This window comes from Urocitellus parryii, chromosome X, assembly GCF_045843805.1.
Source record: "Urocitellus parryii isolate mUroPar1 chromosome X, mUroPar1.hap1, whole genome shotgun sequence".
Taxonomy (NCBI): Eukaryota; Metazoa; Chordata; class Mammalia; order Rodentia; family Sciuridae; genus Urocitellus; species Urocitellus parryii.
Genome location: NC_135547.1, coordinates 45,545,649 through 45,689,827, shown reverse-complemented (window position 1 = coordinate 45,689,827; position 144,179 = coordinate 45,545,649). Strand labels below are relative to the sequence as shown.

The following is a 144,179-nucleotide window of genomic DNA, read 5'->3' as shown; positions in this document are numbered from 1 at the left end:
TAATCTAGTTCTCATTCTTTTTTATAATGTACATCAAAGCATTATCAGCAATTGAAAATAAGTCTGAGAAGCTTCACACCTCTTTCCAGCTCTGTTTTGAGACATAATCTAGGGACTTAGAATGTGGTAAAAAGGGTAAATAGCAAAGAATTATCAGCTCCCCAGCAGAGGGAGAAGATGCACCATATGCTCATTTTGTTAACAGAAAAGCAGGCATTATAGAGCTCACCGAGTAGTAAATAGAATTTGACAATTGTCTACTTATATTCCTTTATAGCAAGAGCCTGTGCATCCCTTAGTACTGTCCTATTTCTATGTAATACTACAATATGCCACTCCCCTTGTGACAGTATGACCCTAAATATAAGATTTTCAATGAGAAAAATGGTTCATTAGTGTTATATTCTACAGAATTTAATTTAAATAAATCCAATTATATCTTGGTAATGAGACTACTAAAGTTTAATGTCCTCTTTAATGAGCAGCAAAATATACTCTAAAACAAACTTAACAATTATTTTTGCCCAAGAGGCCTTTGGGAATCGATTGAATTAATTGACTGATGTAAAAAGTGAGGATACATGTGCATTATTCAACTGATTTCTAGAAACCTCTGAAGCAAAAGTTGCTTAGGATAGAGCAGAAAGTATTACTGATAATCTGGGAGAGCAAGGTGAAATAATGATGTCCTATCCATGGCTGTAATAAAGTTTAAAATATATCAGGCTTGTTTGTGTCAGCATGCATATCAGATGGTGAACATCTAAGTGTTATGTGGTATGCTTTTTTGGACTAGGACACTGGCAGAGAGGATTGCATGACTTCCTACCATTTTGATTTGTTATCAAGGCCCATTATGCACTTGTGTTGAACTAATCTTTGCAAAGTGAAATGATAACTGATTAGTTATAAGCAAAGATAATCCTGCTTTTAGGGAAAAAATGAAATTTAGTTTTAATTAATTCATATTTTCATTACCCATAGGAAATTTCAAAAACAAAAAAATAATATCGTAAGTCATTTTCATATATATGGTGTAGGCAGTGTTAGCTTAGGATTGTATTATTTTATAAGGTAATTTAAATGCGTGTTCTGGTATACCATGGTGTCATTTTAAAGTTTTTCATATAATTGATTATTGACTATTTTACTTTTAACAAGTATTCTGGTATTTAACATCTCTGCTTAAGCTAATAAAACCATTCTTTATGCTATATATAAGAGTATTTTTTAAGGAAATATCCAAAATGAGTCCATTCTTAATCATTTCTACATTTTATTTACTATATATGTGTCAGTTAATAATTGTTTGTATGTGTATATTATATAAATCAAAGCAATATTCAAATGGAAATATGAAAAATATTACATTAGCTATGTGAACATGGGTATTGCTATGAACTGACTCTACTCTCTCAGTGAATTTTATTACAGAATAGAACACCATTAGATGTTAAAGTATACTGTCTTTATTAGAAATGCCACTGTTGAGAAACCTCATAAATATATTGAAAATTAATATAACATTTACGGTGATTAATTTGTCTTAATTAATATTCACTTAAGATGTCAAATTTTTGATTTTTAAATTTAATGAAATCATGATTTTATACTATATGATGTATGAGAATGATGAAAGATTAGTTAGAATAAAATATTGAGATTATTATGTCTTCTATATTTAATATCATCAATTTTAGTTACTGCTTTAGTTGACTATTAATTTTTAGCTGGTATGTTTTAATGCAGATCAAGACAAGGCAGAAGAACATAAACAAAGGTACATAAATATGGTATTCTTGAATTCCAAACAAAGGCATACGTGCCCATACATTTCTCATAAGGCCAGTATACTTCAACAGCTAATAGTGTTCTATTCTGTAAAAAAAAAAAAAATGCACTGAGAGAGTAGAGTCAGTTCATAGCAATACTCGTGTTCACATAGCTAATGTAATGGTTCTAAAGAAAACAAAAATAGTTTACTTAATGGATTGTTGAAGGAAGCATTCTCTGAGACAGATTAGAAAAATAAATTGTGCAGTCAGGTTGTTTTGCTATGTTTCTCAGTGTAAACTTGAAAGTTGGGGGGAGAGATGGTATGCTGTGAACATGGTTTGAGATTTCCCACTTGATTTCTTAATTAAAATTTCACTTTTTAACGTATATTCATACCTTGTTGGTATGACTACAAATTATGGTAACCACTCTGGAAAGCAGGATGGAGAATACTCAAAACACTAAGAATAGAACCACCATATGACCCAGCTATCCCATTTCTCAGTATTTGTCCAACAGATCTAAAATCACATACTATAGTGATACAACTACTTTGAAGTTTGTGGTAGCACAATACACAGTAGCCAAGCTATGGAACCAATCAAAATGTTCTTCAGTAGATGAATGGGTAAAGAAAATGTTGTATATATACACAATGGTGTATTTCTGAGACATGAGAAAGAAATACCTTATGGCACTTACTGGTAAATGAATGGAACTGGAGACTATCAGGCTAAGTGAAATAAGCCAGTCCCAAAAAGTCAAATGTCAAATGTTTTGTCTACTGTGTAGAAGCTAATCCAAAATTAGGAGTGGGCACACGAAAAAAAGAAAAAAAAAAGAGAGTAAGGAAAGATAGGAAGAGAGTATTTCATCAAAATAGGGGACACACTAGTAGAATAGATGAAGAGGATTGAGGAGGAAGAAGAAGGAATGGGAGAAGAAAAGAACAGTGGAATGAATCTGACTGAACTTTTGTATGTGCATGCATGGATGTGGCATGGTGAATCTCTGCATTGAGAATATATACAAGATACTAAATTAAAAAAAAAAAATACTAGAGGCATGCGTTGTGGCTCAGCAGTAGAGCACTCGCCTAGCACATGTGAGATCCTGGGTTGGATCCTCAGCACCACATATAAATAATAATAATAATAATAATAATAATAACAAATTAAATAAAGGTATAAAAATAGTAAACTGTAAATGAATTGAAAAAGAATCAGTGGAGTTGGGGGTAGGGAGTGGGGTAAGGGGAAGTGCTAGAACTGAATCAGAACTGGTTTTGTTCCATGCTTTTAGGATTTTATCAGCGTGTATCCTGATGTTGTATACAACTGAAAAGTATGAATTTATTTTTTTTTTAAAATTCACTTTTTAGAGAAATTTATTGTAGATTACTTTTAATCCACACAATCATGAAATGATATTTTTACAAAATCACGAGGAATTGGCAATAAAGTATAAAATAACAAATGCATGCCCTTGCACTTTTGATCAGAGTTTTATTTCAAAATCGAACTAATGTAACAACTTTGTGGTCACCCTTCACTGTTGATATCCAAAATACAAAATGATCACTAAAACCTGAGTACCAACTTCTTGATACATGTTATTTAAACAACTTGTGTTGATACACAGGGTTTTCCAACCGAATTACTTCTACCAAATTTTATCATAGAGAAAGCTCAGGGATAACATATGAAATCATCCCTGTTCTATTTGGACACAACATCTTCATCCATCCATTTTTATGTGGTGCTGAGGATCGAAACCCAGTGCCCCACACATGCAGAGGCAGGTGCTCCACCACTGAGCCACAGTCACAGACCTACTATTTACTCTTTTTCTTTCTTTTTATTCTAATTTGTTCTACATAACAGCAAAATGTGTTACAATTCATATTACACATATAGAGCACAATTTTTCATATCTTTGATTGTATACAAAGTATATTCACAAAATTCAGTCTTCATACATTCACTTAGGGTAATGATGTCCCTCTTATTCTACCATCTTTTCTAAATTCATGTCCCCTCCCTTACCCTCCCACCCCTTTGCCCTATCCTGAGGTCCTCTAATCCTCCCATGCTACACCATCCCAAACCCACTATGAATCAGCATCCTTATATCATAGAAAACATTCGGCATTTGGTTTTGGGGAATTGGCTTACTTCACTTAGCATTATATTCTCCAACTCCATACATTTATGTGCAAATGCCATGATTTTATTCTCTTTTATTGCTGAGTAATATTCCACTGTACCACATTTTCTTTATCTATTCATCTACTGAAGGACATCTAGATTGGTTCCACAGTTTAGCTATTGTGAAGTGTGCTGCTATAAACATTGATGTGGCTGTGTCTCTGTAGTATGCTGTTTTTAAGTCCTTTGGGTATACACCAAGGAGTAGGATAGCTAGGTCAAATGGTGGCTTCTGTTCCAGTTTTCCAAGGTATCTCCATACTGCTTTACTGATGGGCTGAACCAATTTGCAGACTGACCAACAATGTATGAGTGTACCTTTTTTCTCTACATCCTCGCCAACACTTATTGTTTTTTGTATTCATAATAGCTGCCATTCTAGCTAGAGTGAGATGAAATCTTCGAGTAGTTTTGATTTGTATTTCTCTAATTGCTAGAGATATTGAACATTTTTTTTTCATATACTTGTTGATCGTATATCATCTTCTGAGAAGTGTCTATTCAGTTCCTTGGCCCATAAATTGATTAGGTTATTTGGTGTTATGGTGTTTAGCTTTTTGTATATACCCTAGAGATTAGTGCACTATCTGATGTGCAAGTGGGAAAAATTTGCTCCCAAGATTTAGGCTCTCTATTCATCACATTGATTATTATTATTATTTTTTTTTTTTTGCTGAGAAGAAGCTTTTTAGTTTGAATCCATCCCATTTATTGATTCTTGATTTTAATTCTTGTGCTACAGGAGTTTTGTTAAGGAAATAGGGACCTAATCCAACATTATGAAGATTTGGGCCTACTTTTTCTTCTATTAGATTCAGGGTCTCTGTTTGAATTCCTAGGTCCTTAATCCACTTTGAGTTTTCTGCATGGTGAGAGAGAGGTGTTTAATTTCATTTTGTTGCATATGGATTTCTAGGTTTCCCAGCACCATTTGTGGAAGAGGCTATCTTTTCTCCAGAGTAAGTTTTTGGCACCTTTGTCTAATATATGATAACTGTAATTATGTGGTTTAGTCTCTGTGTTCTCTGTACCAATAGTCTACCAGTCTACTTTGGTGCCAATACCATGCGACTTTTGTTATTATTGCTCTGTATTATATTTAAGATCTGGTATAGTGATGCCATCTGCTTCACTCTTCTTGCTAAGGATTGCTTTAACTATTCTAAGTTTCTTATTTTTCCAGATGAATTTCATGACTGCTTTTTCTATTTCTATGAGGAATTCCATTGGGATTTTGATTGGAATTGCATTAAATCTGTATAGTGTTTTTGATAGTATAGTCAATTTGACAATATTAATTCTGCCTATCCAAAAGCAAGGTAGATTTTTTCATCTTCTATGGACTTTGATTTCTTCCTTTAGCATTCTGTAGATTTTGTTGTAGAGGTCTTCTACCTCTTTCATTAGCTTGATTCCCAAGTTTTTTTTTTTTTTGAGGCTATTGTAAATGGGGTAGTTTTCCTTGATTCAGTTTCAGAGAATTTGTCACTGATATACAGAAATGCTTTTGATTTATGGTTGTTGATTTTATATCCTGCTATTTTGCTGAATTCATTTACAAGTTCTAAACATTTTCTAGTGGAATTTTTGGGCTTTCTAGGTATAGAATCATATTGTCAGCAAATAGTGCTAATTTGAGTGCTTCTTTTCCTATCCATATACATTTAATTTCTTTCATCTGTCTAATTGCTCTGGGCAGTGTTTCAAGAACTATGTTAAATAAAAGTGGTGAAAAAGGGCATCCCTGTCTTGTTCCAGTTTTTAGAGGGAATGCTTTCAATTTTTCTCTTTTTAGAATGATGTTGGCCTGAGGCTTACCATAGATAGCTTTTATTGTGTTGACATATGCTCCTGTTATCCCTAGTTTCTCTAGTGTTTTGACATGAAGGGATGCTGTATTTTGTTGAATGCCTTTTATGCATCTATTGAGATAATCATATGATTCTTATCTTTCGGTCTATTGATGTGATGAATTACATTTATTGACTTACGTATTTTGAACCAAGCTTGCATCCTTGGGATGAACCCCACTTGATTGTGGAGCATTATCTTATCAAAATGTCTTTGCATTTGATTTGCCAGAATTTTATTCAGAATTTTTGCACCTATGTTCTTTAGGGATATTATCCATTGTATCCTTTATTTGATGTGTCTTTGCTTGGTTTAGGAATCAGGGTGATATAGGCCTCATAGAATGAGTTTGGAAGTGCTCCCTCTTTTTCTATTTCCTGAAATAAAATGAAGAGTATTGGTATTAGTTCTTCCTTAAAATGTTGTAAAACTCAGCTGTGTATCCATTCGGTCCTGGGCTTTTCATAGTTGGTAGGCTTCTAATGGCATCTTCTATTTTATTGCTTGAAATTGGTCTGTTTCAATTGTGTATATCATGCTGATTCATTTTGGGCAAATCATATCACTCTACAAATTTGTAGATGTCTTTCATATTTTCTGTTTTATTGGAGTACAAGTTTTCAAAATAATTTCTTTTTTTTATTAGTTGCTCAAAACATTACAATGATCTTGACATATCATATATCATACATTTGATTCAAATGGGGTATGAGTTCTTATTTTTCCCATGTGTACAGATTTCAGGATCACATTGGTTATACAGCCACGTTTATACATACTGCCATACTAGTGTCTGTTGTATCCTGCTGCCCTTCCTATCCCCTTCCTATCCCCCCTCCCCTCCCCTCCCCTCCCATCACTTCTCTCTACCCATCTACTGTAACACATTTCTCTCTCTCTTTTTTCCCTTTCCCCTCATATCCTCTTATATGTAATTTTGTATAACAATGAGGGTCTCCTTCCATCTTCCGTGCAATTACCCTTCTCTCTCCCATTCCCTCCCACCTCTCATCCCTGTTTAATGCTAATCTTCTTCTCATGCTCTTCCTCCCTGCTCTGATTTGAGTCGCCCCCCTCTTATATCAAAGAAGACATTCGGCATTTGTTTTTTAGGGATCTTCTGCATTTATGTAGTGTCTGTTGTGATATTATCTTTTTCATCACATATGTTAGTAATTTGAATTTTCTCTCTCTTTTTCTTCGTTGGCTTAGCTAAGAGTTTGTCAATTTTATTTATTTTTTCAAAGAACCAGCTTTTTTCTGTCAACTTTTTCCTTTGTTTCTTTTGTTTCAATTTTATTGATTTCAGTTCTGGTTATAATTATTTCCTGTCTTCTACTGCTTTTGGTGTTGATTTGTTCTTCTTTTTCTAGGGCTTTGAGATGTAATTTCCCTTCATTCATTTGTTGACTTTTTCTTCTTTTAAGAAATGAACCCCATGCATTGAACTTTCCTCTTAGTATTGCCTTCATTGTCCCAGAGATTTTGCTATGTTGTATCAGAGTTCTCATTTACCTCTAAGAATTTTTTAAATTTCCTCTTTTATTTCTTTTGCAACCCATCATTCATTCAGTAGCATATTATTTAGTCTCCAGGTTTTGGAGTAGTTTTTATTTTTTGTTTTGTAATTGATTTCTAATTTCAATCCATTTTGATCTGATAAAATGCAGGGTAGTACCTCTATTTTTTTTATTTGCTAAGAGTTGCTTTGAGGCATAATATATGGTCTATATTAGAGAAGGATCCATGTGCTGCTGAGAAGTAAGTGCACTCATTGTTGGATGAAATATTCTATATATGTCATTTAAGTCAAAGTTATTAATTGTTTTATTGAGTTTTATAGTTTTTTTGTTTATTTTTCTTTTCTTTTTTTTTTTTTTTTTGGAAGATCTGTCCAGTGCTGAAAGAGGTGTATTTAACTCACCCAAAATTATTGTGTTGTGCTCAATTTGACTTTTGGACTTTCAAAGAATTTGTTTGATGAACATAGGTGCTCCATTGTTTGGGGCATGTATATTTATAATTGTTCTGTCTTGTTGGTGTATGGTTCCCTTGAGCAGAATGTAGTATCCTTCTGTATCCCTTTTCATTAACTTTAGCTTGAAGACTATTCTATTTGTTATGAGGATGGAAACCCCTGCTTGTTTCTACAGTCCATGTTTATGGTATGATTTTTCCCAAGCTTTCACCTTTAGTCTATGGATATCTTTTCTTATGAGAGGAGTCTCCCGAAAGCAACATATTGTTGAGTCTTTTTTTTTAAATTCAGTCTGCTAGCCTATGTTTTTGTTTTTTAATATTTATTTTTTAGTTTTAGTTGTACAGAATAGCTTTATTTATTTATTTATTTATTTATTTATTTATTTATTATTATATGATGCTCAGGATCAAACCCAGGGCCTCACACATGCCAGGTGAGCACTCTACTGCTGAGCAACAACCCCAGCCCCTAGCCTATGTCTTTTGATTGATGAATTTAGGCCATTAACATTCAGGGTTATTATTGAGACATGATTTGTATCCCCAGCCATTTTTGTTTATTTTTGTTATTTAACTTTATTTGGGTTTCTCCTTTGATTAGCTTTTCTTTTAGTGTAATTCTGCCCTCTGCTCATTTTCATTGTTGTTTTTCATGTCCTCTTCACTGAATATCTTGCCAACAGTATTCTGTAGTGCAGGTTTTTTAGTTGTAAATTCTTTTAAATTTTGTTTATCATAGAAGGTTTTTATTCATCATCAAATCTAAAGCTTAATTTTGCTGGATTTGAGATACTTGGTTGGCATGCATTTTCTTTCAGAGCTTGATATATGTTGTCCCAGGATCTTCTAACTTTCAGGGTCTGGGTTGAAAAATCCACACATAACTTGTTTTCCTCCTAAATGTAATCTGATTCCTTTCTATCATGGCTTTTAATATTCTCTCCTTATTCTGTATGTTAGGCATTTTCATTATAATGTGCCTTGTTGTAGATCTGTTTTGATTTTGTACATTTGGTGTCCTGTAAGCCTCTTGAATTTGGTTTTCCAATTCATTCTTCAGGTTTGGAAAGTTTTCTGATATTATTTCTTTGAATAGATGGTTTATTCCTTTGGTTTGGAATTCTATGCCTTCCTCTATCCCAATAACTCTTAAATTTGGACTTTTTATGATATCCCATATTTTTTGAATTTTCTGCTCATGATTTCTTACCATTTTTACTGTATGGTCTACAGTCTTTCCAAGATTATACATTTTGTCTTCATTGTCTGAAGTCCTGTCTTCCAAGTGTTTTACTCTGTTAGTGATGATTTCAATTGAACTTTTAATTTGACTTATTGGTTTGTTTGTTTGTTTCATCTCAAGGATTTTTTTTAGAACCTCTGTCTCCCTATTGGAGTAAACTACTTTTGATTCCTGTATTTGTTTATGTAGCTCCTTGTCAAAATGATCTTTTACTGCCTGTATTTGCTCTCTTATATCATTCTTTATTTCACAGAGAATTTTAGTTATGAACTTCTCTGTCATTTCTTCTGCTGGTTTGGCCATGGATTATAATAAAGTGGTATGTTGACTTTTTGGGACACTTCCCTCTTTTGTCTTATCATGTTGCTTATGTGTCTTCCCTTCTAGCACTGTGGATCCAAGGCATTACCGTTTTTACCCTATAGGCTTATAGTGTTACTCTAGGGTTCCAGTACCAACCCTTTGAGGGGAAGGAAAATGTTAACAGATTCCAATATAAACAATATATAGTCTTAAAAACAATTAGTTGCTATTAAGATGTTTAAAGTTTGGTCACAATGTACAGAAATGGTGAATTCAATTATTATCTACAATATAATCAGTAGGTTTGTAAAAGAGTTTCTTATGGTGGACAAGGAACTGGAGGTGAGTTGCAGGATGATATGATGAAGAGGTAGGAGGTGAGGATATAGGGTTATTATATCTTAGGAAGTATGGAAGAGAAATCTAAAAAAGGTTAATAGCAGTAGAGAGGAAGTAATTTTGGGTAGACAAGTGGGAAGACAGGAGAGTACATAAAACAAACACAGATACATATTAAGAAAAAAAATTAAATGTTAAAGTAGTAAAAATTGGAGGGAAAAAATAATATACAACACAACTGTAATATACTATTCAGACCTCCTAAACCTCAAAATACTAATTCATGCAAAGTTCTTGGTTTCACATTATGTTGGGGGTGTGAGTGTGGGAGAATAGAAAAGGAGAAGAAAAAAGAAAATCTCAAAGGAAGACACAAGGACTGTTTTGGTGGAGATCATATCTTTCCTGTTTTCTTTTTCATCCAGTAGGTGGGGTTGTCTGTGGTTAGCTGGTATCTCTGCCTTCAGGATGGTGAAGGTAATCAGGGTGTCACTGTGCCGGGGTAGCAGCTTCTGGGGAGAGGGGATAGTTAGAAACTGGGTACCTGACCAGCCAGAGTTCCAAACTGGGGAGTTGCCCCCACTAAAAATTGTGATCACTGTGACTTAAGATGGAGGTGTCTGCTTTCAGAGATGGGGTATCAGGTAGGGTGGGGTGAGCTGGGTGATGGCATTGGATGTGAACGATGTGTTCCTGTGTTCCAAGACAGCTCTGTAGCGTGCAGGGTTTCAGCTGACTTCTGAGCCTGTGTGAAATTCCAAGAGGCGGCAAGCTACCAGGTGTAAGGGACTATCTCCATTGCGGCAGAGTCCCAAGATGGAGGTGACTGGGGTAGCACCATGTTGGTAGATGGGGGTCCACACAGGAGTGGGGGCCAGAGTTCCTGCATATGGGTAGCTGCTGGGTATCTTTCGTGGGAGCGGTGTATGGGATTTCTGCTAAGTTGGGTGGCCAAAAGTTCTACACATGTGCTAATGCTGATGGTCCCGCTTGGGCACCCAATAGTTCTGCATGGATGAGTAGTTGGGAGACCTACTCTGATGCTGAGGCCTGGAGCCCTGTGTGGGCACAGTGGCTGTGATACATGCAGGGAAGCAGGAATATTGCTTGCATAGAAATAGTATTCTAACTGCTTGTGTCCCAGGTCATGGAGCGACACAGAATGCTGCCTCCTTCTGGCCTGCCATCTTGGATCCTCTATTCTTTACTTTTAATACATTATATCTTCACTCCAATTCTTAATTCCTTACTGTACTTTCCCTTCTGGTCCCCATCTTCATCTTGTCACAATATTTTGCTACATTCCAACTAGATTTGAGCCATGTTTGGGCATTTTTCCTCTTTATTTCAGTAAACTTAAATACCATATAAGGGCAGAGTAAAAAAAAAAAATAGATGAAAGAACTATCCTCAGAATATGCAGAGGATAGTGATGCATGCCTGTAATCCCTGTGATTTGGGATGCTGGAGCAGGAGAATCACAAATTTGAGGCCAGTCTGGGCAATGTAGACAGACCCTCATCAATCCAGGTAAACCCTGTCTCAAAATAAAAAATAAAAAGGAGTGGTGATAGAGCTAAGCAACCAATTTCCCAGTACACAAAGGGGGAGAAAAGGAAAGAAGTGAAAGCAAAGGATACTGATTCACTGTGTCTTAGATATTTTTTTTCAAATTAATAAATCATCATAGATTAAGAAGTTGGCACTTGGTTAGTACCTTATCAAACTCAGGGCTTTGGATACCCCCCCGCACCCATTATTCTCTTAGATTTCTTCTCATAATCATAATATGTTCACAATGGTTCTATTACATTGTATAAAACTGTGCTCAAATGCCCAAAAGGAAAAGTGGCATGAAGCAGAATTTATTCCATGCTCATCTTGTATCTGGGAGAAAATGATTTGCAAAAGCACTCCTTCTCCAATAAATTTATCCTTACATTTTTTACTGAACAGAACTAGATTTCATGCCAAACTACAATCTAGGTGTAGGTTCATTATTTTTGAGATCAAGTGATTTCCATCTGATATCTTTGAGGAAGAAAAAATGAGAGATTATATGTTGGTAGATAGCAAATTTGTGTCTACTACAAAAATATATAGGGGAATGTGAAAACATGTTCACCCACACAAAATATTTTATCCATGTATCCATGTGCTATATCTCTCTTCTACTATTTGAAACTTCTAAAAAACTTTGGGTCAATATTCATTGTAAAAAAGAGGCAGTGTAGAGAGTGTTCATTAAAATAGGTCTGAAGGAAGTTCATGAATTTATCTGCCTACTTCAAATTTCTTTTCCAAGAGGCCTTTCTAACTTTTTAGTATTCTCTTATAAACTGATTTGTCAGTCTTTAGCATTTATGAATTGTTTTGCTAGTAGGGGAAGCAATTGAATATGTTATTTTTTATTTGTATTATTTAAATGGGTGCAGGGTCAAATATACTTAATGCAAATGTAGTTTTTTTAAATATTCTTACAACAAAATAAGTTTCCCTTTGGCTAAAATGTTATAGCCATAAATAGGGTATGGAAAGGGAAGTGTTGATATGAGGATGATTATTACATTTAAATAATTATCATTATTAAATGGTTCATTAAGTGGTGGCATGATTATTACATTATGAATGAAAATTTCTAAGGTTATACAAAAAATCCCTTTGTATAGGGATTTTCATTTTGTATCATTGTGAATATTTTTCTAGTTGGACATTCATATATGTGCACAAATTGAAAAAAAATGCCTTCTTGAAGATTTTAAAAGCACTGATTTGCACAATTTCTGCAAATGTGCTATTTGATTACATAGCAAAAGTCTATTAAGACATATAAAATATTATAATAAGAATAAAACAGTTGAATATATATATACAAATAGTGACTCACATCATAAATGAACGTTCACAGTTGAATGTTTCATACATTGAAAGTGTATTTTAGGAGGGCTGTGGTTGTGGCTCAGCAGTAGAGTGCTTGCCTAGCACATTCAAGGCCCTGGGTTCAAACTTCAGCACCACATAAAAATAAATAAGTAAAATAAAGGTATTGTGTTCAACTACAACTAAAAAGTAAACACTATTTTTTTTAAATGTATTTTAGGGGGCTGGAGATGTAGTTCCATTGGTAGAGTGCCTTCCTTGCATGCACAAGGCCCTGGGTTCAATCCCCAGCCCCACCACCAAAAAAAAAAAAAAAAAATGAAAAAGAAAAAGAAAATGAATTTTAAACATCCTCCAGAAAGATTTTTAAAGTTGTTTTATAGAGAACAGGCTTTTCTTATGATTATATTTTCCTTTAGGCACATATCACCAGCTTCATCATATTGTATTTCATCAATCATAATTTATTGCAATATTTGGTTCAGTGAAAACTGTCAAAAAGTCTGACATTTGGTAAATTTATGAGTATTTTTGTTATTGTTTTATTCTTATTTCTGGTTTATACTCTTTTTCACTTTCCACTTCCTAGAAGATTTCCTTAGAAGTATTTTCCTAGGAAACCATTGGCCTTAATCACAACAGATGCTCAGTGTTGAACTGGTGACATAGAATATTAAATATTTTTATTTTATTTTAAAAAAATATTTAGTTGTTAATAGATCTTTATTTTTTTTATTTATTTAGTTGTGGTGCTGAGAATCAACCCCAGTGCCTCAAACATATCAGGCAAGTGCGCTACCACTGAGCTCCAGCCCCAGCTCCAGCCCCAACAATTTTATAATAATTAAATATTTTGAAATATTTCATCTGTTTCTTTAACCCAATTATTCCCTGCCATTAGCATGGAATCAAATGAACAAAATTTTTTCTACAGTAATTTTTCTCCATCTTGTTTGTGTGACCATAGTGTGTACTTTTTCTTTAAAGAGAGAGAGAGAGAGAGAGAGAGAGAGAGAGAGAGAGAGAGAGACAATTTAATATTTTATTTTTTAGTTTTCAGTGGACATAACATCTTTATTTGTATGTGGTGCTGTGGATCAAACTCCGAGCCACGCATGCCAGGTGAGTACGCTGCCGCTTGAGCCACATTCCCAGCTCAAGTGTGCACTTTTAAGAAAAATGTAGTGACAAAAGACCTAGTATTTGTGGATTTTTTTTTTTTTTTGGTGGTGCTGCAGATTGAATCCAGGGCTTTGTGCATGTGAGGGAACTACTCTATCAACTGAGCTGTATCCCCAGACCAAGACCTGGTCTTTGTGATGTACACTAACATAAACTATGGGATTTGGAGAAAATCATTTGAAACCCAAGTCTTTGTTTACTTATATATAAATAAGGATAATAATGTTAATTTTAACTCAAACTTTTAAATATTATGCAAATAAAATGAAATAATATGCATAAACAATATAAACTATGTAAAAATTACTCTAAAAATAGAAACTTGCAGCTAGATACTGTGGCACACACCTTTAACCCCAGGGGCTTGGGAGGCAGAGGCAGAAGGATTGCAAGTTCGAAGCCAGCCTCTGCAATAGTGAGGCACTAAGAAACTCAGTGAGACCCTGTCTCTAAATAAAACACAAAATAGGGCTAGGAATGTGGCTCAGTGGTTGAGTTCCCCAGAGTTCAATCCCCGGTACAAAAAGAAAAGAAAAGAAAATTGCTATAGAAACATGAGTATTATGATTTCAACTCAGTTATGGATTCCACTTGATTATCTCTTTTGTAACATTGCAGAAATTAAGAATTAAAAAACACATATTGAAAGGAAACAAGCCCAGGACTGACCACAAAAACACACCATGATCAAAGGCAAAAGCATATTTGTTGTCAGAAGCCTGATAGGCTGTCCTGATCAGAGAGAGTGAGCAGTAGCAATCCCCACCTCTAGCGTGACCTTTAATAGGCAAAATCATAACCCCACATTAAGGGCCTTGCAATTGGCATGGCAACCATCACCTGATTTCATAGAAAGCAAGATTGTACTATTCACGAACTGGCATGTTTCTACTTTTCAAAGCCAGGAAAGTTATTTCTTAAGCATAAGGAGTATATTCATAAAGTAGCGGTGGGGGGAGGGAAGATGGATGTTGGATGTCGTTATGCCTTCATATGTTTGTGTTCTTCTAGTCTGATCTTTATTTTTTCTGAAATGGTGTTAAGGCCCCCAAGAATTATTGCTTATTAACTGCACTGGTGGAAAAAATACTAGGTTAGCATTGTTGAGTTCTTGTAAAATAACATTCTCTAACATCTGTATTTAGAAAGTGACTTATCTTCCATTTAAAAGTAGTAATTGACAAGTCTCTGTTCATGATTAAATTAACATATCAGATGCTACAATACAGAGTAATTGTATATTTTGTGGTTTGTATGCCAGAAAAAAATATTAAGTATTTGGTGTTACCCTTGAGATTTTAAACATTTTTAAAGCAGTTACAATCACTGAATAAGTTCCTAAATCCTAATGGCTATAAGAAATATATCTTGTGTCCCTAGACAATGCAAATTTATGAGAAGTTGTCAGGGGAAGCATGGGTACCTTTTTACAGACTTCCAAAAAGATGATGTTTTTTAAGGATTTTAAACACTCTAACATGACAAGCTATTTGAAAAACACACACATATACATAAAAATAAATGACTACAAATGGGGTTTAACAAACAGAGGACAGGGAATTCACTTTTTGTTTCTTGCTGCTACATTTTTTGGAAAGTTTCCTTTAGTTTTGAGGAAAGATTAGAAATTTTGGAATCTTTTGGATAACAAAGCATATAAGGCATTGCTAGCTACTCAAATATTTATAATAAAAAAGTATGCAGACTTAAAGCAATAAATTTTGAAAAATAACAGAAAAGGAACAAAATTAATAAATTCATTTTAAGTACATCATAATTTTCTTACCAAGAATATTATATCAATATTAATTAATAATAAAAGAGGCTGGAAACAATTGATTTTTAATCAATAATAAGATACAATAGTTTTTACTAATGTTCTTCTGCTGCCGGTGAAAACTCTTGTGTAAGAGGACTTTGCTCACAAACCAAAAGATTTAACTCTAAACATTTCAAAGATCACATAAAAGTATGTTCAATATGTGCCAAATGGAGGAAAATAAATAAACCTTTCATTATATTTTAGTATAGGAATGATTTTAGAGTAAGAAGGAGATTATTTTCAAGACTAGATTGGACTTTTAATTGTTTCAATAAAAAAGACATTCATTGTTGGCATTGCTATCCTAGATAAAAACTGGTCTTACACTCAATAATCTTTCATTTCAAACTCTAGAATAGTAGTGATACTAGGAGTAAAAATAATCACTATTTTTAAAATATTCTGAGCCAAGCATTCTGTTGTACTAGTTGCTTTACATGAAAAATCTAATTTACACCTGAAAACAGTATCATAAAAAGATATTATTATAAGTATGCATATTTTACAGATAAGAAAGAGCCTTAATTAGATTAGGTCACTTGCCAATTTGAGAAAAGTATTAGGTGGTAGAGTCATGATTTTGAACTCAATTCACTCTGAATATAATGATATATTTATTATTTATACCATAATATAATTTATTATTTTTCTTACGAAATTAAGTATTAATGTTAGGCTATCACTTAGTCATTCATTATTTATTTCATTTACTCATACATTCATTTAACAAATATTTATTGAGTAACAGTTATGTGTCAGGCACTAAATCTGACTCTCAAAACATCTAGAATGAGTTTGTCATTTTGGTATAGTAAAACCAGAATTATCTGATTTATCCTATATATGGAAAATTTCCTCCCAATTTGGACAATTGTATCAGACTCCTAGTTGGGCATAAAAATCTCTTTTTCCCTCTCTTTTGGCATTCAAATGGACTACATTTCTCTGATTTCCTTGACAGCTTTCTTCACTGAAGTCCCATAAATGACTTCCTGAAAGAAAGCTGTCTAGCACTTTTACTGAAAGAGAAACAAATTCCAATTGTTCAAAGCTTTAATTGTGCTATGATATTTAAGTATGTTTGATCATCACGGGTTATTCTAACTAAAATAATAAAAAAATAAAAGCCTCAAATCCCATATTCATAAGTGGTTTTTATTATATTTCATTGGCTAAAACAAGTTACAGTCTCAGTCCCAATGTAATGTGGAAATTCCATTCTATGTTCAGAACTTCAAGAAATTCCACATTTCTTGGCAAGAAAACAAGAAATAGGATTAATGACTAACTGTGCTGTTGATATTATGATACACAGTATGTCCCTGAACTTTTTCTAAAATTTTAAGTTTTATATCTCCCATTAATAATCAATAATTGGGTGTTTATCATTGAGGGTTTTTTTCTCTTTTTTTTCTTTTAAGTTATACATGACACTAGAATATATTTTGACATTTACACAAGCATGGAGAGCATCTTATTTTAATTAGTATCCCAAGTTTAAGGTTGTATGTGATGTGGAATATTTTGAAATATTCACTGTGGTGTATTCATGTATGTACATAGAAAAGTTATGTCAGATTCATTCTACCGTCTTTCCTATTCCTGTCCTCCCTCCCTTCCCTTCATTCCCCTTTGTAAAATATATTAAACTTCTACTCTTCCTGTCCCTCTCACCTTGTTGTGTGTTAGCATCCATATATCAAAGAGAGAATTCAACCTTTGTTTTTTGAGGGATTGGTTTATTCTGTGGAGCATAATAGTCTCCAGATCATCCATTTACTTGCAAAAGTCTTAAAGTCATTCTTTTCTGACTAAATAATATTTTATTGTGTATATATAACATGTTCTCTGTATTCATTCATTTGCTGAAAGGCACTTAGGTGGGTTTTATACTTTGACTATTGTGAATTTAGCTGTTATAAACATTGATGTAGTATGCTGATTTTATTCTTTTGGGTATATTCTTAGGAGTGGGAAAACTAGGTGGTTCCACACCAAGTTTTTTGAGGAATCTCCATACTGATTCTTGATTTTACTTTTCACACTTTAGTAGTCTTGTTAAGGAAGTCGTTTCTTAAACTGACATGATGGAGATTGGGGCCTAATTTTTCTTCTAGTAGGTGCAACATCTCTGGTCTAATGCCTAGATCTTTGATTCACTTTGAGTTTTGTGCATGGTGAGATAGGGTTTAAATTTCATTCTACTACATATGGACTTCCAGTTTTGCCAGCATAATTTGTTGAAGAGACTATCTTTTCTCCAATGTATGCTTATGGTACATTTGGCTAGTATGAGATAATTGTATTCATGTGGGTTTTTCTTCATTTGTTTCATTAATTTACATTTGTTTTCAAGTTTATTTTGGTTCTAATATCATGCTGCTTTTGTTACTACTAGTAGTTCTGTAGTATAATTTAAAGTCTGGCATTTTAATGCCTTCAGATTCACTTTTCTCACTAAGGATCGCTTTGGCTATTCTTGGCATCTTATTTTCCAAATGAATTTCATGATTTTTTTTTCTATTTCTATGAAGATCATCATTGTAAATTTAATTGGAATTGCATTAAATCTGTATATTACTTTTGTAGTATGGCTATTTTGATAATGTTAATTCTTTCTGTCCTAGTATGTGGGAGATTTCCATCTTCTAAGGTATTCTTCAATTTCTTTTCTTATTTATTTATTTATTTGGCACCAAGGATTGGTGTCTTTGTTTAATTGCTCTGGCTAGAGTTTCAAGGGCTCTATTGAATAGAAATGGTAAATGAGGGCATCCTTGCTTGTTCCAGTTTTTAGAGGGAATGCTTTCAGTTTTTCCCATTTTAGAAAGCTATTAGCCTTGGATTTAATAAATATAAGTTTTAAAATGTTAAGGTATGTCCCAATTATCCCTAATTTTTTAGTGTCTTCAACATAAATGGATGCAGCATTTTTCTGCATCTATCCAAATAATCATGTGATTCTTGTTTTTTACTCTATTGTTATGTGAATTATATTTATTGATTTCCATATGTTGAGATAACCTTACATCCATGGAATGAAACCCACATGATTATGGTGCACTATCCTTTTAATGTGTTTCTGTGTGTGATTTGCCAGTATTTTATTAACAAATAAGATCATATATGTTCATCAGAGATGTTCATCTGAAGTTTTCTTTTCTTGGTGTGTATTCTGAAATTTTTCACTTGAATTTTGCTTTTACAGATATGAGAATAGATACTTATGAAAGTTTTTGAAGTCCTCTTTTATGGAATATTTATTCAATTCTTTCACATTTAGCCTATGGGTGTCTTTACCTATTAGATGTGACTCTTACATGCAGCATATAGTTGAATCATGTTTTTAATCCAGTCTGATATTCTTTTTATTGGGGGGTCAAGATCATGCAAGTTTATTGTTACTATGGAGATGTTTTTGTAGTAGTCTGTCATTTTGGTTTGTTTGCTATATTTAATTCTATAGTGCTTTTTATTCTGTTAGTTACTCTCTTAGTGATATGTATTTGGGAGCTTTGGGGTTTATTTTGAAGTTCTGCTGTATGCAGTTTATATTAAAATATTCTTTGTAGCACTGCTTGAGAGGTCATACATTTTTTTAGTGTATCTTTGCCATGGAAAGTTCTTATTTTCTTCATTATTTCTGAATGATAGCTTTGCTGGATATAGCAGCCTTGGTCATTTTTTCATTTAGATTCTGGAATATCTCATTCCAGACAATCATTTATTTTAAGGTCTGAGTTGAGAAGTGAGTCTTATTTGTCTGCCTCTAAATGTGACCTGACATTTTTTCTCTTGCAGCTATTAATATTAACTTTTTATTTCCTATGTCATACACTTTGATTATGATGTGTTTTAGAGAGGTTCTGGTTTGATCTTGTCAACTTGGGATCCTATATGATCCTTGTGAGTGTATGTCTATCTCAGTTCCAATGTGGGGATATTTTTCTTTTATTATCTTATTGAAGATGTTCTTAATGCCTTTAGCCTGTATCTCCATGTTCTCTTCTATGCCAATGACTCTCAGTTTTGTTATCTTGTTGTTTTCCCAGAATTCTTGTGTATCCTGATCATGGTCTTTTTTTTTTTATTCTATTTTTTTGTATCTTTTTTTTATTGGTTCTTCAAAACATTACAAAGCTCTTGACATATCATCTTTCATACATTTGACTCAATTGGGTTGTGAACTCCCATTTTTACCCCAAATACAGATTGCAGAATCACATCGGTTACACACTCACATTTTTACATAATGGCATATTAGTGACTGTTGTATTCTGCTACCTTTCCTATCCCCTACTATCCCCCCTCCCCTCCCCACCCATCATCCCTCTCTACCTCATCTGCTGTTGTTCAATTCTCTCCCTTGTTTCCCCCCCTTTCCCCTCACATCCTCTTATATGTAATTTTATGTAACATTGAGGGTCTCCTACCATTTCCATGCAATTTCCCTTCTCTCTCCCTTTCTCTCCCCCCACTCGTCTTTGTTTAATGTTAATCTTTTATCATGGTCTTTTATACTTTACTCTTTATTTTTTACTGGATATTCAATTCAGGCCTATCATCAAAGCCTGAATTTCTGTCCTGAAAGCCTGAAGTTCCATTTTCAATACAATGTAGTATTTATTTTTTGCTTTGAAGTGAAGTTTTAAACTGACTATTTTTTATTTTCAGGTTTCTGATTATATTTTTTTCATTATGTGGTAGTTCTTCATTGAAATTGTTTTTCAACTCCTGTATTTGTTCTCCATGTTTTTTCCTTAAATCTTCTTTTGTTTAATTGAACATATTAATACTCAGATTTTTTATAATATTTCTCTGGAATATCATCTATTTCTACATCTGTGGAATCATTATTTGGGGTGAATTTTCAGGGTAGATTTTTAGCTTGTTTCTTCATGTTTTCAGAGGTTTGGGATTTATGCATCATGAGATGAATTCCTCTTGTTTTTTTATGTATTTGTCCTTTTGTGTGTAGTTAACTTCTTTATTCTAAACTTCTTCCTGTATTTGAAATATGAATATATTTCCAGGTGTAGATTCTGAGGTCCCTCTATGGTTTTTCCTACTCGGGGCCTGGTTGTTGGTTTGGTTTGGAGTTTTTGTTTCCCCTATTCTATCTGGAGAAATATTGTTGATGCTTCAGTGGGGATGAATCATGTGTTATGTGAAATTCACTCTTACTTGGCTAAGTTGTCATAATTGCTTGGTAGCAAGATATCTATTCTGTTATCTTGAACTTTACCAATCACTCTCCACACCTCTTAGAGGAAGAAGAAGCTAGGAATAACACTAATGTTATCAACAGATATGCTGCCTTAAGGTAAATGTCTGGTATCTAATTTGACTTCTATAATACTAATTGCCACCCATGTAGTAATGTTTGTGTTAACATTTAAGTTCAGCACCAAAAATTTAGAAGCATGAACTAGATCACGCATTGGACAACATGTATGTACTACATCATCCTCTGTATTAATATTCACAAAAAAACTGAATAGGGTAGGAATTACATAAAATATATAGTTCTATTAGATAGTGGGATTGCAGTTTTTTAATTGAAGAGAAAATCAAATAGGAATGCAAAAGACAAGTTGAATTATTTAAAAAGTAAATAGAAGAAAGTTAGGAGATAGGTGGCAGATGGTAGTTATAAAGAAGGAAGAAAAATAAATAACTGAAAGTAGCAAAATAATGAATGTGAGGAAGCAGGAGCAGGAAACTTCACTATCAGTGGGAGAAGACACTGAAAAGAAGGTAATAAGATGAAAAAAAAGGTACAAACAAATTAATAAATATAAAAACAAAACCACTCAAACACACATATAATTAAATAATAAATAGGTGAAAGTAACATGTATTCATGAAATTTTGCATGTAAGAACCAATCTGCACAGTGAGAACACACATTCATAACTACACACACAATGATACAGAATGGAAAAAAGTAAAATTTAATAAAATAAAATAAAATTGGAAAAGGTTTAAAAAATAAAATTAAAAAAAATAAGAATTGGGGGGATACAGGGAAAAATATAAAAATATATAATAGGAAGAAATATAGATTTGTTTTAGATGAGAGGATCAAAATTGCTGGCAAGGATGCATTTTCATTCTTTTGTGTATGTGTGTCAAGGGTTGAGGGTTGTTAACCCCAATATCACTATGTTCCTCACTTAGCTGCCTGTCCTTGTGGCTAAGAACAAAAGCTGATTGCTGTAGCTCTCAGCTTTCAGTCTCCCAGTGTAAGGTAAGAGAGATTGGGGAGTGTGGAAAGATTGTGTAATCCTGTATCAGAGATGGTACAGAGATCTACACTGGAAGTTCCAGTAGTAGGAATTTAATTTTTATTGACTATTAAAACTTTGTTGGTGGATTTTTGAGATTTGATCCTTACCCCTTTTTGATGGACAGATTCTTACCTCTGCTGGACATCTTGGTCTGTTATGAAACAAGGGCTACAAAAGGTCTTCTTTCTCTTAGGTACCCATATCCTGGTTTTCCATAGGGACAACTCTTTGCACCTATTATAGTCACACTGAGTCAGGTATGCTCTGAAGCCCACAATAGGCAACAGCTGTGTTAGACTGGCACTTTACCAAAAGTCACACATCTCTAGATTTATCTTCTATTGAGTATTATGGAGTGTTAAATATTTATTATGATTAACAAATTGGTTCACTTGATATAAAAAATAATAGTAGTGCATTTTGAGAGCTTCCTGTGTGTCAGTGCTGTGCTGAGCATTTACATACACCACAGAATACCCACAGCAATCCTGTGAGCAATTCAAAAAATATGCATAAAACATTGAAATAGGAAAAATAATTCATTATGAAGAATGAATAAATTATGAATAGCTCAATAGAGATTATGTTCAAATAATTGATTATTGAATCATATATTATAGATTATGTTGCTTTTTTAAAAGATGCAATGAACAATCAAGATTTTTAAAAAATATGTGGAAATATTAATTTCTTCTCATAGTACAATATTTACTAGTTACAGCTTAGTTTCCAGAATATTTTGTGTAATAAATGAACATTTAATTTAATTTTATTTTTTTAAATTTTTTATTAGTTGATCAAAACATTACAATGATCTTGACATACATTTGATTCAAATGGGGTACGTAATCTTAATCTTATTTTTCCACGTGTACAGATTGCAGGATCACATTGGTTATACAGCCATGTTTATACATAGGGCCATACTAGTGTCTATTGTATTGTGCTGCCCTTCCTATCCTCCCCTCTCCTACCCTCCTCTCTTTCTACCCAATCTACTGTGACACATTTTTCTCTCTCTCTTATTTCTTCCCCCTCACACCATCTTATATGTAATTTTGCATAACCATGAGGGTCTCCTACCATCTTCCGTGCAATTCCCCTTCTCTCTCCCATTCCCATGCACTTCTTGTCCCTATTCTCATGCTCTTCCTCCCTGTTCTGTTTTGAGTTGCCCCCCTTATATCAAAGAAGACATTCTGCATTTGTTTTTTAGTGATTGGCTAGCTTCACTTAGCATAATCTGCTCTAATGCCATCCATTTCCCTGAAAATGCCATGATTTTGTTGTTCTTAAGTGCTGAGTAACATTCCATTGTGTATAAATGCCACATTTTTTAATCCATTCACCCAATGAAGGGCAGCTGGGTTGGTTCCACAGTCTAGCTATTGTGAATTGTGCTGCTATGAACATTGATGTAGCAGTGTCCCTGTTGTATGCTCTTTTTAGGTCTTTTGAGTGTAGAGTGAGAAGGGGAATAGCTGGGTTAAATGGTGGTTCCATTCTCAGCTTTCCAAGGAATGTCCATACTGCTTTCCAAATTGGCTGAAAAAATTTGCATTCCCACCAGCAATGTACAAGTGTACCCTTTTCCCCACATCCTTGCCAACACTTGTTATTGTTTGACTTCATAATGGCTGCCATTCTTATTGGAGTGAGATGGTATCTTAGAGTGGTTTTAATTTACATTTCTCTGATTGCTAGAGATGGTGAGCATTTTTTCGTGCATTTGTTGATTGATTGCATGTCCTCCTCTGAGAAGTGTCTGTTCAGATCCTTGGCCCATTTGTTGATTGTGTTATTTGTTTTCTTGTTGTTTAATTTTTTGAGTTCTTTGTATACTCTGGAGATTAGAGCTCTATCTGAAGTGTGAGGGGTAAATATTTGTTCCCAGGATGTAGGCTCTCTATTTACCTCTCTTATTGTTCCTCTTGCTGAGAAAAAACTTTTTAGTTTGGGTATGTCCCATTTGTTGATTCTTGATTTTAACTCTTGTTCTATAGGTGTCCTATTAAGGAATTTGGAGCCCTCCCCTACAAGGTGGAGATTACGGCCAACTTTTTCTTCTATTAGATGCAAAGTTTCTGGTTTAATTCCTAGCTCCTTGATCCATTTTGAGTTAACTTTTGTGCAAGGTGAGAGAAAAGGATTCAATTTCATTTTGTTGCATATGGATTTCCAGTTCTCCCAGCACCATTTGTTGAAGATTCTATCCTTTCTCCATTGCATGCTTTTAGCACCTTTGTCTAATATAAGGTAGTTGTAATTTTGTGGATTCGTCTCTGTGTCCTCTATTCTGTACCATTGGTCTACCTGACTGTTTTGGTACCAGTACCATGCTGTTTTTGTTACTATTGCTCTGTAGTATAGTTAAAATCTGGTATCGCTATACTGCCAGTTTCACTCTTCCTGTTTAGAATTGCTTTTGTTATTCTGGATCTTTTATTTTTCCAGATGAATTTCATGATTGCTTTTTTTCTTTCTGTGAGAAATGCTGTTGGGATTTTGATTGGTATTGCATTAAACCTATAGAGAACTTTTGGTAATATTGCCATTTTAATGATATTAGTTCTGCCTATCCATGAACAAGGTATATCTTTCCACCTTCTAAGGTCTTCTTCTACTTCTCTTTAGGATTCTGTAGTTTTCATTGTATAGTTCTTTCACCTCTTTTGTTAGGTTGATTCCCAAGTATTTTTTTTAAGGATATTGTGAATGGGGTGATTGTTCTCATTACCATTTCAGGGGATTTGTCACTGATATACATGAATGCCTTTGATTTATGTGTGTTGATTTTATATCCTGCTACTTTGCTGAATTCATTTACTAGCTCTAGAAGTTTCTGGGTAGAACCTTTTGGGTCTTCTAGGTATAGGATCATGTCATCTGCAAATAGTGATAATTTAAGTTCTTCTTTTCCTATCTTTATGCCTTTAATTTCTTTCATCTGTCTAATTGCTCTGGCCAGTGTTTCGAGAACTATGTTGAACAGAAGTGGTGAGAGAGGGCATCCCTGTCTTGTTCCAGATTTTGGGGGGAATGCCGTTCAGAATGATGCTAGCCTGAGGCTTAGCATAGATAGCTTTTACAATGTTGAGGTATGTTCCTGTTATCCCTAGTTTTTCTAGTATTTTGAACATAAAGGGATGCTGTTCTTTGTCAAATGCTTTGTCTGCATCTATTGAGATGATCTTATGGTTCTTATCTTTAAGTCTATTGATGTGGTGAATAACATTTATTGATTTCTGTATATTGAACCAGCCTTGCATCCCAGGGATGAATCCTACTTGATCATCATGCACGATCTTTTTGATATGTTTCTGTATCCAATTGGCCAGAATTTTATTGAGGATTTTTGCATCTATGTTCATTAGAGATATTGGTCTGTAGTTTTCTTTCTTTGATGTGTCTTTGTCTGGTTTAGGAATCCAGGTGATGTTGGCCTCATAGAATGAATTTGGAAGTTCTCCATCTTTTTCTATTTCCTGAAATAGTTTGAAAAGTATTGGTATTAGTTCTTCTTTAAAGGTTTTGTAAAACTCTGTTGTATACCCATCCAGTCCTGGGCTTTTCTTAGTTGGTTGTCTTTTGATGGCTTCTTCTATTTCCTCAATTGATATTGGTCTGTTTAGGTTGTGTATATCCTCCTGACTCAATCTGGGCAGATCATATGACTTAAGAAATTTATCGATGCCTTCACTATCTTCTATTTTATTGAAGTATAAGGATTCAAAAAAAATTTCTAATTATCTTCTGTATTTCTGAATTGTCTCTTGTGATATTGCCTTTTTCATCCTGAATGCTAGTAATTTGAGTTCTCTCTCTTCTTCTCTTCATTAGTATGGCTAAGGGTCTGTTAGTCTTATTTAATTTTTCAAAGAACCAACTTTTACTTTTGTCAATTTTTTCAATTGTTTTTTTTTGTTTCAATTTCATTGATTTCAGCTCTGATTTTAATTCTTTCTTGCCTTCTACTACCTTTGTTGTTGTTTTGCTCTTCTTTTTCTAGGGTTTTGAGATGAAGTGTGAGATCATTTATTTGTTGTTGTTGTTTTCTTTTTTTAATGAATGAACTCCAAGCAATGAATTTTCCTCTTAGAACTGTTTTCATTGTCCCATAGATTCTGATATGTTGTGTCTGTGTTTTCATTTATCTCTAAGAATTTTTTAATTTCCTCCTTGATGTCTTCTGTAACCCATTGATCATTCAGTAACATATTGTTCATTCTCCAAGTGATATAGGGTTTTCCTTCCTTCTTTTATTGTTGATTTCCAGTTTCATTCCATTATGATCAGATAGGATGCATGGTATTATCTCTACTCCGTTATAATTTCTAAGAGTTGCCCTGTGACATAATATATGGTCTATTTTTGAGAAGGATCCATGTGCTGCTGAGAAAAAAGTGTAATTACTTGATGTTGAGTGGTATACTCTATATATGTCAATTATGTCTAGGTTATTAATTGTATTATTGAGTTGTATAGTTTCTTTATTTAACTTTTGTTTGGAAGATCTGTCCAGTGGTGAGAGAGGTGTGTTGAAGTCTCCCATAATTGTTGTATTGTGGTCTATTTGACTCTTGAACTTGAGAAGAGTTTTTTTGATGAACATAGCTGCACCATTGTTTGGGACATATATATTTATGATTGTTATGTCTTGTTGGTGTATGGTTCCCTTGAACAGGATGTAGTGTCCTTCTTTATCCCTTTTGATTAACTTTGGCTTGAAGTCTATTTTATTTGATATGAGCATGGACACTCCTGCTTGCTTCTGAGGTCCATATGAGTGATATGATTTTTCCCAACCTTTCACCTTCAGTCTATGTATGTCTTTTCCTATCAGATGCATATCCTGTAGGCAGCATATTGTTGGATCTTTTTTTTTTTTTTTGATCCATTCTACTAGCCTGTGTCTCTTGATTGGTGAGTTTAAGCCATTAACATTTAGGGTTACTATTGAGATATAGTTTGTACTTCCAGCCATATTTGTTTATTTATGTTACTTAACATGATTTGTTTTTCTTCTTTGATTATATTTTCCTTTACTGTACTATCTCCCGCTGTTGATTTTCATTGTTATTTTTCATTTCCTCTTCCTGTAATGTTTTGCCAAGGATGTTTTGAAGAGCTGGTTTTCTAGCTGCAAATTATTTTAACTTTTGTTTATTGTGGAAGGTTTTAATTTCATCTTCCATCCTGAAGCTTAATTTTGCTGGATACATGATTCTTTGTTGTAACCCATTTTCTTTCAGCATTTGAAATATCTTGTTCCAGGATCTTCTAGCTTTCAGAGTCTGTGTTGAAAGATCAGCTGTTAACCTGATGGGTTTACCCCTAAATGTAATCTGCTTTCTTTCTATTGTAGCTTTTAAAATTCTCTCCTTATTCTGTATGTTGGGCATCTTCATTGTAATGTGTCTTGGTGTGGATCTCTTGTGATTTTGCACATTCGGCATCCTGTAGGCTTCTAGGATTTGGAATTCTGTTTCATTCTTCAAGTCTGGGAAGTTTTCTCATATTATTTCATTGAACAGATTGCTCATTCATTTGGTTTGGACCTCTATACCTTCCTGTATCCCAATAACTCTTAAGTTTGGTCTCTTTATGTTATCCCACCTTTCTTGGATGTTCTGCTCATGGTTTCTTAACAGTCTCGCTGAGCTGTCTGTTTTCTTTTCAATTTGAAATACATTGTCTTCATTGTCTGATGTTCTGTCTTCTAAGTGTTCTACTCTGATGGTAATACTCTCATTTGAGTTTTTAATTTGGTTTATTGCTTCCTGCATTTCCAGGATTTCTGTTTGTTATTTGTTTTGTTTTGTTTTTTTATAACCTCTATCTTCCTATATAGTTGATATTTTGCTTCTTGGATTTGTTTATGTAATTCATTGTCAAAGTGATCTTTCATTGTCTGATTTTGCTGTCTAATGTCTAATGTCTCCTTGAGACTTCAGATCATCTGAAGCATGTATATCCTGAACTCTTTATCTGACATTCCATCTGCTGGAGATATTACCTCTTCTAAAGTTGAGTTGACCTGCATTGCTTGTGGTCCTTTCTTTCCTTGTCTTTTCATACTGCTCATGTTTATTTCCAGCTTTGTGAAACTGTTCTGTTATTGATTTTCCCCCTATATATTTATGTTGCTCATGTATAGTTCCAAGGTCTCTCTTTTGTGGAGAAAGACAATGTTAACAGTTCCCAATATCAATAGTTCATCATCTAAGCACACGTTTTCCTTATTACTACATTTATAGCTAGACTCTATGTCTACAAATGTTCGTTTCAATTATCATTTACAAACATAGTCATTAGTTCCATGAAAGGCATACCGTTTCTGCTAGCTTGAAGAAAACTGAATTTCAGGTGTAGGATGTTATGTTTAGGGGGAAAGGAGTGAGGGTATGGGGTTAAACTAACTTAGTAACTTTGGAAAGCTCTAAACAATAGATGGGTAATTTATGGAAGAATGTCTAGATTCAAACTCCTATCTGTATTTATAAGATTACCTTACTTATAAATGGTAAAATTTAGGGGCTTACAAGTGGGACAGAGGGAGTAAGAAGGAGAAAAACAAATAACAAGGAAAGAAAGAGAAAAAAGAGTGTGGGAAAAAGAAAATAAGAGAAAAATAGAAAAAAGAAAATAAATTAAAGGGAGGAGGGAGATGGGGCATATGCAATTCCTCTATATTATATTATTCTGGTTATCAGTTGTTAAAGACCTTTTTCATGCACAATTCTTGGTTTCACATATGTTGAGGTTGTGAGGACCACAGGGGGAAGGGTAGAGGAGACTGGATGAATGGATGAAAAAGGAGAGAGAAGAGAAAGAAAGAAAAAAAAGAAAAAAAATGTCTCTCAGAACTCTGTTTGCTTTTCTTCCAGTGGGTGGCATTCTCTATTCCTAGCTTGAGTCTCTGCGTTCAGGGTGGTGGTTGTAGTCAGTATGAGAGGACTTGAGCTTTCACCTGTGGCCTCTCTACTCTTATTCTCTGAGATGTAAACCAGGCTCCTGATCCGCTGCTTGTAGCCACGCCCACCAGTTGATGGGTTTTAAGGGTTGGTGGGATTTTCTAAGATGAGTTCCATCAGTTTTTCTTATAAGGTGTTTGATGAGGTGGGGGTGTTGGGGAGACATTATGTTTGTCCGGAACTCGGTCTGGTGACCGCACGGGAGGGGGGCTGGGCCCCTCCTCCAGTTGGGGTGGTCTGGCTACCGCTCTGGGGGGCGGCTGGGCCCCTTCTCCAGGTTGCATGGTCTGTCTACTGCACAGGGGGGCGGCTGGGCCCCTCCTCCAGTAGGGGTGGTCTGTCTACCGTGCAGGTGGGTGGCTGGGCTCCTCCCATTTAATTTTATTTTGTTGTCTATATAAAATATATTATTAAATTTCACTGTACAAAATCATTTTTTGCTGTATTCCATCTACTGATGAAACTTTAAAGAGTATTTGAGCCTAGCTTTTTTACTTTCTGCTTATAGAAACTGTTTATTTAGTTACTAGTGTTCACCTAGTTACGAAATTTTCACATATAGATTTTTGTAAATTTCACCACCATATATGAAATGGAACCATGTAAAATGCCAAGTGGTTTTGTAAAATACAGTAAATACTGGTACTTAATTGAATAACTGGAAACTTTGGCAGGATAAGATAATAAATTTTCTGTTGACTCAGAAAAGATAACAATTTGTCACAAAAGTACTATATTATATACAACATTTTTTGAAATGGTGTTGGAAATTCTTAAATGTAAACAAGTTGCATGAAGGTTATAAAGAGATGTAAATATCTGAGTTAACTCTTGCATATAATTAATACCAAGCAATGACAACTAACATATTGACTTCTGGTAAGCATCATTTGTAAAATTAGTTGCCATTTTCTTTATAAAAATAAAATCAGCATTAGTTAAAAAGTAGTTGTTATTGGGTTGGGGTTGTAGCTCAGTGGTAGAGTGCTTGCCTCGCACACGTGAGGCCCTGGATTCCATCCTCAGCACCAAATAAATAAAAATAAAGATATTGTGTCCATCCACAACTAAAGAATATTTTTAAAAGGTAGTTGTTCTATCAAAAATAATAAACCAAGATTTTTCAAATTGTTATTTTAAGATTATAGTATTTCAAATTTAATTTAACACATTTTAAGGTTTAATTATCTAATTGGAATGTTTTATTGTCTTTGTGAGAGCACTCAAATTTTTTTGTTTATAGAAGTACTGCCTAAATATCATTCAGTTTTTTGAAACTTTCTCCTACTTTCTCTCAGGATCTGACATTTTTCTGGCACCAGGTTAATGTCTATCTTACTTCTTAAACAAATATTAACAATTAATAGCGTTATGGTAGGTGAAGATAATTATGCATGCTTGGAGCATTTGGAGACATCAATACTAACATTATAAAATTACAATGTTTAAAAACTGAGAGTAAGAAGTGCTTCAAACACTTTTTTAAAAGATGAATCAGGCACTGGACAAAGTCAGGGATTTCCATTCTCTTGATTTCTTTTTATGTGTAATTTAACATTATTGCTTATTCTGTTACATAGATTTAACATTTTGCTGATATATATATATATATATATATATATATATATATATATATATATACATCCACACACATATATAATGGTTATAAAATTGTACTTTGGTTCATAAATGTGAATACTTCATTATTGTTTTCTTTTCCTATTTTTTTCATGAGCATTATTTCTCAGTCAAGGTGTGTCTCCCCAGAACTCCTGCCTGTTTGTTCTAAACTTAATTAAATCTCCCAAAGGAAACCTCCTTGATTAATGCCCTGGACCCCAATAAAGACTTCAGTCCACAGGTGCCTTGTTAACTCAATAACTTCCCACAACTGGTTGAACATGTATATCACAGGCAGCTCCCTCTTCTTTTCATTGCCCCTACAAGGCATACATCCCTCTTCCCTCTGTGATTTATAAGAAATTCACTACATCTGTTATTTCATGTGTTTTGTTTAGTAGCTGCCTCTGTATTTCACCTTATGAATGCACTTGAACTTAACTTTCCTCCTTAAATTCCTGTAGGGATTTTAACTGTGGAAATATATAGGGAAGCAGAAGTGTTCCACTGGTGAGCAAACTCCCAGGGGATAAAAGGCATCCTGTTTCCCACTGCTAGAATGCTCTGCAGTTTCTCCTAGAAACTAATAAGGTAACTAATACATTTGCAATGCCTAACTGCTATGGCAATGTCCTTCATGAGGAGGCTTTCTGTTAGACTGTTATCAGACTTGACCTTGATCTCAGACCCTCAGCTCCCGGGTATAAAGTAACTGTCTTGTTAGACAACCACAATGTTTCACTGAGCCTAAACCTGTCCACATAACAGTAACCTTACACAATGGACTTTCTTGAGAGCTACACAAAGCTCCTAACATTGCACATTGCAAGTTAGTATGTAACTGAAGAATAAGCTGCATAATGTTGCTAACTCTGTAACCTGCCTAATGACACACTGAACAATATGTATTAATGATGTCAATGACCTAAAGTATCCTATTGATATAAATAAAGTTAGCAGCTCAGGCAAGCAGCTTTTGCTTTGCCTCTGCACTTTGCTTCTGTCTCCTTTGCTTTTCCTTACAGGTCTCTCCTAGAGAGTAGATGCCTTGATTGGAATAAGCTGGACAGAGGTCTGACAAGTGTGATAAGAGCACCTTCCATTAAAAAACAAATTTCTAGTCAGAGGGACACTAGGTCATAGTTCAGACAATAAAGCATTAGAGTAACTTCTAGGATGAAGTAACCTGTGAAAGGCACACTGTAAGCAATTACAAACACCTACCCTGGATTCCCAACAGGGCAGATCTGGAACTTATAACCTAACTAATCTCCAGGGGAAAACTTTAAGAACTACTTTTTAAAAATGAAATATTCAGACTACTGATATTTTCAAGAAGCTGATGACACTGTTTCTTTCCCCAAATGACTATTCACCTACATTCCCTGGGAAAAGGCAGCAATTGTTGGGGTGCAACTTATTTTGGTCTCACTCCACATGATCAAAGTATAAATTTCTCTTCTAAGCTCTAACAGTAGCACAAAGTGAGAAATCAATGACCACCAGAAGCCTGGAGTTAAAGTTAATGATTTTAAATTTAATGACTTTATTGTTAACGGGTTTACTTTAGAATTTGTTCTTTATTTAAATTGTATTTATTTTTTTGTGGATCCAAATAAAAAAATAAATAACTTTATTTCTTTAAAAACACATCTTTTACTAGTTTCACATCTAGTTAGAAAATGGAAATATTTGACAACTTACTTGTTTCATGATACCAATTATCTTTCATTATTTCTTATTCATAATTTTTATCATAATTTCAGGGGAGCTGTCTCTTAAATTAGATCAGATTGTGAAATTTAGTTTTATGCTCAGGAAATTCCTTTCATAACACTTACCTTACATTGAAATTATGTATTATTCATGTAAATTTTGATGAATGTATATCTTCTGAACTAGGCCATGAGGTCTATCAGATATTTTACCTAAAATACCCTAGTATATTGCACTGCACTAAGGAGGTGGTAGGAGCTACTGGATGTGAAGCCTGCCAAACTCTGACTTCATCTTACACTATACTCCTCTGGCTCATTGTGCTCCAGTCTTTGACATTTTTTGTTTGTTTGTTTGTTTGTTTGTTTGTTCCATTTATAAGCTCTCCTTAATTTTTTTCTCTAGATATTCATATCATTCAAGTCTCAGATTAAATATTATCCCTGAAAGAAGCATTCCCTGACTTTACCCATGTCGAAGAACCAAATCACAGTATATGTTTCCAGAGTAACCATTGCTCTCTGAAATATTTTTGTTTTTATTCTTTCTTTTTTCCCACATAATATATGAGTTCTGTGAGGATAAAAAGCTTGGCTACTCTTGCCAGTCTATGCATTTATTTTTCAAGGAACTACTCAGCACATGCTATTTGTTCAATAAATGTCTTGAATGAATGAGTGATGTTCAATAAATATATGTATAGTAATTGAATGAAGTAATTACTTCTCTATGAGCAAGGAATCCTTATCTGACCAAAAAGTGACTCACACTAAGGTGTGAATATATCTTAATAGAGATAGTTGATATGTGTCATTTTGAATTAGAAACCAAGATTTAGGGTATTTTATGGGAGATAATTCATTCAAAGAAATTTAACCTGTTTTTAATGAAATAGACCAGATAATAAGGAAGGAGTCTATATAGCATGGTGAATATTGCCCAGGTTATTTCTTGACACTCAGGAAAAGAGGGCTGTGATAAAGCAGCCAATAAAAATGAGAATGGTAGAGGGGCTGGGATTGTAGCTCAATGGTAGAGCACTTTCCTAGCATGTGTGTGGCACTGGGTTTGATTCTCAGCACAGCAAATAAATAAATAAATAAATATCATCAACTAATAAAATTTTTAAAAAATTTTTCAAAATGAGAATGGGAGAGAGGGTGAGATACCAGAAGACCCTAGTTTGGAAGCAGTAATTCTAGTACTTTCAGATATGATGGAAAATGATGTCCTCATCATTAATACTTAAGACTCTAGATGTTGCATCCATAGCCTAATCCCAGATACATACAGGCATACCAACAGCATCTCTACCTTCACCAAACCCCGAAATCAGTGTTGAGTACTTCTTAGATAGTGGTACTATAATTGCTACCTTGGTCACCAACAGTTAAAAAAGAAGTCAAAGTGAGAGAATCAAGACTTATGAAAAACAGCTGCTCTCTGCTTCCATTTTGGGGCTTCAATAACTATTTCAGTAGATTTTGAATGGACTACACACTATGCTGCTACAGATAAGTTTTCCTCAAATTTAACACTAGAGATATTTTTTAATGGATAATTCTTCATTGTGTGGGGTTATCCTGTGCAATGTAAGATGTTTATTAGTATTACTGGTCCCTATTTAATAAATGCTAGTTGTACCAATCAGTTGTGGAAATTAAAAGATCTTCAGATATTTCCAAATATGCCTTTAGTGTCCAAAGTTGTACCAATTGAGAAATACTACTGTAGAGTGAAAGGGCAGAGTTAGAGAAATTGATTTTGTGACTATTTCTGGAATCTAGGTTTTCACCGAAGAGGAGCCTTAGAAAACCTACTTCCATGTACCAGTGAAGATAAACCTAGCATTTTCTGGTGTATTAAACAAAACCCAGTACATATTTTTCTCACATGGGCTTATTTGATTGTGAGAGCTGGTAAATCTGCAAAATGTAAGGTAGGCTGGCAGACTGGAAACTTACAAACAGGACCTGATGTAAGTTTTGAGCAGAATTTCTTTTTCCTCATGGTAACATGAGTGTTTTTTTTCTTAAGACCTGTCAACTGATTGAATAAGGTACATAATATCGCAAGTTAATCCTTTTTACTGAATTCAACTGATGTGAATGTTAAGCACATCTATGAAATACTCTACAACAATACCTATATTAGTATTTGAATACCTGGTACTATAGCCTAGTTATGTAGGTACATAAAATATCACTTTCTGTATATTTTTTAACTTCACAAACTAGTTTACATAAATAGTCATATTAGTATGCTGATTAAGAAATAGTCATTCTTAGCTGGGTGCAGTGGTACACACCTATAATACCAGCAGCTCTGAAGGCTAAGGACAGGTGGAGACTATACAACTGATAAAACCAAAAATGTTGGTTATATGGTCTTTTACAGGATATTTTTGCCACCTCTGATTTGTTACTTGTTCTAACCTTGGATTATATCTCAATTTAATTTATTGTATACGTGTGTGGGGGGTGGATATGTGGGTGTGCATATGTATATGTTGATAAAGTAGCATATGTGATTCTATGAAAATATAATCTTATGAAAAAGCGAGAAGAGAATGGAAAGAAAATTTTCCACTTTGTTTGATGCTAATAGTAAACTGCTAATATGACAATAAAAATATAAGAAAAATGGTTATATAACACCATCTACTGAGAAAATCTGAGATTACAGAGGATATGACAAAATCTATTTCTCTCTAATTTTGCTGCAGCATCACCTGGATTCTTGCTATAAAACTCGAATTTCTGTATTATAGTCCTCATAAATTTTGATACAAAACAAAGCTCATACCTGCAGGAAATAAGACAAATGCCTATTTACATTTTCTCACATTTTATTTACTTGATTTCCACAGGTCAATATTTTATCTTCAGTAATGAATTTACTTGTTGGAGGAACAGTCCAGTGATATGCTGGTGTGAATGAGGGAGGCCTCAGGGCTTCATCCCAGACATATTGAGTTCCAGTGACAGAGGGCTTTATGCAACAATTTTCTTTAGGAAAGCAGGTGGCTACTGTTCATGTGCTAAGCCAGGAACCACAGGACAGATCCAGCTATGTAATTTATATGTGAATAACAGGATTGGTGCTGTGAATGAGAGGAGGAAATCTGATGAATTGCCCTACTATGGCATCTACTGATGATTTTGCCAGATTTTATTGGCTGGCTCAGGGGTATAAGATTGTGGTCTGAAACCATCATAAGCGTACCATGAAGTTTCTGAAAAGAATCATTAAATGCAATGGCTTGCTCTCCAAATTCTAGTGTGCATTAAGTAGCTTTAAGGCATCATAGATGTTTAACATGAAATTTATAGACAATAAATGAATACAGATAATTTCTAGTGTATTTCAATATTTAGAAGCCTATTTACTTCACAACAGCATTGATACAATGTCAATTTCCTGGGTATATTGTAAAAATTCAGCATGGGTTTGCACTTCAAACTTTAAGATAATTTCCACCCCAGCCTACAACTTGACTGCAAGCTCATGAAAGACTCTGAGCTAGACACCCAGATAAGTTTCTCCTGCATTCTTGACCCTCAACAAATGCATGGCATAATTAATGTTTGTTTTAACATGCTAAATTTGAGATAATTTGTTTCATAGCAATAGTGACATATAAGAGACTATTTTTATATAGATGCATTATACTTTTGCGAAGGTAATACTAAATTGAACCACTGGCTTACTCTTTCTAAGGGATGGTCTAAAACCAAAAGATCAGGTATACATTCTGTCTCAGTATTCTGTAATATTACTGAGACATTGTTGTTCACATCCAACTTTCTCCCTATAATCATCCAGCTTCCTTGGAGTACCAATGAAAGGATTGACTTTAGTTTCCTCTAGTGCCTGGAATATCGTAAGGACTTCTCCTCTATGCCTGTTACTTATATCCTAAGCAAGGAAAGAAATTTTTAGACACACAGTAAAACCACTGATCTGACCCCACATAGAAAAGCTACTAATTGTTCTGCTCATAATCTACTGTCATAGGTGCTTAAGTTCTGTATCTTACATTTCTGGACCACTGGCCAAATATTTCTTTCTCTAGCCAGCTCTCAACCTGCACCTCATTTGTAGCTTAATCATACATCAAGGGAGTTTGGGAGACATCTTTTCACTGGAAGTCATTATCTTTTCCCTTTACTCTCCTTAGATTTTCTTAGCACATTCAATTTGCTCTCAAGTAGAAACAAGTCTTCTACTCTCCAGCCAGTTCTATGCATAGTTGTGTGGTTTTTCACCTGTAATTGTTATCATAATCCAAAAGTGTTCTGAGGAGAATGTGGATGCTATAAAGTTTAATCAAAATGATAACAAGGTATCTTCATGACCTTAATACAATAAAACAATAAAATATATAACATACATACAAATACACTAAATAAATACATATAAACATACAAAAGTATATATATATATATATATATATATATATATATAGTGAATAACTACAAATATAATTATTTTTTATCTGATCATATGCCTAGAGATGCAATATCCAAAGCTCAGTGATATGTATGGATTTGTGTGAAAGTGAGATAAGTCATGAAACTTGGTCATTGTACAACTATAAGGTCCAGTGAAGAGACACTGTGACTGATGGGCAAAAGCAGTTCAGTTATTAAAAGCTAGCCTACAGCATGGCTGATACATTCCCCACCAGCAATAACTCCTTTGTCTCTGATGATTAATTTAGCTTCACAAACACCTTGGCTAAGGTAATTACATCTTGGATAATATTGGCCATTGGAGATGTACTTTGCTTAATGTTGACATTAAGTACAATAACATCTTGATTCTTTAAATTTTTATTTTTTTAATACAAATGGAAAATAATTTTTCATTTCTCTGGTTGTATCTGATGTAGAGTCACACTATTCATGCAATCATACCTGTACATAGGTTAATAATGTCTGTCTCATCTTTTTCCTCACACCCCATCCCCTGCCCTCCCTCTCCTCTACCCAATCCAAAGTTCCTCCATTCTTCCCTTGCCCCCCCCCCATTATGGATCAGTATCCACTTATTAGAGAAAACATTTGGCCTTTGGTACTTTGGGATTGGCTTACTTTGCTTAGCATCCAATTAGCTGTAAATGACATAATTTCAACTCAAACTCCATCCAATTAGCTGTAAATGCCATAATTTCAACTCCAACTCCATCCAATTAGCTGTAAATGCCATAATTTCATTCTTCTTTAAGGCTGAGTAATATTCCATTGTGTATATATAGCACAGTTTCTTTATCATTCATCTATTGAAGGGTATTTAGATTGCTTCCACAGTTTAGCTCTCGTGAATTTAGCTGCTATAAACATTGGTGTGGCTGCATTACTATAGTATGCTGATTTTAAGTCCTTTGTGTATAGACCAAGGAGTATGATAACTGGGTCAAATGGTAGTTTCATTCCAAGTTTTTTAAGAAATCTCTATACTTCTTTCTAAAGTGTTTGCACATTTTCCAATCCCACCAGCAATCAATCAGTGTATCTTTTTCCTCAAATCCTCATTAGTACTCATTGTTGCCTGTATTCTTGATAATTGCCATTCTGACTAGAATGCGATGAAATCTTAGTGTAGTTTTGATTTGCATTTCTCTAATTGTTAAAGATGTTGAACTTACATATTTGTTGATTGATTGCATATCTTCTTCTGTGAAGTGTCACCCATTTCCTCAGTTCATTTATTTATTGGGTTATTTGGGGGGTTTTGGGGGTGTTAAATTTTTTGAGTTCTTTATATATCCTGGAGATTAGTGCTCTATCTGATGTGCATGCGGTAAGATTTTCTCCTATTCTATAGGCTCTCTCTTCACATTGATTGTTTCCTTTGCTGCAAAGAAGTTTTCTTTTGTTTTTTGTTGTTTGTTTTGGGGTTTTTGTTTTTTGTTTTTTTAGTTTGAATCCACCCCATTTATTGATTCTTGATTTTATTTCTTGCACTTTAGGAGTCTTGTTAAGGAAGTCAGGTCCTAAGCCAATATGATGAAGATTCAGGCCTAGTTTTTCTTCTAGAGTCTCTGGTCTAATTACTAGGTCCTTGATCTACTTTGAGTTGAGTTTTGCCCAAGGTGAGAGATAGAGGTTTAAATTCATTTTGTTGCATATGTACATCTTGATTGTTTTAATTTATGAGAATGATGTAATATAATTGAGTCACCTATATTTGGCCAACACATCAATTCAGAAAGAATAAAGCTCTCAGACCTCTAAAGTTAAAGACCAAATAGTGGTATGAGAAGATATTAAAGAACAGAAAAAAAATTGAATCCCTGAATTGCTAGAAGGTCTCTCTTTTTATATATTCTTTCAACAGTGAACACCTGATGAAAGACAGATCTGATTTCATACTTGTCTCATTTAGCTTTAAATGTTTAAAAATTGAATTTGAATTCCTTTGGAAGAATTTGAATTCTCAACCCCAAAGTCCCTGTGATGATATTATATTTATATAGTGTCACTCACAAATTTATTTTTCCTACATGACCCATAAAAAATTATTTAGTTTGCTAATGTCTAACCTAAAAAATGCCTTGACTTCTAATTGCTTCAAATATATTAGTTTGATCTCAACAAACCTCATACTATAGGTTAGAGTCCTCTACATTGCAAGTTTAACTATTATCGTCAATTTGCTACATCTGAACAAGAAAAAATGAAACCACACATCTTAGGGAGTAAATGTGTTATGGTGAGATTACAATAAATCACTGAGTAGATCTTAGAGCAGGACGGGACCTTTATTCACCAGTTGATGGTCTGGATTCACCAACTTGAAGGACAAGGGGCAGGCTGCAAGTCTACACCCTCTGACCCCCTCCTGGGGTTGGAGTACACCTTTAATAGTCCAAAACCATATTAATCATAAGTTGCTGTTGTTATGATTCAAAACCATAAACAAATGTCATGAGATCTAAAATCATAAGCAAACGGTGGAGTGGGTCAAAACATCTCTAGTTGAGTACAAGTTAAAGAATGGTTACTAATATCTAGACAATCTTTGACCAGGTACATTGTCCAAGAAAAATGGGAATGAAAGAGAGAACAATTTTATGTTTTATAAGAATTGCCATTTTGTGTTGCCAACATACTATGCTAAGGAACTATTGATGAGTAAAGAGGTGGAGCTTTCACATGGGAGAAGCAGTTTTTATATGACGTGGAGTCTCAGGGAAAAAAAGAACTTTGTTTGGTCTTTGCTCATATAGTTTGTCCTATAACAAATGGAATCCCCTTAAGGTACTTAGGTAGCTCACATTTTTTATTTGTTAAAAGTGTGCCAAAAAACTCAAATCACAATCCTATGATAGTGGGTCAATGATGCCACTGATGTTACCATGTAGCCAATTTTTCCCATTTGAGGAGTGAACTTACAGATCCTCTACAACTGAGATACACCCTAGCCCTTTTTTATTTTTTTTATTTTTTATTTTTTTAAAGGAGAGGGGGGAGAGAGAGAGAGAGAGAGAGAGAGAGAGAGAGAGAGAGAGAGAGAGAGAGAGATTTTTTTTAATATTTATTTTTTAGTTTTCGGTGGACACAACATCTTTATTTTATTTGTATGTGGTGCTGAGGATCAAACCCAGTGCCCCGCGCATGCCAGGCAAGCGCACTACCGCTTGAGCCACATCCCCAGCCCTTTTTCTTTTATTTTGAGACAGGGTTTTTCTAAGTGACTAAGGCTAGTCTCATACATGTGATCCTCCAGCCTCTGTTGTGTCCAGAGTGCCTGGGATTTCAAGCATGCACCACTGAGACAAGCTAGCAACATTAATTTTAAAAGTTTAAAAAATTAGACATTTATTTTTAGTCTCTTATTTTTATAATTTAATTATAATTTATGACTGAATTTTGTAATTTAGTTTATTATTTTTACAAAAGATACTTTTATCTATGTGCAGTTATTGTTGACTGTCTTACCTTGCAACTGTTCTCCTTCATTAATTTGGTCTACAATACCATGCTTTACAAACAGCAGTAGAAACATTTGCAGCTTAACTTCTTGTTTTGTTTTTCTTTCTCCCCAGCCAGCCTCTACCCTTTTTGTTTATACTTTATACTTAGAGACGGTGTCTCACTGAGTTGCTTAGGGCCTTGGCAAATTGCTGAGGCTGGCTTTGAACTTGCGATCCTCTTGCCTCAGCCTCCCAAGCCATTGGGATTACAGCCTTGCAGTACCATATCCACTGCAGCTTCACTGCTTGGGAAGGCACTATCATACTGTCTTTTCTACCTAATTCAACCTACTTTTTTTTTTCTCCTCAAACCTGCAATTATCCTATCATAAAGTAAAGGGTAGGTAGAATTTAGAAAACTTTCTCTTAAAACAAATTTTATATAACATCATATTTAAGTATAAAATATTTAATTGTAAAGTAAGTATTTTAGTCTTTATGAACCACAGTCTCTGTTGCAAATAATCAACTCTGCCATTGTAAAGCTGAGTATAGCTGAGTTCCTCTAAAAACCAAAAAGCCAGTGGTGAGAAAATGATATGACCAAAAGTGTTACTTTTCTAACACTGAATAATATCACACTGTCTTATGGAATGCATGTAAATTTGAATGAAGCTCATTTCAGTATACTGTTATCTGACATTCCAGAACTTCAAATATGCGTAGATGACAAATTTGTGCTATTATACCTAATACTTATATTCCTAACTCCTAATTAGATATCAAAGTCAGTGCTGTTTTTAAACTTGTTTCATTTCATTACTGAAACATCTCTCAAAATCTCCTGATTAAGAAGAGTAGCTTTTCATCCTGATATTACTTTTGACCCCCATTACTATACAACTATGTAACATGAAATGTTATGTTTCATCTGTCACTGTGATGATGACCAATAAAATTTAATGAGACTTTCACAAATGATTCATCTGACCTAGAAATAAAAACAATAAAAGCATGGAACATTTTTCAAAATTTGAAGAAAATCTTTATTTCTCTAAATAAATAAGCAGAAGTGGAGCCATCTAATGTAAGTCATTGCCACAATTCTGCATGTCTTTGGAAAGGAAAAATTGTTGAACACCAGTTGTTAATTCTCCTATTCAGGAAAGAACAGGAGTCCAGAGAGTCAGGCATCTGGGGTATATATACATATTCACCCTGTGCAGCTGAACCTATAGAAGCCATTCTTATTTCAGTCCTTCTTCTTGCTCTTCTCCTGAAATTTGGAACATAGTTTTCCAGATGACCTTGTCTCCAGGCCTGCGTTTCTTGGCAATATAGATCTTGGAAAAAAATTTCTAAAATTAGACAACTATGTAAATCTTTTTAAAATTGTGCCAATGGACAATGGTTGTAAGGGGAACAATTGTCACTAGACCAGTTAGAATAAGAACCACATATTTGTATTAATATATTCCTTGATGCTGTATGGTCAGAAAGTGTAAGAAGATACCATAGAGAATGAGTGGAATGATAATGCCCTGTGAATTGAAGCCAGAAACTAGTAAGGAAGAGACTAAGGCAACATAAAAGTCAATATATGACTGTCCTTGAGGGCTAAAGTTCCATTTGCTAAAAATTAGATTTGAATTTCAGATAGACAATGCATTTTTTTAATTATACTTATGTTTCAAGTACTGTGTGATGTATTTTTACCAAAACATTACATATTTGTTTGAAATTATTACCTCATATCATTATTTGGCATATATTTGTGATGTGTAATTTTATCTGTTATTTTTGTCATATTTAAGAGTACCCAGATATTTGGTTAAACATTATTTTGGAGTGTGTCTGTAAGGGTGCTCTGGGTGAAATTTGCATTTGCATCAGTGGGCTCAGTAAAAGAGTTTTCCTGCCAATGTAGGTGGGCATCATAAAATCCACTGAGGGTCTATATATAACAAAAGGCATAGGAAGGGAGAGTTCACACCTTTTTCCTAACTGCTTGATCTGAGAACTCTGTCTTCCCCTGTCCTTAGTCTTATATTTATACCATTGGCTTTTTGGTTTTCAGGCCCTCAGACTTGGACAGGACCCTCACTACTGATATCTTTAAATCTTTATCTTGAAAATGGAAGATCATGGAACTTCCCAGCCACCAAAATCACATAGGAAAATTGGTACTGCTTGACCTCTCTTGGCTTAATGTTGAGGAAGGGATTCAAAAGCTTAAGGAGGTTGGGATTTCAAACTGGTTTGTCATTTAAGACTTTTGCCCAAATTAGAAGGCTCCAAAAGACACAAGATTTATTAATTTTGATAAATAAATTTTTAAGAGGAACCATAGTATTCTTCTTACTGGTCTTCATTTCAGGCCAAGCATTACAATGGGAATGTGAATCACTTAATTTGAAAATCTACAACAATGAAAGAATTTGTTTATGGAGGGCCATCTTTTGGTCCACGTTTGAGTCAACCAACTAAATCAACTACTAAAGCCTTTTCTAACACATCATTCGTTAGTATCAAATATAGAATATCTGTTTAGTGAGTTCATACCAATAAATTTAGCCTGATTCAACATTGTTTCTTCAGCCACAACCTTACCATCTTTTTCCACATGTTCTCTAGATTTCACAATAATAGTTTTTTATACATCATATCCAAAACAAACCTTTTGAAATTTAATTCCATGAAGCTTTTCTTCTATATTTTTAATAAAAAATTCATAGTTTTAGCACTTCCATTGAGTTTTTAGTCAACATTGAGGTTATTTTTTATGTAAGGATTAAGATGTACATTTAATTTTATTCTTTCAATGTAAATATCCCATTTTCCCAGCACTACTCATTGAAAGGACTGTCCTTTCCCATTGCATAGACTTGGAATTCATATAAAAATATGTTTCCATATAAATAAGTGAAGTCTTATTTGTGGACTTTAATCCATTGTATTGACGTATATGGATGCATTTAGGCTAGTACCACATTATTTTTATTACTTTATATTTATGGAAGTTTGAAGTCAGGAATTTATTATCTCCAGCTTTGCTTTTGCTGAAAACTGCTTTTGCTATTCAGGGTCATTTGAATGGTTATGAATTTTGTTATTTCTGCAACAAAAAATCATTGGGATTTTGATAGCGATCTAATATAAGTTGGAGATTGCTTTAAGTATTATTGATATCTTAACAATATTTGGTTTTCAGTTCCATGTGCCTGGAATATTTTTCATTTATTGTGTCTCATATAGTTTCATTCAACAATATTTTATAGTTTTTAGCATATAAATGATTCACCTACTTGCTTAAATTCATTTCCAAATATTTTATTCATTTGATGGTATTGCAAATATAACAACTTCCCAAAATTTCATTCCATATTGTTCATTATTAGTGTATAGAAGTGATACTGGTTTTTGTGTTCTACAACTTTGCTATATTTGTGCATTAGTTATACCAGTTAATTTTTAAATTGATTTTATTTTTTGTAAATATGACAACAGAATGCATTATAATTCTTATATGCCACTTATATGCCACAATTTTTCATATATCTGTTTGCATATAAAGTATGTTGATACCCAATTCATGTCTTCATACTTGTACTTTGTATAATGATTTCCATTACATTCCGCCATCCTTGCTAATCCCCTGCCCCCTTCCTTGCCCTCTCACACCTCTTCCCTATCTAGAATTCATCTATTCTTCCCATGCTCCCCCTCCTCCTTCATCTATTCCTACCCCACTATGAGTCAGCCTCCTTATATCAGAGAAAACATTCTGCATTTGTTTTTTAGGGATTGGCTAACTTCACTTAGCATTATCTTCTCTAACTCCATCCATTTACCTGCAAATGCCATGATTTTATTCTCTTTTATTGCTGAGTAAAATTCTATTGTGAATATGCCACAATCTTTTTTTCCATTCATCCACTGAAAGGCATCTAGGTTGCCTCCACAGTTTAACTATTGTGAATTGTGCTGCTGTAAACATTGATGTGGCTGTGTCCCTGTAGTATTGGAATGTTTTAGGGATGTCTACATACAAGATCGCCTTTTTTCCCACACAAAGACAATTTTACGTCTTTCATTACAATTTGGGTAGCTTTTATTTTATTTATTTATTATTTTTGTTTTGCATAATTACTCTGGTTAGGACTTTTAGTACTATGTTTTTGTTCATTTGATTTGGTTTTTCTCTGATGGAGTTTAAACTCTGGGCCTTGCACATATAGGGAAACACTTCCCCACTGAACTGTAGTCCAGTTTTCCAGTACTATGTTGAATAGAATCATGCATTTGTATCTTGGTTTTGAACTCAGACCAAAGAAAGCTTTTAGTATTTCACCATTGAGTATAATATTTTATGTGGGTTATTCATATATGGCCATCTATTTCTATCTTATTGATATTTTTAGCCTCTCAACTATCATTTCCAGATAATAAATCTCTAAGGTACTTAATATCATTTTCATGTTCTTAAGAGCCAAACAGGGCTCTGATGCTTAGTAGTTCTCTAGTCATTTAATATCCAAATTTCAGTTATCTCATCTGTAAGATGTGACTAAAATCAATCTCTCTAGTGATGTAATGGGATTAAAATGAAGTAATGCATGGAGATTATTTAATGTAATACCTAGGAAATAGTATGCATTTACTACAATTTAGCTGTCAGCTCAGTGTAGAAGAGGATATTCTGTACCACTTTCTGTACCCAGTGTATTACATGATTTTGACCTTGGTCCAAACTCTGCCTTATTCTAACATAATGATAGAAAAATCGCTATTCTAAGAAGCATCTGATGCAGATGAATCCATCCAAAGTCTATTTTGTATGGAAGGCAGTTCAAATGAAAGATAGACATGATATTTAGAAAAAAAAATGTTTAACGAAGGATCCAAGAACTGGTAATGGTAGGTAATCTGAATTATCCCTAAACCTGAAAGATAAGGGGAAGAAATAGTTACTGAAATTCAAATAAATATGTAGTTATGAGAAAGGGATGCTTATCAAAAGCTTTAGCTTTCTATAAAACACTCTAATGCCAAAATGTATCATGGCAGGAAGAGAGCCAGGAAAATAAATATCCCAATTTTGTATCCATTGATTTACTTTTAAAAAAACAAACATGCCTTCTGACTTTATGAATGCAAAGTCATAACTATAACACATATTTAATTACTTATTTGAGATTTTGCAATTCATAACAAAACATATTATTTGATTCCTGCAAAAATTAAAGGGTTGGCCCCACTCCTCTTTCTGAATGAAACACTACAAGATATTGAATTCTGATATCAGCATAATTCTGATAATTTTGCCATACTTACTTCCAGTCTTTGTGTGTGGTTGGAGGAGTGTGTGTGTGTGTGTGTGTGTGTGTGTGTGTGTGTATGAATCAGCCATTACTATGAGGCCCCCTGCAGGTCTATAGGTATATTTACACCTATTTAGGGGGCCGGTTAAATTCCTGGACTTTCCTATACCCCACTTATGATCACAAGAAACTCAGAGGTGATTTTCAGCCCATTTTCACCTACACATGCTACACAATTATTTTTATTTTACATCTACTTCTACATAGTGCTAAAGTTTGCTGTCACCCTAGTTTTGATCTTAAAAAATAAGGCTTGCTGTCACCCTAGATTTGATGTTAGAAAATTTCTGGGAAATTTACCAGGAGATTTATTTGCATCTAGCACATAGTCGATGAAGATGGGGATATGACAATTCTTCCTATGCCCCACATACATTCTTGTCTATCTTGCTTTGTCAACAATCTTCTTCCCAAGGCACATTCCCTCCAAGCCCATGGTATCTTTATGTATTTTTAGTAGGGAAGCATAAACACCTGCTTTTAACTTAATATACGTTTTCAATAAAATATTTTATTGAAACATTTTTATGCTTACAATCTTCAAAATTTTTAAGATTTTAGTTTTAGAACTTTTGAATGGAACTATAATGCCCTAAAGTGGAAATGGTTACAGGATAAGAGTAAACTCAGAAGTAAGGAAAACCCCAGCTCAAATGTCAGTTCATTACACTGGCACACAAGTAGCAGTAAAGGTGTTTCCCTTCTAAAAAAATTAGTGAGTGGAATAGATTTCTGAGTTAACAAGTCAGGTTAGTGAGAAAGGGCATCAGCATTTAGGGATTTTGGCTAAGATTTCCAAAACAATAAGAAAGAGAACATTTCTAGGTTTTTCAATGTAAGCATTGTACAGGTTTTACATTTTTACATTCTTATTTTGGTATCAATTAATATACCACAATATTAATTAGTGATAACAGAAATTCTAGTCATCAAAGCACATTTCACATTGTTTTAAAACAGGCCTGGAGGGATAAAATCAGACAGAGCTCTTTGAAATATATACCTTCATAAATTCACTTAGACTTATGTCAGTTTTGTCAAATCTGAAAGAGGCTAAAAAAGAGTCAATTAGGCTTGGAAATCCATCTGAGTTCATAGAAGAGTCCTGGCCAGTCCAAAGCCGAATAATTTTCCCTAGTGAGAGAAGGTGTGATTCAGTAGACACACATAATTTTCTTCCTTTTAACTATAATCTTTCCAGTTGTTGGTGGTGGCACATACCTGAAATCTGTTACTTGAGAGGCTTAGTGTCTCCAGCAATGGGGATATGATGTAAAGAAAATTGGTAACCAAGAGGAAAATTAATTAGAAAACCTGTCCCTTTCACCTCAGATGGACGTGGCAAGAAAAATTGGAAAAATAATGGTGACTGCTGAGAAAACATGTTTCATAGTCTTTTTCTTTCCCTGGAATAAGACCATAGGGTCCAAGTCTTATTTGAGAACTCAAGAAATGTTATGGTTTGGACATAGGGTGTTCCTCAAAAGCTCACATGTGATACAATGCAAGAAGGTTCAGAGGAGAAATGATTGGGTTGTAAGAGTCTTAGCCCAATCAGTGCATTAATCCCCCTGATAGGGATTAACTGATTGGTAACTGAAGTGGTAAAACAAAGTTGGAGGAGGTGGGACTTGAGGCATGGCTTTGGATACATATTTGTATCTGGCAAATGGAGTCTCTCTCTGCTTTCTGATCATGTTGTGAGCCACTTCTCTGTTTTACTTCCCTCTGCTGTGATGTTCTGCCTCACCTTGAGCTCTGAGGAATGGAGGCTGTTGTCTATGGATTGAGACCTCTGAAACTGTGAGCCCTCAAATAAACTTTTTCTCTTCTGTAATTGTTCTGGTTGGGTCCTCTTAGTCATAGCACAGAAAAAAGAAATGACTAAAACAAGAGCAAATCTAAAATCCATGTGTTTTTGGATAAATCACTCTGGGGATATAGAAAGAACAAAAAACTTAGTTTCTCCCCACTGTACTCTCACAACACAAAATGCTGCTGCTATCAAATGCTACCAAAGAAACCAAGCAAGTGATCAGATCTGCAGTGAACACACCAACTCTGTGTCCTCTAATTCAATTCAATTTTGATAGCATCTCACAGTTGACAGCATCAACTCTCACAGTTGGAGGTCTCTGTTCTCAGTACTCTGTCCCCACTTTTAGAAATCAATTACAAGTTGTTTCACTCATGTTTCTGATCCACTGGATATAAATTAGTGTGGGAGGCCTCCACATCATGTGACCAGCGTTTTCCTGATTGGTTGAGGCCCTGTTGGTCACTTCTAGTGGTCTGCCACTTTCAAGTGGCTGTAGATGGTGGCTCCAATCTTGAGAGTAGTAAAAATGCAGACAAATATGTCTTCATGTGTGGGCGTGCCTTCCTACATCCCCAGGGATTGAGTTACCTTATCTATCCTTGTAACCCTGCCCCTCTTGACCTTTTCTGGATGGAAATTTCTAAGAACCAGAGTCCCCCCAATAAAAGACTACTCCAAAACGTGCTAGCTCTCTCTCACCAGCCTCTTGTGACATTCCTTGCTCTCCCATTTGGGGAGCTTGAGGCCGAGCACAGAAAAGCCATCCTGGGGCTTGAATTTAAAGGTAAATTGTGTGTCTGTGTTTTATTTTATACCTTAGGAAATTCACTGGAATGACCTCTAGTTTAGCTGCCAGTGCTGGCTGTGGGCAGTAAATTAGAATTCCTATTAGTGTCTCCTCAAGTTCCATTAATTTTCTATATGACTCATGGAACTCAGGGAAATTGTTACTTACATTCACTAGGTTATTATAAAGGATATGACAAAGGATACTGATGAATATCAGATGAAGAGATAGGTAGGGTAAGATATGGAAGAAGAAGTATGGAACTCCTAGGCCCTCTCTGAGCAAGCACCATCCAGGAACCTCCATGTGATCAGAAGTCAACAAGTATCCCCAAACCCGTCTTTGGTGTTTTGTGTGTGTGTGTTTTTTTTTGTGTGTGTATAGTTATAATTGTTTAAATAATTGACCATTGGTGATAAACTTTAGACCCTCCACTACTTGCTAGAGATTGGGCTGAAAATTCTCAACCTTCTGATGCTTTGGTCTTTGTGACAGGATCCATCCCGAAGTTTCCTAGAGGCTTCCAGCCATCAGTTACCTTATTATCACACAAGAAAACAGTCATCACTCATCACTGTGGAGATTCAAAGGATTTTAGGATTAGTATGTAAGGAAATGGAGACAAACACAACATATATTTTACAATATTACAACTGCATTTGTGACTTCAGAAGAAATTGCCTTTAGTGTTCCCTCCACATCAAAACGAGGAAGCAGCCACATTTGAGCCACAGCTATCCACTTGATGGATAGCATAGTTATGTAAGGTATAACTAGAGTTTAGTGCCACAGCTGTATGGTATATAAGATATTTAGAAGTTCCTGTATACTCTGTAGAAATAGAGATATTAATTATGTTGTTGATCAGATGATTCCAGGGGATTCTGAACATGGTCATAGTGATTAAATCAAGAAACAGCATTTTCTAATCATAGTTTCTAAATGTGTCAACCCTTATACTTGTTGAAAAAATATATAAATTAATAACTCCATTTCCTATATTTGTGTGATTAAATTATCAACTAAGGCATGGTAGCAAGTGCCTTGTCCCTATTCCTCCTTTTACCAATTAACCTTGACTAACACAAGTACAGTTATGCTTTAGTGCCCTAGGCCTCTGCAACTCTCCATTCCTTTTGCTCAAAAATCTCAGATTTTGGAATCTCACTGTAGACCTCAGTAGCCTGAATGTGACTTTCAAATGCAGATGTTTAGTGGTAGCCCTGGGTAACATATGTTTGTCTCTTACAAGTCAATATGCTTAAGCTGAAGCAAGCCCATCTCGACCATCAAGAAGATGATATTCAATCTCAGTTTGCTTAACCAGGCATGGCACAGTATGCATATTGGTGCCACATAACTGTTTCTGGACCTATTACAACCAGGCTGTAATAGGTCTTTTGTTCTATCCCTTACTTACTGAACTCATTTAACTTGATAAGCCAACTAGTGTGCTATGTATAAATGTTTAACTTTACTCTAGTATTGGTTTGGGTAAAATGTTAATTCAGAAGATCCAACGGGCTGCATATGTGCTTTTTTTTTTTAAGAGAGAGTGAGAGAGGGGGGGAGAGAGAGAGAGAATTTTTAATATTTATATTTTAGTTCTCGGCAGACACAACATCTTTGTTGGTGTGTGGGGCTGAGGATCGAACCCGGGCCGCACGCATGCCAGGCGAGCGCGCTACCACTTGAGCCACATCCCCAGCCCTGCATATGTGCTTTAAGGCTTCTTTATGTCTCCATCTTCCCCTCTAGAACTGGAAAAGTCTACAATCCTGTATTTAGATTAGAGACCATGGTAAGAAGTGTGAGAAGCAAAGGAAGGGGATTTTATTTTTGTATTTAAATATTTCAGCTACTGTGGCAATATAACATCAAAGGAATATTTAGGACACATTGACATATTCTAAAGGCACACTCTTTATAACCAGAGGAAATTTGTTTTATTTAAATTCAACTTGTCAAAGTACAAATACCTTTGTACAACTTATGTTGTTGTTTTTAAAAATTTAATAGGTAGTAGTACATTTTATAAGTATTTCTCTGGATTTTTATTTGCTGCTTTCATAATCTACAATACAAAGCCATTTTAAAAGATCATACTGCGGAAATTCTAAAATTGAACATTTACCTGAAAAGTTGCTTTCATAAAGAGTTTTTCCAAAATTTCCCTTAATAGCTTTATATTTAAATGGACTAATTGGAAATAAAAATTTAAATCTAAAATACTATTCAAATAGCTATTTTTGTTACTCTATATTAATTTGAAAAGTGTTTTACTACAATTATCCTTTTTTCATTTGGATAAATATAATGTTAACAGAAAAGCATGTGTTGGTGCATAAAAGATAGCTACAAAATGGACCATGGACTATGCATATAAAACATTTGATGTTTCCATGTGTGAATATTGTATAACATTTTCTCAGTTTTAATGCACTTAAAATTGTTGGTTTTGAAACCCATTTAACTTAATGGTATGTATATACTGAGTTTACATAAATATTTGAGGACAATAATACTTTTCTTATAAGGGAGGACCTGATATACTGAAGCTAAAGTCACAGTTGGTATCAATATGATAAACATTCACTGTTTTACGATGTAGATTATATATGTAACACCACAATAATATTTTACTGGTAACTAAATTAATATAACAGTATGGTAAGAACTATCAAATCTGAATGCATTTTCTGGTAAATAGTTACTGAAAAGAGTAATGAAGCTTGTGAAAATTTTGACATACTGTGATCAGCATAACAAATTATAACAGTGCACCATTTTTTAGACTTGACACAGGAAATATTTTCATCTTGAGAAATGTAAGATATAATATCATTATTTCGGTGTGGTTTAAATAAGACTATAGTGTCTTGATGAAAATCATATTCTATATTTTAAGCTTCAGGCATTATTTTATATTGTTATATTTTGGATAATAGAGTACCTTTTTAAAAAATAAAGTGTTTTTCATTTGTCAGGCTCTTAATTTGAAAATTCTTAATGCTTATATTATCTTCACACTTTGATCACTAACAATTTTCATTAAGTATTTTACCATTTTATACTAATGAGGTTAAACCTAGCCTATTGGATTTCTCTATATTATTAACTATGACAAAATATGCACTTAATATTTGTCTACAATTCATATTTAAAACTTATGTCGGCTTCAAAAATGAGAGCAATTCGAAGTATATATTAGAATGACAAAACAAATTTCGAGTTTGCTTATTAATTTTAGAAAAGAACATATTACTTCTTTCTCCCTTTTTTTCTACTATGCTTCTTGCAGTTATCCAGTTTCATTCTATTTGATAAAGATAGCTTTAGGGCAGCTTCACCACCACAACACATGCACCAGCTCTTCCAATATTAACAGGCACCTCCTAAAACAAAAACATGAAAAGAAATAAGGTTTGAATTCTGTGTTTAGCATGACATAGAATGTTGGGACTGAGAAAAGCGATTATTTTGATCCAACTTTCACCGTACAGAAAGATAAGAGAAACTGTAGACCAGACAACAGTGTAGTGTAGGGAAAATAAAATAGATTTTAGATGGCATAAACCTGAGTTTGTGGATTAAGTGATCTTGGGTAAGTTACACCTATCTGATAATTTTCATACTTGAAAACTTGCTGAGAATAACACTAACACTTCAATGTTTTTGAAGGGTTAATAAAATTATTAATGAAAATAATTTATCCTATATACTTGTAAATCTACTCCCTGGTATTTATTTTCCTATTTTCATTATCACACAATATAACAGTGACAGCAGCCAGAAACAGAATGGGGTTCTCTTAGCTACTAGTCTATTATCTTCAGGAAATTCAGTTCCATAAGTTTAGTCAAACATTTTGATTATTGTATTTGAACTAAAACCTTATTTGCTACTTATTTTCCATCTCTGATTGGTACCAAGCTTTGCTAAAATAAGAAGTTACCTACATGGTAGGGTGTGAGACTCTTCAAATTTTTGGAGGAAGGAGAAGAAAACCCATTATCAGTTGTCATTATATTAAAAAATATTTATTTAAAGCACAACAAAATGCAATGTGGCATGAAGTCAGTTTCATGCAAGGTAAAGTTGAGTTCTAAATAGGAGATTTGCCAGTTTGCATTGATGGTAAAGAGTTAATCCTATATAATTTTTATCAACCCACAATTTACTTAGCAGAAAAAATATATATATTTTGGGATCAATTTAGGGCTAGTCACTGGCAAAATGGTCAAAAGAGTCACATTTTTCTTTACAATCTCCAAGATGTATTTTCAGTTTTCATTTTTGCATCCTTGGAATTTGTTCTATTAGATCCTCAGCTCTTTTGAGGAGTTTAATTCTGGTCTCTTGCTGTGTACTAAATTCCTTGAATGACTGAAGTTAGGAGTATTGCCATTTACACAGTCTCTATGAGGAGAAGATTGAAGGCTTTTCTTCTAGTCACCAACTGTCTTATTAGGGCAGGCATTGTGGAATAAGATATTGATCATTGTTTCTCAACTTAAAATACAAACATAAAAGGTTAACCAGAGTGAAGTTCTTGAATTATTCAATCTGATTCACTGCCTTATTTTCTTTTTTCCCCCAGTACCAGGGACTGAAGCCAGGGATGCTTAGCCACTGAGCCACATCCCTAGTCCTTTTTCATATCTTATTTAGAGACAGAGTCGAAGTTGCTTAGGGCCTTGCTAAATTGCTGATGCTGTCTTTGAACTTGTGATCCTCTTGTCTCAGCCTCCAGAGCCACTGGGATTACAGGCATGTACCACTGTGCCCAGCTGATTCACTTCCTATCTGTGAGAGTAATGCTTCCGTTGAGTCAAGCCTTTTCTCTTTCATATAAGTGCTGCTGTATCCTAGTAATGACCTGCTAAAGCAACTAACAATTCTCTAAATCAACTATAAGTTCTCTAAGACATAGATAAAGCACATACTATCAATCTCAACAAAAGGCCAGGTTAGGTCCTAGAAAGGAAAAGAATGAAATTAATTCCAAAAACAAATTTTAAAATAATTTACTAAAATTGAAACATACTAATTTGAATATTTTTATGAGAGTACCTCTGTCCATTCATTTTTCTGAGCATCATATGACTCAACAGTGTTCAAATAAGTGTGTCCGTCATATCCTCCAACCACATACAGTTTGTCTCCAAGGGGACAGACAGCAACAGCATCTCGAGGAACACTCAGAGGCGCCACTGTTGACCATGAATCATGTTTTGGATCATATCTTAAGAGATTTAGGAAGACAATTCAGAGAGAAAATGCAATATTGTTAAAATATAAAATAATGGGAATTAATAAAATGCACATTTATCTAAAACAAAATTAAAAACACATTATAAATATCAAGTGTTAGTTGGCTAATAGTGTTAAGGATACACAAAATTAAAAACACATTATAAATATCAAGTGTTAGTTGGCTAATAATGTTAAGGATACATACATAACAGAATTCTCATCAGCCACCAGAGGTCTCTCAAAGCATATCAAAGAAGTGTTTCCTAAATACCATGAATTTCTTTATTCTGTACTCAGATTATCTTTGAAGAAAATTCACATGTTGGAATCATAGCACATATAAAAATTGTCCACTCTCTCATTTAGTGTTTTGGTTGGGGAGGTTTTTAATTTCATACTCTTTGTTCATGAAAATTATTCTTGGGAAGCCTAATCCTGATTACATGAAAGCTCACATTTCAAAGTAAACCTAAAGACAATTGTTGTTTTTTAAAAATTTTATTTGTGCTGAATAAAATGTAGTACCTTGCTTTTAATATTATTTACACTTAGAATGAGTATAATTTTATCCTGTTTATTTTTCTTCTGAGGGTACTTATTCAACTATACAGGAGTCTAGGAGCTTTTTTGTTTGTTTGCTTCTATTTTAGTCTAACTGCTATATCAAAATATTTTCAGTATACAAACAAGAATTCAGTAAGTAATATTAATTAAAATACTTTCTAGGAACTGTTTCTTAAACTTTAAAGCCTGTTTAAAACACACATAACACTGAGACTTAAAAGGGATAAAAATTAAGAAAATTCACAAAACTATACTTGGGAATTCTCTAATTTTATGTTGACCTAGTTATAAAGGCCCAATGAAAGATTTATTTATGGTTTATTTTATAAACTAAACTTTCATTTATCATCTACTAATGTATTTATATATTCACATTGTCTCCTCTTTTAATATCATATATTTATATTTATATATATATATATATATATATATAGAGAGAGAGAGAGAGAGAGAGAGCGCTATATACCATGCCTTTTATTTATATTTTTATGTTTGTTTTACTTTTTATTTGTTATTTTTAGTTATGCATGACAATAGAATGAATTTTGACAGATTGTACATATACAGTGTATAATTTATTCTATTTAGGATCAGACTCTTGCGGTTGCACATAATGTGGAGTTACCCTGGTCATGTATTCAAATACAAGTCTAGGAAAGTTATTACCTATTAATTCAGTGTTTCCTAATCCCCTCCCCCACCTTTATCTACATTTTCTTTTGTTTAATCCAATGTTTTTCTATTATCCTTCTCCCCAACCTCCCCTGTTTGGGGTTAGTATCCACAAATTAGAGAACATTTGGCCTTTGTTTAGAATTAGATATATTTCACTTAGCATGATAGTTTCCAGTTCCATCCTTTCACTGGCAAATACCATAATTTCATTCTTCTTTATGGCTGAGCAATATTACATTGTGGACATATACCACATTTTCTTCATCCATTCATCCATTGATGTTTGTTGTTTCCATTGCTTGGTTATTGTGAGTTGAGCTGCTATAAACATTGATGTGGCTGAATCACTGTATTATGCTATTTTTAAGTCCTTTGGGTATAGACGGAGGAGTTGAATAACTGGGTCAAATGGTGTTCCATTCCAAGTTTTCTAAGGAATCTCTATACTGCTTTCCAGATTGGTTGCACCAATTTGCAGTCCCACCAGCAATATATGAGTGAACCTTTTCCCCCCACATCCTCACCAATATTTATTGTTACTTGTATTCTTAATAATTGCCATTCTGAGAGGATTGCTGAGCTACATCCACAGCTATTTTTATTTTTTTATTTTATTTTTTATGTTTTGAGACAGGGTTTCACTAAGTTGTTTAGGGCCTCACTAATTTACTGAGTCTGGCTTTGAACTTACAATCCCCCTGCCTAGTCTCTGGAGTCACTGGGATGTGCACTACCATGCCCTGAACCTTTAATTATATTTTAAATCATCTGATATCAGCTTCTATCTGAAGTTGACCTCATATCCAAGAATATACTTGATACTATTCGAAAACAGTAAGTAACTAAGCAACTTCAATACCCATTAAAATTTATTGTTATGTAGTATATCAACTTGATTTCTAATATAAGATGACCCACAACCAGAATATCTATAGTTATTTGCTCTAGCTATGTGGATCTTCGAAACACCAGCTATTATTAACTGAGGCTGCATTCAGTAACATTCAATGTAAAAACATGTAGGAATGGTGAACCAGAACTCACTAAAGGAATTCCATACAGATTTGCATCCAATAACCCAAGACTTTTCTGCATGTTTATAAATAATAACCCAAATCTTGCTCATGTTATTATTATCTGGATATTGCTTAATACACATTTCACCATACTTTTTAAGCACAAATAAAATTTTAAAATAACAATAATTTTCCATGGATTCATTTGTACTTTGGATCAATGTTTCCCCTAATATTATATTAATATTATGTTTATATTATAGATGTTTTAGTGTTGTCTACAATCAAGTAACTCATAAAAAGACTATAGAGAGCTAGAGTTGTGCCTCAGTGATAGAGTGCTTGCCTAGCACATGTGAGGCACTGGATTTAGATTCTCAGCACCACATAAAAATAAATAAATAAAATATAGGTATTGTATCCATCTACAACTAAAAAATAATTTAAAAATTTGAAGACACATGGTTCTTAGGTACAGAATCATATTTTACATAAAAATATAATTCAATTCCTCAGTACAGCTAAAATAAAAAACTAGAGATATATATTTTATGACAAGTTTGTATATGTATTTTTCATATATACATATATTACACATATGTATATGTAAATTTTCTGACAGGCAGAAATTATTTTATTTTATTTTTTTTTAAAGAGAGAGTGAGAGAGGAGAGAGAGTGAGAGAGAATTTTTAATATTTATTTTTTAGTTCTCGGCAGACACAACATCTTTGTTGGTATGCGGTGCTAAGGATCGAACCCGGGCCACACGCATGCCAGGCGAGCGCGCTACCGCTTGAGCCACATCCCCAGCCCGACAGGCAGAAATTATGAATTGTAGATTTATTTAACTTTTTGAGGTTTACAAAAGGAATCCATAAATTATCCAGGTAATTTAAAATTTCTACACTTCTTTTAATTTATTTCAATATTCTTTTAACAACTGTATCTACTACATATTTTGAGTCTTTCTAAAAGGAGACCATGATTCCTTCTAGCCACACACACACAATGCATACACACAATTCCTACATTTGATAATTTTATCATGAAATTCTTTATGAATAAAAGAAGAAATTATTGACTTGAATTCTGTCAAATGTCCTAATGTAACATAACAAATTTGATTTTACACCAAAATGGAAAGTCAAATATGATTAGTTTCATACATTTACAAACTCCACATGTAAGAAAAATCCTTCTGCTACTGTTTTTTATTTAACAAGAGAAGGCCTCAGCTTCTACATCTGTAAAGTGATAGGGATAAACTAGATCTTAAAGGTCTTTTCCACTTGAAACTATAATAATTCCAGTGTTGTTGCTGATGGATATAAACAATGAACACAGACATAAGCCTCATCCTTAAATATAAAGAAAATTCAATGTGACATTTTTGTAATTTTTTATCTTGTCAATGTATTATCATTAAAATTGATGTCAGTAATTCGGTAGGAAATCTATCTATCATCTATGTACCACAATCCAGGCAACAATAGCAGAACATGTAAGTGACTATGGAATATCATAAAGAATAGAGTATGTTTTAGGAGACGAAGTAGATATTAATAAGTCGAAAACATTAAAAATTTCCAAGATATTCTTTTCTGGTCACAAAGAAAATAAACTGCAAATTAAAAAGTAAAACTGAAAAATCCATGAACCTGTGGAACAAATGAGTCAAAACAAAAGTCAGAAAGAGCTAGGTGTGGTGGTGCACACCTGTAATACCTGTGGTTTGGGAGATTGAGGCAGGAAGATCACAAGTTCAAAGCCAGCTCAGCTTCACCAATTTAGCATGGCCGTAAGCAACCATGTCTCAAAATAAACAATAAAAAGTACTGGAGATGTTACTCAGTGATAAAGCACCACTGAGTTCAATCCCCAGTGCCATAAAACAAAGTAATCACAAGAAGAACTATAAAATACTTTAATAGAAATGAAAAGGAAAACATGATATACAAATCCTATGTGATACAATGAAAACAGTGCTATGTGGAAAATTTATAACTAAAAATGCTGCATTTAAACCAAAGTTTGCAAATCAACAAATTTTACATTTAAAAACTAGAAAAAAGTAAGCAAACTAAATCCAAAGCACAGAAGTAAGGAAATAATATAGAGCAGAAATAAATAATATAGCCAACAGAAAAACTAAAGAATATTAATAATGAATGAAACCAAAAGTTGTTTCTTTTATTATTATTTTTCCTTTTTGGCACTAAGGATCCAACTTAGGGGTGTGTTATCACTGGTCTCCATCTGCAGTTCTTTTTTATTTTGAGTCAGGGTCTCACTAAGTTGCTAAAGCTGGCCTCATCTTTGAAATCCTCCTGCCTCTGCCTCCTGAGTAAGTGAGATTACAGATCCATGCTTGGCAAGTGTTGGTTCATTGAAATGATAAAAATGTTTATAAATTTTAATTCTTTTATAATAAGCAAATAGAGAAAATATTCACTAGAATCAGTGAAATAAGTGACATAAATACTAATTTTTCAGAAAAAAGAAATAATAAAAAAATTACTAGGAGGGGCTGGGGTTATGGCTCAGTAATAGAGTGCTTGCTTAGCATTTGTGAGGCACTGAGTTCTATTCTCAGCACCACATATAAATAAATAAAATAAAGGTCCATTGATAAATACAAAAATATATTAATAAATGAAATTAGTATGAATACTTTTACTCCAATAATTTGGATAAATTAGATGAAATGGGAAAATTCCTAGAAAAATACAACCTACTGAAATTGCATCATGAAGAAGTAGAAAATATAAATAGATTAACAACAAAATGAGACTCAGCCAATAATCAAAAATTTTTCAACAAAGAAATCTCTAGGATTATATTGCTTTCTTAAAATTTAAAGGAAATTAACATTAATCCTCAAATGTCCCAAAAACTGAATAAAAAGTAATAATTCTAAACTCTATCAGTTCTTCATAAGTTTTATGAAGTCAAAAATACCCTACAAGGAAAGAAAACTACAGAACAATATCTCTAATAAATATTGATGTAAAATGTTCAACATGATACTAGGAAACCAAATTATACAACCTATTGAATAACTGTAACCAAGTGAAATTTATTTCTGGACTTCAGGATGTTTTAATATACAAAATACTCCCAGTATAACAAAATGAAGGAAAATATATACATGATCATCTCAATTGATGTAGAAAATAGTATGGGTCAAAATTAATCATATTTTCATGATAACATACTCATAAAACCAGAAGAAATACACCACAATATAATAAAGACTATATATAAAAAAAACAGAGCTAATATTGTATTTAATTATAAAATGAATTTCTTATATGGTCAGGAACAAGAAAAGGTGCTCATTTTCAACAGTTCTGTTCACTACATTTCTGGAAATTCTAGCCAGAGCAGGAGAAGGAGAAGAAGGAGAAGGAGGAGGAGGAGAAGGAGGAGGAGGAGGGGGAGGGGGAGGAGGAAGGGGAGGGGGAGGGGGAAGGGGAGGGGGAGGGGGAAGGGGAGGGGGAGGGGGAAAGGGAGGGGGAGGGGGAGGGGGAGGGGAGGAGAAAAGGCATCCAAACTGGAAAATAAGAAATTACTAATGAATGAAAAGATACCTCATGCTTATGGATTGGAGGAGTTAATATTGTTTATGATGCCAAAGTACACAGTTTGATCTACAGATCAATTACAATCCCTTACAAATGATGAATGACATTTTTTGCAGAAATATAATAATGCATCAAAACTCCACATGAGGTAACAAGGGATGATTCATAATATCGAAAAACAACTTTGGAAATCTCACACATTATGATTTCAAAATTCTCTGTAAAGTTACACTAATGCAGTCAGTGTGGTGTTTCTATAAATACATAAAAGACCAGTGGAACAGAATGGAGATCTCAGAAAACAATCCCCACATTCATAGTTAAATAATTTTGGGCAATAGAGCCAAGACCATCTAATGAGGCAGGGGAGATTTTTCAGCAAATTCTGATGGGAAAACAGGATATCAGAATGCAAAAATAAAGTTGGATCTGTATTCTGCACATGAAAATTAGCTCAAATGGATCAAAGAGCCTAAACTATAAAATTCTAAGAGGAAAACATAGATGAAAAGCTTACTGACATTGTATTTGGCAAGCAATTCTTAGATATGGCACCAAAAATATAGTTTAAAAGAATACAAATAGATAAATAGGATTCCATCAAAATTTAAAATGTTTTGCATCAAAAACATTATCAATATGGTGAAAAAGAAATACAATGGAGAAATTATTTGAAAATCACATATAAGACAGGCAATTAATTTCCATAATATGTAAAGAATTATTTTACCTGAATAACAAAAATAAACATCCTTATTTTTAAAATTGCAAAGCACTTCAACAGACATCACTCTAAAAAAGATACCCCAAAGTCTAATAGCATCTAATAAGATGCTCAAAATCAATAATCCTTAGGAAAATATAAATTACAACCACAATGAGATGATGCTTCACAACCATTGGGATGGCTATTGTTTAATAAATAATATGTAAGTAAAAAACTATTAATAATATGTAAGTAAGAAACTATTAGATATAATTACTTATTATGATTCAATATTAATGCTTCCCACAAGTAAAATATTAGTTTTCTTCCTTAAGTCTTTTCTTACTACAGTTTATGCTTCAATACCATAGTTGGATAAATTTCATCCAAACTGCTTTCTTTATGATATTTCAATTCCCTCACATTTAAATATTCCTTTGTCTACAAGATCAAGTCCTAAAATGTCTACTTTGTTATTTTAGGTCATATGACAATCTGCTATTAACAAATTGCCTTTTCAAATTATATTTCAACCCAAACTTTATGCTCTCATTTACAAAGCTTTCTCCTTTTACCTCCTTGGCCTTTTTCTAGACCAGAAATTCCCACCTACTTTGGTAGAACTACAAAGTACAGGTTATTTTCAGCAATATACCACACTGAATGTCTCCCATTCAAAGAACTTACCTACGGGAAAGGAAATACTTATTGCAATAGAGTTAACATTCCGAAAACTATTAACACCTTTCTATTGGAGTTTTCCCTGTATATTTTGAGGAAGTAAAGTCTTTATACTTTTGATGATTGATCTGATTTTAGAAATTATAAACTTATTTTCATTTGATTCTGGTAAATGAATTGACTGATGTAGCTTAGGATAAAATTTCCTTATTCTTTCATCACTTTTGTCTCTATTTTGTGTGATTATCACACAGTAAGATATCATACTTTTAAGGTTTTATGCTGACTACAAAATGTATAAGGAGGATTTTTTCCAAAATATTTTGAGTGTAAGAGCAAGTAGAAGCCAGCCAGAGTGGCACATGCCTGTAATCCAAGTGTCTCAGGACACTGAGTCAGAAGGATGGTGAGTTTAAAGCTAGCCTCAGCAATTTAGCAAGACCGTAAGCAACACAGTGAGACCCTGTCTCTAAATAAAATATTAAAAAAGGGCTGGGGATGTGGCTTAGTAGTTAAGTGCCCCTGGGTTCAATCCCCAATGCCGAAAAAGGACTAATCCACTGAAAAAAAAAAGATTAACAATTATTTGGAAGATTACTTTCTTATAGTTTAAAAATCATTTTGTTTCTGAAACAATGAATAACCAAATAATCCCACATAAAAATAAATAGAAACAATTTACCTTTCCACACAGTCAGAAAGCCTGGAGCAATGGTTAGAAGCAGGGGCATCATGACCCCCTACAACATATAAGAATCCATTGTATGTTGCAACTCCCACACCTCCTCGTCTTTTGGACATTGGAGAACACAGACTCCACTTGTTAGTATGTGGGTCAAAATATTCCATTGATTTGAGGCAGGAACTTCCATCACGTCCACCAATAGCATATAACCTAGAAAAAATACAATTGTACATGTGTGTGTGTGTGTCTGTGTGTGTGTGTGTGTATAAACAAAGTGCATGCCTAGAAATGAAAGCAAAATAACCTCATATAAAGTAATTCAATTTTCTGACATTTCTGCTTTCATATTCTAAAGTCCCTAAATATTTTGTAACAGAGTTTGTGAATGGATAGTTATCTGGGGGCAACTGTTAAGGTCTATCCTACCCTAATCCTCTCTCCTTCACTATTTTCATCAAAATAACTTTAACAAATAGATAAAAGAACCCATGGGAAATTAACAGAAAAGGGAGGGAGATACCAAAAGTTTTGGGAAAATGGTTCCAAAGACCAACCTTAGTAAACTTGCAATTTTAGTTAGGTCCAATTGCTCAGTATCAGAATCCCTGTCATGAAGCATTTTATTTATTATGAAAATATCTATCACTAAGAAGCTATTAACTTAATAAATAATTAAAAGGATAGAACACATAAGCTGTATTTTTCTAGCTTGGAAAAGAACTAGACTATAGAATTTCTCCCATTAACTTTAAAATGCCAATTCTTTTGATGAACAGTATTTTTAATCTAATTTATTCTTGTAACAATAAAGATGATAAACATTTATAGAACCATATGTCTATAAATACCCTTCATAATGAGTTTTAAATAACAGCAACTCATCAAAACAAAATTAAATGAATCAAAGTTGATAATTTCAACCTGTTCTCTATAGAAGATCGTATTACTGAATCATCTGACATCATTTGGGTCATACCAGAGATAGATTTAGATGTAATTTAAGCTCTAAAACATTGTAAATATGGATCTCCTTTAACATATAAAAATTTTCTGTGTCTTTTTGTGCAATATTTTAAAATCCATTTGTGTTGAAATTTCATTGAAATCATTTATATGTTGAGGTATTGGCTTTATAAATAATTAGTACAGAGAGACAAGGCTTTTTCTTGCCACTGATCCAACCTATTGTTTGAAATTCTTTTTTTAATATTTTCAATTTCTTTATTTTTTAAAATTTAATTGATTTTATTTTTTAAAATACACAACAGTGGAATGTATTATAATTCTTGTTATACATACAGAACACAATTTTTCATATTTTTGTATATAAAGTGTGTTCATGCCAATTCATGTCTTTATACATGTGTTTTTTTTTGCATTACAATGCTTATTACACATTATCATGCAAACCCTTTCTATATGCTTATCATTTGTCTCCAAAGGTTCCATCTCAAAAAGCCTGTAACTATCTGGTAACAATTCAATCACTTGAAAACCTTTAACATTATCAGTTTTAGTATATTGGCTTGCTCTCCTGGGGAAGTGATCAAGCAAAGGCAAATATTGAGGAAGAGTAAGACTAGGTGGGATTCCATAGTTGGAAACCCTGAACACTCAGGAAAGCAACTGTAGAACCAAAAAAAAAAAGCCCCCAAAGAAACAAAACAACTACAAAAATACTTTTGTACAAATAGAGGCAGATAAAATTTTGATAAATCAAGAGTAAATATTAGGGCTGGAGTTGTAGCCCATTGGTAGAGCTCTTGCCTAGCACATCTGAGGAACTGGATTTGATTCTCAGCACCACATAAAATAAAGGTATTGGTTGTATCCATCTACAAATAAAAATATTTTAAAAAAGAGTAAATATTAATATAAAAGTGTTAGCTTCTTAAGAGTAAAAATAGACCTGATTGCTGCAAAAGTGAGTGTCAGATTTATGTTCCTATACCTCTACTGAAGATCCTGTTTTAATATAGATTCTGACACAAAGATTCAGCATTACTGAATGGACATCAAGGAATGCTGATGTTGCCTGTCCTAGGACCACACTCTGAATAGCAAGGGTCTACAGAATATTTTATCACATATGTATTTTAAACAAATACTTTAATTTTAATGACTGGAAAGTTATAACAAAATGCTTTTATGATAGATAACAAACATATTCTGAACACTTAAAAGGCTTATTTATTGATGGATCATGTTTATGAAGTTCTGTATTACATGACTTGGGAACAAAGAATATGTATGTGTGGACTTACTTATTGTTTAATGCAACAACACCAACTGTGCTTCTAGGAGTAGACATACTGGCCACATAATTCCACTGGCGTCCCTCAGGATCCCATCTTTCTACAGTATTTAGATAACTCCACCCATCATGACCACCTACAGCATACATTGGTCCTTCAAGTGTGGCTACACCTATAAGATAAATATAGTATTAGGATTCAACTAAGTGTCATTCACAATATGCACTGTTTCATTTCACGAGCAACCTAATACTCAAAAATTGCTATATTCTCAAATGGTTTTGCCTTCATACAAATAATTTACTCAATTTGATCCCAGGCTAAATATAGTCTTCTTACCCTAGAAAACTTTTAGTTATAGCTACTTAACCATAGAAATTTATTGTTGCTACTGAAGTCAAAGAAGTCACAGAATGCACCATTTCTAGGTATGCAATAAAAAATGGGAAACTGTTTTCTTTCTGGCATAAAGTCTATGTGTTATTTTAATGCAAGAGGTAGATAAAATATTCAATCTTAGAAAAACCTGGACTTCTAGACTGAATGTACCATATCTTTTTAACTCTTGTTATTTAATATATAGATAAAAAGAGTACTGTGAGATAATTAACCAGACATTGAGTTTTAAGATTTAGTTAGTAGTTTGTTCTCTGTTTCCTATCTGTTCTGAGAAATCATATCATTGAGTTTTTCTACACTTTATTCATCATCTCAATCCACCTTTCAGTGATGTATCTTCATCTTCTTTCCTACCTCTTTAATAACATTAATTATATTGAAAACAAACTTGCTCTGATTTTTTTCTACAGGACATGATTTCTTATCTGTAAGAACTATACTGACATAACCAATCTTAATAATCACATAGTGCATATGTGACAGAAACAATTTATCCGGATAATTGGTAGGGGTGATACCAGTCCTGGATCTGCCATATTTCAGCTATAAAAAGTTCATTATTAAAAAAGCCAATTCTTGTGGTGTTTTTTAATCACCATTATGACATCTCAAACATATGGAACCTAGTATGAAGAAAGATGTATCCTGAGAGATATTCAGGAGAATAAATATTTCCCACTATTCCATAAGTCCTTACTTCATTTATCTTAAACTTCTTGGAAACTGCTGGGCAATGTATAAGTTAAAATTGTTTTCAACCAAAGTGTTTCTCGGAAACAACTTTACCTTGGACCTGCATCCTAAGAGTTTTGAAGAAATATAGATTTGATTCTTGTGGGAAGATACATAATTCATCTAACTAGAAACAATATTTCTCTATCATCAAATGGTCTCCTCTCTATATTGAGCTTAGGAGAAAACTTCCTGTTGTAATTTTAGGTTCCTCAATAATATAACCTACCTAAAGTTGCTATCTTTGTTAAAATGTAATCCTCTTTTAAAAATGGTATAAAGGAAGCAAGATTAACAAGTATGTAATCTATTACATTTAAAGAGTTTCATGAGTTTTTACTATTTGCTTAAGCTTTTCAGCATTTAGAATCATTTTGATCTAGAATTTGACTAAAGTCCAAAAATGTACAACTATGGTTCATTTTTTTAAATATTTACTATACATTCTTAATGAATTATATAGCATTAATTCTTACCTAAGCCATGCCTGTGTGTTGACATGGGAGGCATGACAATCCAGATTTTGGCAACAGGATTAAAACATTCAACTGTATTCAAAGTTTTTAGACCATCTCTTCCTCCCACAACATAAAGCTTATTATCAATAACTGCAACACCAAACTGAAGCCTACGGCCACTCATGGTGCCAATATGCAGCCAATTGTTGGTCCTGAGGTCATATTTTTCAATTGTAGTGGTACCTGTTAAAGGAATATTTGACAGTGGTAAAAATCATTTATATTAAAAATTTTAAGTTGACATAATTCACATTATATTTTTATATCCACAACTTATAGTAAATTATCAGGGATTGCAGCTCACATTGCACTAAGTAGTCCAGATGACACTACAACATGACAGATAAAGCAAAGGGTAAAATACTTACCACTTTTGGGTCAAGATGGAAAAGTCAGAATAAAATAATACATATGGCACATATATTATATATTTATATCTCATTTGGCAATATTGTGCTATTGGTAGTACTAATACACGTATGAAATATTATATTTTATAAAACATACCTTGGGTTCTGTTATTCAACATTTGCACGTCTTTTACAGTTTTAGTTACGTATGAGCATTGGGTATGTTGATTTCTGCTCCACTGTTCAGGTTGTAAGGTGTGTGCGTGTGTGTTTTAAAAGACAAATGACTAAAGAACAAGGAACTGATACACACAATGTTTCATGGTAGTATCACAAATCATGGTTAAGAATATAGAAATCTGAGGTATTACTTTAGATTTTAACAAAATTTCATTTTTTACTCTATTACTAAAAAATGTTTATGGCCATGGGAAATTATCACTACCATCATTATAAGTAATAATAAATTGTAATTTCTGCAGACAATTCTTGATTATCATTCACTCATAATTGCTGCTGACACAATAAAAGAAGATTTTGCACAATATAAAGCCTTCTTTCAGTACTATGATGGAAAATGCTAAAATTATTATTCAAACCAATAGTGTTCCTAATATACTATGTGGAAAGCTTAGGAATTTTCATACCAATTGCACAAAGCCAAGAACAGAGATATGAAAATTACATTTTCTAATTGTCCCTTTACTGAGAGATTTGTGGAGAAAAAAATACATCAGTTATTATGGAAATAAAATTAATATCTGAAGTTTATTCTATGGCAGTTATAAGGCTATGGTATGGGGTAACATCAAGTCAAAATTTGATCATAGAACATATTAGATATTTTGTTAAATATGAATATTTTTGTTGGGTTACGTATTTTTATTAGATTATCATTTCTGCACCAAACATATTCAGATGACACTGTTCAAACTTGAATATCTACAAACACATATAGTTTCACTCCTGTTGCTTTCAACTAGTTTTCTCTGAATGTTTTCATATTTTTATATTTCCTTATTCCAATTTTCCAAAATCTTTCTCCATATATTGTATATGTACATATATGCATACATATACATACATACATACATACATATACATGAATACATTTGTATATATTAACTTCTTTACTTCTAATTCTTTCCATTAGTGGACTTTACAAGCTAGCCAATTTAGATTAGGACACAAAAGCTAGGCTGCATTAATTATTGATATCATGGTGATATTCATGTTGAAGTAATTAGGCAGGAAACTGTACAAAGCTACATTAATTATCTGTATACAGAAGGTTTACACTGAAAGTTGCAGACATTTGCCTTATGCCAGGTTAATATTTCCAGGAATTATATTAACTGTTAAATAAGTTTATCTCTCACTTCTCTATTGCCATCATGAATGTTTATGAACCAGTAGTTTGGTATCTTGAATTAGGGAGAATTCCCTATCCCATTTGCCCATACCTACTAATGTGCCAACTAATTAAGATGTAAATTCTCTAGCTAGTTTATTATGATAGCTTCGAATTTCATGGAAAAAATCATAAATTATATTTTGGCTTTTTTTGTATTTTTTCTGTGGAGATCATCCTTTTGCTGAGAATGTTACAAACACTGTTTCTCAGGTCATTTTGAAGCTCAATTGTTAATTATAATCTTAGCAAGAATGAACAAATCCCATTAAACTTTGTAATACTAATGGGAACACAATATTTCCTGCAGTTGCGAATATATATGAATTAATGATTTCCTTTATTTATTTTTAAAATGAACTAAAAGTGACTATAATCACATTTCCTTTGTCATCTGTAGTATTCTCTCTCATAATTCATTGCTTTTAATGAATAAATCATTACTAAATAGTTTGTATGTACAAAGTTTATCATTGGACCATTGTAAAATTTCAACCTTGTTCACACTTAGAACTTTTCTGATTATTCTTTCAGATACATTCTAAAAGTTATTATTAACCCTAGTCATTTGTGTGGTATCTATATTTAGCAATTAATTCTGAGTTTATTGCATGAGTCAGAGAGGAAATTAAAAGCAGAGAAAGTACTATATTTAATAGACATCAAAAGGTGAAAGCTCCAAAATATATATCTTTAAAAAATAACTGAAATAACACACAATAAGAGCTCTAATTATAGACAATATTTTTATAGTTTTATGAAAGAATGGTAATTGACATATTTTTCAATATAATATTGATTTATATAAATATATGTTACACTTTAATGTTCTTTGTTATATTTCTTTCTTTACCCCACTTTTTATTTTTCAATAGATTCTAAGGCATATAAGAAAGAGGGTGTTTTGCTATTGTTCTTCCTTTTAGAATAGTGGTAGTATAAAAAGACACACACAGAATTTGAGTCAGAATTCAATTTCTAGACTTTCTCCATGTTTGTCCTTGGGTTGGCTAACTAATATTAATATGTGCAAATTAGAAGTAATAAAACCTCTCTTGCAGTATGGTTGTAAGGTTTAGAAATAATGTTTGAAAATGACAATCAAAGATTGGGTACTCAAAAGTTAGAAATTTAAGTATTCTTCTAGCAATCTGCAACATCCCATAGAGACATTTACAGTGTCTCCACATAGTAGGAACTCAAAGGGTCTCAAAATAATGCTCTCTACTTTCCATAACAAACTGTGGTAACAGAGACTAGGGATTATAGGCTACCATTTTACGAAATTGAGTTGATAATTAAAATGATCAATGAACTAAAAATAATCTAAGGAATGAACTAAGAAAATACAGAAAGTGAAAAAACACTGCAATAAACAGATGGAGGTTATGGAGAAGAACTAAGTGGAAATACTGAAAATGAAATATTCAATAAATCAAATTAAAAATTTTATTTGAAAGTATAACCAAGAGATTAGACTATGTATAACACAGATTTTCAGGCATCAAATGAAGAATATAATCTTGAAACCCAGTAAACAAAAAAGAAAAGATGATAAGTGACTATGGCCAGAGTGTTCAAGAAAAATGAGATAGTATTAAGAAACCAAATCTTAGAATATTAGCTTAGAAAAAGATACTGAGATACAAACTAAGGGAATTTATCATACTTTCAGTGAAATAATATCAAAATATTTTTCAAAGCTTGGGAATGAGAGGGAAGTCCAAATATGTGAACCCTTTAGAATCCCAAATAAATAAGATCAGAAATTATTCTCTTCATGACACATTAAAATACCTATTACACAGAAAAAGGACAAAATTTTAAATCCACAAGAGAAAAATGGCAGGTCATATTTAGAGGTAAATACAAAATACTCCTCATCTTCAGTTCAGTCTCTAAAAGCCAGGAGGGATTAGAACAGTATATACCAAGTCCTGAGAGGTAATGCTTGCCAACCAGGATTTCTATATCAAGCAAAGCTATCCTTCAGAATTGAAAATTAGAAAAAACCCTCTAATATAGGCAGAAACTAAAAGAATTTTGACTACAAATTAAGTACTATTCCAAATATTCAATAAAATATTACATGTAGATATAATGAAAAACAAATGTTAGGGCCAGCAAATGGATGAATATTACAAGTATAGCCAAATAAAAGAATTAGATATTAGAAGTAAATTAAAATAGCATAATATGGTAATCATCTCTTTATAATAACACTGAATGAAAATGGTCTCAAATCTCAAATTACAAGATATAGACTGGCAGAATGAACTAGAAAACAAGATGTACCCATGTATTGTTTACAGAAGACTCACAGGCAAAGATAGCTATAGACTAAAGATGAAAGGATTATAAAAGATATATAATGAAAACATAGTACAAAGACAAACAAGGGTAGCTATTCTCATAACTCACAAATCTGATTTAGAATAAAAATTAATAATAAAAGACAGATAATTCATTATTTTTTAATAAATAAAACATTAATGAGTAGCTTGTATGTACAAGATAAACAAAGTTTATCATTTTACCATTTTTAAATTTCAACCTTGATCCTGCTTGGAACATTCTATTCATTGTCATCATTCTTTTATATACATTATAAAAAGTCTTTACCATAGTATACTGGTGAAGGAACTATTCAGCAAGAATAATGATTGTGAATATTTCTGCCTCAAATATTAGCACACTTACTAACATAAAGCAAACCCTACTCAATATATGATGACTCAGTTATCCCCAAATACAATACTACTGGGTTGTTTCAACAGACTTCTTTCACCAATAGATAGCTCATCCACACTAAAAAAAAAACAAGTTTCTCCAGATCTACAAAATAATATTAAATAAACAGACCTATCAGTCATTTATATAATATTTCATCCCTCTCCAACAGAGGTCACCTTCTTTTCAGATGCATATGCAATCTTCTCCAAAATATACCATATTTTAGGACACAAAGCAAGACTTAACATATAAAAAATAGAGATAATTTTTCATATTGTCAGAAAATAATGAAATAAAATTAGAAATCAATTACAAGATAAAAATAAATCATTTTAATACATGGAATTTGAATATTGTACTTTTGAAGGAGAAATGGTTCATAGTAGAAATCAGGAGGGAAACCAAACCAATTATTAGAAACAAAAATAGAGATAAAACATAATCTCCAGGACATTATGAAGCAGTTTTAAGAGGAAAGTTTATAATACTGAGTGTCTACATAAAAAAAAGAGAAAGACCTCAAATAAACAACCTAATGTTAAATCTCAAAGCCCTAGAAAAGCAAGAACAAACTAATTCTGAGACCAACAGAAGACAGGATATAATTAATAGTCAAAAGTAATGAAACTGAGAATAAAAAATACAAAGGATCAATGAAAGAAAGTATTGGTTCTTTGAAAAGATGAACAAGATTGATAAATACTTAGCCAAACTATCTAAAAGAAAAAGAGAGAACCCAATCAATAAACGTAGAAATATAAAAGAAGATATCACAAACATTTGTGAAATCAAGAGGAATATTAGGGACAATTTTGAAAATTTATACTCCAATAAACTGGAAAATCTAGAGGGTATTGCTAGTTACATATGTCTTACCCAAACTGAACCAGGAGGATATAGAAAACCTAAGCACACCAATATCAAGAAATGAGATTAACTCAATAATTAGAAGCCTTCCAATTAAGAAAACTCCATAACCAGGTGGATTCTCAGCTGAGTTCTAGCAGATCTGTAAAGAAGAACTAATACCAATAACCCTCAAATTATTCCATGCAATAGAAAGGGAAGGGACACTCCCAAATTTATTCTAAGAAGTGTGTAACACACTTGATACCAAAACCATATTAAGAAATGTCAAGGAAAAAAAAACTACAGACAAATATCCCTGATGAACTTAGATATAAAAATTCTTAATAAAATATTAGCATTCCACATTAAAAAAAAACATATTAATGGGGCTGGGAATGTGGCTCAAGTGGTAGTGCGCTTGCCTCGCATGCGTGGGGCACTGGGTTTGATCCTCAGCACCACATAAAAGTAAAATAAACGTGTTGTGTCCACCGAAAACTAAAAAATAAATATTAAAAAATTCTCTCTCTCTCTTAAAAATCATATTAATGATTGTACATAATAATGAGACTCATTTCATTGAAGAGATGCATAGTTGGTCAAACATATACAAATCAATAAATGTGATTCACCACATAAATAGAATTAGACAAAAAACACATGGTCTTATCAATAGATGCAGAAAAGTCAACAAAGTCCAGGACACATTCTTGCTAAAAACACTGAAGAAACTAGGAATACAAAGAACTTACCTGAACATCATAAAAACTATATACAACAAATCTAAAGCCAATGCAAACATCATAATGAATGGAGAGAAATTAAAAGAATATCCTCTAAAATCAGGAACAAGACAAAGATGTCCACTCTCATCACTTCTATTCAATATATTTCTTGAAACTTTAGAGAATTCAGGGAACAGACTGAAATAAAAGGATTACATATAGAAAAAAATAAGTAGAAGTATCAGTTTGCTAATTACATGATCATATATGTAGAAGACTACAAAAAACACGAGAAGATATACAGAGCCAATAAACAAATTCAGTAAAATAGAAGGATTGAAGATCAAAATAAATAAGTCAATGATTTCCCTGTACCCCAACAATGATTCTGCTGAGAGAGAAATTAGGAAAATAATTACATTCACAATAGTCTCAATACAAGAAATACAATAGAAAGGAAAGGGACACTCCCAAATTTATTCTAAGAAGTGTATAACACACTTGATACCAAATCTAACCAAGGATGTGAAGTACCTCTACAATAAAAACCATGGAACAACGGGAAAAAGAAATTGTAGGTCTCAGAAGGTGGAAATACCTCCCATATTTTTGTATAGGCAGAATTAGTATTGTTAAAGTGGCGATATTACCAAAAGTGATCTATAGATTCAATGTGATTGCCATAAAAATACCAATGACATTTGGCACAGAGCTAGAAGAAACAATTCTAAAATTCATTTGGAAAAATAAAAGACCTAGAATAATCAAAGCAATACTAAGCCATAAGAGTGATGCTGGAGGCATGACAATATCAAATTTCAAATTTTACTACAGAGATAAAATAACAAAAGAGCATGGTATTGACATAAAAACAGGCATGGAGATCAGTGGAATTGGATGAAAGACACAGAAACTCACATATTAATAGTCATCTTAACCTTGACAAAGGTGCCAAAAACATACCTTGGAGAAAAGGTAGCCTTTTTAATAAACACTTCTGGAAAAACTGGCTATCCATATGTAGAATGATGAAACTAGTTATTTATATCTCACCCTGCACAAAAATCAATACAAAGTAGACCTAAGACCTAGGAATTAGACAAGAAAAAAGCAACTGCTAGAAGAAAACATAGGTCAACACTCCAACATACTGGCACAGGGACCAAATTCCTAAAGACTAAGACTCCTGAATTTCAAGAAATAAGACCTAGAATCAATAAGTGGAATGGCATCAAATTAAAAAGCTTCTGCACACTAAAGGAAATAAATGTGTGAAGACAGAGCCTACAGAATGGAAGAAAATCTTTGGCAGATACTATTTCATTGGGGAATTAATAACCTGGATATATAAAAAATTCAAAAACTTAAAGCAAAAAAAACCAATCAATAAATGTGCATATGCACTAAATAGACACTTCTCAAAAAATAAATAAATGCATGCGATCTACAAATATATGAAAACATTTTGACATCCATGAGGGAAATACAACTAAAAATAACACTAAAATTTTACCTCACTACAGTTAGAACAGCAATCATCAAGAATAAAATAATAGCTGGTGAAGATGTGGGGGAAAAAGTACACTCATGCATTTTTGGTGGGACTGCAAATTAGTACAACCACTTTGGAAAGCAATATGGAGATTCTTCAAAACACTAGGAATATCACTACTAAATGATCCAAGTATTGCACTCCTTGGTATTTATCCACAATAACTAGAATAAGCATTTATAATGATACATGCATACCAATATCAATAGCAGTGTAATTCACAATAGCCAAGTCATGGAACCAGAATAGGTACCCATAAACATAAATGTATAAAGTTGTGATATATACATACATTCAAAGGAGTTTTACTCAGCAATAAAGAAAAATAAATTATGTCATTTGCTGATAAAATGGGTGAAGCTGGAGAGGATCATGCTAAGTGAAATAAGCCAGACTTAGAATGTCAAGAATTTAATGTTTTCTCTCATCTGCTGAAGCTAGATAGACATAAGGAAAAAAATGAGGAAGGTCATGAAAATAGAAGAGAGAGCAGTGGGGTAGAGGAAAGAGATTGAAGAGGAAGGAGGAAAAATGTGAAAGGGGAGTAACTATGGAGTTAAAATGAATACATGTTATGTACATGTATGAATACATTATAATGAATGAATTCCACTTTATTTATAACTATAATGCACCAAGTATAAAAACAACAAATAAATGGAAAAATAGTAGAGCAAGTGAATGAATAAGAGAGAAGAGAAGTAGGAAAGGGGAAGTACTGGGGATTGAATTGGTGCAAGTTATGTTCTATGCATTTATGAGTAGGTCAAAATACCCACAATATTATTCATGACTATAATGAACCAATTTAAAAAAGAAGCTGCTGGGCACTGTGATGCACAACTGTAATCCTAGCGGCAGAGGAGCCTGAGAGAGGATGATCGTGAGTTCAAAGCCAGTGTCAGCAAAAGTGAGGTGCTAAGCAACTCAGTGAGACCCTGTTTCTAAATAAAATACAAAACAGAACTGGGGATGTGGCTCAGTGGTCAAGTGCTCATGAGTTCAATCCCTGCTATCCTTCAAAAAAAAAAAATATGCCCAGCTGAAATGCTTATTGAGGAGAAAGAAAACAAAGAATGGGTAGTAGAAAAAGATCATCAAAAACACCAGCTACAAACACAAGATGAGTTACATAAATGAGCATTGTAATTTTCTTTTTGCTTCTATTATCCCTTTTTCCTGTTATAGGATCAATTGATTTTATATCACAATATTATAACATTGTTTATTTTACATTTTAATATTTAAGTCATCAATTAGACATCAAAGGATATCAAGAAAAAGAGTAAATACCACCCAATAATTCCATATTCTCTTCTAGTGCATTGACTGCAGCACATATTTGTATCATGTTAGGTGGAAGTATGACCTTGGTAATTTGGAAATTAAATATGGTTTTAGGAGATGTGTATGGGTGCCAAATTGACAGGGCCTGAAGTTGTGATGGACTATTTTATGTTTCAAATTGGCTAATCCAAAGCAACCATGTTTGATCAAACATTCATTCTTCCAGATACTTTTGTGAAGGTATTTTAAAAAATGAGATTAACAGAACAGTAGACTCAGTAAATATATTTATCCTAAATAATATAAGAGGCCTCGTTCAATTAGTGAAGACATCAATGGAAATAAAAGTTCGATCTCCCCAAGAAGAAAGAGTTTTGTCTGCATGCTGCCCTTGGACTCAAACTAATTGAAATTCTTTCCTGCTAGCCTGTATGTGCATGGATGTGCCAACCCTCCACAACACATAACTCAATTCCACATGAACCAAACCCATTTGGTTTTGTTTCTCTGGGGAATCCTGATGATTACAGAAAGTTCCCCATATTTTTGTGTGATAAAAATTCTTAGGCTCATTCTACCCAAACCACAATTAATGAAGTTATTTTACTAACATATTCCTTAATCTGATACATCAGACAACTATTTTATTAGGCTTCCCAAAATGTTGAATTTCTTTAATTGTATAAGTGTACTGATTTTTAATTTGTGCTCTATTTCATTAAATTTTCCTTATATAAAGTAGAGAAACTGAAAAGGAGTTATAGATACTTATAACTATTATCTAAGAACATTCATTTATACAAGAATAATATAAGAAGAACCTGAAAAATAAGAAATACGAACAAAAATAAATATAAAAGTTTCCATTCTCATATTAAATATGAGTCCATTAATAATATCAGAAACTAAAGATAACCACATTTGAATTTTGTATTTATTACCTTTCAATTTAAATAACAAAAAACTTCTAACATGCTATTAAATTCATTCTATTCAACAAAATGCAAGAAAATACACAGTTGCCAGGCTTAAAACTTATGATAGGATCCCATTGTAATTTGGTAAATTCTGAAGCACAAACACCTGTAAAATAATCCTTTAACATTGAAAATAATTGTGTTTTCAGCCTCCTGTTTTTAAATAGATTCTGAGGTTTTAATATATTCTCTGAAATATATTTGTTGAAAAATTAGTCCCCAGGGTGGTAATATTGAGAGGTAGTTGGACATCAAAAAGGAGTCAGGGCCATGAGTCACTTTCTTATGAATAGATTAATGCTGTTCTTACTTGACTGGAATAGTTACCATGATAGCACTTCATTACAAAGGTTCCATTATGTTTTTCTCTTCTACATGTACGTGCTTTGCCCTTTTACTTTTCTAACAGGTTGGCCTTCCAGTCTCCAACTAAATAAACTTTGTTTTTTTTTTTAAAATTACCTAACTTATTCCCATACATATAACAGGAAACTAAACAACAAGGTTACAATTAATCAGAATATTTCCTGTGTCCTGTTCCTATTTCCAGTTACACTTATCAGAGGAAAAAAATATGTTTCCAGTAGTATAAAACTTTTAGTTTTGTATTATTTTCTACAACATAGCCATTCTATGTATGATTTGCTAATAAGTTTTATCTTTAAGTAGATTATATGCAACCAATTCAATTTAAAATATTTTTTCTATTACAGCAATATGGATTGAAAGACTGAGAAATCAAGTGTAAAGAGGCAGAACTCTAGAAAACAAGTTCTGAAAAGGGTTTGGGTAGATATAATGGCTTCAGGAACTGTCCTCTATAACATTTGATGAAATTCTTATAAAAAATCATTATTTTCAGGTTTGAATTCCAGCATTTCATGATTATTTATAACTAGTCTTTGAGTATCTATCTAACAAGAATTTGAGAACAGGAAAGAAACTACTCTTTCTCTCAAAAAATAAATTTGAAGGTCCTTGTCCTTTTCCTTTATGACCAACATCAAATAAGTGGTCCTTGAAAACATTTCATATAGCAATATGAATATTCAAATTGAAAATTCCTTGCATACATTGAAAGTGTCTATTAGGAGTTTAGTTCGATCCTCAGCACCACATACAAAGATGTTGTGTCCACCGAAAAAACTAAAAAATAAATATTAAAAAATTCTCTCTCTCTCTCTCTCTCTCTCTCTCTCTCTCTCTCTCTCTTTAAAAAATTACATTAAATAACTTATTTATGAAAATTTATATATATACACACATATATACATACACTTATTTAACATGGCTTTAGTACCACCTTCCTGATTTGGAGAATGTTTACTATATCTTTTCTTTCTGGAATGAAGGCACTTTTTATTTCTCTCTTTTACCTTTCATTGCATCCATGCCTCCCACAGCATAAAGAGACCCCACAGTTGATTTTCTAGGCTTTGTTCTAGGGCTTTGCATCATGGGTCTTCTCTCAGGTAAGAGATGATACTTCATAGCTTCCATGAGTAACTTCTGACACTCAAGATCACCAGCAAACATGGAACTATTTTCTAGATCTGCCAGTAACTGAAAAGTAATGATGCATGGCATATAAGTGAAGAGTCTACCATTACAAAGAAAATATTTAAGTTTATATAAATTTGAAGATAACTGAAGCTAATTCAAGTGTATATTTTTTTGTTATTTTTTAGTTTAAGTTTCTTATTAGTAAGATATTTTTATTTTCACTTATCATGTAAATGACTAGAAGTTTCATAGTAGTATCAATGATCTATTGCAACTTTGTTCCGTTTGATTTGTACATATATCATATCATCTGAAGGAATATAAAAAGCACTTATAAAATTATTATTGTTACTATTATTGTTTAAATAATCCATATTATAGGTACAGAACACACTCAGAGATAAGAGTACAAAAGACTACTGGTTGTATGTTTGAGCTGGAAATTTCCCTTCATGCCAATAAAATAACTTCAAACTAAATTACTTTGCTAAAAAAGTCAAATAGACTTAAAGGAATGTAAAATTAAAGACTTCTGATATATTATATCCACCAATGCATCTAAAAATTCCATGTCTAAAATTCATCTGGTGAGATTTTAAAAATGTGAATTTCTCAACAGGACCCCCAAATATTGCTTAAATGGGCCTGAGAAATTGTTTCTAATAAGCACCTAGGTAATGCCATACTGCTAGGACAGGAACATATTTTTCTTCCATATTTTTATTAGTATAAAATAGTTGTAAATAATCCTAGGCTTCATTGTAACATATTGGTATATGCACATAAAATAAAAATATAATTTGGCCAGTATCATTCCCAGTATTTCTCCTTTCACTTCCCTCCTCCCTCCTCTGGGACAATAACATTTTAAATGGTGCTCTCTAAGAGAATCTAATAAATCACTTGAGAATAACACCAATTAGCATACATATATTCACATAAACATAAAATTTCTATAGTTTATGAAGTTAATCTATCGATTCTAGATTTAGAACTGTGGGTCTAAAATTACATATATATGTTAATGTTTCTTTTTAAGGTGTTACCATTGCCTTGCCCTTTGGATAAATTTGCTATAGTTAGAAGGGTGATCAATGTTATTGTATTGCACATGTATGGAGTCTTAAAAGCAAGTATGTAGTTTCATGGGATTTAATTAACAGCTAAAAGTAATATATGGAGAAACTATCAGTGGATTAACAATCTTTTTTCAATATTAATATTCAGTTAACAATTTTGTTGAAAAATGGACTAATTTTAATATTATTTTTAATATTTATAAAACTATCACAAGCTATCTAAAGTCTAGGCAAGACTCCTCTTTCTGATGTGGATGCTGTTTGAGGACTTTAACAGAACCAATAAATATGAAATACATATGGGTAATATACTTTTATATTTAGTATAAATAACATCCATTTTGATCAATTTTTAAAGAAAAAAATTGTGCTTACCATCAGTGATGGAATTATGCAGTGGCACTGCACTGCAGTCTCACTAAAATGCAAATATTAAGATTCAGTAAGAGATAAGTCAACCTTGGGCCTAAATCAATGTTGTTTGCTTAGAAGCATCCTTGCTATATTCCTTCAATTTGGCAAGCATGATAAGGATGCCATTATAATGATGCTCTAGTGCATCTGAAAATATGCTTTCAATCATAGTAGATAATTACTCATGGTGGTAGATATTATCCAGAATCAGATTCTTTTCTAGACATTCTTGTGGGAGGCTCTTATACTTATTATAAACACCTTGCCTAGAAGGTGAGCAGTAAAAGAAAAAGTGTCAGACTAGTTATTTTCTCTGCTTGGTACAAGTGCTATTTAGCAAGAGAGGAAACTGAAACTAATTAATATAATGATGTGTAGGGATTATCTGTATTTTTATCCATGTTTCCTCTCTTTCCATATTAATATTTCTAATTAAAGGTTGAATATGAATTTCTGTGAAATAAATACTGAGTGCACTAAATTGAATATTCCCTGAATAAATAGGCAATTAAAGAATGGATTGGTGGCCTTGGGTTGTGGCTCAATGGTAGAGTGCTCACCTAGCATGGGTGAGGCACTGGGTTCAATCCTCAGCACCAAATAAAAATAAATAAATAAAAATAAAGGCATTGTGTTCACCTAAAACTAAAAAAAAAATAAAAAATAAAAAAAGAATGGATTGGTGCCTAGAGGTAGTTTAGAACTCTAATATACATTACCTGGGGAAATTTCCATACCTGTGCTGGAAGTAATGGCAGTCGGATGTAAGAAAGCAGCGTTGCCAGGTCTTGTTGCCTAGTCTGAACATCATGACCTACCCACTGCATTAGAGCATGGAAAATGGTTTCTTCATCAGGCACATTAATATCATCACTGCACAGAAGTTTTGAAATTTCATTAGCTGGAAGCAGAAGGAATTCTTGGTTTTTTATTACCTCAATGAAGTGTTCCTAGAAAAGAAAGGTCATCTACTGAAATTTTGTATTTTAGAATTTTCTTAAGGAAACAAGCATATCAAAGGATTTCACTTTTTTAATCTTTAAAAATGTCATATAGATATATATCAATTTATAGCAATAGGTGCTATTGCTATCTGACAGGAGTATTGGAGCCTTCTGAAGCTTAGGGTCCAAGTACTTCCACTAGGAATTATTTAATGAACACAAGGAAAGTCTTTAACTTCACAGGCCACATGGAAAGAATGAAGAATGTCAGAGCTGAGAATATTGCTTTTTCTTCCAGCTGTTTACATGACAAAAAGAGTTTTTGACTCCAGAACTGACTTCCTAGTTGATCTTTAGTAAAAAGCCCCAAAGAGAAAGGCTGAAAAGTTTTGAGGTGGAAGCAATCCTGAAGGTCTGGGAGAGTTAACTCTAGCTATGTATTTGAGGCAGCAACTGATTGTACTTTTTTGAGATGATAAAAGGAGATAAATGAAAAAGTATTTCCTCTTATGGAAGAGAATGATCTACTATTGACCAAGGGAAATGTATCCTTCTCTAATGCATCACAGTCAACAGATTTGACAGTCTGAAAGGTGTTAGGAAATGTTCCTTGAGACAAGAGTAGGGCTATATTTCCATTTCTGTTATATCTCCAATGTCCTTTCTATAAATGTTTTCTCATGTATTTTGGCAAGTATCAAATTTTAAACAGCTGTGTTTCCATTTTTTAATCAAAATACCACCATATTTTCTAGTTTATAAATATTACATATTTTTGAAATATTTTAATCTACATTTTTCACAATGAAGATACGAAGTTTTGAATGCTATAAAATATGCTTCTGAAATATACATAAACATGTGCACCTGGTAATTTATGTTACACAGCAAACAGATATTCTGAGAGTAGAGTAAGACTCTGAATAATTGGGGACTCTGGATGAATCAAATCAAACCCTCACCTCTACTCGTACATTAGTCATTATAGAACTGAGTTAGCCTAATAACAAAATTATCCATACAGCATTCTCAAGGTTGATAGACCCCTAAGGAAGCTCTGATATCATAAAGTTTCAAACTAACTCATCTATTAAAAAGAAACATTGAAAATCATCTCACTCATAGAAAATGATGACAATAGTGTTACTAATATATCTCATTCATACAGCATTTCACACTTTAATAAAATATTTCACAAGCATTAAACCATCCAAAATATGTTCTTACGAGGAAGTGAAATTACTCTGATGAGAAAGCCAGCAATACATATTATTTGATCTATTAAGCTGCAAAATCTGGACTTAGATGTAACCCTCTAACATAACATCTATTGCATTTTTTAAATGCTAAAACTTTTTGGTAAGAGATAAAATATTTTTATTAAAGAGTTAATAAAACATAAAACACTGTAAAATTTAGGGTTACCAATAGCCAGCATTTACATAAGCTCTGAAACTATGGTAAATAATGGAAAACACTGTTTCATTCTCCTTTGTGTCTATTTTACAATGACACAAAAGGAACAAAGAAAGGAAAGAGATGCCTACTCAATGGAAAAGGTGGATTACAGTCTATTAAATTTGATTATACATTTGAGGGAGCAAAGAAAATAGTAGAAATGGTTTACTTAGTGTTCATACTACATACAATCAGAAATTTGATTTTCTGATAGAATTTTGTATGACTTCGAGTTGCTGTCTTATAAGACTATTGAAAATTGCTGGGCAATCTAGATAAGTCTAAATAACAAATATATGTATTATTTTAAATTATCAACATATGACCCTGAAGTATTCAATATTGTAGACAAAATGTATTATTTTAAATTATCAACATATGACCCTGAAATATTCAGTACATGTAGACAAATAATTAGTAATGCATAAATCTGATTTTTAAAACATATTTTTTAGTGTTGATGAACCTTTATTTTTTTCATTTATTTATATGTGGTGCTGAGAATTGAACCCAGTGACTCACACATGTGAGGCAAGCACTCTACTACTGAGCCACAACCCCAGCCCTAAAGTCTGATTTTAAATTTTTGATTTTGAAATTATTTTGCTCCTTGTTTAAGGTAAACACATTTTTCTTCTATGTACTTTCCCAAGAATCTTCTTTTGTGTCTTGTATTCACTATGAAACTCTTTTCCAGATCTACATTCAAATTGCTATAAAATTTAACAAAAGAATATAGCATGCTTGCTGAATGATTCATTGGTACAGACAACTATTTACATGATTGAAATGGTTAATTTTGTGTGAACTTGTTTAGGTCACAGAGTGCCCAGACATTTGACCAAATATTTTTCTGGGTGTCACCCTAAGGGTATTTCTGGATGAAGCCCATCCACATTATAGAGGACAATCTGCTTATTCAATCTAGCAGTTCACCTGATTGTAATTGTATCTCTAAATTGTTTAACATTATCCTTAGATATCAAAATTATTTGGGCTGGGGCTGGGGCTCAGTAGCAGCGCACCTGCCTGTCATGTGTGAGGCACTTATTTTGATCCTCAGCACCGCATATAAATAAATAAAAAATAAAGGTACATCAACTAAAAATGAATATTAAAAAAATTTTGCATTATTATATGGTCTAAAATTATTTGCAGTATTACAAAAGCACTATTATAGCAAGCCCTTTACCTATTTTATTGTACTCACAATAGATACTAACATAATACTAAAGGAGGATTAAGGGAGACAACACCATTGTATTTTTATACACATCCTGCTTTAACACTCAGTTTGGGACACATAATAGGAAAAGGAAGACAAGTTCATTTTGTGTAACAAAAATAATTCATGCTGTTTATCAGAACTTATTTTGTCTGCAAGAGTAAGATACCAGGCAGGAAACTGTTAATACTTAGTTCAAGAATTTAAGTAATTTAACAGGAAGTTTTCATGTTTGGCTTTTGTGGGTAAGATTAACCTTTGAACTACATAACTGCTGTTCCTTTAGATTCTGTGGCATGTGTATTTAGGACACATGAATACAAATAGCATAATTAAATGACACATTTTAAAATGCAAATCCATTATAATGTGATTACCACACAATGACACTGCTAAAGAATATATTTGCAATTTCAAATGTTTAGGAATGATATGGAGTGGGAAGAAGGAAGAAGAAAAATTTACAAGAAATTTTTAGAGAATGCAAATTTTAGAAATTTGAAAATTTTATGATCAGGTAAAACTGTAGAAAATATATATATGGTCGTTACACTAAAATAATGTTACATTTACTAATCAATTTTACATGTCATTCTCTTTTTTCACTTGTAAGCACATGCCTTTCATTTTTTTAAAACTTAAATAACTGAAACATTTCTTGTATAAAATATTCTTTATTAGGTTTCATAGATAAATCCATCTCTTATGTCGGTCAGTACTCTCAGAGGTTAAAAAAGTTCATTTTCTTCTTTGCATCAGGATAGTATTAACGTTAATGCTAAGGCTTATTTTATATTCTCTGTCCAGTTTTCCTTGCCTCTTTACAACTCATATTTCATGTGATTGTCACCTGACTAAATAAAGATCATTTCATTCTATGGAAATTTTAAATAATTACCACAAACTGATAGGGCTGGGGACAGAGCTCAGTGATAGAGCACTTCTTTAGCATTCTGACACTTTCATTTAATTCAATATAATTAATAGTAGAATTGTAGAGGGTTTTGGTTTGCTTTTCTGTGGTGCTGAGTATAAACCCAGTGCCTAGCACATTTTAAGTAAGAGCTCCAAAAAATTGTCTGAGTTATTAATTTTGGTAATTCTTAAGCTCTTTCAATTAATCTATTAATATTAGCATTTTCTTATTGAGTGATATTTATCTTTCATTATAAATCATAACATGTCAATTTTAGAAATTAAATAATTATGCAAAGCATCAGCAAATTAATATTTTTTCTTAATAATATAGATCTGATTTGCAATATATACGTGCACAAATCAATTTTGGCATTATTTTCATTTCTCCAAGTTTTGAGATTTAATAAAACTTTTTGGTTCCAAAGATTAACAAAATTTAATTGAGTATTGCTCAACTAGACAAATATTTTTATCTATTATGTGTAAGTCACCTGTAAATTATGTTTATATATTGCTTTTAATTTTATTCCAATATTTACATAGTACTTGTACAAGTTATTTTGAAACAATTGACTTTACCATGGTGTACTTATGTGCCACGTTGAGGAGCTCTGTACAGCCCTGGGCATCTCCAAATGATCGAATTCCTAAGCAATTTGAAGGATGGAGCTGCTTTATGAGGAAACTGGAGCAGACTTCAACGACCTGCGTCAGTTGCAGGAGACAAGCTGCAGCCAGCAGACTTTCAATGGTATCTTCTTTTAATAGAAGGACACCTAAATTATTTGAAAAAGTAAACAATGATTATGTTTCCTATAAAGAATGGAAAAAATGTGCTAGTTAGTTGAATTTTCCATTTCCCTCCAAATTAAGGCTATGGTTTTTTTTCCTATACTATTGTTATACTCTAGGAATATGTTTTGAGCCTGATATACATAAGGGAGACTTGAGTGTAAACACTAATAGGACTGAAGGGAGCCAAAGTAGAATATCAAAAGGACTATGGTAAATGAACAGTGAATATTAACATTACAGAAACTACAAATTGTTTTTCTTAAGTCTGAATTTAAAACTTATCTCAGTCATTTATTATTAATGTATTCATAAGAACATCACCCTAAATATATTATTTTTAATGGTCAATCATACCTAAATAAAGCTGGAAAAATTGTCTACATTATGAGTCAAGGCACATTATGTCAGTTTGTACAGAGATCATACCACTGACCATACACATTAACCGTCATTTGTGAGAAGCTAAAGATCTTGGTAAATGAGAAGAGCCCTTTATATCCAAATTTTTGTATATGCATCTAGTATTTGGTGAAGATATCTTTGCCCAAATATTATTCATAGACTCGAGTCCTACAAATGACTCAAAAGGAAGAGAATGTTGCACAGGGTCTACATATAAATAACTGCTTATATAAGTATTTGCTTTTATAAAAAATAGACTTTGTTTAAAAATATCTGTAATGATTTTTAAAAATGGGATCAGAAGTAATTTATATTATTTCCTTTATCATGATATATCTAAAATTTTTAGAGCAAGCATTATTGATAATTTATTGCCAACATTGTTATTTTTAAGATATACCCCCACTTTTAATGTTTTAGCCAAAGTGACTATTTCTTTAAGTTTTCTTTCTAAAAATAACTTAATATGTATCCAATATGACTGCACAACCATAAGTATTTTGTGACAAATTCTATATTTAATTCAGTCTGTGAAATACATTGTAAAGTAGTCTGGTCCATTTGTACATTTTCTTGTGTTATTTCTTTTCTTGAAGTTTGAAAAGAAAAGCCAGACAATATCTCATGAGATGCAAAAAGTATTAACTATATCTGCAAATGGTCACTCCCAATTTTACCTATACTCTGGCAAACACTATGCATTTTCTCTATGACTTTCCCTATTTTGGATACCTAAAACAGATGGAATAATACAATAAGTGGTCTTTTGTGTGGTATGATGTTTTCAAAGTTACATTCTTGTTGTACCATCTATCAGAACATCATTCCTTTTGTATTGCCTATTAATATACATGTTATGCACTTACAAAGTTTGGTGTATCAATTCAGATTTTATAAACAGCTTGGTTGTTTCTACTTTTTCATTATTATGAATAATGCTGTTATAAACATTTGTGTGCACATTTTGGGGTGCATATATTTTCATTTCTCTTGGACATATATTTAAAAGTGGAATCTCTGAGTTGTAAGTACAATATGTTTAATTTTTGAGAAATTTCCCTACACACATACTTTCAAGTGAATGGTTACTGGTACTAAATTGATAAAGTGTGGAGATATCACCAGATACATTTAAAATGCAAGTGTAATAGTTACTTTTGAAAGATATCAATATTTACAACATATTATGAGTTTTGCACCTTACAACTATTTAAAATTACAAAAACTTTTAGTCATTAATGAAAAATTTAAGGGGATTTTTTTTGTTTTTCAAATTTATTTTAGGCACAATGTAAACAAAATTGTTTGAAAACAATTCTCCTGGAGAAAGCCAAGATGCACACTTATAGCCTTTAGAAGAGTCTATGAATATATAATTACATAAAGGTATTTAAATAGTAGGAGATCCTAAAGATGAAAAAAATCATTATGGAGAAAAGATCAAAATACTTTGTTGGCCCACAGAGTCATGTTTTAGAATTTGAGTAAATATGAATTTATAATCCCAAAGGAAGAGACTAATTCTCTATTATAAAATTAGAACATAATTTTATAGTACAGAATTAGTCAGAATTTACTTCCACTTTTCTTTTGAAAACAAGAATTTGTTAACTTTACTATCATGGTAAAATACTGCATTTTATTTACCTTTCGTTGTTTTCTGTTATGATTCAATACTCATAGGCTCCCTTCTTACTACCTTAGAAAGGTTACTTAACTCATCTATCCTCAGTAGATTGAAAATAATAATAATACAGTTTATATAATGCACAATTATAATGAGTTAATTCATGTCAGAACTTACCTGTATAAGCGTATTGCACCAAGGAGTTAAGTGCGTTTGGATCTACTCCTTCCATTCTGACCTCTTCTTGTTTGGCTTCAAGCACATCATTAGTGAACATGGCAGCAAAATAATCAGACACTGCACTGAGAACCAACCTATAAATAGTAATGTTTCATAAGAACTGAAATCAAATTGATAATCTCACCAAAAAGATGAAATTCACTCAATAAGTTTGTAAATCTGGTCAGTTTGGAATTTGCATAGATCTTTCATAATTCCATAAAATGTAATGAAGTTAAAAAGGCCAGATAAGTAAACTGGTCTTCTTTCAGAGAGTTTGTGTTGTTTCCTTCAACAATCTCTCTGAACTTTGGTTCTTCTAAACATTGCATGAAGAATTAGATCATATAATGTTTTTTTTCAATGTGGGAAAATAAATCTATTTGTCCAGTGTTCCAATTTATGAGCAATTTGCTTATTCTCCCTCATTCATATTGGCCCTACTGTCCATATGTTCTGTCTGCATAAGTATACTTACCGATGTGCTGGAATTCTGAGGTGTCCAGCAATGAGTAGTACATCACACAGTTGTTTCTCTTTCAAGTAGTTCTCCATTTTACAGAGAGTTTGCTCTGCATGGTTTTTAGCGTGGTATTGCTCCTCAGACCTGGTGGTATTCATTTCTTCAGTATACTGTGAATACAGTCTGAAAGGTGAGAAAGAATGAAAATATAGTTTATCATAACATTTTATAAGAATTGCATTTTTTTTTCTCCTAGAGAGATGCACATATCTAGTGTGGTAAGGGCTCTCTCAGAACAAAGAGAAAGCAACTTGACAAACTCAGTAGCTATGTGCATATATTCCAAAAACAAAGAGAAAGCAACATGGTATATTCAGTGTGCATGTGCAACTCTGCTCTAACTCTGTGGTAACACTGCCACAACTCTGTTGCAACTCTGTTATGGGTGACACTGTCCAATTCTGTTCTAATTCTATAGTATAGAATACTTAATCAGAATGTATATTGCCATATAGGGAAGAAAAAGCAGCTAACATGTAAAGGGGATATGTAAGGCAATCCCTGGCTGTGCATAGGGTTCAGCCTCTGGATATGAATCCACTGTGCCAGTGCTGGGACTAAAAAACCAGTTTCCTATCTCTCTGTGAGAGAACCCTGCAACACTAGTAGAAATTTAGGCACGAAATCTTCAGAAAACAATATTTTGGATTAAAGTAAAATTAAAATTAGCTCTATAATCTTAAATATGTTCATATGATTACTGTCTCACTCTCCATTAAAGTGAAGAGTCATGGTTAGTATTTATATTTGGAATGTAATCATAATCATGAATGCTTTACCCTAGTAAAAACTATTATATGCACAAATATAATCATAAAAATACCACTGTTCTTTGAATCTAAATGTGTATCAAATTTATGTCACAGGACACATAACCTTTAGACATTCTTCAAAATAATTAAAATTTTTTTTCATTCCACTTTTGTCTATGAGCTACACATTAACCATCAGAAATATTTCTTGAAGATTTTTTAGCCCTGAGAGTCCTTGTAACTTTCTTTACAATATCTCAATCTTATGAGAAAATTTGATGTATTTCCACTATTTATTGGGGGCTTAATATTTAGGAAAATGTGATCACTGTGGTATTTATAATAATGAAAGCTGTACTAGTGTATTTTGAATTTCACACAGTGGAGTAATCTAAATGCCTATAGAAACACACACAGTCTTATAATTGGTAGAGTTTTACAAATTTGATTGTTGAATGAACAGAATTAAATATATTGCTCATTACCTTTCTTGTTTCCAGGCATCATATTCCAACCAACAATTAGGATTAGCTTTAAATTTCCCAACTCTAACACAGCCTATGTTGTTTTACAGAAAACTGGTCCACGGTGATATTACTCTCTCTATATATAACTCAAATAAATGATTCCTCTCTGAATCTTCTTGACTTTAAAGAATTTTTAAGTTACAATAATGTATTAACAACCAGGGTACCATGTGTTAAATTAAGATTGGATTAAACCAATCTCCATACTTTGATGATAAATTTTGTCCGAACAGTGGCCTCCATTCATTGAGAACTGAACCATAGCTTGCTATGCAAATAAATAGTAACCTTGTAATCAAGTGACTGAGACCTATCCAAATATAGCAGGATGGACCTTCAGGCAATCTCAGGAAAAAGGCTGGCAAATTATGATCAAATGAGGTGAATGGGCTGAACTACACCAATCAGATAACTTCTCTGTGCTCTTTCCTGGTTTTCTGCCTATAAATATAGCTTACCACATTGGAGGTAAGACATTCTAAATCATCTTCATATAGAATTTAATCTGTTCTACAACCTTTTTTCTCAAATAAACATTTCTAAATTTAACTATTTTTTCTTTAACATATGATATGGATAGCCTAATAATTTCCTATATTTTCCCGATAGAGGCAATCTTCTTTACTAATTCTAGAAAGGAAAAATCCCTTGGAACCACTGAAAGGAAAACATTCAGGTTATATTTAATTCACACTATTTTAATATTTCCTCTGCAATTGTAATTGTTAAATTCACATTAATTTTGTCAATCAAGCATTCAGTGTTTTAGTATCTTAGTTGCCATCATGTATACAGCAATTATGTGAAACTTTCTAAAGAAGAGGTATGTTTGGCAAGTTTTGGTAAGGGAACAATTTTATTTTCTTATTTTTTTAAATCAGCCTAACTTGGACAAGGATTAAAACTAGTTTAGGATGCTCTTATTTGGACACAATGAAATTATTCTATATCTGAAATGTATTTCATAATCAAAATGCAGGTTTTTAAGAATCTAAAAATCCAATAAATATGAACCACACATAAGTTCCTTATGCTTCAAAATACAGACACAACTCTTCTGTCAAATCAAGAAATAAGAAATCAAGGCTGAAAATGTAGCTCAGTGGTAGAGTGCTTGCTTAGCATTTGTGAAAAACTGGGTTCAATCCTCAGCAACTACATAAAAAATAAATAAAGGAAATAAAGGTACTGTGTCCATCTATAATTAAAAATATTTAAAAAATAAGAAATCAGTGCTCAGAGATATGAGTAAATCAAAATACTAGCATTCAAAATACAGCAAATATATTAAAGATACAAAATAAAGCAAAAAATTATAATCTACTCTCGGTTATTATCTAAGGAGAATGTAATGATCACCACCAGGAAAGCTAGTACATTGATACTTACCTACCTAATTTTAGTAATTACCTAGAGCTCATAAAGTATAGTTCTTTTGTCTCCAGTTTAGATACCATAATGTCAAGTCAGAGGTTATAATGGAAACCACTGCATTAGAGAATATTTGTCTTATTGTGTAGTAACTACAGGATATAACATGGGAGGCAGATGATGGAATGAAAAGATCCTATGATCTGAAGGCGGAATACTTAAATTTAAAAGTCCAGTATTTGCTATATACTTGATGAGTGATCTTAGCCAAGTCACATTATCTTTGTTAATTATTAACTTTATCCTACAAAATGGGGATGAAAATAATATTAAGACTACCAGCAATTATGTTTATGGTACAAGACTCTTCTAAGAACCAAATGAAATAATGGAAATGAAAGATTTATGTACAAAGTTAAGTCTTAAGTTAACTGACAAGATTTACTTACATAAACATGTAATGTTTTAAAAGTTCTTACATTGAATTTTTATAAGTTAATATACATTTTTCTCTGGAACAGTAATAAAATTACATAATATAAACATATTTATGTACATATATATAAATGTATGATGTCAGGTCTTATAGTTACAGTAGCAAAAAAGCTTACTAGGACAGAAATTGGTACCAAGAAGTGGGGTCATTGCTGTGACTAACCTAACCATGTGATTCAAAAGCTTTTTGATCTTTTTGGAATTTGTGGGAGGAATTTTGGAAAATTTAGAAATACAAGCTACAAAAGCTTTAGAATGTCATAGGTTGACCTGAGTGGATGATTCTCATGAGAGTTCATAATAGCAGAATGCTGATATGACTCTAGGTCATAAAAAGTGGGCTCATGGGGTTTCAACAGAGAAGGAAGACTCTATTGCAATTGAAATTGGAATAAACACTACTCATATTATGGTTTGGCAAAATTGTCTACATTTTGCTCATGTCCTGAGACTTTCTGTAAGCCTGAATTTAAACTTGACAGACTTCTTAAACTTGTAGAAGAAATTTCAAGACAGCAGAGCCTTCAGGGATGGCATGAGTATTGCTGGCAGTTTGTAGCCAAGATTATTGTGATAATCAGAAGCAGAAAGCAAAGCAAATAGACTTGAAAAACTTTTTTTTTTTTAAAGAGAGAGGGGAGAGAGAGAGAGAGAGAGAGAGAGAAATTTTAATATTTATTTCTTAGTTCTCGGCGGACACAACATCTTTGTTGGTATGTGGTGCTGGGGATTGAACCCGGGCCGCACGCATGCCAGGCGAGCGCGCCACCGCCTGAGCCACATTCCCAGCCCCGACTTGAAAAACTTGAAATTTGCCCAGTAAATGGTGAGTAAAACTGGAACTAAGGAAGTTGTTGTAATTAAAGATAAAACAACCACTAAAGATATGCTGCTAAATACTTTACACAGAAACAATAGGAAAGATGACTGTGGGCATCTCAGAAATTTGCAAGGACACACATATCTCAGACTCAAGGGTGCCAAAAAATTTTTTTTTTGAGAAGAAAGGAGTATAACATGCTATGTAGGCAGGGGGTGCTAGGAAGTTGTTTCACCATACTCAGCCACCCAGGCACTCACAGTCTGCTTCAGTCACGATCTATAGAGGCTTGGCTAGTGCTCAAAGTGGTGGCAGACCTTAGCACCAACTATGTAGTACCAGTACTGCATGTAGAAATGAAGGATGCTGGTCATGGAGGCGTCTCCTGTGGTTTCAAAGGAAGGCCTGGGAGGTCAGGCAAAGGACAGTAGGGTTCTATTTCCTGTGGGCAGCCCCTGAGCAGGCCATTAAGCACAAAGATGTGAGAAGGAAACAGAAACTTCAGTGGAGATTCCCCAAAATCAAAAAATGCCAATACCATGAAATTTCTGCTGAGTAAAGCTGCAAGAATTGAGCAGGGACAAGCCAAGAGAGGAGTCATGTGGGCTGCAATCAGGAAAACCATAGGGTGGAGATACAAGCCCTTTGGAGAGACTGTCATGATGGTATGTGCCCCAGAACCTGGACCCAGAACTACAGTATTTACTTGCCCAGCTGGGTTTTAGTCTTACATTGGTCCCATCCCTTCTTTCTATGCCCTTATGTCTCCATTTTGGAATGGAAATGTTACTATGTGCTTTTATATATTGGATACATGAAACTTGCTTTTGAGTTTTACAAAGGCTCACACTGAGATTTTCCCTTCAGTCTCAGAGGAGACTTTTAACTTGGACTTTTGAGCAATGCTTGGATTTTTGATAATATGGGAACTCTTGAAAACAGACTAAATGTATTTTGCATTATGAGATAAGCATGAGCTTTTTGGAGGCCAGGATTGAATGCTATGATTTAGATATTAGGTGTCCCTCAAATGTTCATGTTTGAGATAATAAGAGAAATTTTAAAGGTGAAATGATTAGTTTATGAGAAGCTGAACCTTATTAGTGCATTAATCTCCTCTTGGGAATTAAGTGGTGGTAACTATATAGGCAGATAATGTGGCTAGAGGAGGAGGGTCCCTGGGGAATTGGCTCTGGAGTATACATTTTGTGTTTGTTGAGCGGAGCGCTCTCGCGCTCTCGCGCTCTCGCGTGTTCTCTCTCTCTCTCTCTCTCTCTCTCTCTCTCTCTCTCTCTCTCTCTCTCTCTCTCTCTCTCTCTCTCTCTCCTTTCTGGTGTAATGTCCTGTGTTGCTTTCCTCTGTCATGCCCATCTTCCATGATGTTCTGCATCACCTCAGGCCCAGAGTAATGGAGCCCGCGGTCTACAAATTAAAACTGCTGAAACCATGAGTCCCCAAATAAACTTATTCTCCTCTAAAATTGTTTTGGTTGGGTCTTTTAGTCATAGTAGCCAAAAAGCTGACTAAAATATGGTGAAAGTAGGCATCCTTGTCTTGTTCCTAATAGCATAAGAAAAACCTTCAATATGATGTTAGTTGAGATATTTTCATATAGTCCCTCATTATCCTGGCAAAGTTTCAGGGTATATGGTTCTGTATTTATCTTTTAGGTCCACTTGATTATAATGTTGTCTAAGGCTATAATTAAATTATTGATCTTATAACTGATTTTCCTGTAGATTATGTGTATTGGGATATTTAAATCTTCTGAAAGTAGAGTAAAGCCATCTAAGTCTCCTTAAATTCTGTCAATAATTGTTTACTTTCTTTAGGAGCTGTGGTGTTGTGCATATTTCTTTCATAATTGTTTTATTTGTGAAATGACCCTTTAATCAGTATATCCCTCCCTGTCTCTTGTGGGTGTGTTTTCATTAAAATGTATCTTGTCCCATTGGTTTGGGAGGCTGAGGCAGGAAGATCACAAGTTCAAGGCAACTTAGTAAGACTCTGTATTAAAATAAAAAAATGGTCTGGGGATGTGGTTCAGTGGTTAAGTACTCCTGGGTTCAATCCTTGGTACCAAAAAACAAACAAACAAAAAAATATATTGTTTGATTAAAGTATAGGAGTATATTAACCCAGGTCACTATGTCACTATTTGTTATTATATACCATGTATTTACATAGAAATTATACTAAATAGACTTTATTTTAGCAAAGATATATTTGGATTTTTTTCCCTAAAGAACTTGGCCAATGCATGTCTTTGGGATTGAAGAGATTAACTTATTTATACTTACACTTATTAGTATTTGTCATTTTCATTGTATTATTTCCTGAATTATATATATATATATATATATATATATATATATATATTTGTCTTTCATTTACTTCATCAGTCTTCTTCTTTTTTCAAATCTTTGTTATGCAGTATATAGAATCTCATCTCATTTTCATTTGTGAATACTATGTATATATTTTCTTTTTTTATATTTTTAGGTATAGACAGACACAATACCTTTATTTGTTTATTTAGTTTTCTATGTGGTGCTGGGGATTGAACCCAGTGCCTTACACATGCTGGGCAAGCACTCTACCACTGAGCCACAATATATATTTTCTTGGTAATTACCAAGAAACTCCTTATAATATCATGACATTATAAAAATTCATTGTACTCTAATTCTGATTTAACTTTTATTTATATGCAAAATTATACTCATTTTATAACTATGCCCCTCCCATAATGTTAGGGACATAAAATTTCCTTTTTATATATTGTATACTCATTACCATATTCTTTTATGTAATAGGGATTGAAACATGGGGTGCACAATCACTTAGCTACATCTCCAATTGTTTTATTATTACTTTTTTAAAATTTTGGTAACAGGGATCAAAAACAGGGATGCTTAACCACTGAGCCACATTCAAAGCCCTTTTTATTTTATTTTTTTATTTTGAGAGAATGTCTTGCTAAGTTGTTTGGGGCCTTACTAAGTTGCTGAGGCTGGCTTTGAATTTGCAAGCTTCCAGTCTCAGCTTTCTCAGCTACTGGGAATACAGATGTGCACCTCCACACCTGGCTACTGTTCTGTTTTCAAAAGAGTCATCAATTTAGAATGACAATGTTCTTTCACAGAGAATTCATGGTTGATTAGAAAATTTTCAGCACTTTAAATATATCATCTCAGTGCTTTCTATTCTTCTAAGTTTCTTCTTAAAAATATACTAATAATTTTATTGAGGATTCTTTTTACATTATGGGTCATATTGCTGCTTTTAGGATGATCTCTTTATCATATCAGACTTTCAACAATTTAACTATGATGGGATTGTAACTGAATCATTTTGCTTTATCTAACTTGGAGTTCTATTAATTCATTGTATTTGTCAATATACGTCTTTCTCCAAATTTGAGAAACTCTCTGCCATTACTTTAAAAAAGCTCTGTGACCCTTTCTCATTTCTCCTTTGGAGATTCCAGTTGTATGAACACTGGTCTGCTTAATATGCATACTCTTAAGATCACAGACTTTCTTGCACTACTTAAAACTTTACTGTTGAACCCTGTAGTGTATTTTTCATTTAGGTTATTGTATTTTTACGCCCCAGAAGTTCTGATTTGTTCTTTGTGTACTTGTCATCTCCTCTTTGATATTTAAATTTTGTTCATATATTGCTTCTCTGATTTCCTTTAATGTTTTCTGTTTTCCATTAGCTCTTTGAGCATATTTGTGAAAGATTTCTAAACAAATTCTTTGTCTAGTACATCTGAATCTTGTGCTTCTTTAGGGTCTATTTGTGGATATTTATTTTGCCCCTTTTAATAAAACATGCTTCATTGTTCTATTTTGGTTTCATTATCTGTTTCACTGAAAATTTTGTACTTAGGGGGAAAAAACTCATCTTCCAGCCTTGGGACAATGGCTATATGTGGGAAAAGTATTTTCCTTATCTTGCTAGCAAGAAGGCTTTATGTGTTTTCAGGACTTTTCAGTTTATGCAACTTCTGTGAACCTATGTGTATGCTTTTATGCAATATACAGGTTTTTATACAATATACAGGTTTCTTTCAAATGTATCAATTTTCCTAAATCTCAATTCTGATTCTACTAGGTGCCTGAGATAGCCCATTGTATTGTTTTACCTATAATCTCTAGCCCTAATTTACCAAGAGTTAGTAGTTCCCCAGCAGTTTTCACTTAAGTGACACTCCCATTATTTCCTACTGTGATTTTCAATGAGAGATTTAAATTATGCTGCTGTTTTCTTCTGAACTGTAAGTCAGGCAATATTGAAACCAGTCCTTTAGGTAGCTCACGACAGACCAGGAGTTTGGCAACATGTTTCATTCTTTTCCTTGTATCTTGAGAGGGGAAACTTTCATATGTATTTTTTTTTCAAGGTAAATTTTCCCATTAGCTTATAAATACTTACTGAAAGTAAATATATGTACTTAATAAAAATATACTGTAACATCACAAGAGATGTAAAAAAAATATTAAATGTTGCCTTAATTGTATTGTAAAATAAAAATAAAATTCAAGAGGAGGCAGTATGGTATAGTTGTTGTGAGCTTAGGTTCAGATTCAGATAATTAACTTTAGTTCCAACATGTAAATTAAGTGACTAAGAAGTTCATTTCCCTTATTATCAACTCCTTCCATCTCTAAAAAAGTGTCAAGGGGGATTTTTAAAGTTTTATTTTATATTTAGTTGAGAAATAATTTTTCATGTATTATGGGGTACAGTGTAATGTTTTGATGCAAGTATACATTATGGAATAAACAAATCGGCCTAATTATCATATTTATAACCTCAAATACTTTTTTTTCTTTGAGGTAAGAACATTTAAAGACCATTCTTTTTAAAAAAAAATTTCTTAGTTGTAGTTGGACACAATACCTTTATTTTATTTATTTATTTTTATGTGGTGCTGAGGATCAAACCTAATGCCTTGCAAGAACTAGGTAAGTGCTCTACCACTGAGCCACAACCCCAGCCTCTTAAAGACCATTCTTTTAGCTCCTTTAAAATATAAAATGTATCACTATTAACTATAAACACTATGCTATATAATCACTGGAATATGATCACTGGAATCTATTTCTTCTGAAATGAAACTGAACTTTGACCACCATCACCCCTTTCCCTTTCATGACCCCTGATCCTTTGTCCTTAGCCTCTGGTAACCACCATTCTAACTCTCTGTTTCCATGACTTTGGCATTTTTAGTTTCCAGATATGAATTTCTTTAATGAAACAAAAAGCACTCCTTAAATATGAGATATCATCATCACACCATCATCACCAGAGCTGGCATTAATTGTGAAAGCAAAGATAAACTACCAAGTATCCTTAGAAGGATGAAGAAAAAAAAACAGATAAGTTTAGTCTTAAAGAACATGTGTAGTCTGCATTAACAGTACAGTGTGAGAAAAATATGTAAAGAATGAAGTGTTTAACAGGGTGAACGAATGTGTAACTATTTTAAATGGTGTTGGTGTTTGTTCCAGCTAGGCTACTTATAGATGATACAAGAAACTTGCAAGTAGCAGAGTCAAAAGTAGATTATTAACAAAGCTAAACACAGGAAAATCATAGGCCACTTAGCAAACATTTATGGACAAGTGATAACAGAAAAAAAAAGAAAGAAAAAACCATAAAATCTGGGATGAGGAATTGAGCCAACAAGAAGGGATGCTCAGAATTAGTTATTCTGAGAGGTCTTTGAAATTAAAGCTGACAGGAATTTGACTATGAAAGAAAGAGAGAGAAAGTAGTTTGCACTTGCCTTCAGTGGGCTGAAGGTCATCCCTGAGTAAAATTAGACAATTATGAACCAGATGCCTGGAAGAAAAAAAAATGTGCACAGTATGTTTAGCACCAGCATTTTATCAATTTTATATACTTTTTGTGTGTCACAAAAATGAGAGCAACAAATAATAATCAAGCATTAGATTGAATGAGAAAGAAGATGACAAATTTGTGATTTAAACAGATGAAGGGTCAATAAAAATCATGCAACCACTTTTTGTTTGTTGTTGTTAATTTGGGAGAATTTTAACTGCAGGGAACCTCATGAATTTTTGATTACACTTTGTTGGGACAAAAGTATCTGAATCAAGGTTATTGAATCCAAAAGATCAAATTTCACACAATCTATACATAAATAACAGCCCCTTAAATATGAAGATGGATTCATTAACCTGGCTGAAGTTTCTGAAAGTCTACTGTAGCAATTTGTAAAGCTTTGGGTCTTACAGTGGTAGAAGTAAAAGGAAGCTGCAATTCTCCAACCAGATTTAAAGTACTATTAAAATGTTTTTTTACTTATTGTTTAATGTGACAACATTTTAAATAAAACACACTTACTGGTTTTCTAAATACTGCTGAGAATGTTTTAATGCTGTCATTTTTCATCTATTTTATAAAATTCAAGAAATTTGTGACTGCTTTTCCTTTAAAAGAGATGCCAATTTTTCTACATTAAAACTAGGATTTCTGGGCTGAGGATTTAACTCGTTGGCGAGGTACATGACTAACATGCAAGAGAGTCTGGGTTTGATCCCCAGCAACACACACACACACACACACACAAAAAAAAAAAAAAAAAAAAAAAAAAAAAAAAAAAAACAGAAAGAAAGAAAGAAAAAAAAAGCGGGACATGGTGGCATGTGCCTGTAATCCCACAGGATCTGGGACAGTAGGATCACAAGTTCAAAGCCAGCCTCAGCAAAAGTGAAGTGCTAAGCAACTCATTGAGACCTTGTCTCTAAATAAAATACAAAAATAGGACTGAGGATGTGGCTCTAGTTGAGTGCCCTTGAGTTCAATGCCTGGTAAACCACCCCCCAGAATAAAAAAAAAAAAAAAGAAAAACAAAATTCCTTTAATAGGACTTTTTAAAAGCCCTAACATTTTATTTTGACTGACCAAATCTTAATACATCAATTTTGTTTACAGAAATTACATCTATACTTCTACCCAAGATTATATTAATGTTTTAGTCAGCTGTTTTGCTACTGTGACTAAATGAACAGATTAGAACAATTTTATGAGAAGAAAAGTTTATTTGAGGGCTCAGAGTTTCAGAGGTCTTAGTCCATAGAAGGCCAGATCCATTCCATGGGATGCAAGGTGAGGCAGGACATCATGGTGAAAGAGTGTGGCAGAGGAAAGCAGCTCACATTGCAATCAGGAAGCAGAGAGAAAGAGTCCACTATCCAGATATCCAAATATATACCCCAAAGATCCAATTCCCACCTCCTCCAGCCACACCCTACCACTTTAATTACCTCTCAGTTAATCCCTACAGGGGAATTAATTCACTGATTGGGTTAAGGCTCTTATAACCCAATCATTTCTCCACTGAACCTTCTTTCATTATCTCACACAAGAGCTTTTGGGGGACACCTCACATCCAAACCATTACAATCATATATGAGTGTATTTCTACCCAAAATAAAAATTTTAAATTACTGACAAAATGACAATTAAGTAGTACTGATTAATAATTTATAAAATCTAATATAATAATTTATGTTATAAGAAAAAAATCACTAAATATCACTACATGAATGTACAAAATTCATTTTGGATACATTCTTATAATTGAAGCATATTTTCCACAGTTCCTGTAATATAGTAGATCTATAAAGTCTATCAAGTATTCAATGTCACATTAACCACAAAAGTTTTTAGAACTGAAAATAGAACATATTAAAGTCTTTCAAATTTGAAGAAATATTCTTGTTTCAAATATGTTTATGAATCTCCCATGTGTGCATGTAATTATTTTCTTTGTTGCTATCTTAAGATGCAGGTCATTTTTCATATCCATTACGTAAAAGAATTCATTAACATCTCTTTTCCCATACTTTTTTAGTATAAACTTAATGTTACATGATGAAAATGATTTGACCTTTGTGTTGATGTGTATACAGATGCTTACATCACAGTTCTGTTTATATTAAGTTAAAACATAATACCAATTATTAGCAATCTACATCTAGATTAAGTCAAAGATTAGATGGAAAATTCAATAAAGCCATATTTGGGGTAAACAACACTAAGGCCTCACAAATCATCAAATAAAGACAAAAATATAATATTTTTAAAATTTTCTAAGGAGAATGTGGAAACATAAGTACTATCACCTAATCAAAGTAAATCCTCAATTTGGCTTGTTTTCTAAATACAACTTGCTTTATGCTATTGTCTTTGTTAGCTCTGAAATAATACTTAATCTAAGAGAAAAATTCAGGACAAGTAAGGAAAACTATTGATAGTGCATTTTAATAATAAAATACTATAAAAAATGTTGGTTCTTAAAGTCTTGTTTTTCATCTTGCACTTTTGACCCCTCTATTTTCATTCTGGGACATAGTTGAAGATTTTTGATTCATTTTATATGCCTAAATGAATTATGGGTAAATTAAAAGTTATGTTTATATAAAGAACTTTGGCCATTATAATCAAATAAATACCCCATCATAAGGCTGGATTGGGGGCTGATATAACTCATGTTTTCCTTATGGCATATCTCATGGCTTCATATTTTTCAGAGTTGCTATGATTTAGGAGATATAATTTAATAGCAGTCTATATAAATCCATTCTATAATTAACTGTATACTTTATAACTTACTTCAGTTATCAAAAACATTCTGGGGCTGGGGTTGTGGCTCAGCGGTAGAGCCCTGGGTTCGATCCTCAGCACCACATAAAAATAAAAAAATAAAATAAATGTATTGTGTCCAGCTACAACTAAAAAATAAATTTAAAAAAACATTCTAATAAAAATATAATACAATCTTTTACTTTTGTTTGCAGTTGCCAAGAAAGACAGACTTACTCATCCTTCTATATTACTAATTTAATAATAATAGGCTATTGAATTTCACTTAGAAGCCAGGAAATATGCATAATTTCTTAGGTATTAATACATTTAATCTTCAGGCTTTGAATTAAATTTTATCACCACTTCTCATGTATGGGAACTTAGGCTCAGCAAGATATAAACCTGTCCAATATTAGAGAGCTGGTAAATACATTGGGTTTTGAATCAAGGTCTGTCTAATCCTAAGGCTGTGAACTTTGCATTATTTAACACTACCATTTAAATACTTATATTAAGTTGCTCATTTAATTAATAGTATATTTGAATCTTTGCACTGTCTTCTAAACAGATCTAAGTTATGTTGTTACTGATAAATGCGTACTTACTTAAAAGAAAACCTTAGAAAAACTTTAATTAGAAAAACTGATAAATTATATGAATTTATGAAAGCTGCTTAAATTGCTTATTACAATGACAAAATATAAGCATTATAAGTTAGTGACCAGAAATCATATTTTTATCTCAATATAATTGAAGGTAGGAAGATAAGGGTTTTAAGGATCACTTGGCTTAGAAGTCATTTGAGAAATATACTAGTTTCCTTTACTGACCTACTAATTTTAGCATTTTAGAATTTTACATTTAAAAGTTGGTTTAGGGAGGGGGATCTCTTGAAGCTATTTTCTAAAAAAAAATCATAATTTTGAATAGTTTTACTTTCACCTATTTATCTTAACACTACTTATCTTTGTAATTAGCAAAAATATTTGTACGTATTTATGGGTTACAATGTATCCTTTGATACATGTATATATTGATAAGATTGTGAAATGATCAAACCAGTTTAATCAGTGTATCAATAGCTTCAAATATCATTTCTTTGTGGTGAGAACTTTGAAATTCCTCTCTTTTTAGTTGTTTTGAAACATACAATATATTATCATTAACCATATTCACTATTCTGTGCATCACATCACCAGAACCTATTCCTTCTAACTGAAATATTGAATCCTTTTTTAATTGAATTTATTATTTTTTTAAATACACAACAACAGTGGAATGCATTGTGCTCTATAGAGCACAATTTTTCGTATCTCTGTATATAAAGTATGTTCACATCAATTTATGCCACTATACATGTACTTTTTTGCATTATAATTCTTAATACACATATATACCATAGTTTTTCATATCTCTGTTTGTATATAAGGTGTGTTGACACCCAATTCAAGTCTTCATACATGTACTTTGCATAATGATGACCATCAATTTCCACCATCCTTGCTAATTGCCTTCCTCCTCCCTTTCCCTCTTAGCCCTCTTTCTTATCTAGAATTAATCTAATCCTTTCTATTGATATTTTAAAGAAAAATAATGTATTCTTCAGTATCAGATTTTAGAAGAGACACATGAAAAGAAGAAATAGTGTTTTTCATTGAAATAATATTTTCATATTAATGATGAGGATTTTTAATTTTCATTTCTAATTTTAGACTCCTGTGTTAAGTCTTTGATTTGTAGTTTACTTGTAAAGTAGGAATAAGAAGAAACAAAAGCAAAATAATGGGCCAACTCATATTCTAAGAGGGATAGATTTATTACATCTCCATATATGGTTTATTTGGGCACTTGAACCACATACACTTGCCTCAATTCTTTTTTCAAGTGGTAGGGTAATTGCCAAATCCAAAGTAGAGCCTCTAATGGGGAAGTAACAGAAGTAGACAAGCTGAGCTAAAATAATCACATTTTCTCAGTGACATGAAAATGTTCTATTAAAAGCAGCACAAGTGGTATAATCCCCAAGTCTGTGGTTGGCAATCTCTTAAGAATCACATCATTGTTTTGTTTGCTACTTATGCTTCTCAGATTTACAAACCATTTACAGAATCAAGTGTTTCTGATAATATGTTTACTTCAGATGTTAAAAATACTCAGAATCTATAACTGTAGTAAAGAAACACAAATATTATTTTTTCAGAAATATTTTCTAAATAGAATAAAAGGCAAATGTAATTCATACATGGTACATATGTTTTTGCAAAATCATAATAATGCATTATTTATGTTCTCAGTGGTTGATTGAATATTAATATAGTAAAGCAAAATACATTAGTAGGCTGTATTTTGATTTGAGTATTTCTTGAGTATTTTTCCTTTCATAGCATTTCTGAATTTGGCACTTCAATATCTAGTTAAGGCAATACAACACAATCTAGTTAGGCAGTAGGAACCTCAGGAGAACATGTTAAATGTAAATCTTAGAAAAAAACAGGGTCAGCTATCCAGGAAGATAGATAAGAATAAAGCAGACAGAACTTTATGGAAAGACAAGGCAAAGAGTGATTTTCTAATTTCCTAGTTTCAAATGCAAAAAAAAATAAATTAAACTATCAGAATATATTAATTTAATATATTTTTAAAAAATTCAACATCATTGTGAGGATTTAAATTTAGGGTCTCATTTTTTGATTCAGTCAAAAGCTAATCTGAGAGTTTCAACAGTTCTCAAAATAATCTATTTTGTGGATTGGGGATATAGCTTGGTGGTAGTGTGCTTGTCTACTATGTACAACCCCTGGGTTCAATCTTCATCACTACCAAAAATAATAATAACATATTTTTTCTTATCAATGCGCTTTGCTGGTTTTCAAATTGTGATCCTCCTGTCTCAGCCTCCCAAACTGCTGAGTTTACAGGTTTGCACCACCATGCCTGGCATTGCTTAGTGATTTAACTATCTTCTATTTCTTCCATAGACTGGTATATAATACTCTTTCAATCTCTTTACCAAAAATTAATTTATGTATAGAAATAAGAAAATTTTATTATCTCATTTCCATTAGAATGTTGAATTGTTCTACTTTATTTTTGTTGGCACTAAAAAGAGTGTATCACCATTTGCTTTTACTAAAACAGACTGTCAAAAGTATCTGTACATTCTATATTCTGATTATATAAGCACATTAACTATTATTATTATCCTGTTAAAATTCATTAATTTGATGTACACTAATTCAGATTTTGTAATACTTGAAATAGATGGTATATTGTTAATGTTGAAAAGAGTTTACTAAAGAAATTAAGTAAGGGAAAGGAAAACTCCAAATAAAGAGAAAACAATGCTTAAATGGACATTAGGAATGTTAATTTACATTAACAAAAATGTAATACTTGTATCAGCAGACAATAGTTTAGGTTGCGATATACTAATTAAAAAAGAACCCTAGACTAGATGTTAAATTAATATTCCTAGTAGAAAACATGCATTTAATGTAATTTCCTTTCTTTTCAAAAGAAATCATAATTCCTTTACTACATTGTTTTACCATCTAAGGCCAATTAGTGAAAAGAATCAAACTTGAACAGACTTTTTCTATTCTTGAAAAACATTATAAAGTGTATGGGGATGATACCTCTGCACAAAATAACAATTGGTAGAAAGATGTTACTTTATAAATACTAGTAGAAAACAAGAGCTAAAACACTGTTCTACTCAATTTAGCAAATATTCAATAGCCAGTATACACAAAACACTGTACTGACACACAATGTACCATGATATATGTGAATAGCCCATCACTTTCTGTAGTCAGATTCCTAAGAAATAATATTATCTTCAGTTTATGCATATACTAAAACAAATATAAACCAAAAGGAATACTGATATCTTGAAGTAAGTATTGTATTGTGCCCATTTCTATAATTTATAAGCCTTAAACTCACCAAAATTTATTTTCCTCACTGAACTTCAATTAAAACATTTTTTAATATTAGTAACAAATACAAGATTAACAAAGTTAGATAAAGTTAAAGCCTAGAATTGAAATGGCATATTTAAAGAAGTTTTATAGCAGAAAATTCTGTGTTAATACATGGGCCAACTGGAAATATAAGTAGAGACTTCTGGACAAACCTAGATGGTATTTTTCTTCCTAAAGAAAGTAAGGTGAGGTGCAGAAATGAGAATGTCAATTCCTTGTGTTGAGACAATGTATTAGTCCATTTTCCATTCCTTTTTAAAACAAAACAAAAAACAAACTCAAGGCTGGACACTTTATGAAAAAAAGAAGTTGATTTAGTTTACAGTTTGGAAGACTGAAAATCCAAACAGCATGGCACTAACTCTGGTGAGGGCCTCTTTGACATCATGGCAGAGGGTGTCACTGTGGAAGCACATGTGAGAAGAAGAAAGAGACCTATGTTGCTAGAGAATCACAGAAAGACTCTGGTCCCATGAGGGCTTCATTAATCCCTTCCAATGATATGCTATCAATGACCTAATGACCTCCTCTACGTCCCACTTCTTTTTTTTTTTTTTTTTTTTTTTTTGGTACTGAGAAATGAACTCAGGGGCACTTGACCACTCAGCCACATCCCCAGCCCTATTTTGTATTTTATTTAGAGAAAGGGTCTCACTGAGTTCCTTAGTGCCTCGCCATTGCTGAGGCTGGCTTTGAACTTGCAATCCTACTGCCTCAGCCTCTCAAGCCACAGGGATTACAGGCATGTACCACCATGCTGGCTAAGTCCCACTTCTTGAAGATCCCACACCTCCTTAATATCACCATACTGAGGAAGGACCAAGCTACCAACACATGAATGTTTGGGGATGCAATCTATATTCAAACCATAGCAAGCAATGTTTCTGTTCTATAATGAACTATAGTGTCTGAATATCAATAATAATTGTCATTGGGCTGGGGATGTGGCTCAAGCGGTAGCACGCTCGCCTGGCGTGCATGCGGCCCGGGTTCGATCCTCAGCACCACATACGAACAAAGATGTTGTGTCTGCCGAAAACTAAAAAATAAATATTAAAAATTCTCTCTCTCTCTCTCTCTCTCTCTCTCTCTCTCTCTCTCTCTCTCTCTCTCTCCTCTCTCACTTTCTCTTTAAAAATAATAATAATAAAAATAATAATTGTCATTGCAACAGTTCAATCGATTGCTATATGACAGGTACTTTTCAGAATAGTTGATATAAAGTACCTCATTCAACCCTCTCAACAACTAACTACATCATCATACTAATTTTATTGATGCAGAAATAAGCTATGCATAGTAAATATGTAACTTGCTAAAAGGTGGAAAAGCCACTCAAAGTCACAATTGGGATTTGAATTTAGGTAGTCTCTCTAGAGGGCCAGAGTCCTAATAACTAAAAAAAAAGATAAATAACACTTATCTTTCTAGAATTTCTTCTCTAATTTTCCTTTTTCTTGGTGGGTTTGGAGATTAAATGCAAATTAATAATGACTAAAAATATTTCAAATTTTTCCAGGATCTAAATAAATGTAATAGCTAGCACATGCAAGAGTCTTTCAGCTACCTCAGAACTTTTTAGGTTGCCCAAGAGACTCTTACAGAGAGATTAAAAATTATAATTTCAACAATACACAAAAAGTCAAATTTTAAAAGTCCTACCAGTTGTATCTTGCCTTCCTGTAGCCAAATTTTAAGTCAATTGCAAAGGAAATGATAACGAATCCATACCATACTGTATTTGAAAATAAACTAGGCTCTAACTTATAATTATTTTCTAAACCAAATGTAGAAATGTATTCATGCCTTTAACAAATATTTATTGAATATACACAAAAAATGAAGGAATATATATAAATAAGGTCTTCCTCCATCCATGGTTTTATGTGACAAAATATTGTGCCCCATATAAAATTAAGTGACACAAAAATTCATATTTTGTGAATAACCAGTGAACAATTTCAGAATATAATTTACATATATGTACATTTAAAAATAAAATATTATGTATATTAAAGTTTACATATATGTATTTAGTTTTATTAGTTTGCAATAGATTAAACTTACTCCACAGAAATCTAATTGGGTAGTATTTTGGATGTATTTTTATAATTTCTGATACTGTAAACATGGAAACAAGTACACAGAATGTGCTGGACAGGACCTGATGAAAAATGAAGGATTTCTGTCTTCCAGAAAAAGGAGGTGGAGAAAGTGTGACTATATTTATGGGTATGATGCATCTCAGATAAAATAATGTATGACACTCCTAAGAATTCAGACTAGGATAGAATTTATCCTTGCACTAACAATTTTCAATTAAGTATATATAGGCTGAAATTTTGGGCTTATTTAAACTCTGCTCCATAATCACAAAGACTATACACACATACTACTGTATAGGGGTAGAGTGTTTCAGAAGGTATAAGTAGAAATGCCTAAGTGAATCTCTCCAAATAAACACTTTTGAAGAATGTTTGAGACCCTCTTAAGCTAAGTTGAGAATTTAGCACTAAAGATCACCTAAAGAGAAGTTGAAAGAAAGGAGAGGTGGAGATAAAATGTATGATAACATTTTACTGGACAATGGAACATAGCTTACTCTCATAATATGACATTGTAAAATATAGAGGTTTTCACTTCTTGTTCTGAATAAAATATTTAAAAGCCCGGAGGTTCCTAGAAAATCATGTGGAAATTTTTTAAGCATAAGCCAAGAAAATTTCTTCTGATCATGGAAATGTATGGGGAAGCATTCCCCTCGTGAGTAAACTCTTGGGAGGGGTGGAGTAATAGGTGCTCTGTCTCCCACCCTTAGAATGCCCTGCAATCTCTCCTAGGCTCTAGTAAAATAACTAAATATATGTGCAACGTCTAGCTGGTATGCAATGACCTGCTTGAGAAGCCATTGTGCTGGAGACTCATCAGCCTCCACCTTGATTACAGGCACATAGTTCCTGGTTGTAAAGGAACTTGCTTGCTCCATAACTACAATGTTTCATCAAGCTCCCATGTTCCCAGATCTGCCCACCTAACAGTAACTTCAGACAATTCAGACAATGGACTTTCTTGATAACTGCACAAAGTTCCTAACATTGCATATTGTAACTGCAGAATGTAACTGAAGAATAAACAACATTACTGATACTATAAGCAATAATGTAGTTGTGGCACTAATGCCCTAATGTAAACTATTGGTATAAATAAATGTGGCCACTTGGATTAGCAGCCATTTTCCTACCTCTGCACCTTGTCTCTGTGTCTCTGTTTATTTTACTTACAGGTGGGACAAGAGAGCTAGGTCCCACCAGAAGAGATTTTTTCTGGTGGTTTTGAAATCTAATAAGAGAAAATGATAATGGAATAACCTGGATAGCATCAATACCAATTGATTCTAATGGATTTCTACTGCAACAACAACATGTAGTCTCTGATAGAAGGGAGTAGGATTGCAGATCACACAAACTTGTTTGTGACATCCCACAATGAAGGTGGTAAAATAAAGGGATGGACCTTTTTAGTTGACTGTGTTGAAAGAGATTAGTCTCATGTAGTCTCTTGGAAATAATCATAGTTTATGAATGAGTAGAAATGAAGTGAAAGGCTCCATAAAATACTGTTGAATTCACAAGAGGAAAAAAATAAAACAATGCCAGCCTGATTTGGAAGTTGCTTCACTGGATCATTCACAGGTGCATTGAGACTAGATAATAATTTCATTATAAATTCAACTTCATGCAGTGGCCTTTGAAAGTGAATATATAGTAATAAGATCATCATTAAATTTTCCTACTAATATTTCCTTTATAAACACTCTATAAAATAGCATGCAAACCCTGCATCTCTTTATATGTGAAGATGTAATGTAAATAATTCAAACTGGAAAAGTTTGCTTAACTATTTGAACAAATGCATTCTGTTCACAAGTATCCAGAATGATGTAGATCACATAAAGGTGTCATAATTCTTTTTAGTTAGCTTTTCATCATTGTGATCAGAAAATCCAACAAGAACAATAAAAAGGAGGAAATGTTTATTTTGATTCACAGTTTCAGAGGTTCAGCCCATGATTGGCCAACTCCTTAACTGTGGGCCTAAGGTAAGGCAGAATATCATGGCCAAAGGACATGGGGAAGAAAAGCAGATTCAAATATGACAAACAAGAAGCTGGGACTTCTGCTCACAGGAAAAACATATAAACCTAAAGGCACACTTCACCTGACCTACTTCTACCAGTGCCACTCTACCTGCCTATAGTTACTGCCCAGTTAATCACTTTTAATCTACTGACCAGGCTACACCACTTATAGTCTAATCATTGGAAATCTGAAAATTCTTGCACTATCTCACATGAGATTTTATGAAATACTTCATACTGAAACAATAACAATTCCTTCAGCTACACAGAGAGATTAAATATACCATTTATATTCTACCACTCTCTCATTTTCAGAGAAATTATATATATATATATATATATATATATATATATATATATATATATATATATATATATGTTTGCCTTGATTTTTTTATTAGTTGCTCAAGACAATACAATGATCTTAACATATCATACATTTGATTCAAATAGGGTATGAATTCTCATTTTTCCACATGTACAGATTGCAGGATCTCATTGGTTATATAACCAATAAAATATTTATTTTAATGGATATTTGAGTTTTATAATTATTAAACAGGTAAAATATATATTTTGAAAACCAAGTGTTTCTAATATTTAAGTGAATGAATGCATTGTCCATATGCCTTGAGATATAATTTTATGAAACATAGACAATTGGCATTATTTCAAAACAGCTTCTAACTCTCTCCCAAGATGATGGATATGAAGATGATGGCACACATTCTTGGTGGGAAGTGCTGGTAACACAAGGGACAATATGGACATTGATCTCTGAGAATGGTGGTTGTAGATATGGACCTCTCTGATGGCTCCTTATACCATGGGCTCAGGGGCTTATCTTTGTTATGCCTATCTCAATGGGTTTTTAGGAATGGGTCAGTCACTTGGTTATTGATTATTTAAGTCATTTAAAGGGAAAATACACTAGCAGTATTTTCCTGTGGCAAAGGATAAGAGGACAAGCAGCATAAAATACAAACAGTGTAAGAATGAAGAGGCAAGAAAAGAAGACACATAAAAAGGACTTTGTATATATACTTAGAAATATAGCACACATCTCACAAAGTCTGGGCTGAATACCTACTCAGAAAAGGTGTCAGAAAACCTTAAGCTTTCAACTGTGGGTGACACAGGGGCTCTGTAAAAGCAGGCAATGTAGGATAAAACAAAGTTGTAAATGGACTTGCTAACTGGTAAAAGAGGATATCAACCCAAAGCTAATCTGCAAAGAGCAATGGAATAGAATTCATTTTTTCCAGAAGTATAAGGATCTCTGTTAAATTACTAACTAACCACAAAGCAAACAGAATACAGACTTCAGTGACCATGCATGAACTATAAGTTAAAATTGAGTTAAGAAATTCACTAAGAAAAAAATACAACCCACAAAAAAAACAGCAAAAAAGAAACACTGGAGAGGGGTGATTTGATTTTCAGAGTTGTCACATTTTAAAACTTAAAGTGACATTTTCTAACAAAATATTATGAGGCAAACAAGGAAACAAGAAAGTATGATCCACTTATGTTGTTGGTAGATTGTCTAAGGAAGCCCAGACATTGGAATTAAGACTAGACATTGGACAAAGACTTTAAGTCAACTGCTTTACATACATTCAAAGAATTAAAGGAAGCTAGGGGAAATAGTCTACCAAATACAAAACATGAATACAGTGATAGAGCTTGTAAAATGTATTCAAATAAATTCTAATGAGATTCCAGTGAAATTTTGTAGCTAAAAGCATAACAAAAATGAAAAATTTACTACATTGGTTTAATGGTAATAGCAAGCAGAAGAAAAAACTGAATCTGAATTGAGATGATCTATTCTGAGAGCAGAAAGTTAAAATAATTAAGAAATATGAACATTTTAAGAGTATTCCTAAGCATACTAAAAATGAATAATTTAAATCCAAAAAAGGCTTATGTGGTTAGACAGACAAGATATTAGTAAAAATATTCATTAAAACAATTTCAAAAGTTGATTAGAGATCTGAATCTACACATATAAGGAACTCAACAAATTCCCAGTAGGATTATCTAAGATTCTATGATATAATACCAAAATGCCAAAAATTGCAAACAAATAGGGAATCTTGGAAGCATTGAGAGAGACTTAACTCATAACATGCAAGTATTCCTAAAAATGATTACTAGCAAACTTCTCTTTAGAAAAGACTGGAGACAAATGACAGTGGAATGATATACTTAAAATGCTGAAAGAAAAATAATTGAACAAGAATTCTCTACTTTTGAAATCATTCTTTAAGAAGAAGGAGGAAATTAAGACATTTCCAGAAAAAAAAAGTGAATAGAATTAGTCACTAGTAATCCTGATGTACAACAATTCCACAAGGAAATTATTCAGTCTGAATTGTAAGAACCCTATATAATAACCTGAAGACATACAAAGGAATAAAAACCCTAGTAAAGGTAATTATCAAGATTAAATGGATATGGTTTTATTGTATTCTTAGTTTGTAATTCTTATTTATATCTATATAATTTAAAAGTTAAGTTCATGAAATAATTTTAAGCCTATATTAGTGAAAGCACTACACATAAAGATGATTTGTGATGACAATATTATAAAGAGGGACATGTATACAAATAGTGTTTTTTATACTACTGAAGGTAAAATGCTATTAAAATTAGATTGTTATGTATTTTCAGATGTTGAATATAATCACCAGGGTAACCTGTAATAAAATTAGAAAAGAATACATGAAAAGAAATGAGAAGGAAATCTAGATGGCATACTTGAGAAAATAAAACACAAATGAAAAATGTAATTGAGAAATTGAAAATAAAATGATATAATGCATATAGAAAATTAGCAAAATGGGAACATTACTTTAAATGTGAATGGAATAATATCTCCTATTAAATGGCAGAGATTATAGCATGGATTTTTTTTTAAAGCTATATACTTTTTTTTCTAAAAAAGGCACAATTTAGTGTAAGGAAATAATAATAAAGAGGAGACAGAGACAAGGTGCTGAGGCAGGGTAGGTGGCAGAGTGGCTCCTTGTCCAACTGGTCAAGTGTATTTATACCATAGGTTACATTAGGTCATTAGTACTATAACAACATTATTGTTTAGAGTATCAGTAAAGTTGCTTATTCTGCAGTTACATTTCATAGTTACAATATGCAATATTAGGAGCTTTGTGCAATTCTCAAGAAAGTCCATTGTCTGAAGTTACTGACAGGTGGGCAGATCCAGGGGCACCAGAGCTTGGTGAAACATTGTAGTTATCTACTAAACAAGTTCTTCTATTCCCAGGAGCTATGTGCCTGGAATCAAGGTCGAGGCTTGATGAGGCTCTAACACAGAGGTATCTCTGGGCACTGCCATACCAGCTAGATATTGCACATATATTAGCTATATTATTAGATTCTAAGAGAGACTACAAACTCCTGTCTGTTACCCCCCAGGAGTTTGCTCACCAGGGGAATGCTTCCTTACACATTTCCATGGTCAGAATCCTTACAGTTTAGATGCAAAGATACAACCAGTTTGAAAGTGAATAGAAAAAAAAAAATTCAACTAGAATCACGGGCATGGTTATAGTAATAAATTCCTCCTTATCCATGGGGGATACATTCCAATACACATAATGGGTAGCAGAAACAGTAGGCAACAGAGAATCATTTATATATATATATATATATATATATATATATATATGTGTGTGTGTGTGTGTGTGTGTGTACATAACATGTTTTCCTATATATACACATGCATATGATGAAGTTAAACTTATGAATTAGGCACATTAGAGATAAATAATAACTAATAATAAAATTGAACAAATATAACAATATAGTGTAATAAATTGTGCAAATGTAGTCTTCCTCTCCCCTTATCAAAATATCTTTCTGTAGTCCACACATTCTTTTGCTCATGTTTATATGAGATGATATAATGTTTTCTATGATGAGAATAAGAATGATATAGGTATCACAATATAACATAATACTACTATGTAAAACAAGCACTGCAAAAATCACAATATCTGATCTGGTAACTAACTAATGGAAGAGCAGGGTATACAGACTGGATGTGCTGGAAAAAGGATGATTCACTTTCCAGCTGGGGCAGAGTAGGGAATTCCAAATTTTATCATAGTACTCTGAATGAAACACAATTTAGAACTTATAAATTGCTTCTGGAATTTTCAATCCAATGTTTTGGTACAATATTTACCATGGGTTCCATGAAAAGAGAAACAACAGATATGAAGGGACTAGTATATCAAACAAATATACCTAAGTAAAAACATTGCTACAAGGACAAAGGACATTACATATTGGAAAAAAGGGATAATCTATCAAGAAGACATAACATTATAAATATATAGATACCTATCAACATAACAACAAATCATAAGAAGCAAAACTAACAGAATTGTGCCTTTTTTGAACAGATGTAAACAATTTAATATTAATAGCTTGAGATTTCACCACCAACTTTCAATGAGAGAACAATAAAACAAAACAAATCTAAGTAACATGAAAAACTCTATAAACTGACAATATCTAACATAACTACACAGAATTTTCTACCCATAAATTGGAAAATACTCAGTCATCTCAAATGCACATAGAACATTCTCCAGAAAATATCATTATCTTATGCCAAAAAAGAAGACCTGATGAATTTAAATGGCAATACAGTAAGCTTGTTCTCAGAACACAATGAAATAAATTAGAAATAAATAATAAAATTAAAAGAGTCAGATCCACCAATCTGTAGAAATTAAAGAATACACACTTAACCAATAAATAAAAGTAATCACAGGAGAAATAAAATACTTTTAGATGAATTTTAAAAAGATGACATACTTAAATTTATGTGATGTAGGGAAAGCAGTGACTTTGTGAGATTATATAGTCATAAACACATACATTATAAAAGAAAAACTTTACACCTTAAATAGAAAAGAAAAAGCAATGTGAATACAAATCCAGTAAGAGCAGGAAACACAACAAATAATGGTAAACAATAGAAAAAAGAGTTGGTTCTTTGGAAAGATCAATAAAATTTACAAACATTTGGCTAGACAGACTGAAGAAGGAAATTAAACTTCATTAAATTCAGAAATTAAACATGGTATTACCATTTATCATATAAAATATAAGTGATTATTAGACTATGAACAATTGTATGCCAACAAATTTGATTCCCTAGATAAAAAGTACAAATCTGTAGAAATACCAAATTTTCAAGCAGACCCAATATGAAATTAAAAAAATCTTGACAGCCCTGTAATAAAAAGTTGAATATTAATATTTCCCCACAAAGAAAAATCCAGGATTGACTCATAGTGGGGTAGGGAGGGGGAGCATGGGAGGAATAGACGAATTCTAGATAGGGAAGAGGGGTGGAAGAGAAAGGGAGGGGGCAGGGAATTAGCAAGGATGGTGGAATGTGATGGACTTCATTATCCAAATTACATGTATGAAGACACAAATTGGGTGTCAACTTACTTTATATGGAGAGATATGAAAAACTGTGGTATACATATGTAATAAGAATTGTAATGCAACAAAAAAGTACATGTATAAGACATGAATTGGTATGAACATACTTTATATACAAAGAGATGAAAAACTGTGCTCTGTATGTGTAATGAGAATTGTAATGCATCCTGCTGTCATGTATTTTAAAAAATAAAATCAATTAAAAAGAAAAAGAAAAAGCCAGGATCACATGGCTTTACTGGAAAATTCTACCAAAACATTAAAAATTTATATTAATCCTTCTCAGTTTTATCTAAAAAATAGGGGACAACACTTCACAATTATTCTATGGGGTTATACCACTATGTTGACAAAAAAAAAAGAAAAAAATTTAAAAGTTCATCATGAATATAAAAATCATCAACAAAACACTACAAATCCAAATCCAGTAACATATTAAAAGATTACACAAAAAGACCAAGTGATATTTATCTTGGAAAAATTGATTCAATATTCAAAATTCAGCCACTGTGGCAAACTATATTAATGTAATAAGGAGGAAGAACACATATGACAATCTTGATGCAGAAAAGAATTTGCTAAAAATAATGATTAAAATAAACCAGAAGTACAAACTTGATAAAGGGGATTTGTGAGAAACAACAGGCAGCATTATACTTAAATACGAATGAAAACACAATGAGATATCACTTTGTGCCCATTAACAGTGGTTATTAAAACAGAAGAAAACTCAAGAAAATAAGCAAAAAAGAAATAATAAGTGTTTGTGGGGATGTGGAGACATTAGAACTCCTGTGAATTACTGGTAAATAGGTAAAACAATTCCTTTGTGGAAAACACTATGGCAGCTCCTCAAATAACTTACAAAGAATTTCTGTATGTTTTAGTAATTATAATTCTGGGTATATACCCAAACAAGTGAAAGTAATGTTTTGATATTTGTACAAAAATAATCTCAGAAGAATTAGTCACAATAAAGTAGAAAAACACATCCAGCAACTGATGAACTGTATAAAGGATAGTTAATTTAAACATAAAATGAAATGTTATGAAGCCTTAAAAATGCCTAAAATTCTGAAAAATCTTACAACACAGATGAATCTTGAAGACATTACATTAATTAAAATAAGCCAGACAAAAGGGACCTCATTCTATTATTCCATTTATATAAGGTACTTAGAAAAGTCAAAATTATAGCAACAGAGAGTATAAAGGGACTAAGAGGAGGATGAAATTGTGCTTTATTTTTTACTTTATAAAGGTAATTTTTTTTTGGTACTGATAAGAGGAGGAAATGGGGCTTTCTTATTGAGTATAGATTTCATTTGAGGATCACTGAAAAGTTCTAGTTTAGGACAGTAGAGAGGGTCTAAGTATACTACGTGGCACAGAACTATTTTTTAATGGGAGTGTTCTGGGCTGGCCTAGATGGCTGTTATAGCAAGCTCTGCAGCTCATGCCCCCCCAGATTCAGTGCTTTGGGTCCTGGGTATAGATTTTATTGAGGACTTGTGCTTTGTATACAGGAATTTGATGTGGCCGACAAAGAGACAAGCCCTGTACAGACAGTCTTGTGATTATTCAAAGCAGGCCCATTTGCTGTATTGCACTAGATCAGAGCCTGATATCTTATCAAGCTACATCAGATACAACCAAAATCTGTTGATTGCAGTGTCTGAAACTGTCAGAATAGTTTGGCACAGACAAACTGAAAAAGGAGTTCCTGTCAGAATAGTTTAGCTCTGACAAACTGAAGAAAGCGTTGGTGACATTGGCAGCCCAGAACCAGCAATTGGAGCCCAGGTCATCTCCCCCCCCAGCTGGCGTTAAGGCTTGGACATAGAATGTCCCACAAAACTCATATGCTACAAACATGATCCCCAATGTGGCAAGGTTCAGAAATGGAGCATTTAGGCCATGATTAGACCATGAGGGATCTGACCTCATTAATAGCTTAGTCCATTTGATGGACTAACACATTTTTTATCAGAGTATTTATAGTTATATAAAATTAACTTTTTCATTTTCACAAAATCATACATTCATAGAGTTTGATTTATACCACATCAGATCTGGTTCCTCTCCTTACTCTATCTACCAAAAAGCAATTCATAAAATTAAGGTTTGGATATTTTCTCTCATATGCGGGAACTGGAAAAAAGGTAAAAATGGGGGTTGGATATAATAAAGATGTAGGGAATACCAGTAGAGTAGAAGTAGGTATATTTCTCTTTCCATGGCACCCACAGTAAATATGGTACAAAGACATTGGATTGAGAAAGAACAGATATGAAGGGACTAGTATATCCCTGAGATCACATCCGCTTGGTTATGGAGTATTACCTTATTGATGTGTATTTGAATGCAGTTTGCTAATATGTCAGTAAGGCATTTGGCACATATGTTCACTGGGGACATTTATCTATAGTTTTTCTTTTTTATTTCTTTGTCTCATTTTGGTATCAGATCACACTGGCTAAATTCATAAAATGAATTTAGGAGTGTTCCTTCCCCTTAAGTTTTATGGAATAATTTGAGGAAAACTTGTGCTAGTTCTTTAAATGTTTGGTAGGGCTCATCTGGTAATATATCTGGTCCTGGTCTTTTCTTTGTTGTAAGGCTTTCAATTGCTATTTAAATTCCATTGCATGATATTAATCTGTTTAGGTTTTCTATATTTGCCTGATTCAATGTGGGCAGGTCATGTGTGTCTAGAAATCTGTTAATATATTCTAGAATTTCCAGTTTTTCAGAATATAAATTTTCAAAATGATTTCTAATGATACTCTGAATTTTGGAAGTGTCTCTGATGATATTTCATTTTTCACCTCTAATTTTGTTGATTTGCATCTTCTCTCTCTTGTGATTACTTTCACTAAGGGATTATCAATCTTATTTATCTTTTGGAAGTACCAACTCTTTGCTGCATTGATCCTTTGTTTTTTAATTCTCTATTTCATTAATTTGGCCTTCTGGTCTTGATTATTTCCTGTTTTCTACTGATTGGGGATTAATCCACTCTTCCTTTTTTAAGGCCTCGAGGTGAGGCATAAGCTTATTTACTTGAGATCTGTTTGTTTTTTTTTTTTTTTTTACATGTAGGCACTGAATGCTGTACCTTTTTTTTCTTAGAACTGGTTTCATAGTGTACCAAAGATTTTGATATGTTGTACCTCTGTTCACATTAGTTTCTAAGAATTTCTTGATTTCTTCTCTCATTTCTTCTATGATGGCATTCTTCATATAAAAGAGTATTTTTCAAGCTGGGAATTGTGGCACATGCCTATAATCTAAGTAACTTGTGAGGCTAAGATAAAAGTATCACAGATTCAAGGCTATCTTCAGCAACTAGGCAAGACAGTATCACAAAAAAAAAAAAAAGAAAGAAAAAAAGAAAGGGGATGGGTATGTAACTCAGTAGTAAAGCACCCCAGGGCTTACTTCCCAGCACCAAAATACACACACACACACACACACACACACACACATATGTGTGTATATATGTGTGTGTGTGTGTGTGTGTGTGTGTGTGTGTGTATACATTTCAATCTCCTAATGTTTGATTTATAAGGATCAAAGTCTATAAAAAATATATATATATATATATATATATATATATATATATATATATTCCTTTTTAAAAATTTTTTTAGTGCAGATGGACACAACACCTTTATTTTATATGTTTTTGTGTTTATATGGTGCCAGGGATTGAACCCAGTGCCTCATGTATGCATGCTAAGCAAGCGCTATACCACTGAGCCACAACTCCAGCCCTTATTGCTATTACTTTTACTGATGTAGGTTTTCAGTTTTGTTCCATTATGATCTGTTAGAATGCACAGGATTATATCTATTTTTTGTATATACTAACATATACATTGGGACCTAGAATACTGTCTATATTGGAAAAGGTTAAATGAGCTGCTAAGAAGAAAGTAAATTCTGGTATTTGAGGATGAAAAAATTCTGTATCTGTATATTTGGTCCATTTGATTTATAGTATTACTTACATGTGAAATATATTTTTTGAATTTACGTTTTGATTACCTGTCTATTCAGAACAAGGATGTGTTAAAATCATCCAGTATTGTCATACTGGGGTCCATCTGGGATTTAATGTCAAAAACTATTTTTAATGTAATTAGAGGCACTGCTGTTTGGTACATATATATTTACTATCATTATAACCTCTTGTTGGATTGTTCCCTTTACCAATATGTAGTGGCCTTCTTTGATTTTTCTGCATAATTTTTGCTTGAAATATGTTTTTTCAGGGATGAAAATAGTATTTGGAATCCATTTGCATGGAATGTCTCTCTTCATTCTTTTACTTTCAGCTTATAGAAAACTTTGCTTATAAGATAAGTCTTTTGAAAATATCATTTATTTGAATCTTACTTTTTAATACATTCTGCTAATCTATGTCTTTCTTTTTTAAAATTTTTTTTAGTTGTTGATAGATGCTCATTTCATTTATTTATATGCAGGGCTGAGAATCAAACCCAGTGCCTCACACATGCCAGGCAAGTGTGCTACCACTAAGCCCCAGCCCTAGCCCCTAATCTGTGTCTTTCAATTGGGGAGTTGATAAAAATTATACTCACTATTATTATTGAGAGATGTTTGTTTTTTCCTACAATTCTGGTTGATTTGCTATATTTAATTCTGTCCTGACTCTCATTTAGGTAGTTGAGTTTGTGAGCTTCACCTATTTGAGAGATTTCAGGTTTGTTTTGGAATTCCTCTGAATATTAGTCAGCTATTCCATCACTGAGATTAAAAATCCTGGCTACAATAATTTTAGAGGAAGAAAAATTTCTTTTTTTCCCCTGATTCCTGAGGTCTCAGTCCATAGATGGCCAGATCCATTCTTTTGGGTCTAACGTGAGGTAGAACATTATGGAAGGAAAGTATGGAGGAAAGCAGCTCAGGACATGGCCATTGGAAAGCAGAGATAGAGAGGTCTTACTTACCAGAGACAAAATATAAACCCTAAAGTCATGCTCCCAGTAACCTTCCTTATTCAGCCATACCCTATCTGGTGACATTTACTGATAAGTGTGACTATCTTAAATAATCTTGAATTTTACACTATTAAGTGGTTAAAATTTTCAATCATATGTTGTTGTTTTTTTGAGTTAATCTAATATGAATAAGAAATTTTCACTATTCTCATTTGTTATGCTTAATTATCCTGCTAAATACATTGCAAAGGAGAACAGGCTGAGACATTGTCACTTTCCTAAAGAAATTTATTTAATCTTAAGGTAAGATAAGTTAAAAAAAATATTTAAAATGTACAAACAAAACAGATAGGTTTCAGAGGAAAAAGATATCATGTACAAATTAGAATTACTGGGAAATTCTTCAATAAGGAGGTAAAGCCCAGTGGCTCAGGAGGCTGAGGCAGGAGGATTGTGAGTTCAAAGCCAGCCTCAGCAACTTAGTGAGGTCCTAAGCAACTCAGGGAGACCCTGTCTCTAAATAAAATATAAATAAATGGCTAGGGATATATCTTCGTGTTTAAGTGCCCCTATGTTCAATACTTGGCACAAAAGGAAAAAAAGGAGGTAACAGTTACATAACCCTCAAAAATGTACTAATCAGTTTGTAGGCATATATCAGGTATATGTATGATCAATCAGTCAATAAATATGTGTAGACTGCTTCCTGTTGTAAAAAAGGTAGGATGCTACCTTCTAATAATACATTAGTAAGTATAAGAGACATCTCTCTAACTGACATTCTGTCTTGGAAGTCTAATGATGTTAATTAAACATTAACAAATATGACATACTATGAAAAATAATATAGTTGGCTCTCTGAATATAGAAGAGTGACTTCATCTACTCCTGAAGCTTAGTGGGGATGATGGGAACAAACATTCTGGAAACAAAGAGTCATAAGGCCCTAATTGAACACAGTAGGCTCATGGAACTTAGAGAAGTGAAATACGGTCAACTATATCATTTATTTTCCAAACATGCAACATGTTTTAGATTGAAAGGGAGATGTACTAAATGTAATCCTCAGCACTAGGTGTGGTACCATCTGGTGTAATTCCAGTGACTCAGGAAGCTGAGGCAGGAGTATCACAAGCTTGAGCCTAGCTTCTGCAACTTATATTCACTATTATTATTGAGAGATATTTGTTTTTTCCTACAAATTTAATTCTTAGATAGGGACACGCTTTTCAATGTCATCTTATTTAGAGTTAGAGTTTAATGGCTAAGTATACTATACTGCATCAGATTTCAAAATATAGGTAGGCATATGTGAAAAATGCTAAAACATCCATGTTAGGCTACAATATTGAACATACTTAAAATTATCTTGTTAAAACAGTATAATAAATAACTCCAGCTATTTTCAAATAATAGTTATGCTTTACCTCATTTTACAACTGCCTTTCTTCTCCTAGCTTAAATATCTTAAAAGTTTCTTCTTTCATTACTTTTTTAAAACAAAAATAAGGCTGCGTTTTCAACAAGTGAACACTATAATATCACTTATATTACACAATCAAGGGTCTTAATCAAGAACTCAACAGACCTTTATAATATGATTATAAAAGTTATATTTGAAATATCCTATAAAATGGTAATATTTATGTCTGTCATTTGATTGCCAATGCAGTGAAACTTAATGATAATTTTGATAGAGCACCTATGCACAGTATCTGTATTTCAATTACATCACAATTTTAAGGGCTTTTAATATTCAAAATGTAATGGTAAGGGCTGGGGCCGTAGCTCAGCAGCAGAGGGCTTGTCTAGCATGGGTGAGGCACTAGGTTCAATCTTTATAAAAATAAACAAATAAAATAAAGGCATTCTGTCCATTTATAACTATAAATAAAATTTTTTAAAAATGTAATGCTAATTTCTGGAAATTAATCTTTTTGATAATGCTTCATTCCTGTTTTTTTTTTTTTTTGTTTGAATTGTATTTCCAGAGTATCCCTATCTCAGAATTAAATTCAAATATCCTTACTTCATTTACAGAGGGGTTTTTTGGAATTTTGGTAATATTTTAAATATCTCAAGATTAGTCAAAATGGAAACATTACAAACCAAAACATAAGGGATGCATCTAAAGCAATATCAAGAAGGAAGTTTATAGCTATTAGCAGGTACATTACAGAAGAAAGATCTCAAATAAAGTACCTAACTTTATACTTCAAAGAATTAAAAAAAAAAAACTGGGATTTTAATTCAGTGGTAGAGGGACTGTCTAGCATGGTGGCCCTGGGTTTAGTACTCAGTACAAACAAAAACAAAAACAAAACACGTAGTTAGCATAAGAAAGGAAACAATAAAATTAGAGCAGAAACGAATAAAATTTAGTGTAGAAAACAATGAGAAATCAATAAAAATAAGAGGTGGCTTTTTAAAAAACATAAAATTGATAAACTCTTAATTAAACTAAGAAAAAGGAAAGAAGATTCAAATAAATAAAATCTAAAATGAAAAATGAGATATTTGTACTTATATCATGGATGTACAAAAAGTTCATCAAACACTACCACAAACAAGTGAATGCAAACAAATTGAATGGCCTACAAAAACTAGGAATAAATCCTGGCAAGATTTATTTTCTGGAGAAATAGATAATCTGAGCAGATAATAATTAAAAAAGAAGTTTTATTCAGCAATCAAAACCTATCTAACTAAAAAAAAATCTCATGACCAGATAGCTTTAATGGTTCATTATCCCAAACATTCAAGAATGATTAACATGAATCTTCTTAAAACTTTTCAAAGAATTGATGAAGAGGGAACATTTACAAACTCACTTTCTGAGGTATTCCACTAATATGAAAAGCCAAATAAACACATAATAAATAAAGAAAACTAAAGACCAACATTCCTATTAGTAGATGAAAAAATCTTCATCAAAACACTAGAGGAACCAAATTTAACATCACATTAAAATATCAAATATGAATGGTATTTATCATTGAGTTGCAAGGCTGTTCTGTGATATGCAATTACTGTGATACAACAAATTTAAAATAAAGAATAAGATCATATTATTATATGTCAAACAGTACTTAAAAAATTCAACATTCCTCCATGATAAAAATTCTTACTAAACTAAGCAGAGAAGGAATTTGCCTCAGCATCATTAAGGACTTATATGAAAGTCCATAAGTAACATAATACCCAAGGGTTAAAAATCAAAAATTTTCCCTATTTTATTTGACATCACACTGGAACCCTAAATTGGAGAAATTGGCAAGAAAAATAAATAAACATCATTTAATTCAGGAAAAGAAGATGCAAAATCATTTCTATTTGCAGATAGCATAATATTACATGTTGAAAACTCTAGTAAAGCCACAAAAACTGATAGAATGAACATATTCAATAATGTTACAAGATATATAATCAGCATGCAACTAACAATGAACTACCCAGAAATGAAATAATTCTTTTTTCTGAATAGCATAAGTAGGAATCAAATATTTGGGAATTGACTAAAGCGAGGAGATGAAATGCTTGTATATTAAAAGCCACATAATATAGATGAAAGAAATTCAAGAAAACACAAAGCAATGGAAAGAAACCTGTACTTATGGATTTCAAGTCTTAATATTTTGAAAGGTCAATAATATCCAAAGCCATATGTAGATTAACTGCCAATTCCATTGAAATCTCAGTGGCACTGTTACAATCATAGAAAAAAATCAAAATTCATATAGATTTAGAAAATACTCAAGATTATATCCAAGAAATCTTAATGGAAAAAAGGTGACACTGGCATGTTTCTTGGTTTTAAAATAAAGTGATGGTAATTAAAACAGCATGTTGGGGCTGGGATTGGGGCTCAATGGAGGAGTGCTTGCCTAGCACATGTGAGGTACTAGGTTCAATCCTTAGCACCACATTAAAAAAATACATAAATAACAATATAGTTTAAGAACTGATATGTTGCTAGCATAAAACCATTTACATAGACCTCAGAACAGAAAAGGCAGATCAGAAATAAACCCATACATATGGGATCTACTGATCTTCCACAGGGAGCCAAGAATACACAATAACAAAGGATAGTCCCTTCAATAAATGTATTGAGAAAAGTGGATACCCACATGCAAAAAAAATGAAACTGAATATCTTACACATAACACAAAATTTAATTCAAATTTATCAATTATTTAAATATAACACTTGAGTTCCCTATGAGGCAATAAAGAAAAAATAAAGGACAAAATCTTGTCCCATGATCCAGCAAATGTTTTTTTGGATATCACACCAAAAGCAAGTAGACAAGTGGTAATATATTAAACTATAAGTTTTCTTCCCACAAAGGAAACAATCAATAGAATGCTAGGATAGCCTGTAAAATGAGAGAAAAAAATTTGCAAGCCATATATCTAAAAGAGAGTTATTATACCAATATATATTAAAATAATTAAAATAGGTAAATGACTTGAATAGACTTTTCTTTTTTAAAGTTATATAAATGTCTAATAGGTATATGTAAAAAAAGCTCACCAGCTCTCATCATTTTGGAGTAAACACTTAAATCACCAAGTACAGTTGAATGGATAAACAAATTGTGGTACATACATACAATTAAATACTATTTAGTCTTAGAAAACAAACAAGCTGTGTATGCAAGAACATGAATGAACCTGAAAGACATTATTCTAGGTGTAATTGTTAAGAAGGCAGGTCTCTCTTTCAACATTCTTGCCACACTAAAATTAAAAATAAACCAAGTTTATGTGGAAAATTTTATTAGAGGCCTGAAAATGAACGTGTCCTTATTCAAAGCAATAGCAAAGAGGCCATGGCTATTTATGGTTAAACAAAGGACAATGGCAGCCTTGAAAAAGAGGATGTAATCTCCAAAAATAAATGAGGAAATTGGCAAAACGTATAAGAAAAACATATTTGGACCATGAGGTGTTTATTTTTTCTAGTATTCCTTCAATTTCATTCTGCCTACTTAAGGGATACACCTTAAGGAGTCTTAAAGCAAGAGTGAAATATCATTGTTAAAGGGCTTTACAAATAAATTCTATCTCCCTTTAGGTATCCCGGCCTTACCTTAAAATAAATATCTCCCCTGTATGTACAGAGAAAGAGCTAGCTATATATGAACCTATTAGTTACCCAGGTATTGCCCAAAGGAACAAGTAAATCCCCCACATATAAACACACTATACATCAGTAGTTAATATATTGAAATAAAGGGAAAGGTTTGTGTAAGGGTCTTTTTCTAATTCACTTTAAAATTACATTATTTATGGATTATTGGCTATACTACTATTATATTACTTGTTACATTCTATACTGCATTACAGTTATTAGTATAAATAGTCTATATTCTCTTATAAGCAATTGAAAGCAGTTGTTTTATACATCTTTATTTCAAAGTGCCTTGCATTTATTATATTTATTCTAAATGTCAATTGAACTTAAAACTGGAAGTATAGTTTGGGGAAAATTTCTACTTTCATAGGATTTTTGCTTTCTAGATATGAGAGAAATTTATACTAATTCTCTTGTTTCTTATTTTGTTTTGTGTCAGTGTAAAAAACTTGCAGTCAGATTTACTTTAACTTCTTTAACAGTTGTGTTAGCATCGTGACATATAAAACTGAGTCTAAATAGAGTGCAAAATCAAAACACTTCTGAAAAATAAGCAAGAATCAGTCAGTGACAAGCTTCAAAGCTATAAGTTTCTCAACTAAGGCTGGTCAAAATGAAAACACTCTCATGGTTTTTGCTTGCAGAAAGCATTCATTTCATATCTTACAGAGTGCTTCTATAAAAGAGACTGACAAACTATAGCATGTGGGCCAAATCTTGTCATCCATCAATTTTGTATGCCTTTGAATTAGGACTACATTTTACTTTTTTAATGGTTAAAATAAAAAGAGGAATTCAAAATTATAAATTCAAAATTCAATGTCCATAAATTTGGTTTTATTAGAACACTGTCACACTCATTCATGTACATATTATGGTTGTTTTCAAGCTAATGTCAAAGTTAAGTAGTTGTAATAGAGAACATATGGCCTACACAATCTTAATATTTACTCAGAGTCCCTTTATTGAAAATAAAGGGACTCACCTACCCTTATTCTAAAACAGTCATCGCATTCATGCCTCACAATATGCTTCTAGAATATCCAGCAAAGACTTAAAAAGTTTTTATCATCCTATTTCCTACATTTTGTTATACTGATTTACACAATCCAAATAAAGCAATGATGTATTAGATGGATTTTAAATATTTTTTGTAAATTTCTCTTATTCCATCCATCGTTTCAACTATGAGAAAGTGTTAGCTTTTGAACATTACTACTCCACAAATTCAGTTTAGCAAATGAAGAAAGAGTATTTGTAACTGACTGTATAGTATAAAGTTTCATTAAGTAATCCTTAACTGTACTGGTAAACTTCAAGAACATGAATGCAGGGGCTGGGGTTGTAGTTCAGTGGTAGAGGCATGTGTGAGGCACTGGGTTCAAAATAAATAAATATATATATATATAATTTTTAAAATAACATGAATGTATTTACTTACATTTTTTTTCTAGTCTCTTCTCTAAAAACACTGGTCAAGTTTAGCTTTAATTACCAGCCAACTCATAGTTACTACTCATGTCCTGGAAACCAAAGTTGAGTGTTTAGCAATAAGAAAATGTCTCTTGAATGACTGAAATATGGGTGGAGATTACAAGAATTTTAGTATATTTTCAATGCTGTATGTGAGGAAATTTACAGCAATTAACAACTTCTATAGAACACCCTGTCACAATGTGAATTTTCTATGTGAAAAAAGTTGCATGCATAAAATAATAATCTCAAACTGCAAAAAATGGAAAAATAAACATAAAAACAAGTTGTTTAGTATTGTTGAAGCCCAGGAAAAACATTAAGCCTAAAAGTCCACTATGTTAAGATGAAAAATGATAAAGAAATTATGAAGAACATGATCTTTTAGTAGAAGAGATGAACTTACTTTCCAGATATTGAGGACATATTAAAAGAATTGGATTCTCCAAGAAAAAAAAAAAACTGGACTACCTTTTACATTTAAAAAATGATAGGAAGATTGAATGGAGAAAAATTAGTTTTATGTCCTCCTTACTGCAGTCCATGAAATGCAGCAGATACTACATGATAATGAGAAGTCTCTGAACTGGACAATTCCACAGACACTAGCATGGTAACAGCCTAAACTCAGAATGACTCAAAATCCTATTACCATACATACATACATATCTAATATTAATTATTTTTCTCTATTTATAATATAGATAATAAAATTTGTATATTCTTGAGTATTTAAAATTGATAATCTCATGAAAATTACAAATTATTGCACCTCATGTGTAACTTTCTTTCCAAATGCTAATGACTATTGCAGCTATAAAGATTCATAAAATACGAAAATGAATTTATTCTCATGTGGTTTGCTTTATGTCATATTTAAGTGGTCTATAATATAAATAAAATACAAAAAAGTCTAAAGGATTTAGCAAAAATGTCCAGTGAGCAAAATAACTCCAATACAAGATTAGGTGTAACATGAGGTCCATGGTGTTCTCTGTCCTTTCCAAGTTTTCTTACAGTAAATACTTAAAGTTTAAGTGAAGAAGGGCAAAGGAATTGAGGTAAAAGTTACAGAGATAGTGAAGCTAATGCTTGAAATTTCATGAATGATATACAATAGCAGAATTTGGGAATTTTCCTTATATTTCACCATGGTATTACACTAGCTACATCAAAGGAAAGCTCTTCCTTAAAAAACTAACAAAGTGGGGCTGAGGTTGTAGCAGAGTGGTTGAGCACTTGCCTTGCATGCATGAGGCACTGGGTTTGATCCTCAACACCACATAAAAACAAATAAATAAATAAATAAATAAATAAGAAAGATAGATTGTGTCATCTGCAACTTAAAAATAGAAAATAAAAATAAATAACAAAGTGACCCAGTTGAGGTTTCCCAGTATGATTCTAAGTGGAATTTATCAAACAGAAACTTCAAAAGAACATTTTTGCATATATTAGATGTTCTAACTATAGTAATATATTTCTAAAAAGTTTGTCATCTTAGGCTTGAGTTGTAGCTCAGTGGTAAAGCACTTGCCTAGCATGATTCTCAGCACCACATAAAAATAAATAAATAAAATGAAGGTATTTTTAAAAAGCTTGTCACCTTTTCAAGGCCAATTATCTCACTTTAAATTATGATTTTCCTCTGCTAATAAAATTAACCCAACTAGCAAAAATTATTAGTATAAATTTGGTAGCTTCCAAAAAGAAATATTAATAATCTTAATCATCCTCATACTATACATCCAGCTACATAGAAATGATTGTTAGAACATAGTTTCTAATGCAACCTTGAATTTATAATACAGTCAACACTAACATAAATGGAGCACAGATTAACACTCTCCTTTATCATTCTCAAGTCAATGATGTTGACTTCTGCTGCATCATAAAGTCACTCTTCTGGACTCTTCTTCCTCCATAAACTCTTCTTCTGGACTCTTCTTCCTCCATAAATCAATTCTTATTTCTGTGTATCCACTCTTTGGAAAGGAATTAAATAATAAAAAAGAATAGAGAGTTAAGAAAAAGATGAAGATAAAAATGAAGGGAAATTAAAAAGAAAATAATGGGAACTTAAACATCATTTGTACCTGGCATAAAATGGAATCGGAAGTGAGATTCTCATCCTTTTAATCCCTATATTATTATTTGATGTTAAGTACAGGACTATGACTTAACATCACAGTCATATAATGTGAAAAAAAGTTGCATGCATACAATAATAATCTCAAACTGCAAAAAATGGAAAAATAAATGTAAAAACAAGTTCTTTAGTATTGTTGAAGCCCAGACTCATCTTCAGTTAATGTGTGCCCTCATAAACATTTCTTAATGAAATACCAAATAAATGGTTTGAAGTTGTCTTCTAGTCAGTTTTAGAATAGCTGACATTAAATATAAGGACCAAATCAAAATATTGTTTAATATGCCCCCCCTCTTCTAACTACACGTTGTTACTTTTCGTTAAATGGGAACAAGAATATAGCTACTGGCATAAATAATTTAAAAACAAGAAAGTAGGAAAAAAACTGAAGTAAAATTTAAAAATTAAGATGCCTTGATATTTACTCTAGTTAAGGTTTGTTTAAGCATTTTTTCTGGAAAACAAAACATTAGTTAGTTACACTTTAGAAACAATACACAGGTTTTGAAAGTTTGACCTTTTATAGGAAAATGTATATATGTGTGTATATCTATATTTATATATCTATAGAATTAGTTGTATGGTATCATGGAGCTTGAGATAAAATCATAGTGTCATTTTGTATTGCAGTTAAAGTTGAAAAACTACAAAATCATATAACATTGAAACACTAATATAAAGACAAATATATGGAGAAAACATTCTTTAGAATTCATATAAGTGTTCTAAAATAAAAATCATCTGTGTTTTACCATATCTTGATGCAGTCAAATACATATGTTTTTAAAGGATAATTTACTCCAAATCAACAATTTCTTGGTTCTCACATGTTAACTGAAGGAAAAATACCAGGGAAATATTGAGATATATTTAGTTTACTCTTTTACTTTTAAATGTACTTTATTTTTTTCAAGCATGGTATATACAAACTTAAACATAGCCAGTTTGTTACTTATGTAAGTACTATTATTGTAAATCTCAGAACTATCTTCTTTTCAGAATGATAGAGGTAAGAAGGAGGAGACAGATTACTCTACTGGATATGATAAATTCTCTGTGTTTTATTTCTTTTGATCACACAAGAGCATCAAAGTAAACCTTCTGGGGGAAAAACACACTAACATCACTAGCAAGAATAAGTAACTAAGATGTTTCAATATAAAGATGTTTTATTAACCAAATAAATTCTAAAAGAAGCTTGAATTCATTAATTATAGTATGTTCTGATTTTACAGTTTATTTGCTGATACAATTTGTAGGCAAAAATAATAAAGGATCCAACATCTGTATCAAGATGCTACCTGTTCCTCAAAGTTTATTTCAAATCATATCTCTTCTTTGAAGTGTTCCAAGGTTTCTCTGGCTAGAAGGGGTTTTTTGTTGTTGTTTTTGTTTTTTTGGTTTTGCCTTTTAATGTGTAAGGTTTATTTCTTGAATGGAAGAAAAAATATAAGATAATAAATAATGCCAAATCTCAGTTGAGCAACTGGCTTGTTCAGTGCTGCAGCAGACTTCAGACTATATGCATAGTTGTGTTGCTTAAATTTTTATGTAAAACTCTGTTATCCATACAGTTGTTTATTAGGTCTTTTAACAAGTACTGTAAATAACATTACCCAGAAAAGTACACCTAAGTCTAATTGTGCTGTCAGCAGTCTAGTAAGCCAAGGAAAAATTAGGAAAGAGATTTAGCAGACAGCTTCCATTTACTAACCTAGCAGTACCATGATTAAGTACAAATAACTTAGGTTAAAGAACTGTTGGAAAATATTGTAGGATGTTTAGTATAGGTACTAAGGAAGCAACAGGAGTAGACAGGAAGTAAAGAGGGTAAGAGGTACATTCCGTACAATACATTTGAAAGTATGTAAGTGATAAATCACTGTGAGTAATGGAGAAATATGAGAAAATTTACCAGGATTAATAAAAAACTTATAGATTCACTTGCTACCTGCAATAAACATTACCATCCACATGGCATTTTCAAATGGAAATTATAGTGATGTATAAGTATCATATTTATGTATTTAGTTAAGAAATAAATGTTTAACAGTGTTTCCAAAGTAAACCTTCTATAATTCTTTTTGTTAAAAAGTATCTCTTCTATCCTAAGTCTTCATATGACTTAAAACAATTTGTTTTGCATTTTCTCACTTCTAGTTACCTTTTCTTAGGTAGTTTTCAGTCTACTTAGAAAAATATTCTTGCTATTTCACTAGGCGGGCATGAAAAAGATTCACAAAAAATGAAATATACTTAACGGATATATGTATCATTTTGCATAAGAAAATAAACATTTTTATATAAGAAAGCCTATCTTATATGTTCCACTGTTTTCTTCCTCAAAGATAAAACAGAAATAGGATTGCAACTAATTATTTTTTTTTAAAGTGGCAGGCCACTTTTATTTGAAATAAATATATGTCACTTCATTGGTATCCATGATATTATCAGTGAATAAAAATAATTTTTGTTTTAGATGGCATCAAAAGGAGTTACTTTACTGTGACCTTATTAGTCATTAGGCCCTTAAAGTTAGTACACCAACTGACAGCCACAGATAATGTCATCTGGATAAGACTTAATATTGCAGGTATCCTTTTAATCAGTTTCCAAAAAGCACAAGAAAAACAAAAAAGAAAACACCAATTTTTCACAATTGGATGGTCCTCTAGTGTTTATTTAGGAAATTTCTTTGCTAAGATAGCACTTGCTAAAATGGTGAAATTATAGCTTAGTTATAGTACAGAGTGTCCCCATATACTTCCACCCAGTTTCCTATTTCTTATATTAGTATAATAAAAATTTTATAGTTAAGCAACCAATGTTGATATTTTATTAATAAATAAAGTCCATCTTCATTCAGATTTATAAGTTTTTACCAAAGGTTCCTTTTTTGTTTCACATTATACATATTCAGAATATCTTCTTTTCCTTTGTATTTTATTTTATGCATTCTAATTATACATGAAATAGAATATATTTTGACATATACATATAAACATGAATTATGTCTTATTCTAGTTAGGATCCAGTCTTGTGGATGTGCATGATATGATGATTCACTGTGGTGTATCCATATATGTACATTGGAAAATACACAGAGACAAACCCACATAAATAAGACAAAGATGGCATAAACATACACTGAAGAAAAGATAGCCTCTTCATCAAATGGTGCTGGGAAAACTGAAAATTCATACATAGCAGAATGAAATTTATATCCTATCTCTCACCCTGTACAAATTCAACTCAAAATGGATCAAGGATCTAGATATTAATTAGACCAGAGACCCTGGACCTACTAAAAGAAAAAGTAGGCCCAAAATGTCAGTTTAGGAACAAAATTCCTCAATGAGTCTCTTAAAGCACAATAAGTATAATCAAGAATTAATAAATAGGATGCTATCAAAAAATCTTTGCAACAAAGGAAATGAGCATGCAGAAAGAACCCACAGAATAAGAGAAAGTCTTTGCCACCTGAACATCAGATAGAGCATTAATCTCTAGGATATATAAAGAATTCAAAACACTTAACACCAAAAAATCAAGTAACTCAATCAATAAATGGCAAAGGAACTGAACAGATGCTTAACAAAAGAAGAAATACAAATGATCAACAAATATATGAAAAAAATGTTCAACATTTCTAGCAATTAGAGAAGTGCAAATGAAAACTACACTGAGATTTCATCTCACTCCAGTCAGAGTGGCAACAATCAAGCATACAAGCAAGTCAGGTGTAGTGGTGCATGCCTTAATCCTTGCGGCTCAGGAGGCTGAGACAGGAGAATGGTGGGTTCAAAGCCAGTCTCAGCAAAAGTAAGGTGCTAAGCAATTCAGTGAGACCCTATCTCCAAATAAAATACAAAACAGTGCTGGGGATGTGGCTCGGTGATCAAGTGCCCCTGAGTTCAATCCCCAATACATCCCCCCCACCAAAAAAATAAAAGCAACAGTAAATGGTGGCAAGGATGTTGCAGAAAAAGTACACTCATACATTGCTGGGGGGACTTCAGATTGGTTTAACCACTCTGGAAACCAGTATAGAGATTCCTCAAAAAAACTAGAAATAGAATTGGCATTTCTTCTTAAGCTCCTCTTGGTCATGAGTGTATTTCAGGCTTTTTTTTTTTTCTCTTGATTACAAGACAACAGGATAAATAAGTGGGTATTTTGTAGAATGTCCTCCTATTTGGATTTGTCTGATTTTTTTTCATAATTAAATTGGGGTGATAGGTTTAGAGGAGGAGGAAGACAGATAAAATATCATTCTCATCACTACGTACATTTTATGTATATTTGATGTAATTGAACAGTTTTAATATTAACCTTGATTATACAATTAATGTAATGTTTCTTTTTTTCTCCATTGACAATTTTTAAATAGATATTGCTTGATTGTAGATGAACACAATGTCTTTATTTTATTCATTTATTTGGTGCTAAGGATGGAACCTAGTGCCTCACACATGCTAGGCAAGTGCTCTACCATTAACAATTTAAATGTATTTTTTCCTGTCCCTTTTCAACTCAGTAATCATTCTTTGAAATGAAGTCAATATGTGCAACTCATCCTTAAAGCTAAGTATTCTGCCTCACCTCCTAGGGAGCAGAGTTTCTAAGTAAATTATTTGGAATTACACTTCAAGAGACCTATCTTTATCTCTCTAATTATTCAACCATTTATTTATATCCCTATGGACTTATGAATGTTTGTTTTATACTTTGGTTCATAAACTAATGCTACTCTATATTGTTTTTCATATTGTTCCAGTTTTATCTATTGGGGGAGGCTCTTAAGTCATTCCTGTATTCATTTGACACATATCCATTATTATTTTTCAGCACTTCTTATTTTCTGAAACAGCAAGGTACTCCAGGTTCATCCTGCAGAATATTATGTTTTGAATTAAGTATATTTATTGAGGATACAGTGCTCTCTAATCCTCCCCCTTGATGTCAGTTTACATTTTCTTTAGATAAAATAATGTGATACTGATAAATATGTGCATTAATATATGTATACACATGTATATATGCATATATATACATATACACACAACATGTGACTATTTTTGCTTAGAATATCAAAAGAAATAAATCAACAAAATTAGCATTAAGAGCCAGGCATGGTGGACTCTTGTAATCCCAGCAGCTTAGGAGGCTGATTTAGGAGGATAGCAAATTCAAAGCCAGCCTCAGCAAATTAGTCAGGCCCTAAGCCACTCAGTGAGGCCCTGTCTCTGAATAAAATACAAAACGTACTAGGTATGTGGCTCAGTGGTTAAGTGTTCCTGGGTTCAATCCCTGGTATAAAAAAAATAGCATCAAGGGGCAGACATTTTAGACGAGTCATAAAGAAGACATGAAAGTTTAAGAAATAAACTTCAAACTAAAGTACTATGGTAACTAAATACTTCTGCAATTTGCAACAGGACAATGTGATATATTGCTCTTGAATCACATATTAAATAGTATAAAATATTCTGTATACTTTATTCTTGTTTGCAAATGCAGAAATGAACAACTTTTATTTCAAATATCAGAAATAATGACTACAGGTGTTTAATCATAATATTTAAAGAAACATGGCCACAAAATATTATCAGATTCTTAAATGGAAGGGAGTCCTAAATTTTTCAAACATTAAATATATGTTATGAAATCCTAACTTAAATTGTGTGCCCCAAATGAGAGAGGAGCACCAGAGTATTTCACTCCAAAGACACAAGCTACAATTAATGAGAATTTAAGATCAACTAAATGAAGTTCCATTCCTAAACAAACATTAGAAACCACTGCATTAAATTCAAACTTTTTGTTGAAATGTACAAATTTAGTAAAATAATTTAACTACTTATACAACTTTGTTCAACATGTTCTAATGCACAGGCAAGAAAATTTAACCTCAATCTTTCTATAAACAATAAAATTGTAGTTTGTTCCTTATCTCTTTTTCTGAAATAGTCTCTATGAAATAATTCAGTATAAAGTAGGCCTAAATCTGAAAAAAATCACAAATTATTTTTGCCTTGTATGAAGACTAGCAACAACAACAAAATAATTCCAAGAGATTTATTCTGACATTGTCATGTGATAAATCATAGATGTGATCACCATCTTCACCTTCAAAATTTTTTTCTTAAAAGCATGAGAAAAGACATGTAAAGTACTTTGTGCCTGGCACATAGTAAATGTTGATAAATGATACCTTTAATTTTTGTTGCTCCATTATTATTGCTTTATTATTGTTATCTTTCCAAATTCATTTTCTACCATTCTTTCTATTGAACCCTCTATTCCAGATTCACTGACTTTCTTGCATTTGAACATAACATGCACAGTCCCATATCAAGGTAATGGAAATTGCTGTTCATTTTTCCTGGAAAACTCTTCCTTCAAGTAGCAACAAAGCTCATTTTTATTTTATGAGAAAAGAATCTTATAGTAAGTTTCACTATTTTCAATTCAGGATTTCCCTCATGCATAAATATTTCCCAGATTCCATGTCACAGATGGGTTTCTGTGAAGGATGAAGATCCACAATGGATTTGTCTCTATCTGAAAATTTTTCATAAAAAGGAAGTAAACTACCATGTGGCAATGTTTCACAAAGGGCATAAGCCTCTGTAAATGAAACATATGATCTGTTGGTTGAATACAAAGATGCCCTCAGAAAAAATGGCAGCATTATTAAAGGATGACTGAAAAGTTACCTCTGAAGCCAGGGGTCATACACATGATCCTAAAATCACTAATGAACAAAAGGACAGGGCATATTTTATTCTTGTTTGCAAATGCAGAAATGAAAAACTTTTATTAAGTAAATTAAGGTATATTTTAGGCATTAATTAATAGATTGTGTGTGGGTCAATTGGCAAAGATTTGTGTAGAAAAAGATGTATGGTAGTTACGAACTTTTTTGCAGAATAGATGCAGTAACCTCTCATTTGCTTCAAATTCTTGAGTCAGCCATCTTGGCTTCTTCCATCATTTCATATAATTCTGCTCATATATCTCCTCATCAGAAAAGCCTTCCATATCCAAAGGAGCATAACCCATTCACTCTCTTCCCTCTAGTTAATTTTTCTTCATACTATTTATTACAACTTAAACATTATATTTTTGGTTATGTTAATGCCCCTCTCAATTAAAACGTTCATTCCATGAAAACAACTGATTTAATCTGACTTTTTTCCTGGAAACTAGAAGAGTACCTGACACAATGGGTGCTCAATAGACGTGGAATGAATTACCAATGAATTCTATATCTTGCCACCTTCCTTTGGGGTATCATCTAATCCTCCTTTCTTTGGGATGTCCACATAAACAGTGATACTTGCTCTTTTTTCTAGGAAATCTTCACTAGAAAATTTAAAAGAGCTCAAGTGGAGCAGGAATTTGGAGTCTTTTCTAACAGTGCAGCACTGGCAAAGATATACAAACTAATATATCAGTAGAGTTGGCAGGGTATGCAAAAGCCTGAATCCTTAACAGATAGAATGAGATCATGATCCCCATTTCTGCCAATTCTTTTCAAATAAGCAGTTTTGAGAACCTCAAATTTTGTACTAAGACATGTTCTTGGACCATAACTAGGTCAGTTGCATTTTAGTCAATATCATCGAACATTTGACTTAGCCAATTCAGTTTTGAAAAATGTTACCTAGTGTTAACATCGTGGCATCTACCTGAATACTTATGCAATTGTTTATTTATTAAAAACTGCAAAAAATGAAAAAAAAAATATATATATAAATATATGGATTCATAACCATATATTGTGTCACAGAAAGTATACATAATGTACTACTAAAATGTTTTGTTGGAAGTTATAGTTAAACTAAAAAAAGAACACTTGAGCAAGGTAGTTTCAGAGAAGAAAAGATGCAGAGTCTGTAGATAATTAGGACAAAAAGAAAATGATAATTGAACCTAGGTCTCTAATAGTAAAGCATATTGGTATGTGCATACTTAACAATGTTGAATCAGGATGTAGAGCTTTTCTCAGATATACTACATACTTATAATACAATGCTACAGAAATGTACCTGATTTTTTAAATTTCAAAAACAATATATAATTTTAATATGTTAGATTTAATACCTCTTGAGATACTAACTGTGGGTTATTATGTTATATTGTATATTTCAAACTTATCCCATTCTTTACTCATTCTCTGTAATACTTATAGAAAATAGAATAGTTAAAGATCCTTACTTTGCATAAGTGTCAGAGCTCATCTCAAACTAATGTGATAATTCTGCATACTTATTACTGTTTTCTTTTTAAAACCAGAGGTGTTATATGGTGGGGATACAAATTACTGCCACAAGCCTTTTATCCTGCTCCCCAATCTTGCTGAAGAAGAAAGGCATTAGAGAGTCAAGACATCAGACAACTGCTTCTTAGTCTTTCCTGGGGAAAGACATAGAGATTCAAATTGGGTAATGAGAGAGTAATAAAGCATCATATTTCATTTAACTTAGTCCTTCCCTTCTGCCTAAGATATACTTAGCATATTTACAAAACCACTTCTTCTTTTAAGAAAATATTTGTTTTCCTCTGAAACCACTGGATAATTAACAGAATGATTTTTTTTTTTTATTGGTCGTTCATAACATTACATAGTTCTTAATACATCATATTACACGGTTTGATTCAAGTGGATTATGAACTCCCGCTTTTACCCCGTATACAAATTGCTGTATCACATCAGTTACCCTTCCATTGATTGACATATTGCCTTTCTAGTGTCTGATGTATTCTGCTGTCTGTCCTATTGTCTACTATCCCCCCTCCCCTCCCCTCCCCTCCCCTCCCCTTTTCTCTCTCTACCCCTTCTACTGTAAATCATGTCTTCCATTTGTATTCTCTTGACTTACCCCTCCTTACCTCTTATATGACATTTTGTATAACCCTGAGGATCGCCTTCCATTTCCATGCAATTTCCCTTCTCACTCCCTTTCCCTCCCACCTCTCATCCCTGTTTACTGTAAATATTCTTCTCAAGCTCTTCGTCCCTACCCTGTCCTTGTTTACACCCCTTATATCAAAGGAGTCATTTGGTATTTGTTTTTTAAAGATTGACTAGCTTCACTTAGCATAATCTGCTCTAATGCCATCCATTTCCCTCCAAATTCTATAATTTTGTCATTTTTTAATGCAGAGTAATACTCCATAGTGTATAAATGCCACATTTTTTTTATCCATTCATCTATTGAAGGGCATCTAGGCTGGTTCCACAGTCTTGCTATCGTGAATTGAGCTGCTATGAACATCGATGTAGCAGTGTCCCTGTAGCATGCTCTTGTTAGGGCTTTAGGGAATAGACCGAGAAGGGGAATAGCTGGGTCAAATGGTGGTTCCATTCCCAGCTTTCCGAGAAATCTCCATACTGCTTTCCAAATTGGCTGCACCAATTTGCAGTCCCACCAGCAATGAACAAGAGTGCCCTTTTCCCCGCATCCTCTCCAGCACTTATTGTTGTTTGACTTCCTAATGGCTGCCAGTCTTACTGGAGTGAGATGGTATCTTAGGGTAGTTTTGATTTGCATTTCTCTGACTGCTAGCGATGGTGAGCATTTTTTCATGTACTTGTTGATTGATTGTATGTCCTCCTCTGAGAAGTGTCTGTTCAGGTCCTTGGCCCATTTATTGATTGGGTTATTTGTTATCTTATTGTCTAATTTTTTGAGTTCTTTGTATATTCTGGTTATTAGGGCTCTATCTGAAGTGTGTGGAGTAAAGATTTGTTCCCAGGATGTAGGCTCCCTATTTATCTCTCTTATTGTTTCTTTTGCTGAGAAAAAACTTTTTAGTTTGAGTAAGTCCAGAATGATTTTTAATTTGTTTTTAGTTACACATGGACATATCTTTACTTTGTTTATTTATTTTTATGTGGTAACCCACATCTATGAGGCAAGCACTCTGCCACTGAGCCACAACCCCAGCCCCAACAGAATAATTTTTAAAACATAAAAAAATCATCAGTCAAAAAAATCAAAAGAGACTTTTTAAAAAATATATCACATGGTGATACTTTGCATTCAACACCTTAGCCAGCATTTTCTTCTAGCATCTAATTTTTTGTAAACATTTCCATGAGGTAAAATCAATTCATGAGTACTCAAAGAATTTTGTCAGGGGAGCACAGTGAACAATTTCAGTTTGTCTACTGTGTGTTAAATGCTTTCATTAATCTCCAAATTCAACATTTTTAAAAATGTTGTTCACAATAAAGAGACATAATTTGAGAAACTGCTGAGTCTAATAATATAGGCTTTATATTATTGTGAAAGTCCTGTTAGGTGTACCAAATGCAACTTTCAATCTCAGTATTTACATACCATTTCCTCGGGTAAACACAAAATACATTAGAAAATACACACATGCACGCTTCATTTCTTAAGAAGCCTATATCACAATAAACTAAAGTCATTTCAAAAAAATCTTCTATGTGTTTCCATTTCAACAAAACTTAGTTCTTATAAAAGTGTCAGTTGGCATATTTGATTTGTCTTTTGTCATAATGTTACGTTATTTTTAGAGTTTCTCTTTTCAATTTATGGAAGCAAGACAGTGTTCTTAAAACACATTTGGGACAACTTTTATCAAGGAGTAACTCTGCATCCTCCACAGAGACATAGTATGCCAAGTTTCCAGATTTCCAAATAAAATTTCATAGCTTTTTGTTAAACTGTTATTTTTTAAAATATTTTATTATTTTTTAAAAATATTTTATTTTTATGTGGTGCTGAGAATTTAACCCAATGCCTCAAACATGCTAGGTAAGCATCCTACCACTGAGTCACAACCCCAGTCCTGAACTGAACTGTTATTTTAAGCAGATCAAAATATGTCTTGCTCTATAGCATTTTCAAAAGTTAATTACATTGCAAGGGTCTTCATCTGTGTCTAAAATATATTGAGAATATAAAAATTTCTGATAATGAATAAGAGAAGAAGTAGACACATAAAAATTCACTGTATTATATTTGACAATATTAGAGGGCACAATATATATTTTTTCAACTCAAATAGGACCAATGGACACAAAAGTAACATAAAATAAATTTGTTTCTGGACTGTACCCAAACACAATATATTATTTCTTCTTTGATTTTAATGTCCTAAATAGCTGACATATTCCATTTTCTACTTTAAGATCTCATTGTTGTAAGCAACATCTTGTTTTTTAACTTTTTTTAGTTGTAGGTAGACACACTATCTTTATTTATTTTTTATGTGGTGCTGAGGATCAAACCCAGTACCTCATAAGTACGAGGGAGACACTCTGCCACTGAGCTACAGCCTCAGCCCTGTAAGCAACATCTTGTTACTTGCTTTATGCAGAATATTTTCATGATTGCAAACTAGTTGTGAAAGTAGCATAACTTGAATGTCAAATGCCAAAGAAAGTTTTCATATCCTCATATACAATAACATAATTTTGTAAGTCCTTATTATAACTGTGTATTATGCAATAGATAAGGATATGCTGAGCACCCAGAGCCTTTATTTTGTCCAAGTTAGTCTAACTCACAAAATCAGGAAAAATTCTCGTAATTTATCACACTTGCTCAAAGAATCACAACTATTTGAACATCTGAACAACAGAGGTATTTTTAAAAAATTAAAAATTATAAAAATATCTCTTAGAACTGGAACAATTCTTAATGGAGTGGGGATGGAACAGGAGAAATAAACTCACTACCCTAAAATTAATTTCATTAATTATCAAAATAGATGCGTTATTACAGTTTTCCTTTATAAACTTAGAGGAGGGAGTTTCTTGGAGACCTTGATTGGCTGCATAAAAACTCAAGAGACTATTATAACACCTTCTATTTAAACCTGAAAGTTTTAGAGAATAAGTTAAAATAGTCTATGACTTTCACTTATATAACCCAAAACTCCTACCTTGCTTTAGAATCTTCTTTGTGGTTATCAGGCTTCATCTTCAAATTTTGTGAATGTTTATCACAATCTTCTTTGAGCAAATTCTCCTCTGATCCTCCTTTAGGACTATTTTTATTTGATTGAAGGTGTTCTATTAGGTTTTGCTGGTGCCAATTCTGAAGGGCTCTTTGATGAGCAGCGGCCGGTCCAGACACTGGTGTCGGTATATTGTAGTGGACAGGACTGTTGCCTTTCTTCAGTCCGTTTCTGTCCCGAGAGTGGTTCTTCAACCTGCCCTGAACCGGGGTCCCTCTATGCTCATATCCTTCCTGCTGAAGGCAGCTTCCAGTGTTAGGCGAACCTTGAGAAGGGTGACTGAACCACCTCCAGCGCAGCCTTAAGATTTGTTTCACATCAAATTCTTTCTTGCCGGACACAGACATTGTTGCAAAAGGAAAGACAAAGCCTTCTCTAACAGAAAGGAAACCGAGCCTTTGTTATCTCTTGTTTCTCTGCCTCTTCTGCAAAACTAACAAAAGCACAAGAGAGCAGTCTTTCTTGCTTTCTCTCCCCTCCCCCTCTGCCTGTGGTACACTGTGAATACTTCTAGCCTTCTAGCTGAAGCAGAAAGCTGCTGCTAACAGTGTAGGTGGGAACCCATACTGACAGGATGATGAGGTCAGACCTTAAACAAGTAAATCAGCTTAGCACAGGAAAGCAGCTACCACAACACACCCCAGCTGCTAGATTTTCAAGCTCACAAGCCCTCTGTCTGGACTTGCAAATGTCTAGCCCAGCTTCTTTCCTACCAAAGCCCAGTAGCTGCAGCCTAAACATAAGCAAGTGAATTACAGCAAAGTATTTAAAACACACTTCCTTCTGTATTTCCTCACCCATCCCCCTGCCAGACTAATTTTTGGGTAGCCCACTTCTGAAAATATGTCACTTTATCCTAGGAGAATGTGACAGGGGAATTAATTATAATCTATTTTGGATTCCTCTTGTGAAAATTTTGAAAGTAGTTCATTAAGGAAAAGCATCATGTCACAAATCCCCTCAGGCAGATCTGTAGTTATATCCAAAGCTCATCGAAAAATGTGAATGTTTCTATATAAACATTTACTTGAAATTTTGAACAATTATAGAAACCTAAGAAAGTGTTGATTACCCATTACTACACACAAAAAAATAAATAAAGACCTATACACTCATACACACCCCACTATGGGATGTAGGAATTTTAAGCTTACATGTGCTTTTCTAAATGGGTTATATTAAAGAGATGTTTTCTTTCAGTGACCAAAGGTTAAAAATGAATAGTCCATTCTGGTTTCATCCTATGTAAACACCTCCTTATCATATCCTTTACTTTTACAGGCAACCCTAATGTTTAATTTTCTTTGTTCAGAAGCCTGTATGAACGGATGTAATAGGATATGTTTTGCATTAATTCAATATCACCGCACTGCTCTATAGTGTGTCAAAGTGCATTGAAATCTGAATCAGAATCACTAAGATGTGCAGTGTTAGTTATTTCCACTAGCACCAACATACAATAGATTTTAAAAGAACTTAGAGAATGAGAAATGAACTCTTCTTTTTGGCTGGCATTTTTCCTTGAGTTTTTCATAAATCCAACTATATCTTTCCCTTTTTTTCCCCTCTTGTTGTTTAGATGTGATGGTTAACTTATGTGTCAATTTGTGTGGGTTATATGATGTGTCCAGGTAGTTGATTAAACATTAATTTAATTATTTCTGTAAGGATGTTTTTGGATGAGTTAAGCATTTAAATTGACAGACTGAGAAAAGTAGAATGTTCTCTCTAATTTTGTGGGATTCATATGATTATGTGACTCATCTGATCTGAAGACCTAAATAGAAAAAATCACTGACTCTCCACTGAGTAAAACTATTCCTTCTTTTGCTGACTGCCTTTAAACTGGAACATGGATTCTATTTTCCCATATTCAAACTTGAATTGAAACATTGGCTTTTGTGTGTCTAAAGTTTGATGGCATTTAGGTTGGCACTATATACCATTGGCTCATCTGGGTCTCTAGCTTGCCAACAGCAGATTTTGAAGTTTGCCAGCCTTTGTAATCCTGTGAATTAATTTCTTGTAATAAATCTTTCCCTCTTTTCTCTCTCTTCCCTTTTCTTCTTTCCTCTTCCTCCTCCTCCTCCTCCTCCTCCTCCTCCTCCTCCTCCTCCTTTTTCTTCTTCCTCTTCTTCCTCCACCTCCTTCTTCTTCCTCTTCTTCCTCCTCCTCTTCCTCCTCCTCCTCCTCTCTCCCCCCTCCTTCTCTTTCTCCCTCCCCCTCCCCCCACAACCCTTCCTCCTTCTCTCTTTTCCTTTCTGGCTTTCTCTCTCTCCACAAACACACAGCCATCCTCTTGGTTCTGTACAGTTGTTCTTTTTTTTCTCATACTTGGAAGTTATTAAATAGACACTGATAAGATACATACTTTAGTTTAACGTGAATTATCAACAAGTTATTTTCTTTTCTACCTTTTTGATCTATTTTCCAACCAATTTCTTAACTCCAGTGTTAGTATCATCATCTCTCTTTGGTTTATTACCAGCATTCAGCATTTAAATAATTGTAGAAAATATCAAATAGTTATTTTGATAAACTCAAGGCATATCAGTACTGGCAAGTAAACATGAATTATCTTCTTGCTATCTAGCAGATAGCATTCTAAGTAAAGATCCTCAGAGTTAGGATCTGTGCGGTGATTTAGTACAGGCATATTCAGGGAGCAAAAATACCTGTCTAAATAATTACTAATTATAGAGGTGAAGAAATAAGACTGCAAGTCAGTTGATTATTCTGGGCAACTTAACCATGAGCTGTCTTGCTGTAGTACTCTGAGAACAAACCTATTCAGGAAATTAGTTCCCAAGACACCAGAACAATTAACATTAATCAAATGTACTTGGGAATACTGGATTTCTTTCCCATAATTAACTGATTACACAACTTAAATAAAAATAACATAGTCACAGACTTCCAGGAAATAAAAGCTGCTTGTCAACAACCTATTATGGTCCCAATATGGAACTATTTACTTGATGTGAGATATACTAGGCTGCACTAAAATGATCAAAATATGTGTGGTGTCTGATTTCAAGTTTGTATGCTAATACACATCTTTGAAAGATCACAACTTAATTTTAGTCTCTCCTTCCCTCTATCTATAAGCTAATTAAAGGCAACCTACAGAAGCATTTTATATATCCTCTGCATATATTCCCCCCTTAATCCCCATACATGTAACTGCCATCACTCACCCTTTATACAAATTCAAATGCAACTGTTCTCAAATTTCCCTGAGACAATAATTTACATCTGTTACTTATTACAAAAGCATTTTCTAATTCAGCAGTTTGGAGACAAACAGCAGTTTGTCATTTAAATCTGCCTTTAAATGACAACTGCAAGCAGGCAAGAGACAATTTAAGAAACTGTTTTTAAGTAACTAATGATGTGTTTCTTGGTGTTAAATATAACATTCTTTTGACAAGTTTTTCATTAACTTATATGACAAAAACATTGAGTACCTACTATGTGAAGGCTATGAGGATTCAAAATTGCATTTCTTTGCCCACAAAAGTCATATCTTTTATAAACTCTTAACCATCCCATTCTTTTTTGAAGTCTCCTCTTTATATAATATAATCTGCCATCTCTCTCTTCCTGTCTATGCCTTTATATCCATCACTCTCACCTTTCCAGCCAGGCATCTACATATGAGCAGGCACCAGGTTTCAGTCTTGTTTCACTACATTTGTTCATTTATATTAGCTCTCATATAAACTTTATTTGCTCCTAGGTTTGAGCAGTGATATCTACATCAGTGATTTCTAAATCTTTCTCCTACAAAATTCTCTCAATTCTACTTCAGTTCCAGATCTCCAGCTGCCTATAAAATCTTACTATATAAAGAAGTGTTTATCTCTGTCATTATGCAGTGTATAAGAGAAAAAAGTGTTGGTTATTTTACAAGCTGATTACCCTAAGTTAAATTTTTTTTCTTTCAATTGAACAAAACTGGGTTTAGTGTTTTGAGGATCAAGATATTACCCCTAAAAAAATGTTTTTAAAAATTATTTTGTTTTTAGCATAGTGATCCTGACTGAAACTAATCTTTAATTATATGAAATTAAGACATGTTAATGTTCACCAACATAAATATTTACAATATCATAAATATTTGTATATGTGCTCATATATTGTTCTAAAATTTCATAAAATTAATCCTTTATTTCTAACCTTTCTAAATAGCTAAATATTAAATAGACAAAAATCATTCTTAGTTGGTTTTAAGGAACTGAAGTGTGAAAATTTTGATTTGCTGAGATAAAAATTCATATTAAGTTATTTAAATTCATTTGCAAGGTCAAATGACATTATAAACCAAGAACAGAATGCAGAACTATTAGACTTCCCCAATATACTATGGAGGAAAGAATATCAAAATTATGCAAAATTAGTTATCATCATGAATGAATTCATTAAAAATTTAACTGTACAAACTATATTTAATGATATGTAATTAAACTTTGGCAACTGTTAACATTTTAAGCTGAAGTCTATTTCCTCACTTCACAATGATAATCTTTAAAAAGAGAATACAGTAGCAGAAGAGTCTTGGTTTGTGTGTATGGTCATATGGCATTTTCAACAGAAAACTTTCCCTTAGAGACTGGTCTTTCCCCATTTAGAAGTTCAATTACAAATATCAGACACTTCATTAATGGTGAAGAAAAAAGATGTCATCTAACAGAAGCAGGCAAAGGCTAGACTGAATTAACAATAACATTATGTGTATAGGTACCAATATAAAAATTTAATTTCCATGAGGATTTTTAATTAAATTTAATTTCTAAAATTTTAGTAAAATATACCTGGAAAAAACATTTCAGAAATTTCAACATAAAAACAAAATACAATTTTGAGTATAGGATAATATAGTGTTTCATAAACATGAATTGTACAATGCAGATTGTGTTTGTAAAACTGCAGAGAATCAGACATATATATATACACATATATATATATCAGACATATATATGTGTGTATATATATATATATATATATATATACACATACACACACACACATGCAGAGAGAGAGTGTAATGGTCTGTTGAGAGCCACAGCCGAAGCGGCCCCAGCAAACTTCAAGCTGATTGGCTCACCGCGGCCCCAGCAAACTTCAAGCTGCCAGCTTATTGGCTCCTCTGTGGTAATGCTCATTGGGCTGTTTCCCCGCCCTTTCAGACCATGGAGCTGCTCATTGGGGACTCTTTGGGCTCCGCCCACGTGACCCAGCCAATCGGCCTCAAGAGCGGGAAGAGTACGGGTTGAGAGACTCGCTGGAAGCCAGTGGAGGCAGTTGGGATCTGAGGGAATTCCTGAAGAGCTCGTGTGGTGCAGCGTGTGCGTTTTAAAAATAAAGTACGTTTCTGCTTGACAAGTGGCTCATGAATTGTGCCCAGCCAGACTGCGGCATTTGGTGGCCCGCACAGGGAACGACTGAGGGTAAGTGATAAGGTAAACTGCTTGCCCCTGAGGGCAGGGCGAGAGGATGGGTAGCCATTTTAAGATTATTCTTTCATTTTGTTTCGCTTTTGTTTTAAGTTGCTTGTCCCTGGAGATGGGTGAGAAGGAAGAAAAACCGCTCATATCTGAGGAAAAACTATTTGGGTCTGAAGAACATATAGGGAGAAAGGACAGATGGACATTTCAGTAGGATAGAGAGGCTGATATAATGAATTTTTGTTTCATTCTGTTTCAGTTTTGTTTGGTGTTATCTTGTTGGGTTGTGTTATAGTAGAAATATGGGATCAGAAATTAGTAAAAAACAAACCGAAAGAGTGTTAAGCAAATTGTTAGAGGAAGGAGGCACCCCAGTAAAACCAAGAACAGTTAGGGCATACGTCGATACAATAAAAAAATGTAGCCCATGGCTTTTTAAGGAGGAGTTGTTGAATATATCACAATGGAACCATCATGGTGAAGATTTAAGGGAGCAGAAAAAGAAAAGACCAAGAATTCTGCCAGTTGGCACACTGCCATTGAGGATGATGATACGATTTTGTTTGCCTAGTCCAAAGCCTTCAGTTCAGACTATGGTAGAAGACACATTAGATCAAGTAAAAGAGAAGGTCTCTCAAGCTAGTC

General features: G+C 32.8%; 1 protein-coding gene across 1 annotated transcript; it reads right to left on the bottom strand.

The window, feature by feature from the left end:
• Positions 1-50,237: 50,237 nt before the first annotated feature.
• Positions 50,238-138,574, bottom strand: Klhl4 (kelch like family member 4). Its single transcript, XM_026413625.2, has 11 exons — positions 138,013-138,574; positions 86,111-86,278; positions 85,591-85,727; positions 83,169-83,365; positions 78,782-78,994; positions 76,425-76,611; positions 65,123-65,347; positions 63,525-63,687; positions 61,258-61,470; positions 53,165-53,336; positions 50,238-51,486 (listed from the first exon to the last, which is right to left on the bottom strand). The coding sequence occupies exons 1-11, from the start codon at positions 138,432-138,434 to the stop codon at positions 51,427-51,429; spliced, it is 2,157 nt and encodes a 718-aa protein (XP_026269410.1). The 5' UTR covers positions 138,435-138,574; the 3' UTR covers positions 50,238-51,426.
• Between the last annotated feature and the right edge of the window lie 5,605 nt (positions 138,575-144,179).

Bases quoted from the DNA above. Each gene is read 5' to 3' on its own strand.
- Klhl4 (XM_026413625.2), bottom strand. From the start codon at position 138,434: ATGTCTGTGTCCGGCAAGAAAGAATTTGATGTGAAACAAATCTTAAGG. The intron at 53,337-61,257 runs GTAAATTGTTTC...AAATCTCTTAAG, and splicing joins CTTTCTGACTGTGTGGAAAG to ATATGATCCAAAACATGATT. The intron at 51,487-53,164 runs GTACTCTCATAA...TTTTTGTTTTAG, and splicing joins AGAAAAATGAATGGACAGAG to GAGGTGCCTGTTAATATTGG.